This window comes from Hyla sarda, chromosome 8, assembly GCF_029499605.1.
Source record: "Hyla sarda isolate aHylSar1 chromosome 8, aHylSar1.hap1, whole genome shotgun sequence".
NCBI classification, from domain to species: Eukaryota; Metazoa; Chordata; class Amphibia; order Anura; family Hylidae; genus Hyla; species Hyla sarda.
The window spans coordinates 212,400,592-212,544,770 of NC_079196.1; the positions used below are offsets into that span (position 1 = coordinate 212,400,592).

Consider the following 144,179-nt stretch of genomic DNA (forward strand, 5'->3'; position numbering starts at 1 on the left):
TGTGGACATCAATGTAGTGTTTCATTATTAATGGCAATATTATTTACGATGAAACATCAAGAGCAACCTTTCTGAATTTTTTACCTGTGGAATTCGACTTTGACTGTAGATATTTCTTGATGAATTCATCATAGATGAAGCCTCGAGTCTGAATTGTGGTAGATGCATACGAAATTGTGAATCCCTTTAATCTGCAAATAACATAGAACATGCAAAAAATAAAACATAGAACCATCACTACACTAAACTATGACTTAAATAAATAAATATATATATACAGTGGTCCCTCAAGTTACAATATTAATTGGTTCCAGGACGACCATTGTATGTTGAAACCATTGGATGTTGAGACCAGAACTCTATGGAAACCTGGTAATTGGTTCTGAAGCCACCAAAATGTCTTCCAAAAATAGGAAAAAGTGAGGATTAAAGATAAATAAGTAGATACCTAATATAGATAAAGCAAATCCTTAAACATAAAAGTAATAAAGATCTGCTGGAGCTGTCTATTTCAGTGTTTCCCAAAGAGAGTGCCTCCAGCTGTTGCAAAACTATAACTCCCAGCATGCCCGGACAGCCTTCGGCTGTCCAGGCATGCTGGGAGTTGTAGTTTTGCAACAGCTGGAGGCACTCTCTTTGGGAAATACTGGTCTATGTAAAGGAAAGAAGCTTCTTCAGGGTCCTGTACAGAACACGCAATGTCCTAAAAAAAAGTAAAATAAAGCCGCCCTCATCTGATGTCCAAAGGAGCAGCTAACTCTGGCACAGGTAAAGAGTACAGAACATGTAATACCTCCCTGTATTATAGGGGGCGCTACCAGACACCAGTCAGTGCATACACTTCAGTAATACAGGTAAAGAGTAGTACAGGACACGTAATACCTCCCTGTACTGTAGGGGGCGCTACCAGACACCAGTCAGTGCATACACTTCAGTAATACAGGTAAAGAGTAGTACAGAACATGAAATACCTTTCTGTATTGTAGGGGGCGCTACCAGACACCAGTCAGTGCATACACTTCAGTAATACAGGTAAAGAGTACAGAACATGAAATACCTTCCTGTATTGTAGGGGGCGCTACCAGACACCAGTCAGTGCATGCACTTCAGTAATACAGGTAAAGAGTACAGAACATGTAATACCTCCCTGTACTGTAGGGGGCGCTACCAGACACCAGTCAGTGCATACAATTTAGGAATGCAGGGGTGTTACCAGTGAAATGTCCATTCTGAGTGGTCGATTCTTCCAGCCCTTGACATGTTTTGCAGATTCCATGGCATTGTATGTTGAGTCTTGTTTTAAGTTACAATGGTCCAGAAAAGACCATTGTATGTTGAAACTAGTGTATGTTGAGGCAATTGTAAATTGAGGGATCACTGTATATCTATATATATTGCGTGAGGCTTACATTTCATGGTAGGAGGAACAGCTGATGTCTGTTGGCAGAAGCTGGAGAAGAGATGGAGTGAAAGATGGTAAAAGGAGAAGAAGCTCAAACTGGAACAAGTTCCCCCATTCACTGTCCTTATACGTAGAGAAGTTGGATCTCAGTTTAGTGAAGATGGTCTCCAGGAAAATTTCTTTTACGGTGGCAATCTGGGATTGTGACAGATTAACCTACAAAAAAAAACCAAAAAATAAATTACATTTCATATTAAAGGTGTAAAAACTTCAGGACTGGTCCCCTCAGCTGTGCAATTATGGGTAAGAGGATTAAGAATGGATCGGCGGTGGAACATGCATCTATTCACTTAAAGGGGTACTCCGGTGGAAAACTTTTTTTTTTTTAAATCAACTGGTGTCAGAAAGTTAAACAGATTTGTAAATCAGTTCTATTAAAAAATCTAAATCCTTCCAGTACTTTTTAGGGGCTGTATACTAAAGAGAAATCCAAAAAAGAAATGCATTTCCTCTGATGTCATGACCACAGTGCTCTCTGCTGACCTCTGCTGTCCATTTTAGGAACTGTCCAGAGCAGCATATGTTTGCTATGGGGATTTTTTTCTGCTCTGGACAGTTCCTAAAATGGACAGCAGAGGTCAGCAGAGAGCCCTGTGGTCATGACATCAGAGGAAATGCATTTCTTTTTTGCATTTCTCTTTAGTATACAGCCCCTAAAAAGTACTGGAAGGATTAAGATTTTTTAATAGAAGTGATTTACAAATCTGTTTAACTTTCTGGCACCAGTTGATTTAAAAAAAAAAATAAAGCTTTACTCCGCTGCTCAGCGTTTGGAACAAACTGTTCCGAATGCTGGAGTCGCCGCCGGGAGCTCGTAATGTCATGCCCCGCCCCCTCAATGCAATTCTATGGGAGGGGGCGGGACAGCTGTCACGCCCCCTCCCATAGACTTGCATTGAAGGGGCAGGGCGTGATGTCGTGAGGTGGACGGGGCTACGACGTCACTGTCATTAAAAAAACAGTTTTATATGTCACAGAGATATGTCAAAACTTTTGATCCTTTGGGGTCTCAATGCTGAGACCCCACCAATCATGAGAACCAGCAGGGATAAGTGCACAGTAGCATGCTTCACTCCCCGACTCTGAGCAATCTTATAGATTTATAATGAAGCAGCGAGACAGAGGTCCCCGAGAGCTGGGAAGTAAAGCGTGCTACTGTGCGCTTATCCCTATGTGTTCTCCTGATTGGTGGGGGTCTCAGCACTAAGATCCCGACCAATGAAAACTTTTTAGATGTCTTTGTTACATGTGAAAGTTTTTTGTTTTTTTTCAATGACAGGAACAACTTAAATTAGGCTTAAAGGGGTATTCCAGGAAAAAACTTTTTTTATATATCAACTGGCTCCAGAAAGTTAAACAGATTTGTAAATTATTTCTATTAAAAAATCTTAATCCTTTCAGTACTTATGAGCTTCTGAAGTTATGGTTGTTCTTTTCTGTCTAAGTGCTCTCTGATGACACGTGTCTCGGGAAACGCCCAGTTTAGAAGAGGTTTGCTATGGGGATTTGCTTCTAAACTGGGCGTTTCCCGAGACATGTGTCATCAGAGAGCACTTAGACAGAAAAGAACAACCTTAACTTCAGAACTTCATATATATATATATATATATATATATATATATATATATATATAAAGTTTTTCCCTGGATAACCCCTTTAATTTGTGAAATCTTGGTGCTATAGTATGGTGTCCTGAAACCTATTACCTGTATGGCTGCTGTTATGATCGCCGGGACATATTGCGGAATATCATGTGGACTAAGAAAGTTTAAGACGTGTATCAGTAAAGTTTTATTGCCTAGGACATCCGGTTTGGTAATGAGAGCAGCCGCATCACTTGGCTTTATAAAATGCAGGAGAACTCCCTGTTAAATAAAAAGATGATGAATGTAACAAAAAATTTAGGCAATAAACAAATGAAGATAATATCAGCTCTGGGATGTACATACTAAATCAAGGTTTGGGTACAGGTCCAAGAGGTCAAAGATGGTGGCACTGGAGACAAAGGCTGCAAAATTCTTGGTGACCCATTCCATAGTGTCAGTGGTTGCACTCGCACAAGCAAACCCTAGACAATAAGAGATTAGAAAGTTAAAAATAAGTTTATTGTGCATCTAATTCTGAGTTTGCTGCTCAGCTTTAGTAGGGTTATAAATTGCTTTGTTGTCTGGCTTAAAGCATAGGTATCTCTGTCCTTAAAGGGGTACTCCGCCGCTCAGTGTTTGGAACAAACTGTTCCGAACGCTGGAGCCGGTGCCGGGAGCTCTTGACGTCATAGCCCTGCCCCCTCTTGATGTAATGCCCTGCCCCCTCAATGCAAGTCTATGGGAGAGGGTGTGACAGCCGTCACGCCCCCTCCCATAGACTTGCATTGAGGGGGCGGGGCTATGACGTCACAAGCTCCCGGTGCCGACTCCAGCGTTCGGGACAGTTTGTTCCAAACGCTGAGCGGCGGAGTACCCGTTTAAGGGTACAGGTTTTCACTTCATGGTCTTCCCCTCTAAAATTCTTGTGGAGAGCCACAACTTTCAGACCATTACTATGTTGCTTATTAAAACTGATCACTTAAATTTTTTTGCTGATCTAAAATTCGTTAGAAACCTCAATAGCTATAAATGGTCCACTATTTGTAATATTTATTGATTTAGAAAAGTTTAATTTGTCAATAAACTGTTTCTTTTGTGTGCTGTGAGGAACTACTTCAACAGGAATTTTCTTCACAATCGGTGAGTGCCTCTTTCCTTTTTTTGTTCTGCTAAAGTTTTTTGCTATTAGACACTGACATGCCTTAATTCTCTCATGCCAATTCAGAGCACCTTTATTCACATTAGCTTCTATATAACCTCCATACTATTGTTCTAGTGAATCCTCCAGGGTAGTTGCTCCCTCTTCTATACACTTCCATGATATGAAGATAAGTTGTGCCAAATAGTAAACTGAGCACTGATAACATTGTCTCTGCTACATACATATAATATAGATTTAATTTCCTTCCAAAAAAAAGCTGAAGATGTATGTCTTTTCTTAAAAGTGTACTCCGCCACTAGACATGTTATCCCTTAGTCAAAGAATAGGGGATTAGGGGATAAGATGTCTGATCGGGGAGGGGGGGATTCGGGTCGCTGGGACCCCTCCGTGGTTTACGGCGATGCACCCCAGTCATCCAGTTCACGGAACGAACTCCGCTCCATGCCAGATGACGGACAACCACAGCCGTCACTCCACCTCCATTCATGTCTATGGAAGGGGGCGTGACGGCTGTGTAGTTCTGCTCAGCAGCTGTCACACCTCATCCCATAAACATGAATGGAGGGGGCATGACGGATGTTGTGACGTCACAAACACGGAACCCCTAAGCCGGTGTTCTGAACATAAATGTTCAGAACACCGTGGTGCCGGCCCGGAGATTGTGGTGAATCAGACATCTTATCCTCTAAAATGTCTAGGGGTGGAGTGCCCCTTTAAGTCAATAAATGTAAAGTTTCACCTGTGATCTGTTGCTGTTGAGCCAAATAGGACTTGATGTAGTTGTAAATAATTCCAATCATGTTCTTGTTCAGCTTGCCAGAGACACCGCTCAATATTTGTATGCTATTAACAGAATGACGAAAAATATGTCATACAAGAGACATGTGGGTCATCAGCAATACAATTAAAGCTCTTTGTTACTGAAACAAGTAATATGTCAATCAATTCAAATCAGTCCATATCAAAGATACAACGCTCGGCACAGAAAAAGGATATTGACCCAGACTAAACAACACACCACTAAATCAGTCCTAGCAGATAGACAGCATATCCCTGTGAATAATGGGGTGCTTAATTCTCAAAAGGCAGTCCAATCCAGACAATAAGGAAAAAAATTAATGGCACTCACCAGTGTTTCAAACGGGTACTAAAGACTGTATTTACAGAAACTGCAGGTGAACAGGCCTAGTAGCAGAAGTAAACGGTGGCGTCCAAAACTCTCCTGCTGCTAGGCCTGTTCACTTACACTTTCTGTGAAAAAAATCTTCAGTTCCCTGGTTGAAACACTGGTAAGTGCCATTCATCATTTTTCCTATTGTCTGAATTTTGAATCAGTATTGTGTCAGAATTTAAGAAAGGCATATTTAAATGAAGAGCCAATAGGGTTTCTTTATGTTATAGACTCATTTCATTTTTGGAAATCAATGTTGGCCAAGATCTCATGGGTATCCGTGACATAATAGTATGTCATGATGATGTCATTAAAAATGTCAAAATGGAATACTGACATATCCATGGGCAGAAATGCCCTGTAAGTAGTCAGGTAGTGATTATGTTTGTGTAATTTTCCAAGCGTGTACAAGTTTTGTCTACAAAGTTTGGATTGCAGCACTTTTGAGTTTGAGAGAAAACTAATATACGCTTGGAAAATGACCCAACCGTAGTAGACTAAGTTCGAGTAATTGGAAAGAATAGGGCCCGTGGCTCTGCATGCACGGATATGTCAGCATCCCATTTTGACATATCTATGCCATGAAGGGCACAAACAGGGTTTAAAAGCACTTAAAGGGGTACTCTGGTAAAAAAAAACTTTTACTTTTTAAATCAACTGGTGCCAGAAAGATAAACAGATTTGTAAATTACTTCTGTCCAGTACCTATTAGCTGCTGAATACTGCAGAGGAAATTCTTTTCTTTTTGGAACACAGAGCTCTCTGCTGACATCACGAGCACAGTGCTCTCTGCTGACATTTCTGTCCATTTTAGGAACTGTCCAGAGTAGGAGAAAATCCCCATAGAAAACATATACTGCTCTGGACAGTTCCTAAAATGGACAGAGATGTCAGCAGAGAGCACTGTGGTCATGATGTCAGCAGAGAGCTCTGTGTTCCAAAAAGAAAATAATTTCCTCTGTAGTATTCAGCAGCTAATAAGTACTGGAAGGATTAATATAAGTAACAATCTGTTTAACTTTCTGACACCAGTTGATTTTAAAAAAAAAAAAAAAAGTTTTCCACTGGAGTACTTTAACAGCCAACATGTTGCCGTAATGGCTGATACTGGAGATAACTCAGGTTCCAAAAACTTAACACCTTAGAAGTGAAGGTCAATAATAGGGTCAGGGGCTCCCTCTGTCACCTTATCTGTCTTCCAGAGATGGGATGCCAGGGGTGCCAATAGGTTATCATGGCAGCAGAAGGCCTAATTATTATGCCCTGAATTGTAAAACACCAGTCTTAGTAAATTCCCCCATTTTAGGCAAAAAAGCTCTAATATGACAATGTTGATATAAAGTTAAAAGGTATAGCTCTCAAAACTTTTATAGTTATATTGTTTATAATATTTTTGAATATCATTTACTTTGTATACTCACATTGTCTGATAATCTCCACAAGAAATGCTGAAAGGCAGATAGGTGAGTTCCGTTTCGTTCAGAGCATCAAAGAAGTCAAGGATGGTGGTGTTAAAAACTTGGAACCAATCGGACATTGAAAGCAACGTCCAGTCTTTGTTGAGCACTATGAACACATTTGTTAGGAGCTCCTGCTGGGTGAGGACACTCAGCTTAGTTAGTGGCTCATGCAAGTTACAGGGCGTGTTGTTAACATATGTGCCAGTGATCTATAAAGGATAAAAAACTGAATTATTAATACAATAGGTCCAGTCAGTAATAGAATAGTGAGCAGGTTTATCATTAATAGTTAAATTGTTCCATTATGGAGCCAAATGTCAGGAAATAGTTTACACAAGAATTATCTACTTGTATATCGGGGGCTAAGCTCCATGCCTGTTTAAAGCAAAGAGGGAGAGCATTTTAATCTCCCCTTTTAACTTATAAAGGATTTTTTATAACTTTATAACTTGGCATTTAATAATCGAGTACAATTCTGGGAAGTTGGATGGAAACTCTTACCTGGCACATATTATTCTTGATACTTGTAAGATACTCCAGAAGCATCCTATAACTTCTAAATGTTTGGATTTGGTTTAGGATAATAGATGATAATGTTGAATTTCGTAAGTCCTCCGCCAAAAATGTCAAGTCAGCGAGTTCACTTGCGGAAAGTTCAGCAGGATATTCTACCTATCATACACAGCACATCAATTGGGTATGGGAATTATATTTTCGTAATCAACTAAAACAACCAAAGACATTTTTGTATGGAAATTTGAAAAAGTTGGAATAAGACCTTTTTTAGACATTGTTAATAAAGAGACTTAACACTTGGACCCCTCACTGGTTTACTGAACTGAGCTTCGATCACCGTATATTTCTGTAGTAATCCAAGTTCAATTCAGCAGAACTGCAGGGGTCTGGATCTTGTTGGTTAAGTTGGTCCCTGTTGTTTTTACCTTTGCAAGGTTCTGGTTGAATGACAAAAGATCTTCAAATGTTGATTCTTGTATAAAGTTATAAAAGTTGAGTTTCACCCAGCTTCGAAGATCACCCGTATCACAAGCAATGTCTGTTAATAAGAAAATGACATCAAAGTTAGATTTTATTATTCATGGAACTTATTTTATGATTCTAACAAAGCACATAATGATTGGTCTACAGCTTATTCTAGCATGCCTGGTAGTGAGTGTAGTCTACATCAGAAGCTCAGTATGTTCATATTCTAGGCATCTATCTAGGGTACGTTATGGGAAGCTTAACCTGGATCATAGATACAATTAAAAGCCAATTGTGAAACTCACCTGCAATAGATGATTGATGGGCCATGTATCTCTTAATAAATGCATTGTAGATGTCAGTCTTTATCGGACTTGTCAACGATGAGTAGATATATGGTGAGGAAAACACTTTCAGTCTGTTCCATTAAATAGAAAAAGTTCAACTTAGTGCAAAAGTAAGGGATACAAATTTCATAGCTTAAAGAATTTAAAAAACAATCTCAAATTTATAATTTTATATTTTGGCAAAGGGGCATTTTTTTCTCCTTTTTGTAGCCACCTGTATGCCCCCTTTAATAAGTCCTCTGTAATTTTTTCTTCTCAGTCACAAAAAATGTTTGCCTTAAATGGGCAAGTTGTGATCAGTTGGGTCTACGTGACCGATGACGAGAATGAGCCGGGAGAAATGCGTGCTTAGCCTGACACATAACGGGAAGAGAAGTGCGCAAACTTCTCTCCTTGCTTATTCTCATCATCATTCTAAACACTCGACAGATAAAAACTTTCCACATGTCCCTAGGACATGTTAAAAATCATTTCAATTTACAGATACGCTTTAAATCACAGAAACTGAACACAAGGAAAAGGGGAGAAACGAATGCAGCTGTAGTCTCTTCAATTCAGTTTTTGGAAGCTTTAATTCATTATTATTTGGAAGAATATTAAAATTACTTACATTGCCTGGTAGGAAGAACATGTGAGGTCAACTGGAATAAGATCAAGAAGAGTTTGGTTGAAATATGGGAGCAGGAAATACAAGTAATCCCCAAATATGGTGGTCCAGTTTTGTGTGGAATAAATATAGAAATCTGGTTGATTTTCAATAAGCTCAACAGCCAGTAGGGTCTGCATCACTGATGTTATTTCTGACACTGGTATATTTGCCTGTAGAATAAAATGAATGTTGGGAAAATTATTAAGCCAAATAACCAGAGGGACTGGCTGATTATATAATCTGTATGGTGTTCTTTCAACATTCCCCTGACACCAGATGTTGGGAGGGATGGGCATGTTAGATTTCAAAATATCTAGTCCTTTTGGAGGTGTCTGGCAGTGGTTTTCTCTCCTCTTCCCATGATATTTGGGAATTGGGACTTATTAATCAACAGCTATCTTAATTGCACGACAGGGTTAAGAAGTGATAGGAGAGGTTTGACACTGTAGGCCCCACCCACTTGTATATATGAAGTCTTTAAGAACAGCCCCAGGGGTCAGGATATTACATCATAGTATTTGTACCTCATTAGCTCTTGTCCTAAAAGCAGATACATATTCGGTAACATCTTTAAGCTCTATAAATCTCAAAATCGTTGTCAAGAGGGTGTAATTATACAGGACATCCACTTCAAGTACCATTTCTGCAAAGTCTGTAGGGTTTAACATTCCAAAAAGAACAGCCTGTAAAACAAGACAAGGTTATTTATGATAAAAACATCTAAGAATAGGGATCGACCGATTATCGGTTTGGCCGATATTCACGATTTTGGACGTTATCGGTATCGGCAATTACTTTGCCGATAATCCGATAATGCCCCGCTCCCCGCACCACCCCCACCGCACCGCACCCCCCACCGCGCCGCACCACCGCAACGCACCCCCCCCCCCCCATTGCACCGCCCTGACCAGAGACCACCGCCGCTGCTGCCCCATTGCCTCCCCCATCCCCGATTTTATAATTACCTGTTCCCGAAGCCCGGGCTACTTCTGGCTCCTGCAGCGTCCTGTGTTATGCTGTGTGCTGCGCAATGACGAGTGACGTCCTCAACGCGTCCTCACACGTCCTCACAGTGACAGCTCAGGAGGACGCCGCCGGAGCCAGAAGTAGCGCGGACCGTGGACTCCGGGAACAGGTAATTATAAAACCGGGTATGGGGGAGACAATGGGGCAGCGGCGGTGGTGGTCTCTGGCTGGGGCGGTGTAGTGGGGGGGGGGGTGCGGCGCGGTGGTGGTGGGGGGGGGGGGGGGCGGTTGCGGTGATAGGACTCAGGACCCCAGGACAGGCAGGGGGAGAGAAGCAGGCGGCGGTCTCTGGCACCGCAAAAGCCGCTGCAGGGGGGGATAAATAGCCAATAACTTATACTGGAATATCGGTATAAGTTATCGGCTATCGGCCCTAACCTCCACAGAGTATCGGTGTCGGCCCTAAAAAAACGATATCGGTCAATCCCTAGTTCATAATACAGCATATAATAACATATCACAAGAGGTAATAGAGAAATAAACAACACAGGGTTATAAGAAAAGATGCTCCAGCAATGTTAAAGGGAACCAAGCACTAGATTTTACATATATAATGCTCTGCAACCGTTATATATGGTAAAATCTTTATCCTCACTATACCCGGGGGACATTTTTTCCCCAGGATATGAAGGTATAAAGTCTCCTCCACCGCCTGTAAGTAGTTCCCTGGGATGGGAGCTATACTTACCAGGTCCCATCACTCTGACAGTATAAATGCCCCCTTGGCTTAATTGACGGCCCTTGTCACCATTCTGCTCTGTCTGCTTAAGGAGCAAAGCGATGACGCGGGCCGTCAATCAAGCCAAGGGGGTGTCACTAAAGCCGGAGCAACGGGACCTGGTAAATATAGCTCTCCGTCCAGGGGATTACTTGCGGGGCAGTGGAGAATACTTTATACCTTCATATCCTCACCATCCCTGGGGGCAAAAACGTCCCCCAGGGATGGTGAGGATAAAGATTTTACCATATATAAAGTGTTGCCAGACATTATATTTGGTAAAATCTAGTGCTTGGTTCCTTTTAAGTTATGGGGAATACAAATACTGAGACAGAAAAGTCACAGGAACCTCCAATGATCAGTGGTAATCTGTGGCACGGCAAAAGCAGCAAGTGCTTAATTTCTCTGCAGCACCACAACAGGAGAAGTGAAGAATTACTGTTACTATTGTATTAGTTGTGGATCAAGGTCCTCCAGAGTGAGAGAGACTCTTCCTGAACAGGGAAACCCCTGTAATATCTAAGAGCTCCTCTAAAGGATACTTGGTCTCCTAAACTAGACAACCTTTTTTTTAGAGCGTTTGTCTCTATGAACAGACCTTCAAATAAGGACATTGATGTGATCCCCCAAACTAGATTTACAAGCAGGTACATTTGATGTCATCTGTGACTCTACTTTCTGAGAAGTTATGAGGCAAATGGTCCAATCCAAGAGGGATTGTGTTATATACCATATGACTTCTCATATGCATTGTATATGACAATACTTGTGAATTAAGGGGCAACAGACCATATACATGATGATGCCACAGTCCAACTTACTATGTCAAGATTTGGGTACAAATCAATGAGTTCTGTGATCCTTGCTTCAGTATAATATTTTCCCAGATTCAAAGTGATCCAGTTCACCGTATCATATGTGTCTTGAGAGCAGGCAAATCCTTAAAAGAAAAAAAACATAAATAGTAAACCATTAAATAAAAAAAAACAATGGCTGCCCCCCCCCCTCCCCTCTGGAAAATAATGGCATGCCTGTCTATACATTGTATGTGCTATTTCAGTTAAGCATCATTTACTACAATGAAGCTGAAGTGCAATACCAGTCACAACCTGTGGACAGGTGTGGTGCTGTTTCTGGAAGAAAGTAACCATGTGTTTCCAGATCTGCAGAACCTATTAATTAAACACAATCACACTTTGACAAGTTTGCAAACAGTGATTAGACTAGACGTACCTGTGAGGTCAAATTGTTGAGTAAGGTACGATTTGGCATAGTGATAGACATAGTTCCTTTGTGTGGTGCTGAGCCCCATATAGACATTATCCAGTGCCTTTATTCTAGCATAAACCAAAACATCAAAAAATTACTCACAGCTTACAAGATGTTTTCTTAGGTTTCTCAAATTTAGATATTACTTACAGTGTTTGGTAGCTTTCACAGGACATATTGAGGGTGATACTTGTAAAGTGGACCTCATTGAAGGACCCCGGGAAGATCTTCAGAAGATATCCGAATGTTTTCATCCATTGTGACATATCACTCAGTGCCCATTCTTTTTCCAAAACATTGAGTACGCTTGTGATTATCTCTTGCTTAGATGCTCCACTTAATTGGCCTAGAAATCTTTGATCACTACACCAAGCCAGATCTGAGGTTGTCATCTACAATACATTAACAAATGTATGCTACATAAACATACATCGATGGGGTATAGAAGGGTTCAAATAAGTTAAATACAGACTACATTGTCCATATACTTTCGTTTAGTATTACTATGAAAGACTTAAAGAGGCACTGTCATTGTGAAAAACTTTTTATATTTTCTAGTACTACTGATAAGATTACTTTTTTAAATATACATTTATACAATATATCAATTTTACTAAAAAATCGAAAATGAAAATAGCCACCACTAGGGGTCATCTATCTTTATGCAGAACGACTACTCTGTATTTTGCAGCATACTGGATACTGACCATAAAGTGTGTTGGTATCCAGTATAGGAGATCACCATTGCACCACTACAGCCTTCAGCTGTTCCTAAACTATAACTGCCATGATGGGAGTTGTAGTTTTACAACAGCTGAGGGTACAATCTTTGTAAAACTCTGTTTTAGAGCTGTGTATTCTCCAGCTGTGTGCCTCCAGCTCTTGCAAAACTACAAAGGATGTGTGGGCATGCTGGGAGTTGTAGTTTTGCAACAGCTAAAGGCAACTCTGCTCTAACATAGTGCCTTATAAAAAAAAAATGCAGTTCCAGCTGTTGCAATGCAAAACTACAACTCTGCATGCTAGAACAGCCAAAGCTTTCTGACTCCTGAATGACAAAGAAGCTGATCAGACATTCAGGAGTCTATGAAAGCTGAATGACTCACATAGTGACAGCTATGTTGATTAGCATTCAGCTTTACTAGGAACAGATAGAAAATGTATGCAAATGTATGCAAAAACTACTGGGCAGTGATTTACAGACTTCCAGGCTGCCCCCAGACTCAGAGCAGATGAGTAATCACAGTGAGGGAGAGAGATGGACACGCCCCCTCAGAAGGAAAGAACAAAAACCATGTGAGCAACATATAAATGCTATTTGTTAGGGATATATAGGTCCAAGACTTATTAAAATGATATGGGCATCATCAGGATTAGCTACTGAGTAACATATCATTTTTTTTTTTTTGCACTATGACAGGTATGCTTTAAAGGAAGCAAAGCATCAGATTTTACCATATATAAAGCGTGGCAATGCATCATATATCATATATAAAATCTTCCGGGGGAAGTTCCTGCCCCCAGGTATTTTGGGGATATGAAGCTTGCAAGTTTCCCCAGTCGCCCCTGTAAGTAGTCCTCTGGACGTGGAGACTTACAAACTTTGTATCCTCACCATTCCTCTGGGCAGGAATTTCCCCTGGGGATGGTGAGGATGAAGATTTTACCGTATATAATACATTGCCACACATTATATATATGGTAAAATCTGATGCTTTGTTCCCTTTAAGATTTTATCACAAGTATAATTGATATAACAGGATTGCATTTGAGAGTAGAAAGAAAATTAAAAAAAGTCAACATATTTTCTAAAACTTGCATATGATCTCAACTTACTGTCAGGAGGCTGTCTTGTAGATATTCTATATATTCTTGGATATCTTCAAAGGATTCCAATTCAGTGACTTGGACTAACACAGAGTTTAATAATGAAGCATTGCAAAAGCTGTCTGATATTACTGTGAAGTCCGCCAGCTCTTTTATAGTTAGGAGTGTGCTGTCCGCCACCTGCAGAGGGAAATCAGGGATTTTTTTTTTGTCATTAGAGGGGTATTATAGGATTAAAAAACAAAATGTACTTGTTACTGAGGGGGCGTCTAAAATTTAAAATTGACCATGGATTTCGACCCTGGTCCCCAGCAGCTACTGGTCCGGTGATTTCCAGCTCTCTACTGCTTATGTCTTCTCCCAGAATCTTAGACTACGTGTTGGAGGAGAACCCACCCACTCAGCCAACAACTGTGGCCAGTGATTGGTTGAGATGGCAGATCTTACTCCGACATGTCTTGCAGCCCACCACAAAATATTAAAAATGTAAATCCAGAAGAACAGAAAACGTGAATACAAATCAATTACTTTATTAAGGTATAATCAGTTAAAAACTACAACAGTGAAGGCCAAAGGGCCTATACAACAACATATACATGCAATGACACAGAATTACAACTGGACACACAACATGAATTAAACATGTTCACATTACCTAGTGGTATGAAAGTGCAAATGAGAAGCGCCACTGCCCAACGTTTCGCCACCAGTAGGCTACGACGCCCCGGAAGAAGCCTACTGGTGGCGAAATGTTGGGCAGTGGCGCTCCTCATTTGCACTTTCATACCACTAGGTAATGTGAACATGTTTAATTCATGCCTTATTTATGGTTGGCTTTCACTCATTTGAGTGATCCCTATACCGTTCATTTGTTCCCCATTTTTTTGGGTTCCCTTCTTTGAGGTAGTGCCCTTTTTGTGCAGTCTCTTATTGTTGTGTGTCCAGTTGTAATTCTGTGTCATTGCATGTATATGTTGTTGTATAGGCCTGTTGTAGTTTTTAACTGATTATACCTTAATAAAGTAATTGATCTGTATTCACATTTTCTGTTCTTCTGGATTTAAGTGCTTACTTGCGTGGGATCCTTATGGTATTACAGGAATTTCTGTGATGTTTAAAATATTAAAAAAGCCTAAATCCCAGAATACCATTAACATTTTTCAAGATGCCTTATTTGCACTGTATGGCAACATATCTGGTAATGGCCTACAGCTATCGAAGGGTTGTGCCCATCATTAGACAAAATTGTATCACTTTACTGTCTCAGTGAATTTGGGGCTTTCTATTGAAGCCAATAACAATAAGGACTTATATTTTTTTCTTATTCTCTCTTTCTTTCCCCCTAATTTAGGGGGCATGGTTTCGAATAAATATGATAGAATCATGGTCTAAGGGGACGAGGAGCTCGGAGGACAGGATGTAAGGAAATGGAAAATAGAAGGAGTATATGTTTAACTTATTCTGGTTGAATTAGGAAAAGGAAAAAAACAATGGAAGGTAATGGGGAAAATCTAAGGAGTGCAAATAAAATGTAGAGGGATTAAGTGGTGTTCCTTGACTTCCGGACCCCTCGTTCCTCAATGGATTAATGTATTTGGGATAAGGGGGAGGGGGTGGGATAGGGTGGATGTTGATATAAATAGCATTTTGGAAAAGTGGATTTGGTTTTGTAATATGTATAAAAAGATTAATAAATAAATAAAAAGTTAAATAGAAAAAAACAACAATAAGGACATGATGATAAAAGAAGGAGATTTACTTTACACAACAGTCCTTCTTCCCACTTTAACTGTCAGGGAGGTACTAACCTTGGTAAGGTTCTCATTGAAGCCCAAAACATCCTGGAAGTTGGCTTGATTTGTGAAATTTCCCAGGTTGTCTTGTATCCACTGTATAGGATTAGTATAGTTACACCCATCTAAGAGATAAAATGTGAGCAATTCATATATAATTCTATGACCCTGTACGCAATATCGATAGCCTTATCCTTTGTATTTCAATAAGATTACCGTGAGTGAGAGCTTTGTTGTTCCAGAATGACTTTATGTAGATGTTGTAAAAACTGATTCTTATTGGAAGTGGTAAATATTCATAGGCTTGGTTTAATCCGTTTACGCTGGTTTATATAAAAAAAAAAAAAACAACAACATTATTTCATTGACCGTATTTATTATAATCAGTTATTTTCTTTCTCATTCCAAATAGGTATATTAAAAAATAACCATCAAGTTTGAGGGGTACTCCGGCCCTAAGACATCTTATCCCCTATCCAAAGGATAGGGGATAAGATGTCTGATGGCGGGGGTCTCACCGCTGGGGACCCCCGCAATCTAGCATGCAGTACTCACCTGGAGGCTCCAAGTCTTATGCCTCCCGACCACGGGGATGGAGTATCGTGATGTCACGCCCCGCCCCCTCAATGCAAGTCTATGGGAGGGGGCATGACGGCCGTTACGCCCCCTCCCATAGACTTGCATTGAGGGGGCGGGACGTGATGTCACATGGGGGTGGAGTTGTGACGTCATGATGCTCCGTCCCCGTGGTTGGGAGGCATGAGACTTGGAGCCTCCAGCGCTTCCTGCAGTGCTCACAGGTGAGTACTGCATGCTAGATTGCGGGGGTCCCCAATCCTTTGGATTGGGGATAAGATGTCTTAGGGCCGGAGTACCCCTTTAACTTATCTGCCATTTGATCCTTGACCTAGTACATCTAAAATAATTGAAGCCACTTTGCAAGTAAATAAACGATCTCCTACCATTTTGTGTATACTGCTGCTATCCCTTTGCCTACTTCTTTTGATAATTTACAGATAGTAGAAGAGGGGGCAGATAGACCTCAAAAACACATGTCTGCAGAATCAGACTACACAGTCTGTAACCTTGTAGTCTGTAACCTTGGAGATATATGGATCTTCATTGAAGCTGTATACACTATACAAAGTTAGTTAATTTTCTTTTCAATTTTCGATGCAGTGGTTGTAAAGATGGATATACCCCGTAAGGTCTGACAAACAACTTAGGGTTGTCACTGAGATACACCATCACTTTTTGATTGGTCGGGGTCCAATGGCCGCCAATCCTAAGCATAAGGGGGAGCAATGTTAATTTTATGCCTCAGCCCTTTGACAGTTTTCCCAGTCACCCACTGGGCAAGGAACTAAAACACAACCACATTTAGTGATGAGAATACCCCTGGATGCTGGAACCTTTTACTGACCCATATTTTTATATTAAAGGAGATATCCAGTGGTGAAAAACGTATCCCCTATCCTAAGGATAGGGGATAAGTTTCAGATTGCGGGGGATCCGACCGCTGGGGCCCTCCGCGATCTCCTGGACGGGGCCCTGACAGCCTTCGGCAATCTCCGGCGCTGCTATTGAGTTGTATTGAGGGGGTATGTCGGCCACCGCTTTGTGAGGTGGTCAACATGCGCTATCTGGCCAGCGAGCCTGGCCCCCGTACAGAGAGATCGTGGGGGGCCCCAGCGGTCTGACCCCCCACGATCTCAAATGTATCCCCTATCCTTAGGATAGTGGAAAAGTTTTTCACCACTGGACTACCCCTTTAACTATCACTATACAACAACTGTTTGTCAGTGCGTACAAGAATATGATAATATGGTATACTTACACTGATTGATAGGATACACAAGAAACATTTGTAGGTAGTAATGAAATGTCCGTTTCATTAATTCCCGGTAGTAACAATGGTAAATACCCGCTGAACCATTTACCCCATAATTCTTGTGGAAAGTATTTGTAATAGGGCTTTAGCCTGCCCAGAAACACTGCTAACATGGCATCTCGGACCTCAGGGTTGGGCAAGACTGTGAGATTTGCCTAAAACATAAGGAAAAACAAACAAACAAAAAAGTTTTCATTCGAGGAGCAATTGTACCAATGGAGTGGTTATATGTTCATTGGGCTATTTAGGATCACACATGAGTTAAAAAGTTTTAGTCTTGAATGATGTCTTACCTCACGAGCAGCAATGTTAAATTGCCTGGCATATGCAGTGAGATTGCTATATGGAGCACTTTCTATAAGTGCCAGTATCAGGGTGGTATTGTACACGCTGTTAAGTGTAAGCTTTACTGTTAGCTTTGCCAGCTCTTCAGGAGACAGAAAGTATATCAAATGAAGCTGTGGACATAAGAGAGGAGGTTAGTGTCCTGAAAGCCATGATAATGTATCCTATAAACTAGAAACTGCTTACAAACATATTTAAAGAGTAGCTCCCACCATCTGAATTTTTTTTTGTCCCTACCTATTGTTAATCTATCCCTAACCCCCTCCCTGCCTTTTAAAAATTGTCTCCTACCTTATAAAGGTTTAATCTTCTGCTGCTTGGTTCTCGCTCTGCTGGAAGCAGACTTCCCCAGCAGGCGTGACGTCACTGACGCCTGCTGGGTGCCGACTTCTGCCCTCACCTCATTTTCCAAGAGTAACATAAGACCTCAGATCAGACTTTCCCCATAAAAGACATGTACAGTACAGATGGAGCATCAGCGTGGCACTGATATTCTGTGCGCGCGCTCTCTCCATACTGTACATGCCGGGGGCGGGGACGGGCTGCGCGCAAATCCAGCCAATGCACGCAGCCCTGGCGTTCACAGCGCTCGCTCCCGCCTATGATTGACAGACAGGGAGCGAGCGCAGGCTGACTGAATTAGGACCGATTGCCCGACCGGCATCGGTCCTAATTCAGTTGTGACGTCACGTCAGGCTGCATCCGGCCACTAGGAGAGAGACCCCTAGTGGCCAGTTTTCAAATGTAAAATACAATATTTTAAACAAAAAATAAATAATGGATGTATATTAGAGATATGTTGTAGTACATTAGTACTACAAAATATATAAAAAAAAAAAAAAGGTTGGTGACATTGCCCATTTAAGAATGCAGACGAAACTGGCAAGAATAGAAAGTAGAAAACAAGCATCTTAAAGCAACTCTGTTACACTCCCCTCCAAACTGATGCATGAAGAGGACTACTAAGCTCAGCCACATAATGAAGAGGACTACTTAGACATTTGTAGACTTTAAGCAGGGGAATACGAGATAAAAAATTACAGATTCGGAATCAATTTCTTATGGACTGTTCACATGTTACTCTATTTTAGGGATGTCCCTTTAGTTTGGTCATTAAAAGAGTACTAGAATATATTGATATCATAGAAAGACCCCCCCCCCCTCCCATTGGGATCTCCTTCTTGGTTGACGATTCATTTGTATGTATAACATCTCTTATTGCGGCTGAAGATTCCAACAGTGATAATAGTTGGATGTTGGGGGCAGCTATGAGCTGGACCTCTGCATTCATCTTATTTCTATTCTATCAGTAGGGGTTGTATTCTAAAGGGGTACTCCCGTGGAAAACTTTTTTTTTAAAATCAACTGGCGCCAGAAAGTTAAACAGATTTGTAAATTACTTCTATTAAAAAAATCTTAATCCTTCCAGTACTTTTTAGAGGCTGTATACTAAAGAGAAATCCAAAAAAGAAATGCATTTCCTCTGATGTCATGACCACAGTGCTCTCTGCTAACCTCTGCTGTCCATTTCAGGAACTGTCCAGTGCAGGAGAAAATCCACATAGCAAACATATGCTGCTCTGGACAGTTCCTAAATGGACAGCAGAGCTCTATTTTCCCTCTCTTTATGTCTTGGAACTCTATCGAGATAAGAGGGAGCAGGAGCCAAGTAGCGATCATCGTATGTGAGTGAAACCACACCTGGATGTAATGTCCAAAAACTGCACCATGACGCTGCAACAATGCCAAGCTATTGGACATCCCATGTGGGCATGGTTGATCACAACTTGGCACCTCTTCTGCTCCTTGGACAACCCCTTTAGAATAGGCAACCCAACTTGTACCGGGGTTTCCATCATTGTTTTTTTCCTTAACAACTTAAACACAAAAATCTAAATTTTTAACAACCAATTGGAAAATCATAAACAAGCTCAAAGATTTCTAATAACTATTTCAATCCCAATAACCTTAATAAAGCTGTAGCCTAATTTCAAAAATATCCTGGACTGTATCCAATATTCCCCCTTGTATATACTGTCTGTGAATTTATTGATGGTTGTGAACTTTGGCAGGTGCTAGTAAAGGTTAAAATATTAGGACTCTAGTGTTAAGTAGAACTACCATTTCCGAAACTCCTAGAACAACACTTGGCTCAGTTTCTCCCTACATTGGTTGTCAAGAGTATCAGTAGTTACAGGTAGTCCTGTCCCGGTTTCCTCCAGCTATAGTATAAGACCTACCTCTCTACCTGTCTATAGATGACATGCCTGGCTTTATATTACGAACGGTCTTGGAATATAGTACTTGTAACAATATAATATTTTTTCTTTTATTTAGGGGATTTGTGTACTGTCCTATATCTTACCTAATAGAATTTGCTTCATAATATATAAATGTTGCCATCTACGATGGGTGAAATGGAACTTTTGTATTGGGTTAAGTATTGCAAAATATACATCATGTGGGGTATGGAATGTGTGGTCTATGGGTATCAGTTTCAAAGTAAGTACCAGGTGGTAATTTAATGGGCAGGCCATGATACGACCAGGTTAAGTGGATGAAATTTGTTAGTTTGTTTCTCCCACTGTCTTTATTGTGTTTTACTGGTGAACACAGACTTCAACCACCTGCTTAGTCTCTAGTTTCCTCTAGTGTCTCTTCTCTTTATGCTTAAATGACCTAATTGCTGCTATTTATCAAAACAGACTCCCTCCATATTATAACCTATGTGATTTGTAATATATTTGTAAATAACTTCATTTGCCAAAAATAACCATTTACACCAGAAACAAACATATTGACCAAAGTATTGACCACTAGATATCTCAATTCTCTACAAACTGCTGTCAACTACCTGTTGTTAGGAAAGTTTTGTCTTTAGTAGCGGTGAGAGGTCATGACAAAATACTGTAAGTGGGAGTGAGGCTTAGCCAATGCTATGAACAGGGGAGAATCTGTACGATGTGCTTGCAAGCAAAACTATTCTGCCTCTTCCAAAAAGTCAGAGGCCCCCCTCTTATCTCTCATCCACTCATAATGTTCTAGGAAGATATGCGCGCAAAGTAGCTACAGCCGTCCTCGTACACCTGTTCCTCTCCTCCCCTCCACGCTGTCATGTTACAGATTTTAACATGCACTAAATAAAGCATTGAAGATTTTATCCTGCAAATTCTGGTGAGTGGCCGCTTTCTACTATTTCCTCGTTATATTCAGGTACAGGTATAGCCTTTCAGTGTAGTTGTTAGTTAATTTTGAGTATAAAACCAGGACAGTTGGTTTTGGGTACTAAGTCTCAAGGAATGGTAGTAACTTATATATAATCTTTTTGTTTCTGCTTTACACATTTTGTGATAGAGTGTCATACTAAGAGAGCCAGAGTTTGAGAGGGTCACTCATTGTTCTTTTTAGCAGGGAAAGAAAATAATTGTTGTATTCTTGACTAGTGATGAGCAGCAGGGGCCATATTCGAATTTGCGATATTTCGCGAATATATTGTCGATTATTCGTCCAATATTCGCGAAATTCCCATATTCGCTAGGTTCATTCACTTTTTTTTCCCATGCGAAAATTTGCCAAAAAATTTGCATGTGAAATTTTTTTTTTAAGCGAAAATTCGCTTGTGAAATTTGCATAAAAATTTGCATGTGAAAAACAAACAAAAAAATGAATATTCGTCATATAGCACTATATTCTAAATATTCGCGAAATCGCGAATTGCCGATATTCGCGATAAAAATTCGCATTATGAATATTCGTGCTTAACACTATTCTTGACTATGGAGGTTCAGAAGGATTTCAAGAGGAATAGCCACACATTTGGCCACATCTATCTAAAATGTATCAATCCCTAGATAGAAGGGCTAAGAGCTGATATAGGTGATTATCTCTCTCACTGGTCATTTCTGCACAGGACAATGCTGACATGGCAAAGAGGAAAACAATGGAAGAAAATCCATCATCCACAATTTCAGGGAAATAAATCCAAAATCTTTATTTCCTTTGGGACAAATACAGCAAATCACACAGGGTCTTAGCTGGATGCTTTACGAACAGTTGCTCTTTATCACATTATATTGCGAATAATAATTATACCGCATTAAAGAGCTGTGTGTTTTGCTGTATATGTCCTGGAGAAAATAAAGATTTTGGATTTTATTTAACTGGCATCATCAATGCAGAATTTTCTTCCATTGTTTCATCTAAACTATATGAGAGTTTTTACCGTGTTAGCCTTAGAAATATAGAAAATGAGTGGAGTAGCGTTGGGACCTTTAATGGCTGAGAGGATATAGATTGCAAGACCTCTTAGGTCCCTTCATCAGACATATTACAAAATAAATGTGAAGAACATCTGTCTTTAATATAATTCTAACTTACATCGTTACAAATGGAGGAACAGAGAAGATGAACACAGCTCCATAGCGTAAAATTGCCTGTGTAAGGTTCAAACCAATATTGTAAGAAACTCTTACCAAAGGCGGTTGTGTGAACTCACACACAACAATGGTCAGCGTGAGTGAGTGTATGGACCTGGTCTGCAGCCTCCCCGACCTTGTATGATAATGCAGGTGCTGACTCCCACAGAGTGGTGGGTGGATTGCGGCGCTGACCAGGGAAAGACATGTCCAGTGAGTAGAAAGTATTTATTCAAATGCAACGCGTTTCACAGCGCTTGCGCATCTTCCTGCCTGAGAAGCGCTCCTGTCCTCTTTATGTTTTCCATTATATCACCACTGACTGATCAAAGAACAAGGTTGATCTTATCTGCTGCCTATTTGTAAATATACATGTTGTAAATGCAAACTTCTGTATATACCATTGCTACTCCACTCATCTTCTAAAATATATGGTCAGCTTCACTTGTTGCTCAATAGTTACGTTGAAATCCTGTATAGATTAAAGGAAACCAATCATCAAAATTTACCCCCTGTAACCATAAGCAACACTTCCTTAAGCATTCAAGTAGTGTTCATACCATATTTCTATAGACCTTAGTGATGACCGCAATCCTCATAAAATAACTTTTTTAATGGTCCCGCCCTGTATACTAATTTCTCATAAGTAGTCCCTTGGGCAGTACAGCTGTCTAAGTAGTCACCACGCCCAGGGCTGTAATCACACCTCTCCTGTCCTAATCACACCTACATTGGCATGATTAACAGCCCGGGCGTGGCGGAATCCTCCCCGGCTCTCGAGCAAGTCTCGTGCAGGCCCATAAGGATAGGCCACTCTGGGCATGCACACTGCTGTATTTTCTAAACTGTCATGTGTGTGCGTCTTCATGCCGACTCCTCTGTTTAGACGCTCCTGTGAGAATTCTCTGTGCGCATGCCCAGAGTGTCCTATCCTTCTGGGCCTGCGCGAGACTTGCTGGAGAGCCGCGGAGGATTCCGCCACGCTCAGGCTGTTAATCACGCCTATGTAGGCATGATTAGGATGGGAAAGGTGACTACTTAGATGGCCGTTCCACCCAGGGGACATGAGAAATTACCATACAGCACAGGACAATTTATAAAGTTAATTTATGAGGATTGCAGGCATCACTAAGGCTGCATTCACATCTCGTTTTTTACATACGGGTGCCGGATCCGGCTGGGGGAGGGGAAAACCGGGCACTCCCGTATTCCAGCCGGACCAGCCCGTAAATCCATTTACTTTAATGAGCTGACCGGAGTCAAACGGTGACTCCTGTCGGCTCAGTTTTGACCCGTATCCAGTTTTGTGACCGGACCTAAAACCGTAGTTCACTACGGTTTTAGGTCCGGTTGGGAAGCTGGATACGGGTCAACACTGAGCCGACCGAAGTCACCTTTTGACTCCGTTCGGCTCATTAAAGTAAATGGATTTATGGGCTGATCCGGCAGGCGTACGGGAGCGCCCGGTTTTCCCCTCCCTCAGCCGGATCCGGCACCCATATGTAAAAAACGAGATGTGAATGCAGCCTAAGGACGATATAAATATGGTAAAAACACTTACTGAATGTTCAAGGAAGCGTTGCTTATGGTTACAGGGGTAAATTTTGATGATTGGTTCCCTTTAAATAGTGGGAATGAACGAGTGTGGATATGGATCTAGTTTAGGTTGGTTTATCATTTTGTTCATAATATAGAGATGGCATTCTCTAACTCTTATATTCAACCAATAAAGTTGGTGAGGCTACAATTGGGATGGCCATAATCTTCATATGCTCATGGGTGTCTAAATAACAAATTCAACAGCACACTTGTTTTCTTATATGTTTTTATTTCAGCAGAACTTTGAATTTGTCCTTTGTGTGTGTGCATTTGTGATAAATGTGACATATTTAGCACATTTGAAAAGATTCAAGTGCTGTTTTACGCTATACCCGACATGATGGTAACATGTAGGGAGTAGTGATGAGCGGCATTGGCCATATTCGAATTTGCGATATTTCGCGAATATATAGACGAATATTCGGCCTGTATTCGCAAATCTTGCTTATTTGTTATATTGGCATATTCACGTTTTCGAGGAAGAAAACAGTGAGGGGGTGGGCAACTTTACTATTGGTTGCTAGGGATGTTTTTGATAACCTCTGACAAGTGTATCTGCATCATTCTAATTGGCCCACAAGTGAAAAGAAGGAATATGCGAATATTCACATATGCGAATATGTGCATATGTGGAAAAAGAATATTCTCAATTTCTAATATATAGCGAATATATTCACAATATTTGCGAATTTGCGATATTCGCGATAAAAATCCAAAATGCAAATATTCGCACCCAACACTAGTAGGGAGTGCCAGAGTGAAATTCATACCATAAATAACAAAATAGCATATCTCCCATATCAACAGTCAATAATAGACCCTGTAGAGTCAGTCAATAAGAGAGATAATCAAAAAGGATCTAATTCTTGGTCTAAAACTCTTCTGAAAAGATCAAAAAAGAACAAAGCTCCTAGTGCTCAGAGTGTAACGCAACAATGTAAAAATGGTAACCGAGCTTACCAGAATATGTTGTGCTCAGAGTATAACACCTATTCGGGTATATCAAGAAAGCATGTGCAGGGTAGTCACCTAGGATCAACCAGGATTCCTCAGAGGATTTAGCAAATTTCCAGTGCATCGGATGGAATAGGATCCAAATTTGGCACTTCTCTGGCACTTTTATTAATAAAAGTTAGATTATATAGGCACAAGGCACATATTTGTGAAAGAGTTTGGTATGAACTCGAAATGCATTGTGTCGTGCTATACAATCTAACTTTTAATAATAAACTTCTTCAAGTCGGGAGAAGCTCCAGGTTTGGATCGTTTTTTTTCTTTTCAATTTCATCCGTTGCATTATTTTAAATACTTATACAGCAAAAAGAGAGACCAAGGTGAATATATCTAAATAATATTAATCTTTATTGATATGAAAGAAAAGATGATCCAGCTCTTGCAGATAAAAACTAGGTTTTATTGGCACCCAACCACAGGAAACAAAGACAGCTGGATCATCTCTTCTTTCATATTGGCTTGTGGCCAACACAGTCCGTAATCTTTATTGATGTACACAGTAAAAAATACATAAAAGAGAGATGGGTAGATAAGTTACACAGGCAGAAAAATGGAGGTAGAGATGATGGTATAGTATACATACAATACAAGCATCTGATACTAATGCAATAACAATATAGCATAAGCAAAGCAAACCATATGGTATATAAGCAAAAAGATTGATGCCAACATAAACCCAATGGGGTATGCTAAATGTCGGTATATAAAGAATAGATGCACACCTATAGAGAGCTTAAAGAATTTTCTAGCAAATGGTAAATAATAAGTTATAATAATCAGACTGCACAAACCAAAACAGATAGATGATCATACACCCTGTAGGGAATCATTTCACCTCCTCCCTAAATAGGTGTTTTCGCACCAATGCTTCACCCCCTGACAAAGCATCGGTGCGAAAACACCCATTTGGGGAGGAGGTGAGATGATTCCCTACAGGGTGTATGACCATCTATCTGTTTTGGTTTGTGCAGTCTGATTATTATAACTTGTTATTTACCATTTGCTAGAACATTCTTGAAAGGAGTACTCCACCCCTAGACATCTTATCCCCTATCCAAAGGATATGGAATAAGATGTCTGATCGCGGGGGTCCCGCCGCTGGGAACCCCCCGCAATATAGCACTCAGCACCCATCTGTTACTGCTCCGGAAGCGCTGGAGGGTCTGGCTCCTGACCACAGGGACGGAAGATCGTGACGTCCCGACTCTGCCCCTGTGTGACGGCGGGACCCCCGCGATCAGACATCTTATCCCCTATCCTTTGGATAGGGGATAAGATGTCTAGGGGTGGAGTACCCCTTGAAGCTCTCTATTGGTGTGCATCTATTCTTTATATACCGACATTTAGCATACCCCATTGGGTTTATTCTTGTATGTTTAAATACCAAATCCAATCACCAAAGGTGACGGGAATAAAACCCCTAAACCAAAAAATCCCCCTCTTCTATTATTTGTATAGGTGTATTAAAACATCACTTTTATTATTACTTATTAAATGCGGGAGAGCGGACAGGAACAAGGGGGTGGGGGAGTGGGATCACTGCGCGATACGAACCGTTGCCCATCCCACTCCCCCTTGTTCCTGTCCACTCTCCTGCACTCCATGAGAACGCCAACCATGTTTGGATGAAATAAAGAAGTTTTCTCTATCAAGGACCTGGCGAGTGCTCCATTTTTCTGCATTTCTACAGTTTGGATATATATCTTACCTTTGATGTGATCACTGGAACGGTCTCTCAGCTGCAGGAGTTGTACGCATGATCCCTGCTGTAGTCACAGTGGCGGGTAGCCTCTGTGTTGGACTAATAGTCTATCGGCGTCTGCAGTACGTCTTGTTTAGGGACTCAAGGCTGTTATTAAAATCACAAATACTATGGGGAGACATAGTATTTGTGGTTTTAATAACAGCTTTAAGTCCCTAAACAAGACGTACTGCAGATGCCAATATACTATTGTTACTTATGGGGACTGTGCTGGTGTTTTTAACACATTTGGTTTGGACCTTTTAATAAGTGTATAATAAAAGTGATGTTTTACTACACCTATACAAATAATAGAAGAGGGGGACTTTTTGGTTTAGGGTTTTTATACCCCGTCACCTTTGGTGATCGGGGTTTGGTATTTAAGTATTGGCATTACCTCTTCCCCACTCTGGGCATTTTTGGTTATTATTCTTGTATGTTGGCATATTTTTGTCCTTTTGTTTACACACCATATGGTTTGCTTTGCTTATGCTATATTGTTATTGCATTAGTATCAGATGTGTGTATTGTATGTATATTATACAATCATCTCTACCTCCATTTTTCTGCCTGTGTAACTCATCTACCCATCTCTCTTTTATGTATTTTTTACTGTGTATCAATAAAGATTAATAATATTTAGATATATTCACCTTGGTCTCTCTATTTGGTGTATATGTATTGTTGTGACCAAAGGTGCAGTCGCTCTCATGCAGCCTCACATTTTTGGTAACTAATGGCTTAAATACTGCCTAGTCTGTTTTGTCACCATTAGTTGGCTTAGTTTTAGGCCAAGAATATGCACCAAAAGTGGCACATTTGGTCCAGTTAAACCACCTACTTTACCAACGCTACACACACTTTCCGATATGCCATACACCTTGTCGAGCAATTTGCTCTAGATTTTTATTACGGGCAGTATTAGTTATCTCCTCCAATGTTTATTAAGGATCCCTTTGTTTCAGTATTTTAAAGGGAATGTATTAATAGATTCTAGATTTGTTTTTTTCTAATCTGTTTATATATATATATTTTTTGTATATTAATATGTCGAAAATTTTGATCGGGTCTGGGTTCTAAGACCCCCATCGATCTCTAGAACAAGCCAGGAGTGTTTCCTTCCCTGCCTCTCCTTGCTGCAAGAGAGGAGCTATATACAAGTCAACGGAGCCTGTCTCCTGTAACGAGGAGAGAAAGACGGTGAGAGGGGGGGGGGAGCTGGGGAGACCAAGGATGGGGTTCAGGAGGAGGGGGGCGCTGAGGAGACCAAGGATGGGGTTCAGGGGGAGAGGGGCGCAGAGGAGACCAAGGATGGGGGAGGGGGGCACTGAGGAGATCAAGGATGAGGTGCAGGGGGGGCGCTGAGGAGACCAAGGATGGGGTGCAGGGGGTGCTGAGGAGACCAAGGATGGGGTGCAGGGGGGGATGAGGAGACCAAGGATGGGGTGCTGGAGGGGGGCGCTGAGGAGACCAAGGATGGGGTGCAGGGGGTGCTGAGGAGACCAAGGATGGGGTGCAGGGGGGGGCTGAGGAGACCAAGGATGGGGTGCAGGAGGGGGGGCTGAGGAGACCAAGGATGGGGTGCAGGGGGGGGAGCTGAGGAGACCAAGGATGAGGTGCAGGGGGGGCGCTGAGGAGACCAAGGATGGGGTGCAGGGGGGTGCTGAGGAGACCAAGGATGAGGTGCAGGGGGGGCGCTGAGGAGACCAAGGATGGGGTGCAGGGGGTGCTGAGGAGACCAAGGATGGGGTGCAGGGGGGGGAGCTGAGGAGACCAAGGATGGGGTGCAGGGGGGGGGGGCTGAGGAGACCAAGGATGAGGTGCAGGGGGGGAGCTGAGGAGACCAAGGATGAGGTGCAGGGGGGGCGCTGAGGAGACCAAGGATGGGGTGCAGGGAGGGTGCTGAGGAGACCAAGGATGGGGTGCAGGGGGTGCTGAGGAGACCAAGGATGGGGTGCAGGGGGGGGAGCTGAGGAGACCAAGGATGAGGTGCAGAGGGGGGGCTGAGGAGACCGAGGATGGGGTGCAGGGGGGAGCTGAGAAGATCAAGGATGAGGTGCAGAGGGGGGGCTGAGGAGACCAAGGATGGGGTGCAGGGCGGGGGGGCTGAGGAGACCAAGGATGGGGTGCAGGGGGGGAGCTGAGGAGACCAAGGATGGGGTGCAGGGGGGGGGGAGCTGAGGAGACCAAGGATGAGGTGCAGAGGGGGGGCTGAGGAGACCAAGGATGGGGTGCAGGGGGGGGGTAGCTGAGGATACCAAGCATGGCGGTGATGAGGAGACTAAGGATAAAGGGGGGTGTATATTATGTATGTAGCATGTGTGTGGGGTGGGGAGTGTTGAGAAGAGCAAGGATGTGTGGTTGGGGGCAGAGGATCGTGGAGAGAACTTACGGGTCTGGAGAGTGGGGCAGAGAAGCGTGGAGAGGAGTTAGTGGTCGGGGAGGTGAAACAGAGGAGTCTGGAGGAGAAAGAGGGCAAGGATGGGATTCAGCTAAAGAACAAACAGTGTATGACAGTATCATGGGCACAGTGTGTGGCAGTATTATAATCAGTGAGTACAGTGTGTGGCAGTATTATATTCAGTGAGTACAGTGTGTGGCAGTATTATAATCAGTGAGTACAGTGTGTGGCAGTATTATATTCAGTGAGTACAGTGTGTGGCAGTATTATATTCAGTGAGTACAGTGTGTGGCAGTATTATAATCAGTGAGTACAGTGTGTGGCAGTATTATACTGCTTATATTCAGCTTAAAGGGGTACTCCGCTGGAAAAAAATAAATTTATCAACTGGTGGCAGAAAGTTAAACAGATTTGTAAATTACTCCTATTTAAAAATCTTAATCCTTCAAGTACTTATCAGCTGCTGTATGCTCCACAGGAAATTCTTTTATTTTTGAATTTCTTTCCAGTCTGACCACAGTGCTCTCTGCTGACACCTCTGTCCATTTTAGGAATTGTCCGTAGCAGGATAGGTTTTCTATGGGCTTTTGCTTGTACTCTGGACAGTTCCTAAAATGGACAGAGGTGTCCGTAGAGAGTACTGTGGTCAGACAGACAGGAAATTCAAAAAGAAAAGAACTTCCTGTGGAGTATGCAACAGCTGATAAATCCTGGAAGGATTAAGATTTTTAAATAGAAGTAAATTACAAATTTGTTTAACTTTCTGGCACTAGTTGATAAAAAAAATTGTTTTCCAGTTGAGTACCCCTTAACAGGTGTCTCTGATTAGGTTGATAACCTGAGACCTATTCCAAGGCTTTTTAAAGGGGTTCTTTTGTTTAAAAAAAAAAAAATCTTATACCCCATCAGAGAATTAACATGTTAATATGGAGATTGGTCCTCTGCACAGAATTTTTATCTCCTGGACAGAGTGGAAGTAGTTACAAAAAGAATTTAGAAGATTTAGCAAAACCTGTGCAGATGAAAAGCTGGCCAGTTGCCTATAGCAATCAATCAGGTTGCCTCTGATAAATTAAAGAAGCTGCTCCACTTTTCCTTTGCACAGGTTTTAAAGGGTTACTCCGGTGGAAACCTTTTTTTTTTTTTTAAATCAACTGGTGCCAGAAAGTTAAACAGATTTGTAAATTACTTCTGTTAAAAAATCTTAATCCTTCCAGTACTTAGCTGCTGAATACTACAGAGGAATTTATTATTTTTTTTAACACAGTGCTCTCTGCTGACATCTCTGTCCATTTTAGGAACTGTCCAGAGCAGCATATGTTTTCTATGGGGATTTTCTCCTACTCTGGACAGTTCTTAAAATGGACAGAGATGTCAGCAGAGAGCACTGTGCTCGTGATGTCAGCAGAGAGCTCTGTGTTCCAAAAAGAAAAGAATTTCCTCTGTAGTATTCAGCAGCTAATAAGTACTGGAAGGATTAAGATTTTTTAATAGACGTAATTTACAAATCTGTTTAACTTTCTGGCACCAGTTGATTTAAAAAGAAAACGCTTTTCACCGGAGTACCCCTTTAATAAATCTCCCCAAATATCTTTTTCTGGAGGACTAGACATTCCATTGATTTGAATGACCAACTGTGATGGGGCTGCATGGAAATTAAAGGGGTACTCCGCCCCTAGACTATCTCTGGATAGGGGATAAGATGTCTGATCGCGGGGGTCCCGCCGCTGGGGACCCCTGTGATCTCGGCTGAGGGACCCCGCCGTCATCACTGCACAGAGCGAACTCTCTTACAGTAAAGAATCTCTGTCTGTGATGATGGTGAAGCCTTCTTTTCTCTAGTTGTAGAAGATTGTTCTCCAAACTAAATAACCCCAAGCTGGATAACCTGTCTTGGTCCTGTAATCCTCCCATCAAATACCCTTGTCACCCTCCTCTGCACCCTCTCCAGTTCAGCCATGTCCTTCTTATATACAGGGTCCCAGAATTGGACACCGTACTCCATGTGCGTCTCTGACTAATGATTTATTTTACTTTTATTCATGCAGCTCATAATTTACCTGTTGGTGTTTACACAATCTTGAGGATTCACTACAGACTTGATAAACATTTTTAGAAGTACTGAATTGAGTTTAATCGTCCACTGCTACTAAATAAGCCTTTCATGTCTGTTTAGTGACAAGTGTTTATAAAAGTGCTGTGGAATCTGTTGGTGCTATATAAATTATATTACTATTATTCCATTTTATTTTATAAGGGGTATTCTGGAAACCTCTGTCCGTGTTACTAACCCACAGAGGTTTTCTCTGATAAGTACTGGAAGGGTAGGCTTGAGTTTTACTTGAGATCATTAACAAATCTGTACAGGGATCCCTCAACTTACAATAGTTTCAACATACAATGCTACAGACAGTCCAGATCGGTGAAGCGTGTCAATGGCTTGAAGAACTGACCAATCAGAATGGTCATTCATTGGTAAAACCCCTGTATTACTGAAGTGTATGCACTGACTGGTGTCTGGCAGCACCCCCTACAGTACAGGGAGGTATTACATGTTCTGTTCTACTCTTTACCTGTATTACTGATGTGTATGCACTGACTGGTGTCTGGTAGTGCCCCCTACAGTACAGGGAGGTAATACATGTTCTGTACTACTCTTTATCTGTATTACTAAAGAGTATGCACTGACTATTGTCTGGTAGCGCCCCCTACAGTACAGGGAGGTATTACATGTTCTGTACTACTTTTTACCTGTATTACTGAAGTGTATGCACTGACTGGTGTCTGGTAGCACCTCCAACAGTACAGGGAGGTATTACAAGTTCTGTACTCTTTACCTGTATTACTGAAGTATATGTACTGACTGGTGTCTGGTAGCGCCCCCTACAGTACAGGGAGGTATTACATGTTCTGTACTACTTTTTACCTGTATTACTGAAGTGTATGCACTGACTGGTGTCTGGTAGCACCTCCTACAGTACAGGGAGGTATTACAAGTTCTGTACTCTTTACCTGTATTACTGAAGTGTATGTACTGACTGGTGTCTGGTAGCGCCCCCTACAGTACAGGGAGGTATTGCATTTTCTGTACTCTTTACCTGTATTACTGAAGTGTATGCACTGACTATTGTCTGGTAGTGCCCCCTACAGTACAGGGAGGTATTAAATTTTCTGTATACTCTTTACCTTTATAACTGTAGTGTATGCACTGACTGGTGTCTGGTAGCGCCCCCTACAGTACACGGAGGTATTACATGTTCTGTACTCTTTACCTGTATTACTGAAGTGTATGCACTGACTGGTGTCTGGTAGCACCCCCTACAGTACAGGGAGGTATTACATGTTCTGTACTCTTTACCTTCATTACTGAAGTGCATGCACTGGCTGGTGTCTGGTAGCACCCCCTACAGTACAGGGAGGTATTACATGTTCTGTACTCTTGACCTGTATTACTGAAGTGCATGCACTGACTATTGTCTCGTAGCGCCCCCTTCAGTACAGGGAGGTATTACATGTTCTGTACTCTTTACCTGTATTACTGAAGTGTATGCACTGACTAGTGTCTGGTAGCGCCCCCTACAGTACAGGGAGGTATTACATGTTCTGTACTACTCTTTACCTGTATTACTGAAGTGTATGCACTGACTAGTGTCTGGTAGCTCCCCCTACAGAAGGGAGATATTACATGTTCTGTACTCTTTATCTGTATTACTGAAGTGTATGCACTGACTGGTGTCTGGTAGCGCCCCCTACAGTACAGGGCGGTATAACATGTTCTTTACTACTCCTTACCTGTATTACTGAAGTGTATGCACTGACTAGTGTCTGGTAGCGCCCCCTACAGAACAGGGAGATATTACATGTTCTGTACTACTCTTTACCTGTATTACTGAAGTGTATGCACTGACTGATGTCTGGTAGCGCCCCTTACAGTACAGGGAGGTATTACATGTTCTGTATACTCTTTACCTGTATTACTGAAGTGTATGCACTGACTGGTGTCATGTAGCGCCCCCTACAGTAGAGGGAGGTATTACATGTTCTGTACTTTTGACCTGTATTACTGAAGTGCATGCACTGACTGGTGTCTCGTAGCGCCCCCTACAGTACAGGGAGGTATTACATGTTCTGTACTCGTTACCTGTATTACTGAAGTCTATGCACTGACTGGTGTCTGGTAGCGCCCCCTACAGTACAGTACAGGGAGATATTACATGTTCTGTACTCTTTACCTGTATTACTGAAGTCTATGCACTGACTGGTGTCTGGCAGCGCCCCCTACAGTACAGGGAGGCATTACGTGTTCTGTACTCTTTACCTGTATTACTGAAGTGTATGCACTGACTGGTGTCTGGTAGCGCCTCCTACAGTACAGGGAAGTATTACATGTTCTGTACTACTCTTTACCTTTATTACTGAAGTGTATGCACTGACTAGTGTCTGGTAGCGCCCCCTACAGAACAGGGAGATATTACACATGTTCTGTACTCTTTACCTGTATTACTGAAGTGTATGCACTTACTGGTGTCTGGTAGTGCCCCCTACAGTACAGGGCGGTATTACATGTTCCTTAGTACTCTTTACCTGTATTACTGAAGTGCATGCACTGACTGGTGTCTGATAGCGCCCCCTACAGTACAGGGAGGTATTACATGTTCTGTACTCTTTACCTGTATTACTGAAGTGCATGCACTGACTGATGTCTGGTAGCGCCCCCTACAGTACAGGGAGGTATTACATGTTCTGTACTCTTTACCTGTATTACTGAAGTGTATGCATTGACTGGTATCTGGTAGCGCCCCCTACAGTACACGGAGATATTACATGTTCTGTACTCTTTACCTGTATTTCTGAAGTGTATGCACTGACTGGTGTCTGGTAGCACCCTCTACAGTACAGGGAGATATTACATGTTCTGTACTCTATACCTGTATTACTGAAGTGTATGCACTGACTGGTGTCTGGTAGCGCCCCCTACAGTACAGGGAGGTATTACATGTTCTGTATACTCTTTACCTGTATTACTGAAGTGTATGCACTGACTGGTGTCATGTAGCGCCCCCTACAGTACAGGGAGGTATTACATGTTCTGTACTCGTTACCTGTATTACTGAAGTGTATGCACTGACTGGTGTCTGGTAGCGCCCCCTACAGTACAGTACAGGGAGATATTACATGTTCAGTACTCTTTACCTGTATTACTGAAGTCTATGCACTGACTGGTGTCTGGCAGCGCCCCCTACAGCACAGGGAGGTATTACATGTTCTGTACTCTTTACCTGTATTACTGAAGTGTATGCACTGACTGGTGTCTGGCAGCGACTCCTACAGTACAGGGAGGTATTACATGTTCTGTACTACTCTTTACCTGTATTACTGAAGTGTATGCACTGACTAGTGTCTGGTAGTGCCCCCTACAGAACAGGGAGATATTACACATGTTCTGTACTCTTTACCTGTATTGCTGAAGTGTATGCACTGACTGGTGTCTGGTAGCGCCCCCTACAGTACAGGGCGGTATTACATGTTCCTTAGTACTCTTTACCTGTATTACTGAAGTGCATGCACTGACTGGTGTCTGATAGCGCCCCCTACAGTACAGGGAGGTATTACATGTTCTGTACTCTTTACCTGTATTACTGAAGTGCATGCACTGACTGATGTCTGGTAGCGCCCCCTACAGTACAGGGAGGTATTACATGTTCTGTACTCTTTACCTGTATTACTGAAGTGTATGCATTGACTGGTGTCTGGTAGCGCCCCCTACAGTACACGGAGGTATTACATGTTCTGTACTCTTTACCTGTATTACTGAAGTGTATGCACTGACTGGTGTCTGGTAGCACCCTCTACAGTACAGGGAGGTATTACATGTTCTGTACTCTATACCTGTATTACTGAAGTGCATGCACTGACTGGTGTCTGGTAGTGCCCCCTACAGTACAAGGAGGTATTACAGGTTCTGTATACTCTTTACCTGTATTACCGAAGTGTATGCACTGACTGGTGTCATGTAGCGCCCCCTACAGTACAGGGAGGTATTACATGTTCTGTACTCTTTACCTGTATTACTGAAGTGTATGCACTGACTAGTGTCTGGTAGCGCCCCCTACAGTACAGGGAGGTATTAAATGTTCTGTATACTCTTTACCTTTATTACTGAAGTGTATGCACGGATTGGTGTCTGGTAGTGCCCCCTACAGTACACGGAGGTATTACATGTTCTGTACTCTTTACCTGTATTACTGAAGTGTATGCACTGAAATGGTGTCTGGTAGCACCCCCTACAGTACAGGGAGGTATTATATGTTCTGTACTCTTTACCTTTATTACTGAAGTGCATGCACTGACTGGTGTCTGGTAGCACTCCCTACAGAACAGGGAGATATTACATGTTCTGTACTCTTTACCCGTATTTCTGAAGTGTATGCACTGACTGGTGTCTGGTAGCGCCCCCCACAGTACAGCGAGGTATTACATGTTCTGTACTCTTTACCTGTATTACTGAAGTGTATGCACTGACTGGTGTCTGGTAGAGCTCCCTACAGTACAGGGAGGTATTACATGTTCTGTACTACTCTTTACCTGTATTACTGAAGTGTATGCACTGACTGGTGTCTGGTAGTGCCCCCTACAGTACTGGGAGGTATTACATGTTCTGTACTACTCTTTACCTGTACCAGGGCTAGCTGCTCCTTTGGACACCAGGTGAGGGCGGCTCCATGTTGCGTTTTTTGGACACTGTGTGTTCTGTACAGGACCCTGAAGAAGCTCCTGTCCTCTACATAGACAGTGATTACAGCTCCCAGTAGATCTTTCTTACTTTTATATGTAAGGATTTGCTTTATCTGTATTACTTATCTACTTATTTTTGTTTAATTCTCACTTTTTCCTATTTTTGGATGACTTTTTGGGGCTTCAGAACCAATCATCAGGTTTCCATAGAGTTATGGTCTCAACATACAATGGTTTCAACATACAATGGTCCCAACATGCAATGGTTTCAACATACAATGGTCGTCCGGGAACTAATTAATAGTGTAACTTGAGGGACCACTGTATTTCTTTTTGCCATCAGTTTTTTTTTTTTTTTTAGAACTGTTGAGTAACCCGTAAAGTAGATCAACATATTTTTTTTTCTTTTTGACTCTAGGTTGGGTGTTGTGCTGTGATTAAAAGTACACTATGCAACTGAAACACTTATAACAACACACAACTCATACAACAATTTATACAGGATATGTAATATAGATTGAAGAACACAAAAGAATGTTAAAAGTAATTTAGACATTACAATAACCAGTAAGACATACAGGTAGAAAGTAACAAAAAACATAAAGTCATTCTGTCTTGCCGCCACCACCACCACAATGGTAGTCATCTCTACTATGGTTACCAGACTATGAGCACCCATCTCCCCAACCAAGGTTAGTTTGTACATATTTTTATTCTTAGTTATTTAAAGTAAACTTAGTTTAGTTTAACCAGTAGCAACAGGGTTAGTTAGATCAGACAAACACATCTAGACATATAAAAGCAACACTGAACCACTCTGCTAGAAAACTCCGTGAAAAATATACCAATGCGTTTTTTTTTTTGTTGTTTTTTTTTTCAATGAATATTTATTATAAGAAAATAGCTACAGAGACAGGACAAAGATAAAAAGAATGGCTGGCAATGTCTTATAGGGTGTACAGTCAATGAACAACCAATGCTGTGAGTGGCTCATCTTTACAATGACAGAAATGATGAAATATAATAATACAACTCTTCCGTTGCTTTGGCAATTATCCATAGTTCATACATTAATACAGTTTATGGCGCAACTGTTCTGTGGGAGCTATATAAGCGCTTTAATACCTGCAAATGCACTGGTTGATTTATTTACACTGAGAATATAGAAAATACAGATAATATAGAATTTTCTCACAATGACCATGAATAAAATATAATAATAATAATAATGTCTAGGCCAGCAGTGGTAATGGATGTCATTATAGTGAAATTTCTGTATATACATCCAAGGGAATTATCTTCGTCTTCATTGGGAGCTGAAGAGTGGTCTTCATAGTGGTTACATTAGAGGTTACACATTCAGTAAGGAGGAGGTAGCAGGAAAAGTCGAAATCTTATGAGAAAATGCTTTGCTACTGATCAAACTAAACATTCTAAAGACAGGACGTCGCAGGATGGTCCAAAACTCTTGGTTCTAGCACCGACATTTGCCTCATAGGCATCCTACTCTGATCATCACAGGACTCTTGACCAGGAAATTTTAGATTTTAAATGGGTACTCCTGTGGAAAACTTTTTTTTTTTAATTCAACTGGTGCCAGAAAGTTAAACAGATTTGTAGATCACTTCTATTAAGAAATCTTAATCCTTCCAGTACTTTTTAGGGGCTGTATACTAAAGAGAAATCCCAAAAAATAAATGCATTTCCTGTGATGTCATGACCACAGTGCTCTCTGCTGACCTCTGCTGTCCATTTTAGGATTTTCTCCTGCTCTGGACAGTTCCTAAAATGGACAGCAGAGGTCAGCAGAGAGCACTGTGGTCATGACATCAGAGGAAATGCATTTCTTTTTTTGGATTTCTCTTTAGTATACAGCTCCTAAAAAGTACTGGGAGGATTAAAAAAAAATTTATAGAAGTGATTTACAAATCTGTTTAACTTTCTGGCACCAGTTGATTTAAAAAAATTATAAAAAATAAAAAAAAAGTTTTCCATGGGAATACCCCTTTAAGAATGAAAAAAAGAAAAGAAAAAACAAAGGCGTTCCCTGTGGAGTAACGTAGATGGTAAGGGTATAAAAAAAAAAAAAATGGAAGGATTCAATACCCCTTACCAGATAGGGTTGTGCACCAACATACACAACAATGGTAAAGGTGTTTAGGTCCGTCTGCAGCCTTACTGGATATATATGTAATAGTATAGAGACCAAGCTTCGTTATGCCAGGATCCATGGCGCTGAACAGGACACAGGACTCACAAAGGGAAGGTAGCGTCCAACAGGTTTTAATTAGTGAGAATGCAACGCGTTTCGCTGCGCATGCGCAGCGAAACGCGTTGCATTCTTACTAATTTAAACCTGTTGGACGTTACCTTCCCTTTGTGAGTCCTGTGTCCTCTTCATCCCCATGGATCCTGGCATAACGAAACTTGGCCTCTATACTATTAGATTTTAAGGATTACCTTCTATTGGCCTAGTGGCAAGGAGCTTGACAGTCTAAAATATTAATATCTTGTCATAGGCCAGAGAATTGAACATAAACAGGTGCAGCACTCACCCAAGCATGGGGATGGGAAGTGTTTTTTATGGGTACAGAAAACGTAAGCTAAACTATTCACATAAGGAATAGATACGTAACGTGTCTTGGAATATCTTATGAGGACAACGTGCTGGCATTAAAGGAGGGCTACAAGATAATATAGGAAATGCCAGACCACTGGTAATTGTTATGAATTATCATGAAATAATACACCGCTGGATAAGGTATCCTCTATGCTGAGTGTTAAAGCATGGTGATGGGGGGTGATGGGCGATAAACTTGGTGAAGGTTGTGATGGGTACTGCCAGTCATATGTCCTGATCGAGAATGTTCCGCCCACTGAATTGGTAACCACAGATATACACGTCTCATTTCCCATCAAAGTAACAGAATGTCCAGGAATATAGTTATTAAAACACAATACAACAGAAAAGACGCGTACAGTGTTGGTGGGAAGGACAGTCGGAATTAGAAGAGGAATCATGCACAATCTTCCAGGTAAGACCTTTCATCTCTGTTCCTTAGGATAGAGAGCAAAACTCCGTATAACTTACTTCATTTACTTCGGGGTAAAATAGTTTCACTTGATCAGCTGGCAGGAATGCACAGAAAAGTCCAATGTTCTTCTGTATATAAGAGACTGTACTAGTGATTCCAATACTACATGCATCTTCTGTTAGAAAAAAAAAACAAGGTATGTCATGACTTTCCTTCCAAACGAAAGACGTTCAACATCACCAAAGGATTGGTTGGGACTTTTTACTTTAAGACAAAAATAACTGGGATGTTGCTAACAATTCTGTTCTTTTGGGTTAGCAATTAACAAGCCACACTTCTGCCTCACTCCTATTAGATGGGGACATTTAAAGGGGTACTCCGGCCCCAAGACATCTTATCCCCTATCCAAAGGACAGGGGATAAGATGTCTGATCGCGGGGGTCCCGCCACTGGGGACTCCCGCAATCTAGCATGCAGCACCCACCTGTAAGCAGTAAGCGCTGGAGGCTCTCAGTCTTATGCCTCCCGACCACCCGACCGGGGACAGAGTATTGTGACGTAACGACTCCGTCCCCGTGTGACGTCACGCCCCACCCCCTCAATGCAAGTCTATGGGAGGGGGCGTGACGGCATTGAGGGGGCTGGGCATGATGTCACACGGGGCAGAGTCGTGATGTCACGATACTCCGTCCCCGTGGTCGGGAGGCATAAGACTGAGAGCCTCCTGTGCTTCCGGCAGTGCTTACAGGTGGGTGCTGGATGCTAGATTGTGGGGGTCCCCAGCGACGGGACCCCCGCGATCAGACATCTTAACCCTATCCTTTGGAAAGGGATAAAATGTCTTGGGGCCGGAGTAGCCCTTTAAATGTTTCTTTGGTGTTGTTGTTTTTTTTTATTTTTTTTTATTATGCATCAGATTTGGCTCTTTAAAGAAATTGATTTGAAGGATATTGGTATAGATGGCACCAGAGAGACTGTTGCCTCTAAGAATCTGGCTAATATTCGGTAAGGAGATCCAGCACTTGTTGTATGGTATTAATTTTCCTTAAAACGTAGCTGTCATTTCAGTTGACTTATCAGAATAAGTTCCCCTGTGTGTGAACATGAGGAGCAGCACTATTTCTGCCCATTTTTATAACTTGTAAATGGTATTTCTTTTAGCAGATTTCTGCTTTGCAGGCTTCCGCTATAATTTGCAATTCCCTCAGAGCTGGTGGACAAATCTGAGCTGATTTTCAGAGTGGAATAAAGTCTCACAGAAGAGGTGGGAGAGGGAAGTTTGATAACAGGAGAAAGAAGCGTTTTTGTTTAATAATATATCTTACAAACTTTATTACATTTGCTTATTGATCTGTGCATAGTTTGTTTTAACTTTGTCCATTCAAGTTTTTTTTAAGGGATTGTAAATCTTAAGCTTTATTCCAAAAACATTGACACACTTGTACATAGATTATATGTGGTACTGCATCTCAGCCCAATTTACTTCACTGGAGCCAAGCTTCAATACCAGACACAGCCCATGGGCAGGTGTAGCATAGTTTCCATTACTAAGCTATTAAAACTTTCTAACCTGGACAACCCTGTGTCGTCCCTCGCCTTGGAAAACACCTTGAATGTGATAAGAATTGGGAAGTGTCTCTTATATTGCAAATCATTTATATGTCATTTACTATACTATACTAAGGAAAAGCCCTCGCCTTCCTATGGTAAAAGACGTTACTTACCAAATTCTGTAAATCGAGATGTCAAATAGCGTTTCTGAAAGGCTGCAAAATCCTCTTTCCTTGGTTTTGTTAAAGTAGTGAATACATTGTCAACAGCACTCACACTACAAGACAAGATACAGCATTATAAAATGTGTCAATCACCACAGTGTTATAGCTACTATAAAGGTGGGTGCTCTCGTGGTGTAAGGGTTCTGAACCACTTGCCTCCTGGGGCACTTTCATAGCAACTATGTCCAGATACCATTTGAGAGATCTCACTGGATACACATCTACAGCTCCCATTAGATCCAATACTGGCTGTATACATTTCATATGCAGTTAGCTCCCCCTATTGGTGACTGCAAACAGCTGTAATTATATTATTTATAACTATAAATATATAAAGTAATTTTTCAGGATTTGGAAAACGTCTGTTTCTTTCAAAACCCGTGCAACGCCTGTTCACAGTCAGTGTGTGCTCCCTGTAATGGATGTGTCTACGCAGAGGACACAGGTAGATAAATATTATATTTTTCCACTTACATGGCTTGAAATTGATCACATGAGATGTCCACTGGAATTTGCTCCAGAATGGTGGAATTGAGACCACTAAACAGGAAACTCGTTGCAGTCAGCCAGTTTTGAGTCTTTTGTAAGTCAAAATTACCAAACTGTGAAAATGCATTTTCTGCAATGACCATCAGCAAGATGTCTCTCACTTTAGTGTTGGACAGAAGTGTTGAATCCTAAAAAGATTTGTGAAAATAAAGCATAATATTGGACGTGTTAAGAAGAGTGTTAAGAGAGCACGCTAGAAAAGAAGAACATCAGACTGTTCGGAAATGTGGCCACTTTTACTCCCATAAACACAAACCTCCCCCACAACCCAACAATTGGTAAGATATGTCAGAAAGTAGTATATTTACATGTACAATTGTCTAAAAATCTAAAATTATAATGATATGTATGCAATAATTACTTCTACATTATCAGGGATGTTAAAGGGGCGGAGCTATTACAACTTGCTATCAAGTAGTTATCACTATTGTTAATCATAATTTCTTAAAATATTTTCTGGGTTATGGATGTCATGATTCCCATATTGAAACTTGAAATGACTGGGTAGGTAAACAAGGGTTCAAAGTACATGTTTGGCGATGACTGACCAGTAAAAAGCTGTTTCTCAATGTGCCCAGGTAGGTTAAGAATTCGTCTAAGCTGCCACTGAACGATAACAACAATGTGCTGATTGATGAAGAATTGACACTGCCACTGGTAGAGGCACTGGCCAACTGGGTAGGGGTCAAGAAGCTTGCAACTTCCGTCTAGAGAAAGAATACCAAACAAAAAGTTATTTGAAGAAATCATTTTTCACTACACTTTGAGGTTGATTTGAACATTTTTGGAAGCATATACCACATGGCAAGAAATTAAGTAAAAACAATCGTCTCCAACCTGTATGGCCTAAAGGAGAGATCAAAGAACTGAGAAGGTATAGGGAAATCACCTGAGAGAAAGTGATTGAAGAGGAGAAAAAGACTTATGAAGGAATCAAAGGGAGAGGCCAGGGGAATGAAACAAGACACCTACAAGAGGTTGACAGAAAGTATCGACAAAAGATGACGAAGGCATTACTCACCGCTACTAAGCCTGGATAAAAAGTAATAAACTCAGACCATGATGCTGGGGAAGAGTAAATCCCATAGTATTTCCCTAGCCATTGCTTTGAGTCCAGTCCAGTAGTGCAGGCATCACCTAGACACAATTATTAAGAAACACTTTAATTATTAATTGAGTTTTTTTTTTATATGGGATAAAGAGAAGGCTAAAAGTGTAAAAATGATGTTCTGTTTTGATATAAAAAAAAAAATTGATGAAAAGATTGCAAAACTAAAATCTCATTGGCTTGTCATAGAGATCACTGGTCTCCAAACTATAGCTTTCCAGTTACGACTGACAAAGACTCTAAAAGCACATTGGGTGTTACATCCTATGCTGGTTATGGATTTACCATAAAAGTTGGTGCGTCTTATAAGGCGAATACACACCTATCGGGTCGGTCCCTGCGTTCATCAACGGCCGGGACCCGCGGCTAATACAGGACATCACCGATTGCGGTGTTGCCCTGTATTAACCCTTCAGAAGCGGCGATCAAAGCTTACCGCTGCGTCTGAAGCGAAAATAACACTAACCCGGCTGTTCAGTCGGGCTGTTCGGGACTGCCGCGGTGAAATCGCGGCGTCCCGAACAGCTTACAGGACACCGGGAGGGACCTCACCTGCCTCCTCGGTGTCTGCTCCGTGCCGGGATCCCCTGCATGGCCGGCGCTCTCCTTCGTCGTCATCACGTCGTCGCGCACGCCGTCCCGTCATCCAATAGGAGCGGCGTGCGTAGCGACGTCATGGCGGAGACAGAGAGCGAGGATACCGGGCAGCAGAGACGTTCCGGAGCGAAAGGGACACCCCGGGGATGCGGCGACAGCGATGGAGGGCGAGCGGTGACGAGCGGTGACGGGTCCGGAGTGGCGGGGACACGTGAGTACAACCTCCTATACCAGTAGTCTTCAACATGCGGACCTCCAGATGTTGCCAAACTACAACTCCCAGCATGCCCGGATAGCCAACGGCTGTCCGGGCATGCTGGGAGTTGTAGTTTTGCAACATCTGAAGGTCCGCAGGTTGAAGATCACTGTCCTATACTTTACATTGTATTTGGTTCAGAATCTTTATTTTCTAGATTTTTATCCTATAAAATTAGGTGCGTCTTATATGCCGCAGCGTCTTATATGACGAAAAATACGGTACCTGTAGATGTTTGTTGGGCTTCCAGAACTGATTTGATAAAGCTGTATACATCCTCTAGGTTCTCAGGGTGTGTGGCAGTATTTAAAGCCTCCATGCTGTTGGGTAAAGAAGAGAGGTCAACCCATACAAACATCATACAAAGAGGTTATAATTAGAAATAAATTGTATCTTTTTTTTCTTACATAGCTGCAAGGGAGTCACATGAGATGTCAGTGGGTATGAATCCCAAAGCTTTTGCATCCAGTGCGGAGTTAAAAAATTTGAGTCTTCCTTGGAACCATTCTGAATAGTTACTGGCTGTAAAGGAGGCGAAAACAGACCCGAGCTTACAGAAAACTTCTCCCAAGAAGAAATTTTTCACTACTACGTTGGCGATTTGTGTAATGCCAGCCTGTGGTAGAAAATGAAAGAACACCATACTATTACTGCACACTCGTTCTAGTGTAATATTTAAAGAGGCACTGTCATTGTTAAAAACTTTTCATATATTGCAGGACTCCTTATAATATGACATTTCACAATATACACCTGTTAAAATTTTTTTTTTTATTTTCACCTGAAATTCAAGCTCAAAATAGCCACCACTAGGGGTCGCCTGTCTTTTAGCCAGACAGACTAGTCTAGATTTTACAGCATACTGGATACCGGCCGTAAAGCATACCGGTATCCAGTATAGGAGATTTCTATTGAATGTATGCAAAACTACAGATAAAAGATGTGTGGACATGCTGGGAGCTGTAGTTTTAAAACAGCTGGAGGCAACACTGCTCTAACACAGTTATTTACAAACATTGCAGCTTCAGTTGTTACTAAACTACAACTTCCAGCATGCTGAAATAGTCAAAGCTTTCTCGGACTCCTGAATGACAAAGAAGTTGATCAGACATTCAGGAGTCTGTGAAAGATGAATGACACACATAGTGACAGCTATGCTGATTAGCATCCAGCTTTACTAGGAGAAGATAAAACAGATAGAACATGTATTCATAAAAATGCTGTACTTTTATCTAAAAAATCCTTGCACTAATTTTATAAAGATCTATTTTTATATTTATACATTTTATCCGGTTATGAATTCACCATAATGTCTTCTGATTACTGCAGGCAAGCTCCAAGTATCTTCCTCTGACACATGACACAGCATAAAACCAGAGAGGAAAGGGTTACAGAGTAGAGAGTACTGATTGGCTGACTGCACAGGCTTGCTCCTGTGAGGGAGACAGACTGACACGCCCCCTCCAGCCTGCACAATGAAAAGGTAACTCACCAGCAGATAAATGCTTATATCTCTGGATATATAGGTCCGAGACACATAAAAATGATATGCACGTGATCAGGATTGGGTACTGAGTAACATATCACTTTTTTCTTTTTTTGCACTATGACAGGTACGCTTTAAAGAACGCAGTAAAATATGCTATAAGAAAGATCTACAGAAAGAAGTTACATGATCCAAAATAATAATACATAAAAACGATATTCTATTTACCGCGGTGGCTCCTTCATTGAATGAATCCATGAATTCTCCAATAGTGTCACTAGTTATTCCAACCATAACCTTTTGAATCTTGTCCTTGTCCGACAAAACTTCTAGATTGGCCACATAGAAACCCAGCTGAGAAGCAGTGAGGTACGGGACGGCATCAGTCTGAATAGAGAAAAAAGTGAAATATTATCCCATCCGTGTAAAACATTATTTCTGTATTTTAGCTATTAATTGAACCATCTAGCTCATATACTTTAAAAGATACTTACAAAACTAAAACTTGGATAAAAGGCTTTAATTTCTGCAATAGTGGCAAATTCACTAAATAACCCTAAATTGGCATCGAGCCATCCACCACTGCCTCCTGAGATTACAGGACATCCCGGTCCTAACAAAGAATACAGACAGAAAATACATTTTAGGAAATCACAGTGAACACACATTGTGTAACCAGATAAGAAAATATGGTATATGGCTTCTTACCACTGGCAGTCGCTTTAGCAGTGAGGAAGGACTTTGCTTTCTCATAGATGGCCTTTTGCACAGACTCAGTGAGGAAACTGTAACGGTTGCTACAGCCGGATATTCTGCATAAGGTAAAATGTAGAGAAAAAAATGTCATATATCAATAGCTAGACAATCCCATAGCACACGCCACATATATAACAATATATATTATCTTTGGTTTACTATTTTTTATCAGAAACAGTCCCACCCTTATCCATAGGTTATGGATGGTATTGCTTCTCAGTCTCATTCACTTAACCATGGCCTAGAATAGGTCATCAATATTCAATGATATGGTGTAGTATCCGCTCAGATCCTCGCCCCTGGCTCCCGTGCTTGGACTGGAGGGTGGCGTGCCCTTCCGATCGAACAGCAATATAGAAAAGTATCCAGCACCAGGAAGGCAGGAAAATTCCTCTTTTATTGTAGCATCATCAAAAATAGGATAGAAAGGAACGTAGTAGCCTACGCATTTCGGGCTGTGGCGCCCTTAGTCATGGCATCAATGCCATGACTAAGGGCGCCACAGCCCGAAACGCGTAGGCTACTACGTTCCTGTGTATCCTATTTTTATTGATGCTACAATAAAAGAGGAATTTTACCTGCCTTCCTGGTGCTGGATACTTTCCTATATTGCAGGTCATCAATATCAGACGAGTGGGATGCCAACTTCAAGCACCCCCAACAAGCAGCTGTTTGGCGGCACTGGCATGCACAGCGAGCAGACTAATGCTCAAGTGCTGCAGGAATGCATGGGAACGGAGTTCCTGCACTTTTTCCACAGAAGGAACTTTGTTCCCATTAGCAGGACCAGCCCTTGAATGGAAATCTGGGGTGAGTTCCTGCACTTTTTTCCCCCAGGACTTGACCCCTGGAGCAAAGCCCTACCCAGACAGCACCACATATATCATGTGTAGTGCCCCTGATTGGTCCTGCGGCTCAGCAACCATTAACCCCAATGGGAGCTGATCTGCAGAAACCCAGAACGGCAGAACTACACAATGTATGGTGATGCCTACTTACGGCTCTATTCACTGTGTATGCTGGCATTGAACAACAGCTGATCAGCAGGGGTGCCAATGTATCGGAGCACCACCAGTGAGCTATTTGAACCTATTCTAAGGATAGGGCATCCATACAGTTTTCGAATAAACTATTCAATGACTTTGAGTTGTTGTTAACACAGTAAAACTTCTTTGAGACGACCTCATAATATTGTGGTGCTAAATAGTCTTTTCGAAGAATAGGCCAATATTAGTAGAATATGAGAGAATTATCAGTCACAGAGAAATGTGGTCTCTTTCAAGGGCGGTCTTCTCAATCTTATTTTCAAGAAGTTTCACTGTATAGAGTGTTGTAGAGAGTGTTTTTTTTTCTTACATGGATTGGAAGGCATTACAGTTTATGCTGTCAGGTATCTGCTGAACTTGGCTCACAGTCAGGCTGGGTAGGAAAATGCTGAGTTTAAAATTCCAGTAATTGGCCCATTGTTCATTAGATAATTGAAGAAATTGCTGTGAGATTGTTGGGTACATAGCAGAGAATAGAGACCCTTGGATTTTAGCGTTTGGTAAGGAGGATAAGCTTCTCTGTAAAAAAGTAGGAAAAAAATCAAAAAATCTAAATGTTATCGAGGACATGAGGACATCAATTATGTAGATAGATGGATATACTGATATGAGATAGATTGAGAAATAGACAGATATGAGATAGATATGATATAGATAGATAGGAGATATAGAGATGATAGATAGATAGATATGATAGGTAGGTAGGTAGATAGATATGAGATAGATATGATATAGTTAGATATGAGATAGATAGATAGATAAAAGTTGAAGGAGAGCAGCACCCGAACAGAAACTGGAATTGGTGCACGCAGAATCCAGACCCGGGTCAGGGATCCATATATAAACAAAAATTGAAAATAAAGTGAGGGTGTCCAGAACTTTTTCAAGCTCAAGGTGCTTGAAAAAGACCAGTGAGCTGGTTGAAACGTTGTTCTGGACACCCTCACTGTAATGGAATAAACTACTTTTTTGGATTTTACTACTCAGTGTGCTGCGGATATTTTCAATTTTTTTAATTTTTTTTAGATAGATAGATATGAGATAGATAGATAGATATAGTTAGATATGAGATAGATAGATAGATATGAGATAGATAGATATAGTTAGATATGAGATAGATAGATATGAGATAGATATGAGATAGATAGATATAGTTAGATATTAGATAGATATATATGAGATAGATAGATATAAGATAGATAGTTAAATATGAGATAGATATGAGATAGATATGAGATAGATAGATACAGCAACAGGAGAATACAGCAGCACACTGCTAGCACAAAGATATAGATAAAACATGAGTATATAGATAAAACATGAAAAGCTATTCAGCTATGGTGCCCAGCAGCCTGCACCTGTAAGTCAGGTCCGTATAATAGTTTGGAATCAATAGTGCTGGCCAACTTATTCTTTGTTTAGATAGATAGATAGATATGAGATAGATAGATATGAGATAGATAGATAGGTAATAGATAGATAGACAGACACTGATTACTCCTTACCTGTTGTAAAATATCAGATACCTTCGACAGGAAACTGTCTAAGTCGATAAAGATCATACTTGATACACTGTCAACAAGGGGTTGGGCTTTTGTGGCATCAGTGAGGATGCCGTCAGTAAAAGCAAGGTTGGCTTTCTGGTTAGGTGACAGTAAATCAATTGCTGACAGCTGCAAACAGAAAAAATATGACAGCATTAAAGAAATTTTTTAAAATATTTAAGAATATATGTTAGAATTTTAAGTAAAGAAAAAATACTTTGTTCCATGTGATGAAAGCGCAATAAAAAGTGAGTCCTTCTAGCATTTCATTTAAGAAAAGTATTATTCCAAAAAGTTTCAGATATGAGGGGTTTTATTGTCTTCATGTCACAAACAGAGAGGAGGAGTCTGCTAATGCCACCCATGTCCACAGGATGTATGTGGTATGTGTATTCACTTTCATAAATAATGGACAGGGGTAGTGCAGTATTTTTTTTTAAAGGGGCACTCCAGCGCTAAGACATCTTATCCCCTATCCAAAGAACTGATTCTAACGGGGTGCGGCGTGCAAGATCACGGGGTCCCCAGCGGCGGGACCCCCGCGATCAGGCATCTTATCCCCTATCCTTTGGATAGGGAATAAGATGTCTTAGCACCGGAGTACCCCTTTAAGGAAAGCAACATGTTTTTTTTCTAAATGTCTACAGAAAACAATTCCTTTATTTATGATGAAAAGAAAAGTACACTTACCCCATCGAAAGTTGGTATATAGGTTACTAAATCTGCATAAGTCACAAATTTAAGGAATTTTCCGAAAACCCTGGTAGCACTGGCACTGCTGTCTTCTCCACTCACAGGGCAGGCACCTGGAAATGTGGGACAGTTTTGTTTTTTTCTAATTTCAATGTCATAAGTATATACAATTGGGCAAAAAAAAGTATTTAGTCAGCCACCAATTGTGCAAGTTCTCCCACTTAAAAAGATGAGAGAGGCCTGTAATTTTAATCATAGGTTATAACCTCAACTATGAGAGACAGAATGGGGGGAAAGAATACAGGAAATCACATTGTAGGATTTCTAATGAATTAATTGGTAAATTCCTCAATAAAATAAGTATTTGGTCACCTACAAACAAGCAAGATTTCTGTCTCTCACAGACCTGTAACTTCTTCTTTAAGAGTCTCCTCTGTCCTCCACTCGTTACCTGTATTAATGGCTCCTGCTTGAACTTGTTATCAGTATAAAAGACACCTGTCCACAACCTCAAACAGTCACACTCCAAACTCCACTATGGCCAAGACCAAAGAGCTGTCAAAGGACACCAGAAACAAAATTGTAGACCTGCACCAGGCTGGGAAGACTGAATCTGCAATAGGCAAGCAGCTTCGTGTGAAGAAATCAACTGTGGGAGCAATTATTAGAAAATGGAAGACATACAAGACCACTGATAATCTCCCTCAATCTGGGGCTCCACGCAAGATCTCACCCTGTGGTGTCAAAATGATCACACAAATGGTGAGCAAAAATCCCAGAACCTAGTGAATGACCTGCAGAGAGCTGGGACTAAAGTAACCAAGGCTACCATCAGTAACACACTACACCACCAGGGACTCAAATCATACAGTGCCAGACATGTCCCCTGCTTAAGCCAGTACATGTCCTGGCCCATCTGAAGTTTGCTAGAGAACATTTGGATGATCCAAAAGAGGACTGGGAGAATGTCATATGGTCAGATGAAACCAAAGTAGAACTTTTTGGTAAAAACACAACTCGTCGTGTTTGGAGGAGAAATAATGCTGAGTTGCATCCAAATATCACCATACCTACTTTGAAGCATTCGGGTGAAAACATCATGCTTTGGGGCTGTTTTTCTGCTAAGGGACCAGGACGACTGATCCGTGTAAAGGAAAGAATGAATGGGGCCATGTATCGTGAGATTTTGAGTGAAAACCTCCTTCCATCAGCAAGGGCATTGAAGATGAAGCGTGGCTGGGTCTTTCAGCATGACAATAGATTTTTTTTCTCATTCTGTCTCTCATAGTTGAGAAAATTGATGAAAATTACAGCCTCTCATCTTTTTAAGTGGGAGAACTTGCACAATTGGTGGCTGAATAAATACTTTTTTGCCCCTCATTAGATATATTCTATAGTTTAGAGGCTATGTAGGCCTCAGGGGCCAATACAATGGGAGGTGAAGCGAATCATTCTTCCGTGGTTTGCCTTACCTGAGGTTGATGATTGTTTATTAAGGAAGGATTTTAAAACTTCAACAAGGCTTTCTGCATTGGTAAGTTCATCGAAAACAGAATTCAGAGCATTTACACTAGATATAAAGAAAAAAAAGATCGAATTATACAATGAACAAATTTTAGGTACAATAATTCTGAATATACATGTCAGCAATGAGAACTATTAGGCTCTGGCTTTTAGTTGCCACCATGTCGTGATAAAAAGATGAAAATACCAACAAGTGGCTTCAAATACATGGTTATAAATTTTGAAACCTTTGTAAAGAGCCCTTAACCGTTCCCTTAATGGGAAACCTTGAGGTCGTGCATGGTGGTATTGCCATGGTTTTACTAAGATCTAAACCCGTCTAATTGGCCACATTTTTTAACACTCTCTAGAATGTGAATTCTAAATAGCATGGTCTCTCCAGTTTGTTGAAACATGTACAAAGAAGTTGTATAAGTTGTCTCTAGTTTAATCTACACTGCAGATGGGAATTCTCTGCATTTGGATATTCTATAAAATAGAAAGACGTTAAGTAAGGACTTTGGTTGCCTAGCAGGGTCATTGGGTTTATTGGTTGATAGAATTGCAAGTCATGGTGAAGCCACCGAGATGTGTCTTTCCATGCCCTTTATTATGAAGTGTGGGTGTAACTTACCATACAGCATAACCATCACAGTCAGCAGAAGCCAAGATAGTCGTCAACAGCTCTTCATTAATGCTGAACAAGAAAAGTTGCAGTCTGTCAGAGAACAGTTTTTCCCAGTCACTTTTTTTGTATCCAGAAAATGAAGAACTGATGGAGGAGATTGTTGCTGACAGGAACTTGTTGCCAATTGTGTTGCTTGTAATCTTTGTTTTGCCGGACTACAAGACAAACAACAGTATGAGAAAATAACCTCTTGTACAATGACTCAAGGTAATCCATTGGGTCAACTGACAAATTGACGAGGATGTATCTAAGGAATTATGGTTTATGAAAGTTGTTTAGATTTATTAAGGATCTACTTTACCTGCTGGAAGGATACAACAAAACTGTCAAGGAAGGAGTACGTGTCTTCAGCTGTAAACTGCTGCACTTGGCCCGCCACCTGACATGCTACTTCTTCTTTCTCGATAGACGTTACAGCAACTTCTCCCAGTTGATCAGGGCTCAAAGTACTGATGATGTCCGTCTAGTAGAAACCGAGAGAAACCTATAAGTTCTAGTGAATATAGATATGAGAATGTGAGGTAGGTAGACTGGTTGCTGTCAGAAGCTACTTACAGTCTGCAGGTTGACATTCCATTCATAAAGTTCAGTAAGATTTGCATATATGGAAAACTTTCCAAAATTGATATTAGTCCATTCTGCAGATTTCCATGATTGCTTTCCGCAACGTACGCCTGGAAAATATAAGTTCAATTGCTTATTATTAGTGTTGCTAGCGAATATTCACAATGCAAATTTTATTCGCGAATATCGCATATTCACGTATATATCACTATATATTCGCAATTACGAATATTCATTTTTTTTTCTCACAGTACACATCACAGTGATCATCTCTCTCTGCTTCCAGCTTGTGTGGTGTAAAGAAGGCTCTAATACTACTGTGTGAGACTGGCGTGCGAATTTTCCCATTTGTTGAACATTTGCATATGCAAATTTTCACATATGCAAAGTATTTTCGTATGTGCGAATTTTCGCATATGCGAAAATAAAACGTGAATATTATGAATATGCGAATTTAGCAAATATATGACAAATATTCGTCCATATATTCGCGAAATATCGCGAATTCGAATATGGCCTATGCCGCTCAACACTACTTATTATGTATGTCAGATTATATCGGTGAAGGTCTATGTATCTGTGTTTATCTCTATCTATCTATCTATCTGTCGGTCTATATATATGATTAAAGGGGTACTCCTCCTAGACATCTTATCCCCTATCTAAAGGACATCACGCCATGCCCCCTCCCATAGACATGAATGGAAGGGCTATGGTGTGACATCATGACCACCGCTGCCTGAACCCAGCGTTCTGAACATAACGTTCAGAACGCTGGGTGCCTGCACAGAGATCAGACATCTTATCCCCTATCCTCTGCATAAGGAATAAGATGTCTAGGGGTGGAGTGCCCCTTCAAATTTTTTCTCTCTCCAGAAGAGCCTCTCTAAATATAGTGCAAAAATGGCAGTAACTTCGTATTTGTGGCTTTGAATGCTTGTATTACTTTTTTCTTTAGCATTTTCCAATGTCGTGGAGAAGACACTAGTACCACTAAATTATGCTGCCAAGAGTAGTGGATAAATATTTGGACAAATGCTTATTTTTTACAGCCCAAAGGGGGCAAATTGCATATTTTTAGAATAGGAAAGTAGAATTACATCATAAAGCTGCCCACAGACTTACCATTTTGAGCGGGGGTGTTACTGAGCTGGCGTTTCATGCATTTGTTGTATACAGTTCTTTTTGTTTCCTCCTTCATGTCGTCAAAGACTTTGTTGAAGCCAGTTACTCTGTAAGAAGAAAAACAACAACCATACTTTCTAGAAAATGGCTAGTCATTACAAGTAGGTGCCTGATGTCCTGAGTTTAGATATTGCTAAAGGGTAAAACAGGGCCTCCCTGTGTCTGCTATTGCAACTTAAAGGGGTACTCCACTGCCCCAGATTTCGGAACATTTAGTTCCGAAAGTTGGGTGCGGAGTCGTGATGTCCCGGCCACGCCCCCTCAATGCAAGTCTATGGGAGGGGGCGTACGCCCCCTCCCATAGACTTGCATTGAGGGGGCGTGGGGTGATGTAACAAGGGGGCATGGCCGTGATGTCACGACCCCGCAGCCTGCACCCAGTTTTGGAACTAAATGTGGAGAACCCCTTTAATGCCATTTATTTATGGTTGAGTTGCAATACCAGATGAAGCCTATGGGCAAGAATGGTGTTGTTTCTATGTGGAAAAGACCAAAGGACCACCCCAATGACAATTGTTAGATCCCAAATTTGTGTCCATTGTAAAATCAACACGTCTTTACAATATATTTACTCACACTTCATGGTAAGAGTCACAGGAGAGTGGCAAGGGAATACTTTCTACTTCAGTTGCATTGACAGCAAAGAGGATGTTTGTCAGGATCTCCTGGGTCCATACAGTCCATTTTTCTCGTGTGAAACTGACAAAGTCTTTGGAGATGACCTCAAATGTTTTTGATACAATTATATCCACAAATGGACTGAATTTCAGATCGTTCTGCAATAGATTAAGTTTGTGTAATAAATAAACTTATAAAAAGTAAATTGCAGTGTCTTGCCCTCACCATATGGGTCATCTGCCGGTTCACACGTTAGGGTCACCATAATTTATAGACCATGCAGATTGCACATAGACCCCGCTCTGGTTTCAATGCTTTACATCCCCTGTGGAAATGGAACATTGGCTACCAGCTTTACCCACTCAAGAAATGCCAGCAGTGGGACACCTTGTGATGACTTTATTGTCCAAAAAGTCCATTGTGCCTATACAGTGGTCCCACAACATACGATGGTAATTTGTTCCAAACGACCCATCGTTTGTCGAATCCATCGTATGTTGAGGGATTCGTGCAATGTAAAAAGTGCAATTAATACTCACCTGTCCCCTCTGCTCTGGACCGCGTCCTCACTGCTCCCGATGCTGTCCATGGGGCTCCCGATGCTGTCCCGCTGCTCCGGCGTCTTCTTCTGGATCCCTCGGCTTCTTCCGCATCTTCTCCGGTGTCTGGGTCTCGCTTTCTGGTGACGTTATTACGTTGGTGCGCCGGGACGGCGTGCGCAGTGACGTAATAACGACGCCGGAAGGCGAGGCCCGGACTCTGGAGAAGATGCAGAAGATGCCGGAGGATCGCGAAGTGGACCCGGAGCAGCAGGGATAGGTAAGTGAACCTGTCCGGGGTGCTTAAACTGCTATCCGACAGCAGCTTAAGCATTTTGCGTTGTCAGATAGCAGTTAATGCGATGGCCCCGACATATAAAAGCATCGTATGAGAGGCCATCTTATGTCGATTTGATCATATGTCGGGGCCATCGCATGTCGGGGGGGTTACTGTACTATCTAACTATCTGATCCTCTGATCGGGGGGGTTAGCTCTAACCATTTTTCTATGGAACCTGTCGGAGATAGCCGAATGCTGTACTTGGCTATCTTCAACAATTTCCATAGAAGATAGAGCAGCATAATTGATCAGTAACATTAATTATTTGCGTACAGTATTTAGAAAACTTACCGGAGAGACTTCATTTATTTGCGTTAAAAAGTCTTCTATTTTTTGTGTTGAATCCATGCTTTCCAAGATAGCAACAGTTGTTTCTTCCTTCAATAGTGCTTTTGTTTCAATAGCGAAATCTGCAACTTGCACTCCAGAGATTACCGAAAGAGATTCAGCCTAAACGGTAAATCATATACCATATTTGTATCATAATAAACAGTCCGCACGCATCTTTATTTTTCAATCTGTGTTACATAAATATTAAAGTCCTTTACCGCACTGAAGTTGGAATTTGCTTCCTTTAATTCCCGAAGGGTGGCAAGCTCTACGAATTCCGAATAGAATGTCTTTACCCATTCACTGCTGCTTCCAGAAGTTGTCTCGCACGCTTGTCCTGGAAGAGATTGTGAATTAAAATCTGGTCATGGAACATAGTTTTAAATAAAATATACTAGAGTATAGGAAACTGAACAATTTTAAAGGCTACGGACACCTAAAATTGTTTATTTGTTTTCTGAATGCAAAAATAAACTTTCTATCATCTATTTTACACTTTTTCTACCATTTTGCTGCTGCTTAGGAAAAAGGTGTCCATATTCTTTAAAGGGGTACTCCAAAGGATAGGGGATAAGATGTCAGATCGCCGGGGTCCCGATGCTGGGGACCCCCGCAATCTAAAATGCAGCACCCACCTGTAAGTACTGCCGGAAGCGCTGGAGGCTCAAAGTCTTATGCCTCCCGACCATGGGAACAGATTATCGTGACATCACGACTCCGCCCCCGTGTGACATCCCACCCCGCCCCCTTGATGCAAGTCTATGGGAGGGGGCGTGATGGCCGTCACGCCCCCTCCCATAGACTTGCATTGAGGGGACGGGGCGTGATGTCACATGGGGGCGGAGTCGTGACGTCACTATACTCCGTCCCCGTGGTCAGGAGGCAAAAGACTGAGAACCTCCAGCGCTTCCGGCAGTACTTACAGGTGGGTGTTGCATGCTAGATTGCGGGGGTCCTAAGACATCTTATCCCCTATCCTTTTTCCTCCAGCTCTGAGCCCTGCTCTCACTGCTGTCAATCAAGGAAGTGTGTCCATGACATAGGTGATGACGCATGGACACAGCAGGACTGGTATGTGACCAAGCAGGCAGGGGGGGGCAGTTGTTTGACTGGCTTTTCCAGTATGAAATACTGAAAATTTTCTAATGAAAGCAATTACAAAACCTATTGGTGTTACATGCTTTACAACATATGAAAAGTTTTTGTATCTGACAGTGCCCATTTAAGAACTGTGTGATTTTAGTATATTACCTTTAGTACTTTTCACGCCTGTGTTGAATTTTTTAATTTGGTCATGCATTGATTTCTTTTGATCTTCATTCAGTTCCTTAAATTTTTTTCCAAAAGCTTTTACCCTACATAAAGAACAGCAAACATCCTTATTATAGACAAATTAAGAGAAAGAACATATCTATCACTATATTGTGACAAAAAAGACTTACACTTTGCTTTGAGACTTGCAGTCAGGACTTTCTGGGAGCGCTTGAATAGCTTCGGCAGGAACTTTGGTGATAATAAGATTGAGGTTGTCATCATCTAGCCAAAATTTGTAGTCTTCTTCAGTTTTCAGATTTGTAGATACCGATTTCCAGACAGTCTCATAGATCGCTTTCCCAATATTCTCATCGGGTAATGTTACTATGTTTTGCTAAAGAAATGGCAAAAATGGAGGTAAATTATATATTTTCTGATCAATGTGCATATTAGTACCTACAAAAGGTGAAGCAAGTTTTTTTTCCTTCTGGAGGAGAGCTACTTTGCACACTTTTTTCCCCAAGGAGCATTGCTTGGCTTATACAACTCTATATGCCAGTTTGGCAGTCTCCTCAAGCAGCAAGACTACCTCCACAGCCCTATAATATGTTTATCCCAATGTTATACACTCCTCATTTAGACCAGATTTACAATTTTCCCTATTGTCTATATATGGAGTGATCCCTCAACATACAATAGTTTCAACATACAATGGTCTTTTCAGGACCATTGTAACTTGAAACCAGACTCGACATACAATGTACAGACAGTCCAGATCTGTGAAACGTGTCAATGGCCGGAAGATCTGACCAATCGAAATGGGCATTTGGCTGGTAAAACCCCTGTATTACTGAAGTGTAGTGTTGAGCGGCATAGGCCATATTCGAATTCGCAAATATTTGCGAATATATGGGCGAATATTCGTCATATATTCGCAAATATTTGCATATTCGTAATATTCTCGTTTTATTTTCGCATATGCGAAAATTCGTATATGCGAAAATTAACATATGCGAAAATTAGCATATACAAAAATTAGCATAAGCGGAAATTCGCATATGCGAAAATTAGCATATTCAAATGTTCGCACGCCAGCCTCACACAGTAGTATTAGAGCCTTCTTTACACCACACAAGCTGGAAGCAGAGAGGGGTGATCACTGTGATGTGTACTGTGAAAAAAAAACAAAAAAAAAAAACGAATATTCGTAATTACGAATATATAGTGCTATATTCGCGAATATTCGCAAATTCACGAATATGCGATATTCACAAATAAAATTCGCTTTGCGAATATTCGCAAGCAACACTACTGAAGTGTATGCACTGACTGGTGTCTGGTAGCGCCCCCTACAGTACAGGGTTGTATTACATGCTCTGTACTACTCTTTACCTGTATTACTGAAGTGTATGCACTGACTGGTGTCTGGTAGCGCCCCCTACAGTACAGGGAGGTATTACATGTTCTGTATTACTCTTTACCTTTATTACTGAAGTGTATGCACTGACTAGTGTCTGGTAGTGCCCCCTACAGAACAGGGAGATATTACACATGTTCTGTACTCTTTACCTGTATTGCTGAAGTGTATGCACTGACTGGTGTCTGGTAGCGCCCCCTACAGTACAGGGCGGTATTACATGTTCCTTAGTACTCTTTACCTGTATTACTGAAGTGCATGCGCTGACTGGTGTCTGGTAGCGCCCCCTACAGTACAGGAAGGTATTACATGTTCTGTACTACTCTTTACCTGTATTACTGAAGTGTATGCACTGACTGGTGTCTGGTAGCGCCCCCTACAGTACAGGGAGGTATTACATGTTCTGTACTCTTTACCTGTATTACTGAAGTGTATGCACTGACTGGTGTCTGGTAGCGCCCCCTACAGTACAGGGAGGTATTATATGTTCTGTACTATTCTTTACCTGTATTACTGAAGTGTATGCACTGACTGGTGTCTGGTAGCGCCCCCTACAGTACAGGGAGGTATTACATGTTCTGTATTACTCTTTACCTTTATTACTGAAGTGCATGCACTGACTGGTGTCTGGTAGCGTCCCCCTACAGTACAGGGAGGTATTACATGTTCTGTACTCTTTACCTTTATTACTGAAGTGCAAGCACTGACTGGTGTCTGGTAGCGCCCCCTACACTACAGGGAGGTATTACATGTTCTGTACTCTTTACCTGTATTACTGAAGCGTATGCACTGACTGGTGTCTGGTAGCACCCCCTACAGTACAAGGAGGTTTTACATGTTCTGTACTCTTTACCTGTGCCAGGGTTAGCTTCTCCTTTGGACACCAAGTAAGGGCGGCTCCATTTTACTTTTTTTTTAGGACATTGTGTGTGCTGTAAAGGACCCTGAAGAAGCTCCTGTCCTCTACATAGACCAGTGTTTCCCAACAAGGGTGCCTCCAGCTGTTGCAAAATTACAACTCCGGGCATGCTGGGAGTTGTAGTTTTGCAACAGCTGGAGACAGCCTGGTTGGAAAACACTGAAACAAGACAGTGATTTACAGCTCCCAGCTCTTCTTTCTTACTCCTATATGTAAGGATTTGCTTTATCTATATTAGTTATCTACTTTTTCCTATTTTTGGATGACATTTTGGTTCCTTTAGAACCAATTAGCCAGTTTCCATAGAGTTCTGGTCTCAACGTACAATGGTTTCAACATACAATGGTCGTCCTGGAACCAATTAATATTGTAACTTGAGGGACCACTATATACTGAACCCTCCTTACGAGGACCATATGAACGCAAATTTGGGTGGTTTCAAACAGGTTTCCCTATATATACAGTTAAAACCTTTCCAACAGACCACTCCCAACTACTCTACCCAACTACTATATTTTTCTGTGATGATTTAGCATTTCCCTTATATGACATGTATATTGGACCTTTCTTTGAGAAGACCATACCTTTAGAAGACTAGATTATTATTATAATTTTTTTTAATTTTTTTTTTAAATCCTACCTCTTTGGCCACCGTTGTTATCTCAGACATGAAACTTTTGACCTCAGCGTATTCGCGCGTCTCAACTTCTACTAGAATCTGGATTGCTTCAAATTGGTTACGTATCGCCGTGCTGTTTATGAGCAGGTTACCCAGTTGTTTTCCAGTCAGTTCGGTTAGGATTTTATACTATTGGATGCAAGAATCAGAAGATAAAGTTTACAGTTTAGTCATTTTAAGTCTCTACGGCTGCATTCACATCTCGTTTTTGCAATACGGTTGCCGTATCCGGTTTCAGCAACAAAAAACGTATTGAACCGTGTTCCAAACCCTACGCATAGACATTACATTGACAACCGTAGCATCCGGTTGCCTATGTTTTGCTTCATCTACGGTTGTATGCTGTTTTTTCCCGCACACCAAACCGTACTACTTCGTCTACTACGGTTTGAAGTCAGGTTGAAAAACCGTATCCAACCGTGATACGTTTTTTTGAAAATGGTTGTCTATGTGAACCGTATAGAACCGTATGTGCGTACGGGTACATACGGTTTGTACAATACGGTTTTTCATGTTTTTTTTTTTTTAGGAAATTCAATAAAAAAGAACTTTTTTATTTAAAATGTTGACAAACATAAAACCGTATCCGTTTTTTTTCAAGGAAAATGTATTAAAACGTATGCAAACGGACATCCGTTTTCAAACCATATACGGTTTAAAAACATGAGGAGGTATATACGGTTGCATATGTTTCGGTCCGGTTTGGAGACATACGTTTTTTGTACAGAAATGGGATATGGGACCCGTATTGCGAAAACGAGATGTGAATGCAGCCTAAACTGGGTTATTAAACCAATATAAAGGCCGACACCAATTGTGGTGCAATGAAAGCTAGGAATAACTATGACTCCAGCTGTGTTCTATATATCTACAGTGAGAAAAGACACCTACCATATTGACTTTGCTGTAATAGAATTGTATATCAGAGATTGTGGCAAATTTCAAGAATTTAAAGAATATCTTCAGCACATAGGATTTGCTGTCGGTGTACAGGCTGCTACAGACATCTGTAGGACCGTAAAGAAAATGGTTAAAATCAACTTTGTTTTCAATTCATGGACATAGTTTAGCTTATTGTGTAGTTATAAGAGGTCACCTGATGAGCTTTTATAATTTGCTTGAAGAAATTTGATGATTTTATTATAAAGAAATTTAGCGACGTCTTCGGATAACTGGTCAAACACACTGCTGAATGCCGAAAAACTGAGGAGCAAGATACACAATGAGTTGTACTATTATTTTCCTACTACTGCGTCATGGTTTTTGGTTTTATTTCCTTATTTAAACTGATTTATAGGAGTCGATAGGGGGAACAATCAGTCAAAATTGTTCTCTTCCCTCTACCCCAACCTTAAATGGGTACTTCGGTGAAAAACTTTTTTTTATTTTTTATTTTTAAATCAACTGGTGCCAGAAAGTTAAACAGATTTGTAAATCACTTCTATTAAAAAATCTTAATCCTTCCAGTACTTTTTAGGGGCCCCTAAAAAGTATTGGAAGGATTAAGATTTTTTTAATAGAAGTGATTTACAAATCTGTTAAACTTTCTGGCACCAGTTGATTTAAAAACAAAAAGTCTTTCACCGGAGTACCCCTTTAATTTTTTAATTTGTTTATACCAAGACCACGATAACATTTCTGGTCTTGGAAAGCCTTTCCAGTTAGTAGAGTGCTGGTGTTATGTGACTGATGATGAATATCCATATCTAGACTTTGGGATATGTAACTTGTACAGTTGCACAGTGTGTTCACCATGCAACCCTGAAGGTGACACCACACAAGTCTTGGCACTCATTACTTTGTCCCCACTTATGTTAATTAGTTGCATGTTGTTGTTGTTTTTTTTTATCACATTGTATAGCATATTTTTTTAGATTACTAGATGAATGGAGGTTATGGTATATGGTTACTAGGTACATGCCCCCCTCTTTAGGGACAGCGATCTGTTGCCTGAGGTGAGTTTCCCATCTCGCCTCATAGCAGATATAGCCCTGATAGTCATTCTATGTTAGTATTATTTGTACAGTACTTTGGAGTATATGCATTACATGGTGGAAGGGCAATATGGCATTACTATTATATACAACTGTATATAATTGTTATTTGGACATTTGACCCTATTATTTGGTCCCCATTTGATCTACTGTATGCTTATAATAATACAGTGGTCCCTCAACATACGATGGTAATCCGTTCCAAATGGACCATCGTTTGTTGAAACCATCGTAAGTTGAGGGATCCGTGCATGTAAAGCATAGGACAGTGGTCTACAACCCGTGGACCTCCAGATGATGCTAAACTACGACACCCAGCATGCCCGGACAGCCGTTGCCTGTCCGGGCATGCTGGGTGTTGTAGTTTTGCAACATCTGAAGGTCCGCCGGTTGAAGACCACTGTTAGAGGAAGTTTTACTCACCTGTCCCCGGCGCTCCGGACCGTCACCGCTGCCCGGGATGTCACCTTCCATCGCTGTCGCCGCGTCCCTGGGGTGTCCCCGACGCTCCGGCAAGGCCTCTGCTTCCCCATCATCCTCACTCTCTGTCGCCGCCATCACGTCGCTACGCACGCCGCTCCTATTGGACGACGGGACGGCGTGCGCAGCGACGTGATGACGTCGTTGGAGAGCGCCGACGATGCAGAGGATCCCGAAGAGGACGCGGCGGAGCCCCGAGGACAGGTAAGTGATCGTCAGCGGACCACACGGGGCACCGTAAACGGCTATCCGGTGGCAGGTGAAGCAGACTGCTCTGCCGGATAGCCGTTGATGTGATGGCCCCGACATACAAAAGCATCATATGTTAATGCTGCCTTCAACATGCGATGGACTCTGAGAGGCCATCATATGCTGAAATGATCGTATGTCGAGGCCATCGTAGGTCGGGGGGTCACTGTATACAACTGCATATAATTGTTATTTGGACATTTGACCCTATTATTTGGTCACTATTATTTGATTATATTTGAAGCTAAAAGACTATAGTATAGACATGGATTTCTACTCACATTGCTTCGAACACATCACAGGAAATGGTCACTGGGATTTTATCTGCGGATGCTATGCTAATACCCGAAAGGAAGTATTTGAATTTTGTCTGAAACTGGGAAATCTTCTCTGTAGTCACTGAGTTCAGATCTGAGATCAGGTTGGTAAATAGGAAGGTCATGCATTTCTCCCTCACTTCAGTTGTCATGGATTTGACATTGAGCTACAAAAGAAAAGTGGTGTTACTCCAGAAGACATTTATTATGATGTTGCTATGACTGGTGTCTGGTAGCGCCCCCTACAGTACAGGGAGGTATTACATGTTCTGTTCTACTCTTTACCTGTATTACTGAAGTGTATGCACTGACTGGTGTCTGGTAGCGCCTCCTACAGTACAGGGAGGTATTATATGTTCTGTACTCTTTACCTGTATTACTGAAGTACATGCAGTGACTGGTGTCCGGTAGCGCCCTCTACAGTACAGGGAGGTATTACATGTTCTGTACTACTATTTACCTGTATTTACTGAAGTGCATGCACTGACTGGTGTCTGGTAGCGCCCCCTACAGTACAGGGAGGTATTACATGTTCTGTACTACTCTTTACCTGTATTACTGAAGTGTATGCACTGACTGGTGTCTGGTAGCGCCCCCTACAGTACAGGGAGGTATTACATGTTCTGTACTACTCTTTACCTGTATTACTGAAGTGTATGCACTGACTGGTGTCATTACATAAAGATTAGAACAGTTACCTCTCCATAAGCTACATTAAACTGGTCCAAAAAGGTGTAGATGCTGGAGACAGATACAGAACCATCCGATTCGGCCAGAGATTCCAACACTGTCGTTGTTGTGCTAACATTTTGCAGAATGTCTTGTGAGCTGACGAGATATTCGACCTTCTGGTTGATGCTGGTGTTGTTCATGACTGAAATCTGGTAGGAAAGGATACATAATATTATCAGGGGTTTTGATATGTAAATTCACTTTACTTCACTTACGAGTGTAATACAGTGATCCCTCAACTTACAATGGCCTCAACCTACAATAGTTTCAACATACAATGGTCTTTTCTGGATCATTGTAACTTGAAACCAAACTCAACATACAATGTACAGACAGTCCAGATCTGTGATACGTGTCAATTCACTGGTAAAACCCCTGTATTACTGAAGTACATGCACTGACTGGGATCTGGTAGCGCCCCCTACAATACAGGGAGGTATTACATGTTCTGTACTACTCTTTACCTGTATTACTGAAGTGCATGCATTGACTGGTGTCTGGTAGCGCCCCCTACAATACAGGGAGGTATTACATGTTCTGTACTACTCTTTACCTGGATTACTGAAGTGTATGCACTGACTGGTGTCTGGTAGCGCCCTCTACAGTACAAGGAGGTATTACATGTTCTGTACTACTCTATACTTGTATTACTGAAGTGCATGCACTGATTGGTGTCTGGTAGCGCCCCCTACAGTACAGGGAGGTATTACATGTTCTGTACTCTTTACCTGTGCCACAGTTAGCTGCTTCTTTGGACACCAGGTGAGGGCGGCTCCATGTTACTTTGTTAGGACATTGCATGTACTGTACAGGACCCTGTAGAAGCTCCTGTCCTCTACATAGACCAGCGTTTCCCAAGCAGGGTGCCTCCAGCTGTTGCAAAACTACAATTCCCAGCATGCCCGGACAGCCTTTGGCTGTCCGGGCATGCTGGGAGTTGTAGTTTTGCAACAGCTGTAGGCTCCCTGCTTGGAAAACACTGACATAGACAGTAATTTACAGCTCCCATCAGATCTTTATTACTTTTATATGTAAGGATTTTCTTTATCTGTATTAGTTATCTACTTATTTTTGTTTAATCCTCACTTTTTCCTATTTTCGGATGATATTTTGGTGGTTTCAGAACCAATTACCAGGTTTCCATAGAGTTCTGGTCTCAGCATACAATGGTTTCAACATACAATGGTCGTCCTGGAACCAATTAATATTGTAACTTGAGGGACCACTGTTACTGCCTTCAATAGTCATATTTTGAAATAGTTTATTGAATTAAGAACCTCTTTTTAGATACATTGTTAAGTGCATTCAGAGCTAACAGAGAACCCATCGGGTCCCTCATTTATTAGCCAAAGTGGCTACAAAAAGTATTTCTTGCTCTGGAGAACCTGGAATGTCCCTGTATTAAACGAACAGCTCATTGATGAAGACAGGAGCTGTGTAGTTCACTGCTTCCCCTCTGGGGGCACTGTGGAGGAACAGAACACTTTCTGTCAGGTTCCCTCTCAAAATGACAACCGATCACTGTAGGACCTGTGATCAGCCCACCATTGGAGGACCTTCTTGACAGAAAGTGGGTGTCTACAGCAGTTTGTTCCTTTTAATTTATTATTGCATCATTCTTATTATTACTGTGGCATGACTTACTATGTCCAGTGAGGAATACACCTCTTGCACCTCCTTTATGTTAGTATATGCAAAGAATTGTTTGAATGTACTTTCCACCCATTCTGATGTAGTCTGTGTTTTGGTTTTACATCCTGAAAAAATAATAGTCAAAAAATTAGCAATCAATATCAACATTTAGTTTTTTGCAATGTAGTGTCCAAATTTTTTTTTATACCAATAGTTATTTCTATAGCTGAAATGTGAATGTTTGTTTGTTTTTTAAAGGGGTATTCCAGGAAAAAACTTATATACACATATATATCAACTGGCTCCAGAAAGTTAAACAGATTTGTAAATTACTTCTATTAAAAAATCTTAATCCTTTCAGTACTTATGAGCTTCTGAAGTTAAGGTTGTTCTTTTCTGTCTAAGTCCTCTCTGATGACACGTGTCTCGGGGGACACCCAGTTTAGAAGATTTTTGCTATGGGGATTTGCTTCTAAACTGGGCGTTTCCCGAGACACGTGTCATCAGAGAGGACTTAGACAGAAAAGAACAACCTTAAAGGGGTACTCCGCCCCTGGCATCTTATCCCCTATCCAAAGGATAGGGGATAAGATGTCAGATCGCCGCGGTCCCGCTGCTGGGGACCCCGGGGATCGCCGCTGCGGCTCCCCGCCATCATTACTGCACAGAGCGAGTTCGCTCTGTGCGTAATGACAGACGATACAGGGGCCGGAGCAGCGTGACGTCATGGCTCCGCCCCTCATGACATCACGGTCCGTCCCCTTAATGCTAGTCTATGGCAGGGGGCGTGACGACCGCCACGCCCCCTTCCCATAGACTTGTATTGATGTATTGCGGGCCGAGACGTCACGAGGGGCGGAGCCGTGACATAACGATGCTCCGGCCCCTGTATTGCCCGTCATTACGTGCAGAGCGATCTCGCTCTGTGCAGTAATGATAGCGGGGTGCTGCAGCAGCGATCCCCGGGGTCCCCAGCAGCGGGACCCCAGCGATCTGACATCTTATCCCCTATCCTTTGGATAGGGGATAAGATGTCTAGGGGCAGAGTACCCCTTTAACTTCAGAAGCTCATAAGTACTGAAAGGATTAAGATTTTTTAATAGAAGTAATTTACAAATCTGTTTATTTTTCTGGAGCCAGTTGATAAATAAAAAAAAGATTTTTCCTGGATAACCTCTTTAAACACAATGTGTAGGTTTAACACTTTAGTGCGATACTTACCACTTAAATTTGTGCTCTTCAGACGGCCAAGAGTCCATCTGGCAATGCCAGTCCGGGTCTCCTCAGACATACGCGCAAATTCGGTGTCCAACTCACCCGTACTAAAAAGAATAAAAGAAATGACATGATCAAGATGTTTCCCAACGAGCAAAATAATAGTTGTCCACCTAAAAGCAAGGCCACCATCTAAGTTGACGGAGTTGCACAGGGTGAGAAAAACAAGGCTCATTTCTTCCAGCATCATTGCAGCTCGGCTTCATTAAAGGGGTACTCCGGTGAAGAACTTTTTTTTTTTTAATCAACTGGTGCCAGAAAGTTAAACAGATTTGTAAATTACTTCTATTAAAAAAATCTTAATCCTTCTTGTACTTATTAGCTGCTGAATACTACAGTGGAAATTCTTTTCCGTTTGAAACACAGAGCTCTCAGCTGACATCATGAGCACAGTGCTCTCTGCTGACATCTCTGTCCATTTTAGGAACTGTCCAGGGTAAAAGGAAATCCCCATAGCAAACATATGCTGTTCTGGGCAGTTCATGAAATGGACAGAGATGTCAGCAGAGAGCACTGTGCTCGTGATGTCAGCAGAGAGCTCTGTGTTTCAAAAAGAAAAGAATTTCCTCTGTAGTATTCAGCAGCTAATAAGTACAGGAAGGATTAAGATTTTTTGATAGAAGTAATTTACAAATCTGTTTAACTTTCTGGCACCAGTTGATTAATAAAAAAAAAATAAAAGTTTTTCACCGGATTACCCCTTTAACGTGGATGGACCTGCGTAAACACCCGAGTTTTTGTAATAAAGAATTCCGATCATCAAACATTTGCGCATCATTATCACTTACATGTCCCCCAGAGTATCACAGTCATTGACGGCAAACATATCCAAATCATCCTCATTGAAGAATCTAATCATGAGAGAAACTCTTTTTTTAAATAGATCTTTCCTTTCGGTGCGGTTGTATGTCAGAAGGGGGAACTTTACGATGTTTAAATAAGATTTAAGCATAGTCTGTCCGACGGGGGCGTCAATTTCTATATTTTTCTGGAGGAAGCAAGCAAAAAAAACTTCATTAGGTTAATTTTTTATATATATAGGGAGCAATATAATGGCCACTATGTCTAGCTAAGCATTCATATGACTTTTTCCTTTAAAGGTTATAAAAATAAAAAAAAATAAAAAAAAGTTATTGTTGCGAAACCTACTTTTTTAGCTGTTGCAGTGAACTGGGTCATAGCGGCATCCACACTTTCAACTGAACGTGTCTGTAGGTATTGGAAGACTTTAACAGCGTTTTCTTGACTTTCATACACCTTGGCGTCAACAATCATGTCTCCCAACTGAACATCAGTCAGTTTCTCAAAAACTCCAGATTCAAACTAAAAGAAAGACAGAAATTAGGGAACGTTATTCCATAAGGCCATAAACAGGAAGGGCCGCATTGAACTGTATACAACATGTTTACTCCTTCAGCAGGATTTACCGTATATACTCGAGTATAAGCCGAGTTTATATACTCGAGTATAACGCCCCCCTCTGCTTATACTCGAGGGAACTCTCCGCCTGTCATTCCCTTCATCAGTGGTCTTCAGCCTGCGGACCTCCAGATGTTGCAAAACTACAACTCCCAGCAAGCCCGGCTGTCCGGGCATGCTGGGTGTTGTAATTTTGAAACCTCTGGAGGTCCGCAGGTTGAAGACCACTGCGGCCTTCGTCATCATCCAGACCCCCCCCCCCCTCCTTTTGTTTTGTACTCACCTCCCATCGGCTGGATGATGACGAAGGCCGCAGTGGTCTTCAACCTGCGGGACTCCAGAGGTTTCAAAACTACAACACCCAGCATGCCCGGACAGCCGATGGCTGTCCGGGCATGCTGGGAGTTGTAGTTTTGCAACATCTGGAGGTCCGCAGGTTGAATATCAGGCGGTGATGATGAAGGGGGGGGGGGGGGGATGATGGCGAAGGCCGCAGTGGTCTTCAACCTGCGGGCGTCCAGAGGTTTCAAAACTGCCACACCCAGCATGCCTGGAAAGTCGATGGCTGTCTGGTCATGCTGGGAGTTGTAGTTTTGCAACATCTGGAGGTCCGCAGGTTGAAGACCACTGATGAAGGGATTGACAGGCGGTGATGATGAAGGGGGGGGATGATGATGGGGGTCTGGATGATGACATGGGGGGGGATGATGAATTTCCCAGCCTAGGCTTATAGTCGAGTCAATAACTTTTTTTTTCCCTGGGTTTTTGGAGTATAATTAGGGGCCTCGGCTTATATTCGGGTCGGCTTATACTTGAGTATATACGGTATTATCAGTCACAGATTTTAAAAAATATATATTTTATATTTATTATGTTCAAATCATACAATTTTTTTTTTTTTTTTTTTTGCAAAAGATTACTTCGGAAAATATTCTTTTGTAGGTAGCCATATACTTGAACACTTACTGGGTTAAATGATGTGAAGTGGGATGCAAGCTCTTCATAAGATGCCTCAGCAATGTAGTTTCCAAAAGAAGACTCCAGATAGCTGACGGTGCTGTCCTCAGTGCATTTTGTACCTAGAAGGAATGCAAAAATCAGCAAATAATTATCCTTGTGTCACAGCAAGGGTGATGATGATGACAGAATCGGAAAGGCATGGATTCTCTTACCCTTTTCTAAGAAGTTGGTCATAAAATCTAAAACGTCCTCCTTGCTTGATTCAACTGTATTGTCGTAGTTTTTGCTCAATGCTTTTACGCTGTAAGATGACAAGAAGTATTTTATGTATAGATGTCTTGTATAAATTCATCCGCCAACTCAGACTGGACATAGAAACATAGAATGTGTCAGCTGATAAGAACCAAAATCCAAAGAAGACAAAGAAGAAGTGGATCACTCACCGGTATGATGCCGTGAGCCATTTGGCCCATCTAGTCTGCCTAATATTCTGAATACTTTATGAATAATTTATGAATAGCTGGGGCAGAGGTGTACTTCAAGATCTGTAACAGCACCCCCCCCCCTCCATTTCTATGTTATGATCTCATATGCCATACCGGCTTTGCCCAATCTCCTTCCCCCTATGACAGCATGGGCATATTTTCCTCTCTGTAGCCTTCATGATTTTTCTCCTGCAAATGGAGCTCTGTCCTGTTCTTTAGATATAAAACAGCCCACCTTGCTGCTTTGGGGCCCAACTATGGTGGCCATAGATGGTGGTCATACATCTTTATAGAAGGGGCTGTCCTTCTGCAAGTGGGGGCTTTGGGGGCATGCAAAATATTAGGCTCATATTGGGTAAGAAATGGAATGAGTCAGTGGCTCCATTTTTGTGGCTCAGGCATCCCGTTTCTGATTATCTCATTGGATGCATTATGTCCTACTGTATCTGGGACCTGTGGATGAGTAAAGTCAAAGTAAACATCGTAACAGTGGTAAGATATTTCATTAGGTATCACTTACAAAGCTTTGTAGGATCCGCAGTCAGCGGTCAATGGGAATTCGGCAAGGATGGTGCTGTTTATCACTACTGTCACCAGGTAGAGTCTTGTCTCAAACCAAAGGGTGTAATCTTTTGCCTTGAATGTGGAAAATTTGACTGAGATCTCATCAGTTGTCCATTCCAACATCTTGAATTTCACTTCTTCAGAGAACTGCGTGACCTAAATGGAAATGTACAAGAGGGAAATATACATTTTTCTAAAAACCCAAAGATGTGAGAAGTTTTGTCTGTTCAGGTAGAAAAAGAGCTGGTTGGGGTCTCACCGAGATACATGTTATACCGTATACCAAGCACAAGCATAGATTCACTCAAGTGTAATCATACGACTCCAAAATGGATTGAAAGCCATTATGTCCTATGGTCTCATGCAGAATGTGTATGCTTTTGTATATGTATGTGTGAGAATGCAAATGTGTGTGTGTGTGTTTTTGTGTATGTGTCGGTGTGCACAAGTGTGTCAGCTTGCAAGGATGTGTATATGTATTTTTTTTATATGTCTATTGTTTATTCATGTTCGTGTATACATGGATGTGTGTGTTCATGTATATATATGTGTCTGTTTATTAGTGTATTATTGTACTGTAAAGAGTATTTCATTACACTTCAATGAATCCATTGCAATGTTGTCTGTATTAGAGCTAAAATCCCATAAATAAATGGGGGCATGCTTCCTCACCAGCTTGCATCTAGCATTGGATTACCCACAATAACACAAATGCCTTTATTTACAAAAGCTCTTCTTTAGGGACAATACCTAAAGAAAATCCTTAAAAAAAAAAAAGTTTCCAAAGAATTTTTGTTCAGTCCTAGACTCTTCATTCTGCCTTTTCATAGTTACTCGGACAATCCCTTCTTGCCAGTTCAAAGACTGTAAGAAATATTTTTGCTCATAAATCTATCAATGGGTGCCAATGTAGAATTTAGAATAGCCAGTTCCACTAAGAGCCATAGGTAGCACAAAATCCAAGCGGATAGCTATGTGTAACATGGAATCGGTTTGTTCTTTAGCTTTAGTATACAAATGTTCTTATCATGTTCAATGGTAAAGTCAATGCTTGGATACACACAAAAAGTGAAGTAAACACTAACAGCATAATACGCTTCAATATCCTGGGTTGGAGGCTATGAAAAATATGACAGCAAGCTATTTTTGTAATGGGAAAAAGAAAAAAACCAGAGGCTTTGATGCAAATAAAAGGATTTATTTATAATACAGCAAGTATTATACACGTTACAAGACGCGCTTCGGCCAATGCAGCCTTGAAAAAGGCTGCATTGGCCGAAACGTGTCTTGTAACGTGTATAATACTTGCTGTATTATAAATCCTTTCATTTGCATCAAAGCCGTTGGTGCCGGGATTTTTTTCTTTTTCCATTGGATTTATATGATCCACGAGATCGGCGCACCACAGCCTGGTGCCGTCCTTCTCTACATAGAAGCTATTTTTGTAAGACCGTTTTGGTAATTTCATGGTAATGCAATTGTGCAAAGATAAGAGATTTGTCAAGTTGTCATTCTTTATGAACCGTGACTCATTGAGAGAACCAACTAAGCGGGAACAGCCCGAAAACATTATTTTAAGGGTACAGCCACGTTTTATTACAATATTTTGCTGAGATTGTTCGGGCATTTACTGTTGCTAGAAATAAAAACAGCACCATAGATAACTCTTTAAAAAAGTCAGAAGGTTGTATGTAAAGCAAAGCCACCTAAGAAAGTCAATCCAGTATGGAAACATAGAAGAAATGTAGAACTTGGAACATCATAGAGGCACCAACGCCATCTCTTAGGCAAGAAGCATATTGTCTATTGGGTGTGTACTCATATCTTCTGGGTTTCTTAAAAAACAATACATATTTCTCTTTTTTTTTTTTTTTTTTTAAAGTAATTAATGTTAAGCAAAGTTGTGTTAAATGTTAAGCCAATGCTTAGAAGCAGAGACTGGTGTTAGGGGGTTATTTGTTGTCTATGTAAGGTCAATTTGGTTATTATGTTGCTTAGATGTTTTAAATACTTGAATAAACATATTTCACAAGTGAAACCCCAATCAGACCCAGAATACCAGTTAGTTGTTATACAAAGCGACAATAGACCCGGTCAAACAGGTTAAACTATAAGAGCTTAATTATATAGCGCATAATTATACTATAAGGATGATGTGATTACTCCATATAAATAATGCATGCATTGATTTCCAGAGATTGATTGTAGTCATTGCAAACCATTCTTTCCATGAGAAATTGCTTTGTTTATGAGGAAGACAAAATTCCAACTCATGTTTGCCAACAATAATTGATCCAAAGGTGACCAGTGAATTATTGTGAGACAAACATTTGGCGTAATAGCATTGCATAGATCTGAGATGTGTAGAACATTCCTTGGCATCAAGAAGGTGCAGGGCCAGTTGAAGATCTAGATACCTAATATTTACCTTTTTATCAATCATAATTATTGCAAATGTCAAGAAAATTTATAATATGAATTCAATGACCAATGCAAAAAAATAAAATAAAAAATTTTAGGAACCACAATGGGGTCCTCATTGGCCCAAAGGCATCTGCAATCCATTTCCCTGCTACCTTTTTGGTGAAAGGAAATATTTACAAGCTAAGGCAAAAACCTGATTTAGATTAAAATAAGAAAAATATTATTTTGTATCCACTTCAATATAGATACAAATACAAGAGAACTAATAGAGAAACATAGGGTCCCATGTGACACATGAGGACAAAAATCTGATGACACCACATCTTACCTGGAAAAGAGACCTCCTTCGTCTCCTTTTGGGAATCTGTAAATGTTTTCTTCTTTCCTATCAAAAGGTAGTATTTGGATTTTTCTTTTTTTGTCAACTATAGATGTGTTTGTTATTTTGTTTGATGTCAAATTGCAATAAACCTGCCGCACCCCAGCATTTGTTACAATGGTTGATAAGCATTTTAACCTACTGCTCTATATACGTAGTTATAGTGGTATGGGTGCTTGCTGTGATATTTTTCATTTTTCTCTCCCTAAAGTAAAAGGCGGGGAATCTCCCACAATCCTTTTGCACTTTTATCATTGATTTCTACTATATATTAGGTAGCACTAATGTTTTGGAGAGAGAAAGGATTGACCAGTAATGCTGAAATGGCATTTGTGCGATTGAAAGGAAAGGATAAAATGCAAAGGTTTTCAAATATTACCGCTTCATATTTAGAATTAAAACTGTCCCAGAAGATTCCCAAATTCTCCACAGGTGTTGAAGTATTTGTGATGACATTAAAGACAGTTTCCATGAAGGTTACGTCACTGAGTGCTGTTGTTTCTGTAACCACTGCCTCTCCGATCTGGACTGCCGTAAGCTCAGTAAGTGAGTTAGCCTGTAGACAAAAAAGGAGACAAAATAGAAAGATACAGTTGATGCTCTAAACATGTAAATACAATAACCCTGTAAAACATAGTTGATAAGATTCAAAACAGACACAGGTCTTTTAAATCTCTGGCTCAATTTCCAATCTCTAGTAATCTGGTATCCATAACCTGCCATATTTTGTGAGAAAGGCATCCAGAGTCCTCTTAAACTTGTTCAATGAATCAACCATCACAACCCTTTGAGGCAAACAGGTAGATGCAGCAGCACTCCGGAGTAGTAAAAAATAGTGACTTTATTTATCACCAAAATGTACAGTGACGTTTCAACCACCTCTCGTGGCCATCATCAATGATGGCCACGAGAGGTGGTTGAAACGTCGCTGTACATTTTGGTGATAAATAAAGTCACTATTTTTCACTACTAATCCGGAGTGCTGCTGCATCTACCTGTTTGCTGTATTTACGTGGGGTCCGAGGACCAGGACCCGACCACAGCTTGCACCCCCTTACTTTGATTTTGAGTTCTGCTCCATCTGCTGCTTCTAACACTGTGAGGCAGAAAATGCTATAGTCTTACTGCTCTTACAGCAAAGAATCCATGTCTATTATAATTATAGATTATATTAATATGATAATACTTCACAGCCATGTGTTTTTTGTTTCATGCTAAGGCATCAGTTCATTTGTTTGCAACTATAGGAAGGCTTAAAAAAAATTCAATTGAAAAATGTTTACAGTTATGTCCTAAATATTGATTGTTGGTAGGATTTAATATGTTTAGACATCCTGCAAATTTTTCAGAAGTTCTTACCAGACTAAAGTCCGGATTCAATTCCTTGATGACTTTAATACTGACAAACGCTTTAAAGTGTTTAAAGTTAATTTCCAACCAGTTATCGCCCAGACATTCTGTAAAGGTAAAAAAATATTAAGAATTTAGTTATTTAGTGAAGGGATCGGGTCAGCAAAATTGTCCCATTCTAATATGAGGATGGTGTCAACAGAGTCATTGCAATATTATTAAAGGGCAGGGTTATCATAGTCATCTTAATATTATAACTAGAAGGTGGTGTCATTCATTAGAGGTCAGGGCTAGGAGAGTCTTCTTATTATTATTAGGAGGCAGGGTCAGCAGCGCCATCTTATTATCTTTAGAGGGCGGGTCAGCAGCGCCATCTTATTATCATTAGAGGGCGGACCAGCAGCGCCATCTTATTATCATTTGAGGGCGGGTCAGCAGCGCCATCTTATTATCATTAGAGGGCGGGTCAGCAGCGCCATCTTATTATCGTTAGAGGGCAGGGTCAGCACATTCATCTTATCATTAGAGGTCAGGTCGCAGAGTCATCTTATCATTAGTCAGCGGGGTCAGCAGAGTCATCTTATTGTCATTGTAGGACAGGGTCAGCAAAATCGTCCCATTCTAATAAGAGGACAGTGTCAACAGAGTCATTTTATTGTTATTAGAGGGCCAGGTCAGCAGAGTCATTTTATTATCATTAGAAGGTGGGGTCAGCAGAGTCATCCTATTATCATTAGAGGGCGGAGTTAGATGATTGTGGGGTCAACAGAGTCATTTTATTATCATTAGGGTTTGGGGTAAGCAAAGTCATTTTATTCTAATAAGAGGATGGGGTCAACAGAGTCATCTCAATATAATAAGAGGGCAGGGTCATCAGATTCACCTCAATATTACTAGAGGGCAGAGTCATCTCAATAATTTTAGAAGGTGGGGTCAGCAGAGTCATCTCATTATTATTATAGGGTAGTTAATGACGGCGCCTTTGTACTGCCTAGATAAGGTAGGGTAGCAATGTTATTCACTGTGTGTAACTCTTACTCTCTGTTAAAGGATCTGTACACTTTTCTGACTATTACCATTCATTGCATCTGCTGTTAAGTATACACTCCCTGCTGTGCTTTCTATGCATACAAGTCATAGTGCTTCCAATATGGCTACCCTCTGGGAATTTTTCACAAATGGAATATATATAGCTAAAACTGTTTAGAAAAATGATGGACTTGTTGGACTTACTGTCTGTGGCGTTGCTAAGGATTCCTGCGATCCATTTGCCAACATCCTGTTTTGTTTCTTTTCCCATGTACTGAAAGCCATCATCAAGTCCTCCAACACTAAAGAGGAAACACAACCACAAAAATTGTTTAGTAATGTTTTTACATCTCTGCTTGTAGTCATTAAATAGGATTTTTTTTACTTTAAAGGGGTACTCCGGTGGAAAACATTTTTTTTTTCATCAACTGGTGCCAGAAAGTTAAAAAGATTTGTAAATTACTTCTATTAAAAAAATCTTTATTCTTCCAGCTGATATATAAAACAGAGAAAGTTATTTTTTTCTGACCACAGTGCTCTCTGCTGACACCTCTGTCTGTATCAGGAACTGTCCAGAGCAGCATAGGTTTGCTATGAGGATTTGCTCCTGCTCTGGACAGTTCCTGATACGGACAGAGGTGTCAGCAGAGAGCACTGTGGTCAGAAAAAAATAACTTTCTCTGTTTTATATATCAGCTAATAAATACTGGAAGGATAAATATTTTTTTTAATAGAAGTAATTTACAAATCTGTTTAACTTTCTGGCACCAGTTGATTAAAACTAAAAAATGTTCTCCACCAGAGTACCCCTTTAAGTAAATAAATGTACATCTTTTGTGTCCATCATATATTCATGGAAACATTTATAAGTAATCAATAAAGCTTTACCTCTCTAATAGTCTTTCTACCTTATGCTCTTAAATGGGGTCATGCCCCCGCCCCCTCCCCAAAAACAAAGCTACTCTCCTCCATGCTAATGGATTCTGGCAATCAGTTAAATTAAAAGTTATCCATTGAAAGTTATCCTCTATCTGTAGGATAGGGTATAACTATGTGAGTGTCAGGGTCCGAAGGCAGGGACCCCTGCTGATCAGCAGAACTGGGGAGAAGTTCTGAAGTGCACTAAGCTAGCACTCCATTCATTTTCTATGAAGCGGCACCATAGACAGGGGATTACTTTTAATTGTAGCAATACCTCTTGAAGCTGCTTCAAATAGAAAAATTAAACAAGAAGTACACTGGCACTCACCCATATAAACTGTAGGCTTTAATAATCCATTAAAAGAGCCCACCGATAGGGACAAAAAACGGCTCTGGCCAGAGCCGTTTTTTGTCCCTCACGGTGGACTCTTTTTAATGGATTATTTAAGGCTACGTTTTATATGGGTGAGTGCCAATGTACTTCTTGTTTAATTTTTCTATCTGAAATATGCTTTGGACAATTTTCACATTTCAGTTCCCAAGCAGTTCCCAAAGCTTAGAGTCGGGACTCATGACATCACCCCTCAATCTAAATCTATGGGAGGGGGCGTGGCCACGCCCCCTCCCATAGACTTACATTGAGGTGGCGGGGCGTGATGTCTCGAAGCACGGGGCCGTGAAGTCACGAGCCCCAACTCTAAGCTTTGGGAACTATTTGTTCCGAATGCTCAGCACCGGAGTACCCCTTTAAGGTAAATCTATGCTTGGCGTGTTTATGCTCTGTAAACATTTTAGACCTCATCTCATGTTCTAGCATTAAAACCATGTTAATCAGTTTATACCACATACACAAAAGCTTTTAACGCCTTGTCAAATGCTACCTACATGGTTTGCAGGTTGGAACAGTCTTCCACCACGGTGTAGGTTATTGACGAAAGCTGCTCGGAGGTAATTGAAGGCAAGACAAGGTACAAGTATTCATTGAACCATGTATAATAATCATTGGCGGTGAACTGGGAGAAGCGTGTTTCCACTATCCCCCAAATTCCTTTTAAGAGTTGGGTTCGGACATTAAGGTTGACAATAAATTTGATGTTAATCTGTGAAGAAAGAAGATCGCAATATAGATTAATATTCGACATGACTAAATATGGCAAGAGTGTAGTATGCTAGGTTGTCCTGTAAAGGGCAACTTACCCGGATTAGAATGAGCCTTAATTCCCTTAGGAAGTCTTGCACAAAGACAAAACCTTTGGTCTTAAAGAAGCTGATGAGAAATGTGACTTGCAGTTCAAAGTTTTCTGGAGATTCCGAAGTCAGTATATTGGACTGTATTACGAGATCTAAAGTCTGGTTTGAGCTGAAGACAGAAAGGGCTTCATACTAGAGAAGAAAGAAAGAGGAGACATGGTCAATGTTGTTGCTATTTATGGAGATTTCTTATTGCATTTTTTGAAATATAAAAGCAACCAAAAGGTGCTCCCTGTGGAGGATCACACGTGCTGGATGCTAATTATACAGATGGGGGGAAACAATGGCCAATGGCATATACAGCAATGGACAGCACGTAATGAATGACAAAATATTCATGAACCCATCTGCAGCCTTCCCGTGAAGATTAAGGAGACCATGGAACTTCGGAGAGACCGGGAGTTTTCGTGGCACTGATCGGGGAGAAGTCAATGAAAGTGCGTACATCAAGATAAAATTCCTTTAATGGTTAAGGTGCAACGCGTTTCACTGCGCAGGCGCAGTGAAACGCGTTGCACCTTAACCATTAAAGGAATTTTATCTTGATGTACGCACCTTGATTGACTTCTCCCTGATCAGTGCCACGAAAACTCCCGGTCTCGCCGAAGTTCCGTGGTCTCCTTATTGCACTTTTTGGCATGGTAGAGCTATGCCTAGGGATGTGTGACCTGTACATGCAACTACCCCAAAGGAGGTACCACAGATGGTCTGGCACCTATTGCGCACAACTACAATGAACTCTATAGCATTAATAAATTACTAGATGTATGCAGTTGTTATTTGATCACTGTACTATATGTTGATATTTATGTTGAGTATATTTATATTGTGTAATCCTGCAATTTAGAAACTATACAGTATAATAATCTTTTAGTGTGTTTTTGGCAAATATATGGCAGTGTTTCTTGGGCAGCAAACTGTAGCTTGCTTATAAATGAAAACTCTATGGTATAGGTATTTGTACATTGTACGAACATACACCCTAAGGGGTGGTTTGGCTGACGAAAATACAGGGCACCATCCAACATACTTTTCTGCAAAAATGTTGTCTAAGTATGACAAGAACAAGGACTTACTCCATTGAATTTACTGTTGAGACGAATCATTTCAGCATAAGCCAGAAAACTGACAGACTGTCCGAAGTTGATCTCTAACCACTGCAAACTTGAAAGACCATATGTGCAAGCGGATCCTCCTGAGGTAGGAAATAATTGTCTTTTATGAGCATATTTTCAGTACTAGACTTAACTAGAATTGAGACCTACAGTATATGCGAAAACATTGTCCAGTCCTAAACCATTACTTCTTAGCTTTTCATAGAATCTGTCACTTTTATAGTTGTAGGGTCCACCTTTAAAGGGAACTGAGCTAGAAAAGGGGGTTTCCAGGATTACCTTATCGTTCACTGTCATCCTGTGCATTAAAACAAGGAATACCTACATACTTACCTTACCTGCTCCCCTGTGGTGCAGCTCTCATATGTCTTAGTGGCCACTCCTGTGCTGTTCTTGCTTTTTCTTTTGGTGCCCCTCCACCATCTAGCTCTGTGATTGGCTGAGCAGGGAGTGGGACGTCAACAAAAAGAGGAAGAACAGCACTGGGGCGGCGCGGCCAGATGATCTGACTGCCACAGTGCCAGGGGAGCAGGGGAGGTAAGTATGTAGGGCATTTGTTGTTTTAAAGGGTACCTCTCATCAAATAAACTTTTGATATATTTTAGATTAATGAATGTTGAATAACTTTCCAATAGCATGTTAATGAAAAATATGCTTCTTTCTATTGTATTTTTCCCGATCAGTCCTGTCAGCAAGCATTTCTGACTCATGCTGGAGTCCTAAACACTCAGAGCTGCCAGCCTGCTTTGTTCACAGCCAAACAGGCTGTGAACAAAGCAGGCTGGCAGCTCTGAGTGTTCTCCTTTGAGAACAAAGCAGACTGGCAGCTCGTAGTGTTTAGGACTCCAGCATGAGTCTGAAATGCTTGCTGCCAGGACTGGTAAGGAGACCCCTAGTGGTCATTTCTTCAAACTGGAAAATTAAATAGAAAGAAGCATATTTTTTAATAACATGCAATTGTAATGTTATTCTGCATACAGTAATCTATAATATATCAAAAATTTTTTTTTGATGAGAGGTCCCCTTTAATGCACACAGAGGCAGATAGTGAACTATAAGGGTATCGCGGAAACCCTCTTCAAATAGTGCTCAATATGCATCACACATAGTTTTCAGGTGTATTCTATAGCACAAAACGCTCATATTCCACTTCAAAATGTACCCATTTTATGTCAATAATTGTTTTTGTGCTGAACTACATTTATTTAAGGGGAACATGCAGTATAGTTCATGTAGCAGAGTTATTGGGGGAGATTTATCAAAACCAGTGCAGAGGAAGAGTGGTGCAGTTGCCCATAGCAACCAATCAGAATGCTCCTTTCATTTTCCACAGGCCTCTTTAGAGGCCTGTGGAAAATGAAAGAAGCAATCTGATTGGTTGCTATGGGCAACTGCACCACTCTTCCTCTGCACAGGTTTTGATAAATCTCCCCCATTATGGCCACCAAAAAAGTGACTATTATTTTTATGGTATTACAGCATATTATGTTGGGGAATTCGACATGTAAATTGATGCATAATTTGAGACATAAATGTTGCAAATTATGCAAGATTTGCCAGCAAATACAATCTAAAAATGCACAGAATAAAACACCAAGAAATGTACCAAAAAACATATGATTAATAAAAACTGGGGGAGATTCATCAAAACCTGTCCAGAGGAGACGTTGCTGCGTTGCCCATAGCAACCAATCAGATCGCTTCTTTCATTTTGCAGAGGCCTTGTGTAAAATGAAAGCAGCGATCTGATTGGTTGCTATTGGCAACTCAGCATCTTTTCCTCTGAGCAGGTTTTGATAAATCTCCAATCAGATCGCTTCTTTCATTTTGCAGAGGCCTTGTGTAAAATGAAAGCAGCGATCTGATTGGTTGCCATGGGCAACTCAGCAACTTTTCCTCTGAGCAGGTTTTGATAAATCTCCCCTACTGAGTAATAAAAAAAAAAACCACTCAAAAATCAGAGTGCACTTGTGAGCCTCCGAATTTAGGATGTTGTGATTGGAGGGAGGCCACTTTAGACAATTCTTTTTGTTGGAGAGTGGGGCTGGGTTCACAAATTGTAAAATTACAAGAGAAATACGGGTATAAATAGGTATAAGCAACCGTATGTTTATTGTTATAGTGTACTTTATGAAAGCCGTAATAATTTAGTTATGTGTATGATGTCAGGTGTATGCAGGAAGCGTTTCCTGCAGCGCCACCACAGGAGACCTGCTGGGTGACATAGAGGGGAATTTATCAAGCTGTTTAGACGGCTTTTTTCATCTAAATTAGTCACAGGCTGGTCCCGTGCGACTTTTCCTGCGGCATTTCATTTTAACTGTTTCATTTTTCTGACCACGAAGGGATCTGACTTAGATCACTTTGTGCAGTGCTCACTAATTTATCATGTCACACGGAGCAGATTTAGAAGAAATCACAGGGCAATTTAACCCTGCCCCATATCACTCCATGCGACAATTGTATTAACCCCTTAACTCAGTGTTTCGCAATCAGTGTTCCTCCGGCTGTTGCAAAACTACAACTCCCAGCATGTACGGGCTATCAGTGCATGCTGGGAGTTGTAGTTTGCAACAGCTGGAGCGAAACATGGATTTAGGTAACAAACTCAGTGTTTTGCAACCATTGTGCCTTCAGCTGTTGCAAAAGCTACAACTCTCAGCATGCACAGACTTGTAGTTAGGCAACAGCTGGAGGCATACTACTAAAACTCCCAGCATGCCCTTTGGCTGCCCGTGCATGCTGGGGGTTGTAGTTATGCAACAGCTGGAGGCGCACTGGTTGCGAAACACTGAGTTAGGTAACAAACTCTGTGTTTCGCAACCAGTGTGCCTTCAGCTGTTGCAAAACTGCAACTCTCAGCAAGCATTTACAGCCGAAGGGCATGCTGGGACTTGTAGTTATGCAACAGCTGGAGGCACACTACTGCAACTACCAGCATGCCCTTAGGCTGTCCGTGCATGCTGGGGGTTGTAGGTATGCAACAGCTGGAGGCACAAAAATGTGCCTCCAACTATTGCATAACTACAACCCCCAGCACAAACAAACTACCAAAGGGCATGCTGGGAGTTGTAGTTGTGCCTTCTGCTGTAGCTTAACAACAACTCCCAGCATGCCCTTTTGTGCATGCTGGAAGTTGTTGCTAAGCAACAGCAGGAGGCCAGCCTTACCTCTTGCTGCTGCGCTATGAGGATCCGCCTGCCACGGCCGTCTCCACTCCTGGGGGCCCCAATCCCGGGGGATTGGGGGCCCCAGCCTCAGGTGAGGACTCCAGGCACCCGCTCTCGCCCTCCGGAACAGGAGTCTTGAATCAGCATGATCGGCTGCTAAAGGATGATAGGTGCCGTCTCGATTGACCCGGAACTGATTGACCCGTGGGAGCTGCGGAGGTCGGCCATGCCCCCTTGTGCCATCAGGTCACCCCCCCCCCCCACACACACACACACATGGCCGACCCCCACAGCTTGCACACAGCGTTCGGAACTAAATGTTCCGACTGTTGGCGAGTGGAGTATCCCTTTAAGGTCTGTGCAAATTTTAAGACAATTGTCGCAAGGCCCGCCACTGCTCTGCGATATTTTCCCAGAGCAGTTCAGCAGGCATTTATCAAAGTCTGTGCACCAATTGATAAATTTGGCGCACGGCCACCGAATTTCCCCCAACTTTTTTCATCTAAACTGAACTAAAAGCAAGTTCAGTTTTGATAAATGCCCCTCATACTGTTTATTGAAATCAGTGGGCTGTATGTATTATGCATCAACATATACCATCTTGAAGGCAGAGATATACCCCATGAAAGCATTCTCCGCTCTGGCTCATGGGTGAGGCTCCTGAATGAGATGCATTTTCTAAATGTGCATTCTGACTTCTATTTCTATACAGGATAATTGATTCTCACCTAGTTTGAGTGCTTCTGCGTCCAAGAACTTTAATCTGTAGTCAAATACTGTTTGTTGTTGCTCTTCTGATAAATCATTATAGACTTCATCGACGGCGGCAAAACTGTGGGAAAAGAGATTATAGTCGAAATTAACATTATAGTACAATCCATGAAATTCTCGCTAAATTGTTACAGCCAGAAAGAGGAAAGTTTAAAGAAAAAACATTCCTAAATTTACTTACAAATCCTGGAACTCTGTGCAGTCCTTGAAATAAATGATTTCCAGGATAGAACTATTGATGGCCCTAAAGAGGAAGCTGAGTTTTCCTTGGAAGATTGTCTTTAGGTTTGGTCTACAAACAGCATCGGAGGCATTGATCTTGATTATTAAGTCGTTCAACAGTCTGTACAAGATTTCTTGGTTGTAGTTGCCCACTGTTAAGGTACTTAGGAAATTGAACAAGAAGGTATAGTCTTTGGTCTCCAGTAGGTCTAGAACAGGTGAAGCGCTTTCAATGCTGCCGAAGACGCTGTATTCGATAACATATTGGGCCAGTTGGAAGTCAGTGAACGCTTCTATTGCCGATCCCTGTTAAGTGAACAGTTATAGTTTATCATACGCTCTATGACCACTTAAGGAGTACCTCTCATGATCTTGTTAAATTTTATAATCCTCCCAGTTCACTGCCCCCATCATGATAAACCACCCCCTGCCTTTATTTTTATTATCTTTTAGTTTTCTACCTTTATATTGCTCTGTATTTTCTGCTCAGTCTCAGTCAGATTCACAGACTGGGAGGGGTCGTTCCCCAGCAGGCTGTGAAATCATCTGAAGCCATACAGGGGAGAACTTCCTCCCTCACTCGGCTACACACAGCCCAGAGCAGTTTAGTGTGAGATGAGCTATGATTGGCTAAGGCTGCACCCCCCCCCCCCAACACTCCAGACAGCATTTCCTAATTTTGGACTTCTGCCAGGCCAGCAGGAGTCCAAAGTCTGTGCAAGAGACGGGGGAAAATGTGCTCTGGACAAGTAGGGAGACACCTAGTGGCAGCTTTTTTTTAACACAAATAAAACGTAATTTCTTTTTTTTTTTTTTTTACAAAGTGCATTAGAAAGATTCTTTATTTACCATAAGGAGTGCAATAGCAAAAATGTATTTTAATGACATTGCCCATTTAAACCAATGGTCTCCAGGAATGTTGGGGGTTGAAGTTTTGAATAATCTGGAGGGCCACAGTTTGAGACCACTGACTTAAGCCATTGGAGGGTTGTAACTTCCATTTGCAACTTACCAGACTTGTAGTGGTGAAAGCCATGGAGAATTCGGTGACGTTGACGTTGCTAATGAAACCTTTGTAGTAAATCTTGATGGACTCTGCTGTTGATGCTTTCGTGCAGGCTTAATAGACAGAAATGATATGGTAAATAAAAACCACTTCATGAGGAAAAGTACGCCCTCAAAGATCTCTGGCTCCACCCCTGAGTAAACACTATGCAGATCAATTTCTATAAAACTCACAATGTGCTTGGATGAATCGAGTAATCCATGATCCAATCTGTTCCTTCTTATCTTGGTCAAACTTGGAATAAGTTATATCTAAGGCACTGACGCTGCAAAATTAGAGATTGAGATGATATTGTTATCTTGATTTTGGAATGAATGCAGCCAGGTTTTCACCTCAAACTATTTTTAAGGGGGTACTTTAAATTTTTTTTTTCAGATCAACTGGTGCTAGAAAGTTAAACAGATTTGTAAATGACTTCTATTAAAAAATCTTAATCCTCCCAGTACTTATCAGCTGCTGTGTGTTCCAGGGAAAGTTGTGTAGTTCTTTTCAGTCTGACCACTGCTCTGCTCTCTGCTGAGCAAATCCCCATAGCAAACCTCTCCTGCTCTGGACCGTTCCTGACATGGACAGAGGTGTCAGAAGAGAGCACTATGACCAGTCTGAAAAGAACTTCCTCTGGAGCATACAGCAGCTGATAAGTACTGGAAGGGTTAAGATATTCGAATAGAAGTAATTTACAAATCTTTATAACTTTCTATCACCTGTTGGTTTGAAAAAAAAAAAATTCCACTGGAGTACCACCATTAAGGGGTCAAAAGGTAAAAGTCAGCTTATCGACTTACTAAGAACATTAGGTATGAGTGATGTGGTTGTCCACTCAACATGGACTTACTATACTTACACAGCCTCAAAAGCATCACATGACATGGGCAAGCTATTCATGCAGTTCAGAATATCCAGGTTTATAGCAGGAAGAAAAGAGTACAGCTTTTCCTGGAACCATGTAGCCACGAAACCTGCGCTCGCAAAGTTTGGGTCGTTACGGAGATTTTCCCACACAGCATTTAACACGTACTCCTTGTTGATTTCTGATATGGAAGAAGAAGGAATCTGAAAGATGAAAATGTGTATAAATAAAGGTACAACCTAGATTTAGGTGACTGGTCCCAGATACCTCTGGGTAAGAGGCTACATCTATTCCGCTGGCTCCTGGTGGATTTTCAGAAACATCTTTATATTTGTAAGGGAGCGATAAATTGCCAAAGTACTTTAAATATACAGAATATTGCATCTTTGAATGCGTAGGTGCGGCACTTACCATGTTATTGATGTTGTTGAGGACGACCCCAAGCTTGTCTGTGCTTATTTGTGAGATGATCAGGGAATAGGACTGCTGTGAGCTGACAGTCATATTATTTTGGAGGAAGCAATTCAAGATGGTAGTTAATGTGGAAGCTGGGACGTTTTTAAGCTAAGGATAAAAATAAAACAAAAAGGATCATATTAGGCATCTGTAAACAGCATTGTTTTATAAACGACATCCACAATCAATATCTTTCTTATAGTAGTTATAAACTTATATATCTAAGAGATAGTATTATAATAGTTATATCCTTGTATATAGGAGCTTTATTATAGCAGTTATATTCTTGTATATAGGAGCAGTATTATAATAGTTATATCCTTGTATATAGGAGCTTTATTATAGCAGTTATATTCTTGTATATAGGAGGCAGTATTATAGTAGTTATATTCTTGTATATAGGAGCAGTATTATAGTAGTTATATTCTTGTATATAGGAGCAGTATTATAGTAGTTATATTCTTGTATATAGGAGGCAGTATTATAGTAGTTATATTCTTGTATATAGGAGCAATATTATAGTAGTTATATTCTTGTATATAGGAGCAGTATTATAGTAGTTATATTCTTGTATATAGGAGCAGTATTATAGTAGTTATATTCTTGTACATAGGAGGCAGTATTATAGTAGTTATAGTCTTGTATATAGGAGCAGTATTATAGTAGTTATATTCTTGTATATAGGGGAAGTATTATAGTAGTTATATTCTTGTATATAGGAGCAGTATTATAGTATTTATATTCTTGTATATAGGAGCAGTATTATAGTAGTTATATTCTTGTATATAGGGGCAGTATTATAGTAGTTATATTCTTGTATATAGGAGCAGTATTATAGTAGTTATATTTTTGTATATAGGAGAAGTATTATAGTAGTTATATTATTGTATATAGGAGACAGTATTGTAGTAGTTATATTCTTGTATATAGGAGCAGTATTATAGTAGTTATATTCTTGTATATAGAAGCAGTATTATAGTAGTTATATTCTTGTATATAGGAGCAGTATTATAGTAGTTATATTCTTGTATATAGGAGGCAGTATATAGTAGTTATATACTTGTATATAGGAGCAGTATTATAGTAGTTATATTCTTGTATATAGGAGCAGTATTATAGCAGTTATATTCTTGTATATAGGGGGCAGTATTATAGTAGTTATATTCTTATATATAGGAGCAGTATTATAGTAGTTATATTCTTGTATATAAGAGCAGTATTATAGTAGTTATATTCTTGTATATAGGAGCAGTATTATAGTAGTTATATTCTTGTATATAGGAGCAGTATTATAGTAGTTATATTCTTGTATATAGGAGCAGTATTATAGTAGTTATATTCTTGTATATAGGAGAAGTATTATAGTAGTTATATTCTTGTATATAGGAACAGTATTATAGTAGTTATATTCTTGTATATAGGAGCAGTATTATAGTAGTTATATTCTTGTATATATGAGGCAGTATTATAGTAGTTATATTCTTGTATATAGGAGCAGTATTATAGTAGTTATATTCTTGTACATGAGACAGTATTATAATAGTTTCCCTTTTGTACTCTACATAGCAGTTTTAAAAGCAACTACTGCTGATATATGAAATATTCAATTTTAATATAATGTACCTTAAATAACAGAGGACTACAATTTTCAGAATTATCATAATGCACAAAACAAGGTTCATTTTCTTTATATCTTAACATTTGTTTCATAGTTTGTAATAACATAGAACTATACAAATATTAATGAAACTTACATCTGCACAGCCATACTGTAGCATGGAATGGGAGCAAGCATCGGACAAATCATCTGATGCTAAGAAAGCGTTCATATCAGAGCTGCAGGAATAAAAAATCATAACAAAAACATGTACCGGAGAATCTAATTTAAAGTATTAAGTAAGATCTTATTGGTTACTATGTGCAACAGACACACACACACACACACACACACACACACACATATATATATATATATATATATATATATATATTAGTTTGTATGCATTGTAAAAGCTCCCTGTAAGATATATAACATACTCACATTCCAGTCACTGAGCTACAGAGAGACTGAGCTGTAGAACAAGAAAATATGGTGATTACATTAAATAATAAAAGGCTGCTGTATTGAATTCTAGTAGTTAGTTATAAGAATACTTACCAGCGTCTGCATATGATGGACACTGAATTAAAAAAGAAAAAAAGAAAAAAAACAAGATTACTATGATCAAGCAATTCATCTATCTATCTATTTATCTATCTAATATCTATCTATCTACCTCATATCTATCTATCTCATATCTATCTATCTATCTCATATCTATCTATCTATCTATCCCATCTCTATCTATCTATCTATCTCATATCTATATCTATCTATCTCATATCTATCTCATATCTATCTCATATATCTCATATCTATCTATCTCATATCTATCTATCTCATATCTATCTATCTATCTCATATCTATCTATCTCATATCTATCTATCTCATATCTATCTATCTATCTATCTCATATCTATCTATCTCATATCTATCTCATATCTATCTATCTATCTATCTATTCATGCATTATATCCTTTGGGGTACTGTTTGAAAAATATAGAATCTGTCTGAGAGATGTATAAGATCTAGATCAATGTCCTAGTCTTTATGGTCCTAAAAGTAATTGATTAATTTGGTATAAAAATAAGGGAGTCCTTACATTATTGCTACTTATTACAGCTCCCAATGTTGTTGTTGATTGAAATACTAAAGTTGTAGTAGGTGCCGAAGTTGTAGGAGGTTTAGTAGTGGTAGTAGGGGCCGTAGTTTTAGTTGGTTCATTAGTTTTAAGAATAGTGGTAGTAGGGGCCGTAGTTGTAGTAGCTTCAGCAGTTGTAGTAGGTTGAGCAGTGGTAGTAGGGGCCGTAGTTGTAGCAGGTTCAGTAATGGTAGTAGGGGCCGTAGTTGTAGCAGGTTGAGTAGTGGTAGTAGGGGCCGTAGTTGTAGTAGCTTCAGTAGTTGTAGCAGGTTGAGCAGTTGTAGTAGAGGCTAAAGTTGTAGTAGGTGGAGTAGATGTAGGAGTAGTGTTGATAGCTACCGTAGTTGTAGTAGCTTCAGTAGTTGTAGCAGGTCGAGAAGTTGTAGCTGGTTGAGCAGTGGTAGTAGTGGCTAAAGTTGTAGTAGGTGGAATAGGTGTAGGAGTAGTGTTGATAGCTACCGTAGTTGTAGTAGGTTCTGTAGGCTGAAATGAGAGAGAAAAGTGAAATATGATCAAGAAACATTGTATAAAATATTATTGATTAGTATTATTATATTTACTATTGTGTTTCTAAGTGACATCATAAGATGTTCACCAATGGCCATGGTGTAAAGAATTTTTTTTTTCTTTTTTTATATTCTGTTACAAAATGTGTTCATTATTCTGGTCAGGAATAGCCTATACTATCCCTTTATTATATAACAAGTCTGAAGTATATATTCTTTATTACATTTATGGAAAGGGTGTTTATAAAAATGTATAATTTGCCTTTAATTATTGCCGCTACTTTACCACACCCTAATGTACACGACAATGAACCAAAGGAAGATAGGTGTGATGTTGATCTTTCCTTTTCTTGTCGAATAACCTTCCCTTTTCAATTGGTGTGACTACATTGAAAGCATCTGAAGACTGTGCAGTATTTGTACACAGGGTGGAGTAAATTCTTTTAAATTAGCTTGAGGTGAATGAGTTTCATTTTTTCAGTTAATTATTTTTGCAAAACATTCTGGCATGAAGCCTTTGGCGATTTACAGCCAACTATTTGGCCTTTTTGCTGGAATGTTTCTTGTAATTTTCTTTTCTTGCTCTTTGTTTAGTTTTCCGTCCTTTTCTTAGTAATATTTATAATTATTTTTTGTTTTACACTCTAAAACATACAGTATATTAAAAAGTGAACGAGGTTGAGCTGCAATTCCACTCGTAAACAATGATGCCTAGTTAATTTTCTCAAGTTCTTTAGCGTAATCAGTACGACTAATGGATGGATTCCAAGCCCTATGGCCCCCTCTGTCATATTGAATTTATCTGACCCCCCCATTTTGCTCTACATTTAAAGGAATATTCCAGGATTTTATTTATTTGACTGTGCTACAGGGGCTGTAAAGTTAGTGTAGTTCATAATATAGTGTCTGTACCTGTGTGTGACGGTTTTCTCACAATTCTTATGTGATTTTTACCCCAATGTTTATTTTTACCAGCATACAAAATGACTGCTGTCTCAGACTTTTCCCAGGTTGCAATGTGGCCCAGACCTGACTCACTAGTCAGCTGATGACAGAGAGCCTGTCTGCTTCAATGGGTGGAGTGATCGCTTGGTGGGAGAGAGATCAATCTGCAACTAATGCAACAGCTGTGGGCACCCTGATTGAAAACCACAGGTCTTTTGAATGGATGCAGCTCATTTATGTTTCAATGGGGGGGTGTGGCTGATGTGTGGGAGGGAGGAAAATGGAATTATGGGATTTGTAGGCAAAGAAAAAAACTCAAACAGGAAATACCAGTTCACAAAAAGCTAGCCACAGTGTTATGGTAATCTCACAACATAGCCATTTAGCCCCAAGACATGCGCAGTTCCTTCCTAAGCATGTCCACTACTAAAATCACCTTATGGGGGATGACCCCTTTAATCCATGCAAAATATACTTATAACTGTCCCACACTAATAATATTGATGGCAAAAAGACTTTTTGACCTTATTAGTGATAGTTTCCTTCTAACCCAGCCAGCACCTTGCTTTATACTGGCTGGGTCTTTATAGGTGTCCGTTCTAGTTGAAGGAGATTTTGGCTTGGCTAAAATCCCTAGTCATGTTTAAAGGCTCTTAAATGGGTCATATATTAACTTACAGCCTAGCTACTTCCAATAGGTGGCACTACAGAGTATTTTCTCCTTTTGGATAAACACTGCTTTACATATTTTTCCCAGGTAGCATTACCTGTAGGACTATACATTACCTGGTAGTCTCCATTATGCTATAAAATCGGACTCTAGGCAGTCAATGGCAATTTTTCGAGTAGTTGACTTAGTGTTTATTTTTATGTTAGTTTTGACTCTAATTTCTCCATATTGTGATGGTCTTTACCCGATAGGACATTATATTGAGTAAAATGAAAGCTAAATATCATGTGACCCTTCGAAGGGTATTTGAAGAAACCCGATTCAACCCAATAAAACTCTTTAGCCATTATCAAAAAATTAAGTGTCTCTCGTGTATTTACAATGTTTTCTGTTAATATATTTTTGATATTCAATATCACATTAAAATGTTTATATTTTTAGGTCTCTTATAAATAAGTACAAAAAAGGAAGTTGCAACAGCACTCTAGATCAAAAAATGGAGGCTCTTAGCGCACAAAGTGCGCTAAGAGCCTCCATTTTTTGATCTAGAGTGCTGTTGCAACTTCCTTTTTTTGTACATTTTGTATTTGCCACAGCAGCGGGCACCTGTGTATTAGGTTGTTGTGCTGGCTATTTTTCCTTTTGTTTTTTACTCTTATAAATAAGCACATATGGATACTAGGATGAGAATAAAAATAATAGAATAATAAAATGAAAAAAAATGAAAAAGAGGAACATGTGTGTTTGATACTTACAGTAACAGATGTTGTCTGTCCTTGTGCCCCATGTTCTAAATATGAAAGAAACAATGGTATTACAATTTTGTTTTTGTTTTTTTTAATATCAACCCCTTTTTTGACTATGAGCATTTTAGATAGCTTCCGTTTGAATCTTTTCCTACCATACATGTCTATACATACACCTTATATAGGCCTTATACATTTATATACTTGCATTTATAACTCTTATATATAGAACTATACTCTTCAGTCTAGGCCAAAAGCAAATATTGTTTTTGTTATAAAAAAAACATTTGTGAACACTAACCTGAAAGCAGGAGACCTGCAAATAATACCAAGATGTATATCACCCCTTTCCTCCCCATGATTCCAGACACCTGACTGTCCGGTGATAACTTTGGTTCCGTTCTTCCTGTGGATTAAATATAAGGATAATCCTTTAATCACTATAATTACCAACAGTAAATGACTCTATAAAATTATATAGAAATTATCATCTCTAGTGAATCTAATTAAACCACTGAACTACAGTAAGCCCGGCAGATACAAATACATTCCAAATAGAGATGAGCGAACTTACAGTAAATTCGATTCGTCACGAACTTCTCGGCTCGGCAGTTGATGACTTTTCCTGCATAAATGAGTTCAGCTTTTAGGTGCTCCCGTGGGCTGGAAAAGGTGGATACAGTCCTAGGAAAGAGTCTCCTAGGACTGTATCCACCTTTTCCAGCCCACGGGAGCACCTGAAAGCTGAACTAATTTATGCAGGATAAGGCATCAACTGCCGAGCCGAGAAGTTTGTGACGAATCGAATTTACTGTAAGTTCGCTCATCTCTAATTCCAAACACAAAAAGAATACCTAATCTTATTTTAATTATGATGTTTTTACCAGGAACTAAATTTACTAACAGGACGTTTTTAGAAAACTAGGAATAGAAGTAACAACTCGAAAGTATGCATTTAAGATTAAATCAACTGGTGCCAGAAAATTAAACAGATTTGTAAATTATTCCTATATAAAAATCTTAAAGGAGTACTCCACTGGAAAACATTTTTTTAATCAACTGGTGCCAGAAAGTTAAACAGATTAATAAATCATTCCTATGTAAAAATCTTAAAGGGGAACTCCACTGGAAAACATTTTTTTAATCAACTGGTGCCAGAAAGTTAAACAAATTTGTAACTTGCTTCTATTAAAAAATCTTAATCCTTTCAGTACTTATCAGCTGCTGTATGCTCCACAGGAAGTTCTTTTCTTTTTGAATGTCTTTTCTGTCTGACCACAGTGCTCTCTACTGACAACTCTGTCCATGTCAGGAACTGTCCAGAGCAGGAGCAAATCCCCATAAAAAACCTCTCCTGCTCTGGACAGTTCCTGACATGGACAGAGGTGTCAGCAGAGAGCTTTGTGGTCAGAAAAGAAATTCAAAAGGAAAAGAACTGCATACAGCAGCTGATAAGTACTGGAAGGATTAAGATTTTTAGATAGAAGTCATTTACAAATCTGTTTAGCTTTCTGGCACCAGTTGATGGAGTTTTCTCCATCCCTATAGATTGCTTCCATACAGAAATTGCCTTACAGCATTTTGTATCACATATATGGAGAACTCTACTTTGTAAGTCCATAAAAGTGTTTTGTCAACTGTGAAATAGGACAGCAGTTCCCAAACTAGTTCCCAAACTTTAAACTACCAAATCCAAGTATTCTTAGGTAGTCAATGAAAAGTTAATCTGGCTTTATTTCCTAGAGCGTCTCCAGTGTTGGCTTGAGCCTTCCAAGCCTGAGACTTGCATGAGACTACTGCGTTAAATCTGCAGATTTGGTGAAAGTCCTATAGACTTGCATAGGTCTACGGCAAAATCTGTAGACTGAACACTATAGTATCACACAAGTCACGAAAAAATATTCTGCCCCCACTGGAGTTGAGCCTTAAAGGAGTTATCCGGGATGATAAAACCATTGCTGCTTTCTTCCCGAAACAGCACCACTCGTGTGTGTGGCATCGCAGGTCAGTTCTATTGAAGTGAATGAGTTGTAATGCCACACACAGCCTGAGGACAGGTGTGGCACTGCTTGTGAAAGGAAAGCAGCAATGTTTTTCTAATTCAGCATAAACTCTTCAAGGTCCTTCAACAGACGGTTGCAAGTAAGACCTATTGCAAAATTAGCACAAAAAAAATAGAAATACACCAGAACGTTTAGATTCAAGATTGGGCCAGTATTACAGCCCCGTGACCATCTGGATAAGGGTGATTCATTCATGCATAATCGTTAAAAAAACGGAATAAACAAATAAATTATATTAATTATATATATATATATATATATATATCACTTTTTATCAACATTTGCTGCAACATTTTTCTTCTATAAATTTTAAGAATTTAAAGATCAAGTTCAAGTATTAAAATATTTTCCAGATCTAGATCTTTTACTACCTAAATCTATCAGAGCTATAAAAAAATTTTTTTAATTCCAATCAATTAATTCTTTTTTTTCTCCCATGAATACATTGCATTAGTCTAACAAGAAACTGCTATATACAATCATATTATCTAGTTGCCAATGCATTAGCTTCCAAATGTTATCTCAATGAAAAAAATAAAATAATTATTACAACTTTAAATTTAAAATTTTCTATTAGAAATTTTAGAATAAAATTCAGTAAAATTGCTTCATAATAATCCAACTCTTTGTTGCAGGATCCACCTCACTAAGTGTATAAGTAAAGATTGTCTCCACTAACTGAATAAAAGTAATGGCCAGTTCCACTTACTTTCTGTGCCCGGTCTATGCACCTGTCCTTGGAACCATCAGGTGAACACTGGTCCTAGCCTTAGATGTAAGCAGTACTTATAGGCTGTGTTAGGTCCCAGCTTTACAGGTGAGTTATGCTGCCAGCTATTTGGACAGCAGTCAAAAGACCCAGCCCATATAGAGGCTACTTTGTGTGTCACTGCATTCCATGCATGTGTCCATAAGACACATAAGAGGAAATTCTCTGGCCCAAGGTACATTTCTCAGTCCCTACCCAGTACCTGAGGTATTAAAATGAAAGGTCACTTGAAGAAAGTAGAGCATTGCGTTCTAAACAAAAAGAGATAATTTTTCATGATTTTTTCCTAACTTTTATTTTTCACATGGTAAAATAACATTTTCTATTATGTGATATACTGTATTTTCCAGCGTATAAGACGACTTTTCAACCCCATAAAATGTTCCCAAATGCGAGGGTCATCTTATATGCCGGGTGTCGTCTTATACGCCGGGCGCTGCAGTTGGCCGGGACGCCCGGGGTATGGATTATCCATACCCCGGGTGTCTCAGCCAAGATTAACTTCTCCTGTCACATTGGGGACATCCCTGTGTCCCGAAAGATCTTTTCGGGACATAAGGATGTCCCGGTTACCTTTCTGCGGCCCCAAATTAACTTTAAAAACGCAGGGGCCTCCGGGATGTAGCGCACACAGGGACGTCATGACGTCCTGTGCCTGCGCCCATCGCAACAACAGAGCAGAGCAGCAAGGACGTGCGGGCATGGCAAGTTATGAGCACGTCATCTTTGGTGGTCCGACCACCACTCCTGCGGTCCCGGGACCTACTGCTATGGCCTAAAGGCCATAGCAGTAGATCGTGACCCCGGACCAGAGGAGCAGTGGTCGGAGCATTGAAGTGGGGCAGTACACAGACATACAGCCTCCAGCCATACACTGTATTTGGCAGGAGGCTGTATGTCTTTGGGGTCCACTGCCCACCTAATGTGGGGGGACTATACTGCCAACCTAATGTGGGGCAACTATACTGCCTATCTAATGAGGGGGAACTATACTGCCAATCTAATGTGGGGGAACTATACTGCCAACCTAATGTGGGGGAACTATACTGCCAACCTAATGTGGGGGGAACAATACTGCCAACCTAATTTGGGGGAACTATACTGCCAACCTAATGTGGGGGAACTATACTGCCAGCCTAATGTGGGGGAACTACATGGACAACCTAATGTGGGGGGAAAAATACTGCCAACCTAATATGGGGGAACTACAACCTAAGGTGGGGGAACATACTGCCAACCTAATGTGGGGGAACATACTGCCAACCTAATGTGGGGGGGGGGGGATACTGCCAACCTAATGTGGGAAAACTATGCTGATAACCTAGTGTGGGGGGAACAATACTGCCAACCTAATGTGGGAAAACTATGCTGCCAACCTAATGTGGGGGGAACAATACTGCCAACCTAACGTGGGGAAACTATGCTGACAACCTAATGTGGGGGGAACTATGTTGCCTACCTAGTGTGGGGGGAACTATGCTGACAACCTAGTGTGGGGGTACAATGGTAGGGTACCGTATTGCGGTAGAGGGGTAGTCGTATACGGCAAGTATATCCCAAACTCTGTATTTTAACTGTAAAAGTCGGAGGTCGTCTTATACGCCGGAAAATGCGGTATATTTTTTATAACCATGTTTTAGGCTGAGTTTACACTTTGTAAAATTTTGACAGGTATTTTATTTTATTCATGAATTTTTTTTTTACTGGAATTTGTAAAAAAAAAAAGTCCTTTTTTTTTTACAGCCAAAATGTGAGTGTAAAATAAAATATGCTGCAAATTTTACGAAATGTGAACCTGGCCTTCAAATAAAATACAAATGTGAACCTGGGTTTCAAATAAAATACACTGTTAAATTTTAGAGTGTGACCATGGTCAAACACATAGTTATGAGTAAAAAAAATATAATAATCATATAATACAACATTTTTGTATATTTTATATTAAAACCATTGTATGACATTGTAAATTAAAATTACATTAAATTACATAAAATTTCTAAACTTTAAAGGAAATCTGTCACCAGTGTCATCTGCACTAACCTTCGGTAGCGACAGATAGTGCAGGTGACACTTATGACAACAGTACTCACCTTCTCCCGTTCCACGGCGGCTTGGGGCATGGGCGGAGCTTAGTGACGTCACTACTGCTGTCCTCTAGCAGCGGCACCCGGCAGGGAGCAGCAGCAGTGACGTCACTAAGGCTGCTTTCACACTATGGGCATTCATCGGTTATTAAAAGTCCATTTTCTGTGTGAAAACATAAGTATTATAACGGATGAAATAACGGGTGCGAACTGATGAATAAATATTCTCCCGTTAAGACCCGTTATAACATCCCTAATGTATGACTGTAACACCTCTGCCTACAGGCTCCCACAGCCGGGACTACTACTACTCCCATCATGGAACAGACTGCTTTCCATGATGGGAGTAGTAATTCCCTGGCTGCGGGAGTCTGCGGACAGCTCGGGAGGCTACATTAGTGTTTGTACTACTACCCCCATCATGGAACAGAGTCTGTTCCATGATGGGGGTTGTAATACAGGTGCGGAGGGATTGATTGCACCGGGTTTCACTTCTGAGACCCGATGGGATCAGAAGTTATTAAGCAGGGGAGCGGGCGATGTATCGTGTGTTTTTAACTTTCATTTTTAAATCCCCCGCGAGGAGCCCTGAATGGCCGGTACTGAGGAGCCATTCAGGCCTCTCAGCGGGAGATTTAAAAATGAACATTGTGAGTAGCAGGGGCCATATCTATATTAAAAGCGCTTTGGGGGCAAGATATATAGCGCTGCAGGGGGGGGGGCAGACATATAGCCTATATATCTAGCCCCTCAGCGCATTTATAATATGCCCCCTGCAGTGCATATATATATACACCCCCCGCCGGCGCATTAATAAATATGTACCCCCCGCTGGTGCATTAATAAATGTATACCCCCCGCCGACGCATTAATAAATATATACCCCCCCGCCGGCGCATAAATAAATGTATACCCCCCCGCCGGTGCATTAATAAATATATACCCCCCCACCGGCGCATAAATAAATGTATACCACCTGCTGGAGCATTAATAAGTATATGCCCCCGCCGGCGCATTAATAAATATATACCCCCCGCTGGTGCATTAATAAATGTATACCCCCCCCGCTGGCGCATTAATAAATATATACCCCCCGCAGCACATTTATAATGTGTTCTCGCAGCGCAGCCATCTATATACATATGTCACCGCTGCGCTATGAATGAAAAGCATTCTAGCAGCAGCATCTGCCGGCCCAATGATGCTGATAGAAATACTTTTCATTAATCGCCGACATATGTATATAGAAGCGCTGGGGGGGGGCAGATAACGCAGCCGTCTCCTGACACTATGGGCTGCTGATAGAAATACTTTTCATTCATAGCGCAGCGGTGACATATGTATATAGATGGCTGCGCTGCGAGGGCACATTATACATGCGCTGCGGGGGGTATACATTTATTAATGCACTGGCGGGGGTTATTTTTTAAAAATGCGCCGCCAGGGGGAATATATTTATTAATGTGCCGACGGGGGTATATATTTATTAATGCGTTGGCGGGGGGTATACATTTATTAATGCGCTGGCAGGGTGGTATACATTTATTAATGTGCTGGTGGGGGGTATACATTTATTAATGGGCCGGCGGGGGGGTATACATTTATTAATGTGCTGGTGGGGGGTATACATTTATTAATGCGCTGGCAGGGTGGTATACATTTATTAATGCGCCGGCGGGGGAGTATATATTTATTAATGTGCCAGGGGGGGGGGGGGGTATATATATTTATAAATGCGCTGCAGAGGGCATATTATAAATGCGCTGAGGGGCTACATATATTTAGGCTTTATGTCTGCCCCCCCTGCAGCGCTATATATCTTGCCCCCCACAGCGCTTGTAATATATATATATGTCCCCTCTGCTACTCACAATGTTCATTTTTAGATCTCCGGCTGAGAGCCCTCATTGGCTCCTCAGTACCGGCCAATCAGGGCTCCCGCAGGGAATTTAAAAATGAAAGTTAAAACACACCATACATCGTAGGGTTGCGGACTATGCCCATAGACTTCAATGTTAAAAATAACGGCCGTTAATTTACCCGTTTCTTGTGACGGGCAAAAAATTTGTGCATGTCCCGTTATTTCTCCCGTCACAACAAACTACCGTTATTCATGATGGGCTATAACGGTTCATAACGGGTAATTTAAAAAAAATCCCATAGACTTGAATGGGATTGTTTAACGGCCGTTTAACATGTTTTTTTTTTACGGACGTTTGTAACGGATGAATTTTTATAGTGTGAAAGCAGCCTAAGCTCCGCCCATGCCCCAAGCCGCTGCTGCTGCTGAAGCTTAACAGAGAAGATTACCAGAGATCCCCGCCACTGAACGGGACAGGGTAAGTACCATTGTCATCAGTGTCACCTGTACTATCTGTCGGTACCGACAGGTTAGTGCAGGTGACACTGGTAACAGATTTCCTTTAAGATTATGTACATTTTATGGGATTCCATGAGGAATATTTATACCTAATTTGAGAAGCTTTCCATACCTGCCCTTTATGTTCATATATTTTTTTTTTAAATATGTACTTTATTAATTTTTATCAGTTAAAAAGCTCTGTGATGGTAAACAAAAAAAGGTCAATCTTGTTCACAAATGTTTTAAGTCTTATAACTTATCGCAGTTATTGGCTACCAGTTCTTATGGCTGAATAAGTTGCCAAACTTCATTAATTCTTGTATTTGTTTTGTGGTCATCAGATTTTACTATTAATCAGCACAATGCATTTACTCACACCTTAGTTATACTGTTTCGGTTATACTTTATGATGGACATTTATCAACAGGTTTAGTCAGGTTTTCTTTACTGTAATTGTCGCAAAATTGTCGCAACTGCGACTACGTGTGTTTTCCTGCAACAATTTGCATGAAGAACAAGAAAAGCAAGAAAATTCAACCGTGCTTACATATTACATTTTTCAAAATGGATTTGCTTTAGTCGGGTATTTAGCAACTGCGAAAGTCGCAACTGCGCAAAAAAAATCGCAACAAGGTTAAAAACTGACTAAATTTACTCCAGTTCAAACATGGAGCACAAAAAGCTACTACCAAAGTAAAAAAGGAAAAATTGCTTGCGTGAAAGAAAATTATCAACAGGCTGAAACCAGTTTTGTACACTAACATGCTGGTGTAGCCCCCAACTTTTCCTTTTCATAAGGGGTAAAAGGAGAAAAATCCCCCTAAAATTTGTAACGCAATTTCTCTTGAGTACAGAAATACCCCATATGTGACACTAAAGTGTTAACTTGAAATACGACAGGGCTTCAAAGTGAGAGAACGCCATGTGCATTTATGGCCTAAATTAGGAATCTGCAACAGGGGTGGACCCAGATACAAAGATGGGGCTTGTCTTCACCAAAACCCTACGGCAGTGCTTCCCAAACAGGGTGCCTCCAGCTGTTGCAAAACTCCCAGCCTGCCAGGACAGTCTATGGCTGTTCATCAATACTGGGAGTTGTTGTTTTGCAACAGCTGGAGGCTCTGTTTAGGAAACACTGCCGTGTAAGGCCGGGTTCATACCACGTTTTTGCCATACTGTTTTCAATCAGTTTTTCTAAAGAAAACCATATGGCAAAAAAACGGATGGAAATGTATGGGAAAAAGTAAACAGTATGCGCTTTTAAAACATATACTGTTTTTAAAAGTATAGCCCTCCAGATGTTGCAAAACTACAACTCCCAGCATGCCCGGACAGTTAAATGCAGATATGTGTCTGATCAGATAGCTACATTATTCTTTAAAGGAGTGCAGTGCAGATCACAGGGGGTCTAACTGGTGGGCTCCCGACGATCTCCTGCATGGCACCCCGGCAGTCCCCAGGAGGGGGGCATGTCGACTCCCGCACAAAGCGGTGGCCAACACTCCCCCTCCATGTATCTCTATGAGAGAGCCAGAGATACAGAAATACGTGTCGGGAGTCAACATGCCCCCTTCCTGGGGACTGCCGGGTGCCGTGCAGGAGATCACCACGGGTCCCAGTGGTTGGATCCTTCCCCGCGATCAGACAGGTTGGATCCTTCCACGCGACCTATCCTTTGGACAGGGGAAAAGTGTTCCTGCACTGGAATACTCCTTTAATAGTAGCCTATGCTGCACTATATAAGCAAAGAAAATATTCCCAAAGAAAAAGTTAAATTTTTTTGAAAGTAGTAAAATAAAACAAAGTCACAAAAATCGGGTATCATTGTGTTCATACCGACCCACAAAATACAGATAACATGTCAGTTTTACTGTAACCTGCACGGCATGAAATCAAAACCCCGTGCTAAATGTCGCAAAGCAATGTTTTTCCTTTTCTTATTGTACCTGTGATAGAATTAGTCCTGCAAAAAAAAAGCTTTGTAGATGGAAAGGAAGTTATGGCTTTTAGAAAAAGGGGTAGAAAAAAAATAAAAAATACAACGCAAAAAATAAAGTGTGGCTGTCACATGAAGGGGTTAAGCCTTGTGTTTTCACCTCCAATAAGTCTGTCTCAAGATAAAACTTACACAAGACTTTGTTGCCTCTTGATGTGAGGCAAAACATTCATTTACCTGAACATTTTTCTGCCTTTAAGGAAAATTTTCTCTGAGATATTTCTTATGACGCATTTGTAGCGTTTCATCTATTTTTCTGAGCTGGACGGAAATATTTTCTATGTGTATTATTTAGAACAGAGGTATCTGTAAAATTTTACATCAACATTTTTATGTGACCCATGAATAGTCCCTTAGCATGGGCGTCCACAGGTGAGGCCAAGGAGGGGCCCCCCTCACCCCCCCCCCCCCCCAACCCCCGTGGATAAAAACTTGTTAACCTGTTGACGGCAGGTCTACTCATCCTGTGGCCATCACCAATGTATGGAGTAGGCTCAGGACTCGAGTTCTCTACATACTCGGTGGCACCCGATTTCTTTCAGCAGCTGATGTCTGATTTGCTTTATTAACTGTTGTAGATGCCCCGTTTTCTATAGAACGGCCTTTAAAATAAATAAATAAATAAAATAAAAAATAAAAGATCCCTCTAGCATTGGGAGGCCCCCTAGGTATTAGAGGCCTTGAACTGCAGCCCCTACTGCCCACTGCGGAAATCCAGCCCTGTCTATAAGCAAGTTTTCTGTGATCTCTTTAAATATCATCCAGCAATATATTTATCTGTCTATCTATCTTTCTTTCTCTCTAAAACCATGATGGCAGTGCCACATCTGTTACAAGACTGGTACAGATGGATGGCATATATCTTGATTTTTCCAAAGTGTTTAATGCTGTACCACAAAAGAGGTTGAAGGTACATAAAATAATAATTTTTGGGCTCGGGGGAAATGTGTGTAAGTGGGTAAGTAACTGGCTCATGGGTAGGAAACAGAGGGTGGTTATTAATGGCACATACTCTGAGTGGGTGACTGATACTAGTGGGGACCACAGGGGTTGATTTTCGGTCTTATTGTTTTTAATAAATTTAATAGTGACCTTGTAGAGGGATTGTATAGTAAAGTATTAATCTTTGCAGATGATACTAAGCTCTGTAAAGTGTTTAACACAATAGAAGACAGTGCACTGTATATAGTAGATAACACAATAGAGGACAGTGCAATGTATATAGTAGATAACACAGTAGAGGACAGTGCACTGTATATAGTAGATAACACAGTAGACCTACAGAGGTTGGAGGTTCTGCACATGGGAAGGAAAAATTCAGAATCTAAGTAAGGGGATGGGAAAATACTGGGAACAACTAAGACGGAAAAGGACTTAAGGGTATTAGTTGACAATAACTGTGGCAACCAGTACCATGCAACTGCTGCCAAGGCAAATAAAATCACAGGGTTCATCAAAAGGGGCATAGATGGACACCAAAAGGAAATAATTCTACCACTGTACAAATCACTAGTCAGACCACACATAGAATACTGTGTACAATACTGGGCCCCGGTATACAAGAAAGATAAAGTGGAACTGCAGAGGCTTCAAAGATGGGCAACCAGAGTAATAAGAGGAATGGGAGAAATAGTGTGCCTCAAGCAGTAGCACAACTACAACTCCCTGCATGCCCACACAGCCATAGTTTTGCAACATCTGGAGGTACCCTAGTTAAAAAATACTAGAGGAAAGAAGGATTCTACAGTTCACTTATGGGTTCTTTACTATAAGAACAGTGAGACTATAGAACTCTCTGCCAGTATTAATGGTAATGGTGAACAGGATATAGTCAGTAGAGTCTGTACAAGGGTTGTTGTTCCAGGGATTTATTCCAATTACCAGATTTTTGAGTCATAAGGAAAATAGGCTTCTACCTCATGTTTTCTTCTGCCTTTCTCTGGCTGAACACTGTAAAGTTATAGGCTGAACACTGTAGGGTAATAGACTGATAGGCTGTACACTATAGGGTAATAGGCTGTACACTATAGGGTAATAGGCTAAACATTGTAGGGTATAAGTGTTTACACTATAGGGTAATAGGGTGAACACTATAGGGTAATAGGGTAAACACTATAGGGTAATATGCTGAACACTATAGGGTAATATGCTGAACACTATAGGGTTATACGCTGAACACTATAGGGTTATACGCTAAAGACTATAGGGTAATAGGCTGAACACTATAGGGTAATATTCTGAACACTATATGGTAATAAGCAGAACACTATAGGTTAATTACTCTGAACACTATAGGGTAATATTCTGAACACTATAGGGTAATAGGCAGAACACTATAGGTTAATAGGCTGAACATTATAGGGTAATAGGCTGTACACTATAGCGTAATAGACTGTACATTATAGGGTAATAGGCTAAACATTGTAGGGTATAAGTGTTTACACTATAGGGTAATATTCTGAACATTATAGGGTAATAGGCTGTACACTATAGGGTAATAGACTGTAGATTATAGGGTAATAGGCTAAACATTGTAGGGTATAAGTGTTTACACTATAGGGTAATATTCTGAACATTATAGGGTAATAGGCTGTACACTATAGGGTAATAGACTGTAGATTATAGGGTAATAGGGTGAACACTATAGGGTAATATGCTGAACACTATAGGGTAATACGCTAAACACTATAGGGTAATAGGGTGAACACTATAGGGTAATATGCTGAACACTATAGGGTAATATGCTGAACACTATAGGGTAATATGCTGAACACTATAGGGTAATACGCTAAACACTATAGGGTAATAGGCTGAACACTATAGGGTAATATTCTGAACATTATAGGGTAATAGGAAGAACACTATAGGGTAATAGGCTGAACATTATAGGGTAATAGGCTGAACATTATAGGGTAATAGACTGTACATTATAGGGTAATAGGCTAAACATTGTAGGGTATAAGTGTTTACACTATAGGGTAATAGGCTGAACATTATAGGGTAATAGGCTGTACACTATAGGGTAATAGGCTGAACATTATAGGGTAAAAGGCTGTACACTATAGGGTAATAGACTGTAGATTATAGGGTAATAGGGTGTACACTATAGGGTAATACAGTAGACTGTACATAGGCTTACATTGAGGGGGCGGAGCGTGACGTCACACGGGGGCGGGCCCGTGACGTCACAATGCACCGACCCCGTGATCGCCCCGTGATCGCCAGTGATCGGACTGATTGTAACGGGGTGCTGCATGCAAGATCACGGGGGTCCCCAGCGGCGGGACCCCCGCGATCAGGCATCTTATCCCCTATCCTTTGGATAGGGGATAAGATGTCTTAGTGCCGGAGTACATCCTTTAATAAGTGTTATCAGGCCCTCCATGATTACATGCTGCTAAGGCTGCCTACAGGATTGGAGTACCAATCGGACAGGACGGAGGCAGGTAAGGACCCCCTGCCAGTCTTCTCAACCGTTTGGGACCCCACGATTTTGCTGTGAGGGTCCCGATCAGCTCCCTCAGCTACCAGCATGTATTTTTTTTCCCAGCACTTTTAAATGCTGTGATCAACTTTGATCCTGACACCTTAAAGGTTAATGCCAGGACATCACCCTGATCGTGGCAACTACTCGCAGTTATATATATACAGTATATATATATATATATATATATATATATATATATATATATCATGGATGCAGCCATCACAGCCAAAACAGCAAAAAAATAAATTTTTTCCCGGATGAATCAGAGGTGAATTTAAAATATCTGGCTAATACAATTTCAAATATTGAGAGCTGTATCCATGAGAAGACTAACCTCATTACCCCTTTTATTGGTTGTGTTAACCCTTAAAGGGCTAACCTGCCGCAATCACAGCAATATTACTCATAAAGTTTGGGTTAGTTAAAGGTTCAGGCCATCCTATGATGCTACAGGGGAACAGCTAAGGGGGGAACCAATCGCTGGACACCCCTGTTCCTGGATGATAAGTGTGATGGCATGTCCCAACACCAGCAGGTGGACTTATAGTGGTCCTTTCCATTGGGTCTACTCTGCACTATTTGCATCCCAACCTGTACAACATACCAGTATTCTATTAATAATATATATATATGTAAATAGTAAACAATAATTTATATAAATGAGCAGTGACCTGCTTTGTAAATCTGTATCCCAGAGGCTTCTGTGCTGATTCATATTGAATGTATGAGTTGGACAATCTTACTGGTCTGTCGGCCTGTGTCATCTGAATATGTGTATGTAGTTTAGGAGATAAAAACAGTTCTCACACACAGTGTATAGCCGAGCATAGTTATCAGCACATTCAGAGCACTTTAAGTTTATACCCACTTCTAATAGCTGCTGAGAATTCGAGTCGTACTTCTGTAGGTTTGCATTGGGCAAAGACATTTCCTTGGTTTCCTGGCAATAGATTCCACCTGGAGCAGGGGTCAAGTCCTGGGGAAAAAAGTGTGGGAACTCACCCTAGATTTCCACTTAAAGGGGTACTAGACATTGAATACCCTATCCAAAGGATTCGGGATAAGATGTCTGATCCCGCGGGTCCCGCCGCTGGGGACCCCCATGTTCTCCCTGCTGCTCCCGGCGTTCGTTTAGAGCGTTGAGTGCAGCGACAGAGGCTCGTGACGTCACGGTCAAAGCCCCTCAATGCAAGTCTATGGGAGGGGGCGTGGCGGCCGTCACGCCCCCTCCCATAGACTTGCATTGAGGGGGCATTACTGTGACGTCACGAGCCTCTGCCCTGCATCACCAGTCATCCGGCACGGAGCAAAGTTCCCTCCGTGCACCGGATGTCTGAGGTGCCACAGCCGAGACCCTCACGATCAGACATCTTATCCCCTATGCTTTGGATAGGGGTTAACATGTCTAGGGGTGGAGTAACCTCCTAGACATGGGAACTGCTAATGGAAACTGCGTTCCTGCTGTGAATAAAGTGCAGGAACTCCTTTCCCATGAGTTCCTGCAGGACTTGAGCCCTGACCTGGGGGCATAAATAAGGGGGCAGTTTCACAGTTTTGACTTGTGTCCCTTTATATATATATGTGTCCCTTGTGTTCCTTTATATATGAGTGTCTATATGAGTGTCCTTAGGGCCAGAAGAAAGAGTAGCTGAGGGTAGGCACCCCTCGTCACCTACCTGGCAAGGCTGGGTGTAGCTGCTGACGGTTGCTATCACATGTGAGTTCCCCTTTTAGTTGTAAAGCTGTGATAGAGCAAAGAGCCACAAGGTTACTTGCTCCATTACTTATTTTTGTAACCCACATGTAGCATTCTAACACTGGTTTGTGGTGCAATGTGGTGCTTGGCAAAGCCTGCCTAATGGGAATAGCTACCTTCCTAGTTGGGCAAACCTATCTATCTATCTCATATATATATATATATATATCTATCTCATATCTATCTATCTATCACTCATATCTATCTATCTCATATCTATCTATCTATCTATCTATCTATCTATCACTCATATCTATCTATCCATCCATCCATCTATCTATCTCATATCTATCTATCTCATATCTATCTATCTATCTCATATATATATATATATCTATCTATCTCATATCTATCTATCACTCATATCTATCTATCTCATATCTATCTATCTATCTCATATCTATCTATCATCTATCTATCTCTTTATGAGGAAAGCTACCTTCTGGGGGGGGGGGGGGGGATTACATAACTACTAGGAGGACCTACCTACCCACTGAGGGGAACTGTCTACTGACTGGAAGCACCTACTTACCTACTGTTGGGGACCTACCTAATGGGGAAACAAGTCTTCCTGGGGAGGGGGAGTGCCTATCTAAGGAGAAAACCTACCTACCTACTGAAGGACCTACCTAAGGGGAGGGGAAACTACCTAACTATTGGGGGATCTACCTGTCTACCTACTGGACAAACCTACCTATTGAGAGGGATTTCCCTACCTTATAAAGGGGGACCAATCTCTTCCCCCCCATCCAACCAACTTAACTACCCAACGTTACTGTGCAGGACACCAAGGGGGACATTTTTGGGAATTGGAGCACTGTGGTTAGGGAAAAGTTGTGCTTGCAAAGTTCATCAATCTGGTGATGTTTAGGTTGGGTAGAGATTTATCAAATCTGGTGCAAAACAACGCAAAGTAGATACCAATGGCAACCAATTGGATTGGTACTTTCCAAAGTTTATGATTATTGTGATCTCTAAGGCTATGTTGACTCTTAAAATTTAAAGTTGGAATCGGATTGGTTGGTACATTTACTGCTCTACTTTCCCCTTGCACCAGTTTTGGTGAATCTTCCCCTTTGTTCCAGCAGTCACACGAGTTAAATAAAATCCCCTCAGGTTCTCAGTACAGATCCTCGAAGCCGTGTGCTAATCCCCATAAATTATTGCTCACATGCTTCATACGTTACTGTCACTGAATGACTAACTTGCATGTCATCTGCAGAATGTTCCCAGACAAGGGTTCAGGTGACAGCGGCTTCTTATAGCACTTCCCTATCCTTCATTAGATGTGAGAGCACTGTCAGGTAACTCAAGGCTTGTTATATATGGTGATGATGATCCAAGTATCTCATGTTTATACATGGGAAGAATCCTTGTTGATATAGTATAACTACCAGATAATTAACCAGGACTGTGATGATATGAATAGACTTAATGCTCCTTATCACCAACTGCAAGCAGAGATCTTGAGGAAAAATAATTAACCTCTTTAAGGGTTTGTTCACACTTCGTAAATTCCAGCGAAATTACACGCAGTGAACATTAACATCAGTGTAAAAAAAAAGACAGGGATTGCACTCGCCATCCAAACGGTGTTTATTGATAGGTGTCAGGCACTACAAGCTGGTACAGAAGTGGAGGTGGGGGACGTAATCGGGACAGACTGTTTCACGCTGCTATGGCGCTGCTATGGCACCAGGACAGACTGTTTCACGCTGCTATGGCACCTGGACTGACTGTTTCACGCTGCTATGGCGCTTCTTCCAGCCGGTATACCGGCTGGAAGAAGCGCCATAGCAGCGTGAAACAGTCTGTCCAGGTTACGTCCCCCGCCTCCACTTCTGTACCAGCTTGTAACGCCTGACACCTATCAATAAACGCCATTTGGATGGTGAGTGCAATCCCTGTCTTTTTCTCACTACTGTTCATGCACGCTATTGGATTTTTTGCACCACCGCACCTTACGTCAGGATCCAGGAATTCTCAAGCTACCCACACAGTTTACTTGTTCCCGTTTGCCTTAGTCTTGTACTGCCGGACGGCCTTTCCTCTCTCCTAGGGCAATTAACATCAGTGGAAATGAGTCTTCCGCGAGACTCGTTCACACTGATGAATTTCAGTGGCGGACAATTCTGTCCGCCACTGAAAACATGTCCATTCTTTGAGTTGAAGTCTGCGAGTCCTGCATTGCTGTCAATGGTGACGACGCTTCTACCGCTGAAGTATTTTGGCGGCCGCTGCCAGATAGAATCTCTGCTCACGGAATTCTGCGAGCAGAGATTCCACAGTGTGAACGTACCCTAAGACACAGCCAATTTAAGTTTTTTCTTTATTTCTTCCTTGTCTTATAAAGGCCCATTCACACAATTCTGGTGACGGTGCAGGTCCGCATGGTCCCAGTGCCAATGGATTTCGCTCCCATGCCCACTGCAGGCGAAATTTTGTAGTTTAAAGGGGAACTCCGGTGGAAAGAAGTAGAAAACAAATGTTTTCAAATCAACTGGTGCCTGAAAGTTAAGCAGATTTGTAAATTACTTCTATTAAAAAATCTTAATCCTTCCAGTACTTATTAGCTGCTGTCTAAAACAGAGAAATGTGTGAATTTCTTTCCAGTCTGACAACAGTGCTCTCTGCTGACACCTCGGTCCGCGTCAGGAACTGTCCAGATTAGAATCATATCCCCATAGAGAACGTCTCCTACTGGACAGTTCCTGACACGGACAGAGGTGTCAGTAGAGAGCACTGTTGTCAGGCTGGAAAGAACTTCACAAATTTCTCTGGAGTATATTAGTAGTATATAGAAGCTGATAAGTACTAGAAGGGTTAAGATTTTTAAATAAAAGTGATCTACAAACCTGTTTAACTTTCTTGCACCAGTTGATTTGAAAACTTTTTTTCGACCGGAATTCCCCTTTAAGTCGGCCCTTACTCTTTTTCATTCCGCAGAGCCATATGAGGGCTTGTTTTTTGTCTGGCTATTTGTACTTTGTAATAACATCTTTACTTTTACCATATTTTATTATAGAAGAATTCTTATCGTTTTTAAAGGGGTTATCCAGGAAAAAATTTTTTTTTTATATATATATATAATATCAACTGGCTCCAGAAAGTTAAACAGATTTGTAAATTACTTCTATTAAAAAATCTTAATCCTTTCAGTACTTATGAGCTTCTGAAGTTAAGGTTGTTCTTTTCTGTTTAAGTCCTCTCTGATGACACGTGTCTCGGGAACCGCCCAGTTTAGAAGAGGTTTGCTATGGGGATTTGCTTCTAAACTGGGCAGTTCCCGAGACACGTGACATCAGAGAGCACTTAGACAGAAAAGAACAACCTTAACTTCAGAAGCTCATAAGTACTGAAAGGATTAAGATTTTTTAATAGAAGTAATTTACAAATCTGTTTAACTTTCTGGAGCAAGTTGATATATATATATATATATATATATATATATATATATATATATAATAACATCTTTACTTTTACCATTGATATTTTATTATAGAAGAATTTTTTTCAGAAACAGTTTTTTTTCTTAACGTTTTTAAAGGGGTTGTCCAGGAAAAAAACTTTTATATATATATATATATATATATATATATATATATATATATATATATATATATATAAGTTTTTTTCCTGGACAACCCCTTTAAAAACGTTAAGAAAAAAAACTGTTTCTGAAAAAAATTCTTCTATAATAAAATATCAATGGTAAAAGTAAAGATGTTATTACAAAGTACAAATAGCCTGACAAAAAACAAGCCCTCATATGGCTCTGCAGAATGAAAAAGAGTAAGGGCCGACTTGAAGGGGAACGCCGGTGGAAAAAAAAGTTTTTTAAATCAACTGGTGCAAGAAAGTTAAACAGGTTTGTAGATCACTTTTATTTAAAAATCTTAACCCTTCTTAACCCTCTTAAGATTTTTAATAGAAGTAATTTACAAATCTGTTTAACTTTCTGGAGCCAGTTTATATATATATAAAAAAAAGTTTTTTCCTGGATAACCCCTTTAAGTCCTGTTACGGGACTTCTGTGAGCTATCAATTGCTTATTCAATTCAATACATTTTCCAATCCGTCCCACTGAACATCAACGATAGGGTATACAACTGTTTAAATGCTGATGTCATTTTTGACAGTGGCATCTAAACAGTTAAGCTGGCACCAGAGATCGCTCTGTATCGGCTATTAGCCATCTGAAAGCAGCCGGGTGCCACCAGGTATGGGGTGCCGAACCCACTGTGTATACTGTTAACAGCATCAGGACGAGTATAATCATCATCTGTCATCAACAGGTGCATTGAAAGTATCCTCTGACAATAAAAGTATCCAGCCTAATCTGTGGGGGTGTTAAATTACCCTGCAGCACCCCCAAAGGAAAAATTAAATTTTACACTGTTTTCATTAAAACCAGTGAACTGTCTGTGAAATGTAAAGACATGAAGAATCCTCCAAAGAGAAATGCCCTTTGAAGTGCTCTCCACTCTTAGAGGGGCACTAGAGGGGCACTCCACTGGAAAACATTTTTTAATCAACTTATGCCACAAAGTTAAACAGATTTGTAAATTACTTCTGTTTAAAAATCTTAATCCTTCCAGTCCTTATCAGAACACGAAGTTCTTTTCTTTTTGAATTTCCTTTCTGTCTGACCACACTGCTCTCTGCTGACACCTCTGTCCATGTCAGAGCAGGAGAGGTTTGCTATGGGGATTTGCTCCTGCTCTGGACAGTTCCTGACATGGACAGAGGTGTCAGCAGAGAGCGCTGTGGTCAGACAGAAAAGACATTCAAAAAGAAAAGAACTTCATGTAGAGAATACAGCAACTGATAAGTACTGGAAGGATTAAGATTTTTAAATAGAAGTAACTTACAAATCTGTTTAGCTTTCTGGCACCAGTTGATTTAAAAAATGTTTTCCAGTGGAGTACCCCTTTAAACGAAGGACCTTGACCTCTATTAATTAGGATTTCCCTGATAATACATATATGAATATAGGCTTTCGAAGCCTTTTTTTATTTCTTCTCTCAATAGGGGAAGACAAATGGAATTCAAGCTGTGACAGGTCTGTGACAACAGCGCCTGATAAACCCCATTGACTTATAATAGGTGTTCTGTCATTTTATGGAAAAAAAATGGGCTGCATTCTATTATTTATTTATTTATTTTTAGAAAATATGATAAAATCGGTGAAGAGAACCTCCAAGAAGAGAACCTACCCTAAACATTTTCCTTCCAAGTGAATTGATTCAGTATGAGGTTGGAATTCCACTTGTTTTTTTTTTTAGAAGAAAAACGCCAATTCTGCCGCATGGCGTTTTTTTCAGCCAAAAAAAGGCTGCAGACAGATGTTAGCTTTAAATCAATGAAAAAATACAAAATTCTTTTTCCACTTTGCATTTTTCAGTTTGGCGTTTTTAGTTTTTTTTAAATCCTTTTGGCGTTTTTTCACTCTTTTTCAGCTCCTTGGCGGTTTTGCAAAGTCGCAGCATGTTGAGCCTGTGGTGTTTTTCTCCTATAGAAGTCTATGGGAGTATAAAAACACCCAAAAAAACGACATGTGGGTTTTAGCTTTCGCGTTTTTGCCGGCGGTTTTTATACTTTTTTGGACTTTAGCGATCCAAAAAAGGGATGGAGATACCTTTTTTAATAAAATTTCGTAGGGTACAATAAAAAAATAAAAAAAAGATACAGTAGTGATGGAAAAAATAGTATTTAACGAAATTGATCTTTTTTATACCTAAATTTTTATTAATTTTTAAACAGGGATCAATTTATGTGGGCGGGCAGGGCTCTAAAAATATAGCCGACAATAATAAAAATGTAGTGTGTGTGTGTGTTTCACTTTTTATTCTTTATTTTAAACATTTTTAGGTGGTTCTACTACTCACAGCATGGAACACACTGTTCCATGATGAGAGTAGTAGTACCTGTACTAATTGACAAATCACCCCGGTTCATTGCGATCCTCCTGTATAATGTATAGATGCGGTCGGCCGCTCTTCTATGGTCCCCTGCACTGCCGTATATATACACATATTCATATTTCCCACAGAGAATTGTGATTGGTCAGATGGTTCCAGACAATCATAACTCTCTGTGGGAAATATGAATATGTGTGTATATATATGGCAGTGCAGGGGACCATAGAAGAGCAGCCACCCGCATCTATACATTATACAGGAGGATCATGGCGGGTGTCAGCAGTGACATCTGCTGTGATCTGTCCTTAACTGCAGGTACTACACCTCCCAACATGGAGCACACTCTGCTCCATGCTGGGAGCTGTAGTACTTGCATTAATAGACAGATCGCCACAGGTGTTACACTTGCTGCGATCTGTCTATTAATGTGGGTACTACAGCTCCCATCATGGAGCAGAGTGTGCTTCATGTTGGTAGTAGTAGTACCGGCAGTTAAGGACAGATCACAGCAGGTATCACTACTGACACCTGATGTGATCGTCCTATCTATTGCAGAGATGTGGATCGGCTCTATACAGCACTCGCATCTTTGCACTATACTTTGGCCGGCCAGTGATATGAATAGAATATCACTCATTCATATTTCCCTCTGAGAGCGGTGATTGGCTGCAATCCGGCCAATCCCCACTTTGGGCGGAAAATATGAACGAGTGATGTTCTATTTACATCACTGGCCGGCCAAAGTATAGTGCAAAGATGCGAGTGCTGTATAGAGCCGCTCCACATCTCTGCTATATTAAGGACGATTGCATCGGGTGTCAGGAGCGACACCCGGGGCGATATGTCTATTAGTACAGGTACTACTACTCCCATCATGGTACAGTCTGTTCCATGCTGGGAGTAGTAGTACTACCTAAAAAATTAAAAACATTGAGAAAAAAAGGGAAACACACATACACACTTTATAAAAAATGAATTAAAATTTTGTTATAAAAAATAAACATTTCGTTAAAAACATTTTTTCCCAACCCTACTGCATCTTTTTTTTTTTTGGTACACAAAAATTTTTGAAAAAAAGCCAAAAATGCAATTTCCACTCAAATGCAAAAAGGAAAAAAGTCAGAGGCAGGAAATTGCACTGGCGTTTTTTCTGTCTTTTTTTCAGTTTTTTTTTTTTGTGTGAAAAAAACGCACGAAAAAACCCAAGTGGAATCCTAGCCTTATGGCAGGGAAATCAAATGCCTACTGACCTGGAAATCAGTAACTGGGCATTGCAACATATGGATTTCCTTAGGTCTGGCTTCGGCCTGTTAAAATCCAAATCATTAAAGATTTATTGTCATGAAAAGACATGTCAAAAGTTTTGATCAGTTGGGTTCTGAGGGCTGAGACCCCCACAGAATAGAGCAGAGAGAAGTGCTCAGCTGACTTTCCATAGAATATTTATCCTGCAGAGAGGAGAGAGCACTTCTCCCAGTTCGTTCTGGTGATCAGTAGGGGTCTCAGCACTCAGACCCTGACTGATCAAAACTTTTGACACATTTCTATGACATGTCAAAGGTTGTTTTTTTTTTGTTTGTTTTTTAATGACAGTAACACTTTTAATGTCCTGCATTAATGGATGTTCATAGAAAATTATAAAAACTATATTTAAAAAAATAAAATAATAAAAGTTTTTATTTGCTATGGTTATTTCTGGCCGGTCTGCTCATGATTCTATAAGATTCCCACCCCTGCTAGCCAGCTCTTTTTGATAAGTGCTGAAAAATCCTTTTAAGGGCTCTATCACAGGGACAGATCCATAGCGTAAAATACGCTGCAGATCCGTCTGTGTGAACGAGCCCTTAAAGGGGTATTCCAGGAAAAAACTTTTTTTTTTTATATATATATCAACTGGCTCCGGAAAGTTAAACAGATTTGTAAATTACTTCTATTAAAAAATCTTAATCCTTCCAATAGTTATTAACTTCTGAAGTTTTCTGTCTAACTGCTCAATGATGATGTCACGTCACGGGAGCTGTGCATGATGGGAGAATATCCCCATAGGAACTGCACAGCTCCCGGGACGTGAGTCATCAGAAAGCAGTTAGACAGAAAACAGCAACTCAACTTCAGAAGCTAATAACTATTGGAAGGATTAAGATTTTTTAATAGAAGTAATTTACAAATCTGTTTAACTTTCCGGAGCCAGTTGATATATAAAAAAAAAAGTTTTTGCCTGGATAACCCCTTTAAAGGGATTCTGCTACACGATGTACATGGCAGAATTTCCGCAGCAGAAACATCCGGATTTAGGCACCTGCGCAAAAACGATAAACCTCTTCATTATTTCTGTGGATTCCGCTCAGAAATGCATTGCTGTATATGGAGACAGCATTTCTCCGAGCATCCCATAGCTCCGGCAGAACATGCAAATATTATTGCAGATGCCTAAATCGGGATGTTTCTGCTGCGAAAAAATTCCACCATGTGTAGCAGAATCCCCATGAAATCAATGGGACTCTGCTGTAGCAGAATTTCCGAGTGGAATATGTCCACAGAATTCCACTCCATGTTAACATAGCCAATAGTCAACACTTACAGTGGTTCATCTCTCCCTTATGTAGAGTAAGTAACCGGTGAGCTAAGTGTTGGATGTTTCTTTGCTTTGTTGTAGGTAAAGCATGAAAATGCACTATAAATTTTGCCTGCAGGTGGAATTTCTATAGAAACTTGTCTGCTGCAAATAGACCATACACAAAAATGAATTCAATGTCAGGTGTTTAAAACTTGATTTTCTACAGTGTCATATTCCGCAACACCGTGCATACAATGTACTGCTCCCATCAGTCCATGTCCCTCATATGGCACCTCATTTCTGTAAAATCAAACATGCATCTCCACAAAGTTATATCATTACACCAACCTACAAAGGATGGGTGGAGTCAGGGCTCAAGTCACGCCGACACTCACGGGAACTGAGTTCCTGCACTTTTACCACAGCAGGAACGCAGTTCCCATTAGCAGGAGTCCTGCAGGACCAACCCTTAAAGGGTTACTCCGCCCTAGACATGTTATCCCCTATACAAAGATGTTTGATCGCGGGGGTCCCGCTGCTGGGGACCCCGCGATCTGGGCTGCGGCAACCCAGAAATCCGGTGCATGGAGTGAACTTCGCTCCGTGCCGGATGACTGGTGATGCAGGGCAGAGGCTTGTGATGTCACAGTAATGCCCCCTCAATGCAAGTCTATGGGAGGGGGCGTGACAGCCGTCACGCCCCCTCCCAAAGACTTGCATTGAGGGGCCGTGACCGTGACGTCATGAGCCTCTGGCGCTTCACCCAACGCTCTAAACGAACGCCAGGAGCAGCAGGGAGAACGTGGGGGTCCCCAGCAGTGTGACTCCCGGGATCAGACATCTTATCCCCTATCTTTTGGATAGGGTATAAGAAGTCTAGTACCCCTTTAACCCCTTAACGATCATGATCATATCGCGTCGGTCCCGGCGCTCATCAACGGCCGGGACCCGCGGCTAATACCACACATCGCCGATTGCTGCTCAGTCGGGCTGTTCGGGACCGCCGCAGTGAAATCGCGGCATCCCGAACAGCTGACCGGACACCGGGAGGGCCCTTACCTGCCTCCCCGGTGTCCGATCGACGAATGACTGCTCCGTGCCTGAGATCCAGGCAGGAGCAGTCATGCACCGATAACACTGATCACAGGCGTGTTAATACACGCCTGTGATCAGGATGAGAGATCAGTGTGTGCAGTGTTATAGGTCCCTATGGGAGCATAAGAGATCAGCATGTGCAGTGTTATAGGTCCCTATGGGAGCTATAACACTGCAAAAAAAATGTAAAGAAAAAGTGTTAATAAAGGTCATTTAACCCCTTCCCTAATAAAAGTTTGAATCACCCCCCTTTTCCCATAAAAAAAATAAAACAGTGTAAAAAAATAAATAAATAAACATATGTGATATCGCCGCGTGCGTAAATGTCCGAACTATAAAAATATATCATTAATTAAACCACACCGTCAATGGCGTACGCGCAAAAAAATTCCAAAGTCCAAAAAAGCGTATTTTGGTCACTTTTTATACCATTAAAAAATGAATAAAAAGTGATCAAAAAGTCCGATCAAAACAAAAATCCTACCGATAAAAACTTCAGATCACGGCGCAAAAAATGAGTCCTCATACCACCCTGTACATGGAAAAATAAAAAAGTTATAGGGGTCAGAAGATGACATTTTTAAACGTATAAATTTTCCTGCATGTAGTTATGATTTTTTCCAGAAGTGCGACAAAATCAAACCTATATAAGTAGGGGATCATTTTAACCGTATGGACCTACAGAATAATGATAAGGTGTAATTTTTACCGAAATATGCACTGCGTAGAAACGGAAGCCCCCAAAAGTTACAAAATGGCGTTTTTTTTTCCGATTTTGTCACACAATGATTTTTTTTCCCGTTTCGCCGTGCATTTTTGGGTAAAATGACTAATGTCACTGCAAAGTAGAATTGGCGACGCAAAAAATAAGCCATAATATGGATTTTTAGGTGGAAAATTGAAAGGGTTATGATTTTTAAAAGCTAAGGAGGAAAAAAATGAAAGTGCAAAAACGGAAAAACCCTGAGTCCTTAAGGGGTTAAAGGGGTACTTTTTTTTTTTTTTTTTAATCAACTGGTGCCAGAAAGTTAAACAGATTTGTAAATCACTTCTATTAAAAAATCTTAACCCTTCCAGTACTTTTTAGGGGCTGTATACTACAGAGAAATCCAAAAAGAAATACATTTCCTGTGATGTCCTGACCACTGTGCTCTCTGCTGACCTCTGCTGTCCAGTCCAGTTTTAGGAACTGTCCAGAGCAGCACATGTTTGCTATGGGGATTTTCTCCAGTTCCTAAAATGGACAGCAGAGGTCAGCAGAGAGCATTGTGGTCGGGACATCACAGGAAATGCATTTCTTTTTTTGGATTTCTCTTTAGTATACAGCCCCTAAAAAGTACTGGAAGGATTAAGATTTTTTAATGGAAGTGATTTACAAATCTGTTTAACTTTCTGGCACCAGTTGATTAAAAAAAAAAAAAAAAAAAAAGTTTTCCACGGTAGTACCCCTTTAAGGGGACTCAATTATTAGGGGGACAGACAGGGCAATCTGTCACAAAGACCGGGATCGCCGAACAGTGTGTTGTCTTCCTGGCGCACGAGTTCGGCACATCGCGGATCGGGTTGACAGGTTGTTGGGCGGGGCTGGAGAGGACCCAGCAGTCATGGTACATATTGGCACCAATGACAAAGTAAGAGGTAGGTGGAGTGTCCTTAAAAATGATTTCAGGGACTTAGGCTGCAAGCTTAAGGCAAGGACCTCCAAGGTAGTCTTTTCTGAAATATTACCAGTACCACGAGCCGCACCAGAGAGGCAGCGGGAGATCAGGGAGGTAAACAAGTGGCTCAGAAGCTGGTGTAGGAAGGAAGGGTTTGGGTTCATGGAGAACTGGGCCGACTTCGCTGTCGGTTACCGGCTCTACCGTAGGGACGGGCTGCACCTCAATGGGGAGGGTGCAGCTTTGCTTGGGGAGAAGATGGCTAGAAGGGTGGAGGAGTGTTTAAACTAGGGACTTGGGGGGAGGGAACCTACAGCAAAGAGGGGGAAGATAGTGTAGATAGAGAGGTGGGAATTATAAATGTACCTGGGGGTGGAGCGGAGGGAGGGGTTAAAATAGTTAATAGGAATAGGCTTCATAGGAAAATAAAACTTACACCCTTGAATCCCATTAACCCCAATAACATAAAGGATGGAAATGTAAAGTGTATGTTCACAAATGCCAGAAGCCTAGCAAATAAAATGGGGGAGCTTGAGGCCTTGATACTGGAGGAACATATTGATATAGTTGGGGTCACTGAGACATGGCTGGACTCCTCGCATGACTGGGCTGTCAATCTGCAGGGGTTTACATTGTTTCGCAAGGATAGAATGAACAGAAAAGGTGGTGGAGTCTGTCTGTATGTAAGAAGTGGTATGAAAGTCAGTGTGAACGATGCCATAGTGTGTGATGATTCTGAGGAGGTGGAATCATTGTGGGTAGAATTACAAAAGGAGGGAAATACTGAAAAAAATAGTATTTGGTGTAATCTACAGACCCCCTAATATCACTGAAGAGATAGAAGGTCGGCTGTATAAACAAATAGAGAGGGCCGCCCGGGCAGGTACAGTGGTAATAATGGGAGATTTTAACTATCCAGATATAGATTGGGGCCGGGGGTTGGCTAAAACTACAAAGGGGCGACAATTCCTAAATTTATTGCAGGATAATTTTATGGGCCAGTTTGTGGAGGACCCAACAAGAAGTGATGCCTTGTTGGATCTGATCATTTCCAACAACGCAGAGCTGGTTGGTAATGTAACTGTGCGGGAAAACCTTGGTAATAGCGACCACAATATAGTTACTTTTCACTTAAAATGTAGAAAACAAAGACAGGCGGGGAAGGCAAAAACATATAACTTTAAAAAGGCAAATTTCCCTGGGCTGAGGGCTGCACTACAGGACATAGACTGGGGGGAGGTGTTGTCAAATACTGATACAGAAGGTAAATGGGACATCTTTAAATCAACTCTAAATAACTATACAGCTAAATATATACCAAAGGGGAACAAATATAAACGATTAAAACTAAATCCTACATGGCTGACAAATGATGTTAAAAGAGCAATAAACAACAAAAAAATAGCCTTCAAAAAATACCAATCTGATGGGTCAGCTATAACATTTAAACAGTACAAGGAGCTTAATAAAATCCATAAAAATGTAATAAAAACAGCAAAAATTCAAAATGAGAGACAGGTGGCCAAAGAAAGCAAAACTAATCCTAAATATTTTTTTAGATATATAAATGCAAAAAAACCAAGGACAGAGCATGTAGGACCCCTTAATAATGATAATGGGGAGGTTGTCACAGGCGATCAAGAGAAGGCGGAGCTACTGAATGGGTTCTTTAGTTCTGTATACACTAGGGAAGAAGGAGCTGACATTGGCCAGGTCAGTGCTGGTAACACATCATGTACAGGTCAGTGCTGGTAACACATCATATAATGTACTGAACTGGCTTAATGTAGAGATGGTACAAGGTAAGTTAAGTGATATAAATGTAAGCAAATCCCCAGGACCGGATGGACTACACCCAAGAGTTCTTAGAGAGGTAAGTTCAGTAATATCTGTACCCCTGTTCATGATATTTAGAGATTCTCTGGTGTCTGGTATTGTGCCAAGGGACTGGCGCAAGGCGAATGTGGTGCCAATCTTCAAAAAGGGCTCTAGGTCTTCCCCAGGAAACTATAGACCGGTAAGTTTAACGTGCATTGTGGGTAAATTGTTTGAAGGACTTATAAGGGATTACATACAGGAATACATAGGGGATAATAGTATTATAAGTGATAGCCAGCATGGGTTTACTAAGGATAGAAGTTGTCAAACCAATCTAATTTGCTTTTATGAAGAGGTGAGTAGAAGCCTTGACAGAGGAATGGCTGTGGATATAGAGGGGGGCTGTGTATATAGAGGGGGGCTGTGTATATAGAGGGGGCTGTGTATATAGAGGGGGGGCTCTGTATATAGAGGAATGGCTGTGTATATAGAGGGGGGCTGTGGATATAGAGGGGGGCTGTGTATATAGAGGGGGGGCTGTGGATATAGAGGGGGGCTGTGTATATAGAGGGGGGGCTGTGGATATAGTGTTTCTGGATTTTGCTAAAGCGTTTGATACTGTCCCTCATAGACGTCTGACAGGTAAGTTAAGGTCTTTGGGTTTGGAAATTTTAGTTTGTAACTGGATTGAACACTGGCTCATGGATCGTACCCAGAGAGTGGTGGTCAATGATTCGTACTCTGATTGGTCCCCGGTTATTAGTGGTGTACCCCAAGGTTCAGTACTGGGCCCGCTGTTGTTTAATTTATTTATCAATGATATAGAGGATGGTATTAACAGCTCTGTATATCGAGGGGGGCTGTGTATATAGAGGGGGGCTGTGTATATATAGAGGATGGTAATAACAGCTCTGTTTCTATCTTTGCAGATGACACCAAGCTTTGTAGCACAGTACAGTCTATAGAGGATGTGCATAGGTTACAAGATGACTTGGATAGACTAAGTGTCTGGGCATCCACTTGGCAAATGAGGTTCAATGTGGATAAATGTAAAGTTATGCATCTGGGTACTAATAACCTGCATGCATCGTATGTCTTAGGGGGGATTAAACTGGCAGAGTCACTGGTAGAGAAGGATCTGGGTGACTTGTAGATCCCAGACTACAGAATAGCACAATGTCAGGCTGCTGCTTCCAAAGCCGGCAGGATATTGTCATGTATCAAAAGAGGCATGGACTCAAGGGACAGGGACATAATACTCCCCCTTTATAAAGCATTGGTACGGCCTTACCTGGAATATGCTGTTCAGTTTTGGGCACCTGTCCATAAAAGGGACACTGCGGAGTTGGAAAGGGTGCAGAGACGCGCGACTAAACTAATATGGGGCATGGAACATCTTAGCTATGAGGAGCGATTAAAGGAGTTACAATTGTTTAGTCTTGAGAAGAGACGTTTAAGGGGGGATATGATAAACGTATATAAGTATATTAATGGCCCATACAAAAAATATGGAGAAAAACTGTTCCAGGTTAAACCCCCCCAAAGGACGAGGGGGCACTCCCTCCGTCTGGAGAAGAAAAAGTTTAGTCTCAAGGGGCGACACGCCTTCTTTACCATGAGAACTGTGAACTTATGGAACAGTCTACCTCAGGAACTGGTCACAGCAGGAACAATTAACAGCTTTAAAACAGGATTAGATACATTCCTGGAACAAAATAAGATTAATGCTTATGAAGAAATATAAAATCTCATCCCTTCCCCAATATCGCGCCACACCCCTACCCCTTAATTCCCTGGTTGAACTTGATGGACATATGTCTTTTTTCGACCGTACTAACTATGTAACTATGTAACTATGTAACTATGTAACTATGTAAGTGGAAATCTAGGGTGAGTTCCCACACTTTTTTTTCCCCAGGACTTGACCCCTGGGTGGAGTCATGTACAAGAGCTGGCGGAATGTGGTGGCATGAATGTGGGCATTTCAGCATTTTCTATAGGGCCCCATTCTGCTCTATAGAGGCTCCAGATGCACTGCTGAATGAACTGACAGCCCTAAACACAATAATTAGACATTGTATTGGAAACATTGAGCCCTAATGTAGGTTAGGTGTGGCTGCCAGCAACAGGACCAGTACAAATATTTAACATTTAAAAATAACCTGACAATTCTCACCTCGCAGGCAAGTCGTAAGGTGGGGAATTATTCATTTCACTGACAGTTGCCTTTGTCATTGGCTTCGGAAAGACACAATAACGCCCATCGCTACAAGGAAATGTTTGTCCAAGACGGGGGTGTTTTATTGTGCAAATCATTTGCTTTACTTTAAGGTGGGTCACTAACACCAAGTAACAACCTGAAAACAGTAACTAACAATACTTTCTGTAAATATGGGGCTTTTATTGTGAACAAAGTCTTAAGGTGGTGCAATCCAAAGCTAAATACCGGTATATGCAATTTTATTTTTCAGCATAAAGCTGTGTGCTATTGGCCAGTAAGGACACCACTGTGCTGCAAAATAAAGACCCATTATACAAATAAAAGATCACCATAGACCTCTCTACACCCTACTGCAGTGGTTCTTAACCTTGGAGGTACTGATCCCCACCAGTTTCATATGCGCATTCACCGAACCCCTCTTAATTGGAAAAATAAAATATGTTTTTTTTCAAATTCAAAACATAGGAGGTATATATTTAACCCCTTCCCGACCTATGACATACCTGTACGTCATGGGTGGCAAGGTGTTCCCGACCCATGACATACAGGTACGTCATGGATATTACTGCCGCTACTCGCGGCATCCCGCAGCGCCCGGAAAGATGGTGGCTATCACTGATAGCCAGCCATCTTACCGTGCGACCACGGGGGGTTTCGTCCCCCCCCCAGCGATCGCTGCTATCAGCTGGTCAAATCTGACTAGCTGATAGCAGTGTTTCGCTATGAAAATACTTAGCAGCGCGGTGTGTGAGTCCCGATCACGGGGATCGGGACACACACCGCTCTGCTAAGTGTCCCTGACCCGTCCCCCGGCGTCACTTACCCGTCGGAGCGGTGTCCCGAGCGGTCCCGGCGTCCTCCATGCGGTCCCGGCGTCCTCCATGCGGTCCTGGCTGCGCTGCGTCCCGGAGGTGAGTTTCCGGCAGCAGTGCAGCATCTTCATTGGCAGCAGTGAGATCGCCGTAAAGCGATCTCACTGCTGCCTCTGAGAGTTTCAAAACTGCAACTCCCAGCATGCCCAGACAGCCTTTGGCTTTCTGGGCATGCTGGGAGTTGTAGTTTTGCAACATCTGGAGGTCCACAGTTTGGAGACCACTGTATAATGGTCTCCAATCTGTGCTCTTCCAGATGTTGCAAAACTACAAATCTCAGCATGCTCAGTCTGTCCAGGCATGCTGGGAGTTGTAGTTCTCTAACATCTGGAAGAGCACAGATTGGAGACCATTATACAGTGGTCTCCAAACTGTGGACCTCCAGATGTTGCAAAACTACAACTCCCAGCATGCCCAGACTGCCCAGGCATGCTGGAAGTTGTAGTTCAGCAACATCTGATCCTTCAGATATTGCCGAACTACAACTTCCAGCATGCCTTGGCAGTCTGGGCATGCTGGGAGTTGTAGTTTTGCAACATCTGGAGGCACACTAGTTGGGAAACATTGTCCGTTTCCTACCTCAGTGCCTCCAGCTGTTGCAATTGTTGCAAAACTATAACTCCCGGCATGCACTGACAGACCATGCATGCTGGGAGTTGTAGTTTTGCAACAGCTGGAGGCACACTGGTTTGGAAACACTAAGTTTGGTTGCAAAACACTTGAAAGTTTATTACTTAACTTAGTGTTTCCAAACCAGTGTTCCTCCAGCTGTTGCAAAACTACAACTCCCAGCATGCACGGACAGCCAAAGGGCATGCTCGGAGTTTGCAACAGCTGGATGTTTGCCCCCTCCCCCCAATGTGAATGTACAGGGTACACTCACATGGGCGGAGGTTTACAGTGAGTGCTGCAAGTTTGAGATGGCGCAAATTTTGCGCTGCAGCTCAAACTTCCAGCGGCAAACTTGCTGTGAACCTCTGCCCATGTGACTGTACCCTAAAAACACTACACTACACTGACACTAACCTAAAATAAAAAGTAAAAAACACTACATATACACATACCCCTACACAGCCCCCCTCCCCCCAAAAAATGAAAAACGTCTGGTACGCTACTGTTTCCAAAACGGAGCCTCCAGCTTTTGCAAAATAATAACTCCCAGTATTGCCGGACAGCCATTGACTGTCCAGGCATGCTGGGAGTTTTGCAACAGCTGGAGGCACCCTGTTTGGGAATCACTGGCGTAGAATACCCCTATGTCCACCCCTATGCAAATCCCTAATTCAGGCCTCAAATGCGCATGGCGCTCTCTCACTTTGGAGCCCTGTCGTATTTCAGGGCAACAGTTTTGGGACACATATGGGGTATCGCCGTACTCGGGAGAAATTGCCTTACAAATTTTGGGGGGCTTTTTCTTCTTTAACCCCTTATGAAAAGGTGAAGTTGGGGTCTACACCAGCATGTTAGTGTAAAAAAATAAATTTTTTACACTGACATGCTGGTGTTGCCCTATACTTTTCATTTTCACAAGAGGTAAAAGGGAAAAAAGACCCTCAAAATTTGTAACGCAATTTCTCCTGAGTACGGAGATACCCCATATGTGGGTGCAAAGTGCTCTGAGGGCGCACAACAAGGCCCAGAAGGGAGAGTGCACCATGTACATTTGAGGCGATTTGCACAGGGGTGGCTGATTGTTAAAGCAGTTCTGACAAACGCAAAACAATAAATATCCATATGTGACCCCATTTTGGAAACTACACCCCTCACGGAATGTAATAAGGGGTGCAGTGAGCATTTACACCCCACTGGTGTATGACAGATTTTTGGAACAGTGGTCTGTGAAAATGAAAAATAAAATTTTTGATTTGCACAGTCCACCGTTTCAAATATCTGTCAAACGCCAGTGGGGTGTAAATGCTCACTGCACCCCTTATTACATTCCATGAGGGGTATAGTTTCCAAAATGGGGTCACATGTGGGGGGGTCCACTGTTCTGGCACCATAGGGGCTTCCTAAATGGGACATGCCCCCCAAAAACCCTTTCAGAAAAACTCACTCTCCAAAATCCCCTTGTCGCTCCTTCCCTTCTGAGCCCTCTACTGCGCCCGCCGAACACTTTACATACGCATATGAGGTATTTCCTTACTCGAGAGAAATTGGGTTACAAATTTTAGGGTGATTTCTCTCCTTTTACCCCTTGTAAAAATTAAAAAATTGGGTCTACAAGAAAATGCGAGTGTAAAAAATTAAGATTTAGAATTTTCTCCTTCACTTTGCTGCTATTCCTGTGAAACACCTAAAGGGTTAAAACACTTACTGAATGTCATTTTGAATACTTTGGGGGGTGCAGTTTTTATAATGGGGTCATTTATGGGGTATTTCTAATATGAAGATCCTTAAAATCCACTTCCAACCTGAACTGGGCCCTGAAAAATTAAGATTTTGAAAATCTTGAGAAAAATTGGAAAATTGCTGCGGAACTTTGAAGCCCTCTGGTGTCTTCCAAAAGTAAAAACTTGTCAACTTTATGATGCAAACACAAAGTAGACATATTGTATATGTGAATCAATATGTAATTTATTTGGAATATCCATTTTCCTTTCAAGCAGAGACTTTCAAAGTTAGAAAAATGCTAAATTTTCAAAATTTTCATGAAATTTTTAGATTTTTTACCAAGAAAGGATACAAATATCAGTGAAATTTTACCAATAAAATAAAGTAGAATATGTCACGAAAAAACAATCTCGGAATCAGAATGATAAGTAAAAGCATCCCAGAGTTATTAATGTTTAAAGTGACAGTGGTCAGATTTTCAAAAAATGCCCAGGTCATGAAGGTGAAAATGGGCTGGGTCATGAAGGGGTTAAGTATTTATACATAGGTGCACAAAATGAACAAAACCATTAAGAACAAAGAACAAAACCATGAAAACAGGATTTTCACACAAAAACTAAAACATAATGAATATTTACTGCAGATCAGTGACTTCTGCTGTTGTCTTTCAGAGACCAGTTCAGAAATGCACGGCTTTACCTTGGCAAGTGCCGCTCTCATCTCATTTTCGCAACAATGGCAGTGTTCCCCCACATTAGGCAGGCAGTGTTCCCCCACATTAGGCAGACAGCATTCCTCCAAATTAGGCAGACAGAGTTCCCACACATTAGGCAGGCAGTGTTCCCCCACATTAGGCAGGCAGTGTTCCCCCACATTAGGCAGGCAGTGTTCCCCCACATTAGGCAGACAGAGTTCCCACACATTAGGCAGAAAGTGTTCCCCCACATTAGGCAGAGTTCCCCCACATTAGTAAGACAGAGTTCCCCCACATTAGGCAGGCAGTGTTCCCCCACATTAGGCAGGCAGTGTTCTCCCACATTAGGCAGGCAGTGTTCCCCCACATTAGGCAGGCAGTGTTCTCCCACATTAGGCAGGCAGTGTCCCCCCACATTAGGCAGGCAGTGTTCCCCCACATTAGGCAGGCAGTGTTCCCCGACATTAGGCAGGCAGTGTTCCCACATTAGGCAGGCAGTGTTCCCCCACATTAGGCAGGCAGTGTTCTCCCACATTAGGCAGACAGTGTTCCCCCACATTAGGCAGACAGAGTTCCCCCACATTAGGCAGACAGAGTTCCCCCACATTAGGCAGGCAGTATTCCCCCACATTAGGCAGGCAGTGTTCTCCCACATTAGGCAGACAGAGTTCCCCCACATTAGGCAGACAGAGTTCCCCCACATTAGGCAGGCAGTGTTCCCCCACATTAGGCAGGCAGTGTCCCCCCACATTAGGTGCAGCAGTGTCCCCCCACATTAGGCAGGCAGTGTTCCCCCACATTAGGCAGACAGTGTTCCCCCCACATTAGGCAGGCAGTGTTCCCCCACATTAGGCAGACAGTGTTCCCCCCACATTAGGCAGGCAGTGTTCCCCCCACATTAGGCAGGCAGTGTTCCCACATTAGGCAGGCAGTGTTCCCACATTAGGCAGACACGCCAGAAAATTCGCACGCCAGTCTCACACAGTAGTATTAGAGCCTTCTTTACACCTCACAAGCTGGAAGCAGAGAGGGGTGATCACTGTGATGTATATTGTGAAAAAAAAAAATAATAATAATATTCGTAATTACGAATATATAGTGCTATATTCATGAATATTCGCGAATATGCGATATTCATGAATAAAATTAGCATTGCGAATATTCGCGAGCAACACTAATCATTATATCTACTTGGATTTTTACATGTAATGATACGCATAGTTCCCTGAAGATACTTTGCAGTAGAAATGCGTTAGGCCAGATACGTACCAAATTTTTTTTATCATCAAACATTTCCTATCTGATGTGAATTTTTTATCTTGCTGGAAGTTTTCCTTATATTGGGACATATTTCAAGTAATATATGTGTGTTGCCACAAGCTTAGTTGGCTATGCCCAGTTCCCAGGGGCTACATGACACCTAGTGTGAACCCCCTGTGTACACTTCATCTCACCTAGGATTAGGGATATCTATATTCTCACAAAGAAAGAAAATTCTCTTATGCCCAAGTTGGTATAGTCGCTGTCACAGTAGCCCAGGTTGGTTAGGATGTCAGGCTAACCCCATCTGATACATGGCTGCCAGTCTACCACCTACAATAGCACCAGCCTCACCCTTGCTTATAAATGTAAGTGCTTAAAAATCAGCATGATAGGTCTTCAGTACTCATGGCCTACAATAATAGTGCAAACACATATAAAATCATATGAAGCAACATAAACGTGTAATGAAATGCAGAACATTACAACCTTGAGGCTAAGATTAACACCCCACTCTTTCAAGGCTGATTATTAGAGAGAGAGAGAGAGAGAGAGAGAGAGAGAGGAGAGAGAGAGAGAAATGGAGAGAGAGAGAGAGAGAGAGAGAGAGAGAAAGAGAGAGAGAGAGAGAGAGAGAGAGAAGGAGAGAGGAGAGAAAGAGAGAGAGAGAGAGGAGAGAGAGAGAAAGAGAGAGAGAGAAGGAGAGAGAGAGAAAGAAAGAGAGAGAGAAAGACAGAGAAAGAGAGAGAGAGAGAGAAAGAGAGACAGAGAAAGAGAGAGAGAGGAGAGAGAGAAAGAGAGAGAGGAGAGAGCGAGAGAGAGAAAGAGAGAGAGAGGAGAGAGAGAGAGAAAGAGAAAGAGAGAGACAGAGAGAAAGAGAGAGAAAGAGAGAGAAAGAGAGAGAGAGAGAGAGAGGAGAGAGCGAGCTTTAAGCTGTGTATCATACCTTTATTCTTGCTCACATAGTGCAATCTCCCAGCAGAAGAAAGTGGGCATTTCCCAGCAGGCATGACATCACTGAAGCCTGCTGGGGGACCACTTCCGCCCTCTCATGATTGCAGTGTTGTGACGAATAGAAGATCTCAGGCTCTATGCATGTTTCAGTGAGGCTCTGTGCAGCTATTACTGAGGCTTTTTTGCAGCTTTCAGTGGGGCTCTGTGTCAATCAAGCTCAGTGCAGAGAACCACTTCCTGAGTTTGGTCTCCTGTCAGGGCGGGTGGAGAACAAATGCACTGTATTAATTGCAGCAGGGACCAGAAAAGAGCCACGTAGTGGTTGTATTTTCTATTACATTTTAAACATATTTATGTTGATAATTTTAAAAGCGGGAAAGTGTCTGCTAATTACATAAGGAACACTATATTAAAAGTTTCATTTGGTGACAGGTACTCTTTAAAGATTTTAGAAGTGTATCAGTGTTTTTTTTTGTCTTTGGTTTTCCAAAGAAACCAAATAAAAAGTCAATTATTCAATATAAATTGGTGTGTTCGTGTGGACAGTGTACGGGAAGCATCAGTGTAAAATGCTGTTGACCTATTTACAGGAAGGGTAGGCCTGAGGCCTGTTCATCATGATGCAGTTTGTCCACCTGCAGGAGAACAGGAGGAGCTGGAAGATTTTTGCGGTGGCCCAGTACGGGAGTTTTTTACCCCTACCCTTGCTGCCCTGTCAGGCAGCCTCCTGCAGTGTCCCCTGCCCCCCCCCCCCATCTGTTTATTGTAATTGTATATAATCCTGATGTTATATATGTAAGAGTGTTATATCTTTAAGACTGTTTACCATGTGATTTGTTATGTGATTGTTACCCAGGAGGTATCAGTGACCAGGTGACCTAGGGGTGATAAATGGGACCCCACCAGAGCCTCCCCCATATAAGCCCTTGGTGGAGCCTCGGCACTCTCTCTTAGTCTTTTCTGAGGTCCAGTCATGCCCCCTCCCATAGTCTTGCATTGAGGGGGTGGGGCATGACGTCACACGGGGGCGGAGCCGTGATGTCACAATGCTCCGGCCCCGTGATCGACAGGAATCGGACCCGGAGCGAACACGCTCCGGGGACTGATTTTAACGGGGGACGGCGTGCAAGATCACGGGGGTCCCCAGCATCAGGACCCCCGTGATCAGGCATCTTATCGCCTATCCTTTGGATAGGGGATAAGATGTCTAAGTGCCGGAGTACCCCTTTAAGGTCTCTGAAGTCACTGGTCACCTCCGTGGGCCCCGGCTGAACTGTGTAGACTTTTCCACCTGTCTAACCTCAGTAAAGCTACCGTTGTCCATAACTTGGCATCGGAGTCATTATTGCCCCTGTGCCTAGCCCAGGATCCAGCAGTATATCTTCAGGTGGTACTGAGGATAAACCACACCCTGGCATCACGAATACAAGGGGGTAATGCCATCTGCCCCTAGGGTAATTCCATCTGCCCTTTGCATCACACCCCTTACCACATTTTTAAGCAGTAGAGAGGTGGGCTGGAGGCCAGGAGATGTAGCATGGGCCTGTGTAGCGCTGCACAAGGGGGTTACCTGTAGAGAGCAGCGAGTATCTAAGGAGGGGGCGGTCCAGATAGATCTGATTATTGCGAAACACATGGGGAACCATATGAAAGAGCAATGCCCCATGTTTCCCCAAAGAAAATCATTTAAGTCTATTTTTCGCTGTTCTTTTGAACGGAACTTACACATTTCTTAGAAGACTTTGAACTTTAAAAATATCTTTTCTTTTATTCTGCTCTTTCATATTAACTTAAAATCTGCGACTTTTATAAAAACCTGCCCCAGGGGCTTTTCCTTTTAGAACTGTTCACCGTGGGGTAATAAAGCTGTGGAGCCTTGTGTGTCATGATGTTTTATTGTGGGTGTATTGGATTCGTCTCGCCTTCTGATTATAAGGCTATCTTGTCACACAATAGGATGCTATGCATACAGAGACATCGTTGTATCACGTACACTACATTGTGAACAGCTTTTCTAAAACTTAGAATAAGACATCAATATCAGATCAGTAGTGGTCCAGCTTATGCAACCCCCGAGTGAAGGGGGAGCGGCCCTCCGGCATACCTCATGCCCCCCCCCCCCCACACACACGTTATGTACTTAGGAATAGTGTTGAGCGGCATAGGCCATATTTGAATTCACGATATTTTGCAAATATATGGACGAATATTCGTCATATATTCGCAAAATTCGCATATTCGCAATATTCGTGGCCTTTTTTTTAACTATGGGTCATAAAATTCGCATGCGCATTCACCATAAAATTTACAGGCGCATGCGCAATATCGCGTGATTGAAGAAGAGCTAAAAGAAGGGAGGTATCATTATGCGCGAATATTCACATTTGCGAATTTTCGGGCGCCCGCCAGTCTGACACAGTAACAAGTATTGGAGCCTTGTTTACACCACAAGCTGGAAGCAGGGAGGGATGATCACTTTGATGTGTACTGTGGAAAAAAATGCGAATATTCGTAATCGCGAATATTTAGCGCAATATTCGTGAATTCGTGAATATGCGATATTCGCCATAAATATTCGCATTGCGTGCCCAATACTACTTAGGAACAGTAGCATAGAGTTGGTTGTGGTTGTGGCTGTGGCTGGTAATGACCCAAGGGCTATGTTCACATGTCGGAATTTCCACACGGATTTCCGCATGGAAATTCTACAAGTGTTTACAGCCTTATGTGCTTACGGTGGCCATATTAGGACATCTTCTGGCATCATCCTAAACTCTGCCCTCCCTCAGGCAAAACTCTTTCCTCCCTCATCCCTGAGACCAAATTCCTCTCCTCAGACAAAACTCCAACCTGCCTCACACCTGGGAGTTGTAGTTTTGTCTGAGGGAGGAAGGACGGAGCTTTGTAGCACGGTACAGTCTATAGAGGATGTGTATAAGTTACAAGATGACTTGGATAGACTAAGTGTCTGGGCATCCACTTGGCAAATGAGGTTCAATGTGGATAAATGTAAAGTTATGCATCTGGGTACTAATAACCTGCATGCATCGTATGTCTTAGGGGGGATTAAACTGGCAGAGTCACTGGTAGAGAAGGATCTGGGTGACTTGTAGATCACAGACTACAGAATAGCATGCAATGTCAGGCTGCTGCTTCCAAAGCCGGCAGGATATTGTCGTGTATAAAAAGAGGTATGGACTCAAGGGACAGGGACATAATACTCCCCCTTTATAAAGCATTGGTACGGCCTCACCTGGAATATGCTGTTCAGTTTTGGTCACCTGTCCATAAAAGGGACACTGCGGAGTTGGAAAGGGTGCAGAGACGCGCGACTAAACTAATATGGGGCATGGAACATCTTAGCTATGAGGAGCGATTAAAGGAGTTACAATTGTTTAGTCTTGAGAAGAGACGTTTAAGGGGGGATATGATAAACGTATATAAGTATATTAATGGCCCATACAAAAAATATGGAGAAAAACTGTTCCAGGTTAAACCCCCCCAAAGGACGAGGGGGCACTGCCTCCGTCTGGAGAAGAAAAAGTTTAGTCTCAAGGGGCGACACGCCTTCTTTACCGTGAGGACTGTGAATTTATGGAACGGTCTACCTCAGGAACTGGTCACAGCAGGAACAATTAACAGCTTTAAAACAGGATTAGATACATTCCTGGAACAAAATAACATTAATGCTTATGAAGAAATATAAAATCTCATCCCTTCCCCAATATCGCGCCACACCCCTACCCCTTAATTCCCTGGTTGAACTTGATGGACATATGTCTTTTTTCGACCGTACTAACTATGTAACTATGTAACTATGTAAGGACGGAGGTTTGGATGAGGGAGGACGGAGGTTTGGATGAGGAAGGACGGAGGTTTGGATGAGGGAGGACGGAGGTTTGGATGAGGGAGGAGGAAGTTTTGCCTGAGGGAGGACGAAGTTCAGGATGATCCCTGAGGATGTCCTTATATGGTCACCGTATGAACTTTAATGGGACTCCACAGTCCCATTCACACTGCAGAATTTCTGCATCGTCTTTCCACTGTGCAAATTCTGGATATAAAAAAGGCCCTGTCCTAAATTTTTTGCTAAATTCAGATGCAGATGCCCATTGAAATGAATGAGGCTTTTTTTTCCTACAAAATGCAGAATTGATTTGAATTTCGTGCAGAATTTAACAAAAGCAATGAATGAAAAGACCCTTTTCCTTGCACGGAGAATTCATGCAGAATTTTTACACGAACTCCACATGACTTACAGGAGCCTCCAAAGGGATAATTTTTGGACCTTTTTTAATTTTGAAAAGCATAAAAAATTAGCTTGTGCAGTGTGTTTTTAGACAAGATGCTATTTACCAAAAATATCAAAAAGTTAACCTCCTCCACCAAACCTCCTAAACCAAAACTCTCTGGTTTTGCCTATAGCAACCATAACGGCACAGCTTTGACATGTTAAAGGGGTTATCAATTTATATATCAACTGGCTCCAGAAAGTTAAACAGATTTGTTACATAGTTACATAGTTAGTATGGTTGAAAAAAGACAGACGTCCATCAAGTCCAACCAGGGAATTGAAGTGAAGGGTGTAAGGGGATAAGGGAAAGGGATGTAGTTTTATATTTCTGCATAAGCATTAACGTTATTTTGTTCCAGGAATGTATCTAATCCTGTTTTAAAGCTGTTAATCGTTCCTGCTGTGACCAGTTCCTGAGGTAGACCGTTCCATAAATTCACAGTCCTCACGGTAAAGAAGGCGTGTCGCCCCTTTAGACTAAACCTTTTCTTCTCCAGACGGAGGGAGTGCCCCCTCGTCCTTTGGGGGGGGTTTAACCTGGAACAGTTTTTCTCCATATTTTTTGTATGGGCCATTAATATACTTATATACGTTTATCATATCCCCCCTTAAACGTCTCTTCTCAAGACTAAACAATTGTAACTCCTTTAATCGCTCCTCATAGCTAAGATGTTCCATGCCCCATATTAGTTTAGTCGCGCGTCTCTGCACCCTTTCCAACTCTGCAGTGTCCCTTTTATGAACAGGCGACCAAAACTGAACAGCATATTCCAGGTGAGGCCGTACCAATGCTTTATAAAGGGGGAGTATTATGTCCCTGTCCCTTGAGTCCATGCCTCTTTTTATACATGACAATATCCTGCCGGCTTTGGAAGCAGCAGCCTGACATCGTGCTATTCTGTAGTCTGTGATCTACAAGTCACCCAGATCCTTCTCTACCAGTGACTCTGACAGTTTAATCCCCCCTAAGACATACGACGCATGCAGGTTATTAGTACCCAGATGCATAACTTTACATTTATCCACATTAAACCTCATTTGCCAAGTGGATGCCTAGACACTTAGTCTATCCAAGTCATCCTGTAACTTATGCACATCCTCTATAGACTGTACTGTGCTACAAAGCTTGGTGTCATCTGCAAAGATAGAAACAGAGCTGTTATTACCATCCTCTATATACGGAGCTGTTAATGCCATCCTCTATATCATTGATAAATAAATTAAACAACAGCGGTCCCAATACAGAACCTTGGGGTACACCACTAATTAACGGTGACCAATCAGAGTACGAATCATTGACCACCACTCTCTGGGTACGATCCATGAGCCAGTGTTCAATCCAGTTACAAACTAAAGTTTCCAAGCCCAAGGACCTTAACTTACCTGTCAGACGTCTGTGAGGGACAGTATCAAACGCTTTGGCAAAATCTAGAAACACTATATCCACAGCCCCCCCTCTATATACACAGCCCCCCTCTATATACACAGCCCCCCTCTATATACACAGCCCCCCTCTATATACACAGCCATTCCTCTGTCAAGGCTTCTACTCACCTCTTCATAAAAGCAAATTAGATTGGTTTGACAACTTCTATCCTTAGTAAACCCATGCTGGCTATCACTTATAATACAATTATCCCCTATGTATTCCTGTATGTAATCCCTTATAAGTCCTTCAAACAATTTACCCACAATGCACGTTAGACTTACCGGTCTATAATTGACTGGCGAAGACCTAGAGCCCTTCTTGAAGATTGGTACCACATTCGCCTTGTGCCAGTCCCTTGGCACAATACCAGACACCAGAGAATCTCTAAATATCATGAACAGGGGTACAGATATTACTGAACTTACCTCTCTAAGAACTCTTGGGTGTAGTCCATCCGGTCCTGGGGATTTGCTTACATTTATATAACTTAACTTACCTTGTACCATCTCTACATTAAGCCAGTTCAGTACATTACATGATGTGTTACCAGCACTGACCTGTACATGATGTGTTACCAGCACTGACCTGGCCAATGTCAGCTCCTTCTTCCTCAGTATATACAGAACTAAAGAACTCTGTAGCTCCGCCTTCTCTTGATCGCCCGTGACAACCTCCCCATTATCATTATTAAGGGGTCCTACATGCTCTGTCCTTGTTTTTTTTGTATTTATATATCTAAAAAAATATTTAGGATTAGTTTTGCTTTCTTTGGCCACCTGTCTCTCGTTTTGAATTTTAGCTGTTTTTATTACATTTTTACAGATTTTATTAAGCTCTTTGTACTGTTTAAATGTTATAGCTGACCCATCAGATTTGAATTTTTTGAAGGCTATTTTTTTGTTGTTTGTTGCTCTTTTAACCTCATTTGTCAGCCATGTAGGATTTAGTTTTAATCGTTTATATTTGTTCCCCTTTGGTATATATTTAGCTGTATAATTATTTAGAGTTGATTTAAAGATGTCCCATTTACCTTCTGTATCAGTATTTGAGAACACCTCCCCCCAGTCTATGTCCTGTGAATTACTTCCATCAAAAAATCTTAATCCTTTCAGTACTTATGAGCTTCTGACGTTGAGTTGTTCTTTTCTGTCTAAGTGCTCTCCGATAACACTTGTCTCGGGAACTGTCCAAAGTAAAAGCAAATCCCCATAGCAAACCTCTTCTACTCTGTGCAGTTCCTGAGACAAGCAGAGATGTCAGCAGAGAGCACTGTTGTCAGACAGAAAAGAATAACTCAACTTCAGCTGCTGACAATTATTGGAAGGATTAAGATTTTAACTTTATTGGAAGGATTAAGATTTTAACTTTCTAGAGCCAGTTGATATAAAAAAAAGTTTTTTTGTCCTGAAATACCCCTTTAACAATCTCTGCTAAAATGAATGCAAAGCTGTGATTGGTTGTTGTGGGTAAAACCAGAGAGTTTTGGTTTGAGGCAAATTGATAAATCTGGTTCCGCATGCTCCTATAGACTAAATAAGAGGAGTGATACTTTTATTGGCAACTGTTACGATCAATTTAAAGAGAATCTGTGAGCTGCAATTAAAACTTTTAACCCCTGGCGTTTTTTAAATATTTTTTTTATGGCACTCACTGTATGGTAAAAATTATGTTATTTTTATTCTGTGGTTCGCTACCATCATGGCGATACTCAATTTATATAGCTCTTTTATGTTCTTTTCCCAACAGAATCCTTTCCCCCTTTTTTGTGTTGTCATGATCTGACAGCCATAACTTTTTTATTTTTCATTTTTTAGTTTTGTGTGAGGGCTTATTTTTTGTGGGACGAGCGGTACTTTTTATTGGTACCATTTTTGCGATTCATGCTACCTTTTGATATTTTTTGATATTTATGTTTTTGATGAATATTTCTGTTTGTTGTTGTTGTTTTTTTATGGAGTTCATTGTGTGGGATAAATACCATTATCGTTTTATTTAAGTCATTACGGACATGGAAATATTTATTATGTATACGTTTTGGCATCTCAACTTTTTTATTTATTTTTTATTACACTTTATTAATTTATTTAAACCATATATATTTTTTTACTTTTTACCTGTTATACTATGCTTCAGTAGATCTTTACTGCAGCACAGTATAACTGTCAGTATACACTGACAGCCTGGCCTCATGCTGCATGGCAACCAACAGAATCCTGAGATCGCATTGTGGGATCGCCCTTGGTGAACGGGGGGAGCTTTCTTCCCCTGTCAACCTCATAGGTTCCTTGATCACGGTATCTATGGCGCGATCCCGGTCTCGGCAGCTACGGCCCGACTCCAGCTGTGATTGACAGCTGGGTCCCACCGCCGATCTCCTGGAGCGCAACAAGCTGAGCAGGAATTGCCTGGACGTATGCATTTGCGCTAACATGTTAGCAACTGGGACGTATGCACACATCCTAGGGCGGGAAGGGGTTAAGGTGGGTTTACACTGCCTTTTTGTTTACGTTTAACGTATATGTTTTATACTATAAAAGGAGGGACTTCCGGTTCCGGCACCATGCGATTAGGACGTGCAGTGAAGAGCTCCCTGCCCACGCCTGATACCCGACCTTCTCTACCCGCATTCCGGTGGTCAGCTGTCCCCCCGAGGAGTGAGCGGTAGTTTGGGTTCATGGACCGTTACCTGCTCCGTACAGGCTAGAAAACCAGTCAAAAGAACAGAGGATGGCGCTCAGTGAGAACAGGCAGCAGATCCAAGATGGCGGAGTCTCCAGGCTTTAGCCGCGCTACCTCCACAGCTATGTTGGATCGTGGCTCCACAGAGGGGCTGGATTGCAGAGACCAGCAGAACATGGACTATGCTCACCTCGCTGCTGAGGTGGTGAAACATATTTCCCCCAAGGTGCAGGTGGTGGTGGTCTCCACCATCCAGGATACCTAGCAGCAAACTGTCTTGCAGCATGGCGCCCACATAACTGAAATAGAGGAGAGGATATGCCATGTGGAAGAAACATCAGACAAAACTGACTCCTGCATCGTGTTCCTAGAATCGGAGTGCCGTTGCTTGGGAGACAAGGTCGAGGACCTGGAAAACAGGTCCCGACGAAGTAATCTCTGCATAGTGGGGCTCCCGCGACCGCAATAGGCGTCTTCCTCTGGTCTAATCTCAGGGCAGGAGGGGCTTCAGTTGATGGAATTACATCCAAGGCATGGGATATTTGGAGGCCCGTAAGGCGATTGTGACCCGAGTGAGGGTGGGAGGTCTCAGTGTCTGGCCTATTTTCTTTACTGGGTGGTTTTTGATTGTCCTTCTAGTTTGGGGGAGGGGGATGTTATAGATGTCGCATCTGCAGCGCATGGCCAGTATTGTTTTTTTTTTTTTTTTTATATCTACTGATTAATTACCTGTGGTTTATGCCTGAACATGCGGTTAGTCTCATGGAACATTAAGGGGCTACTTTCCCCTAACAAACGCAGCATGATTCTACGTCATTTGAAGCACTTGTCCCCTGATATAGCGCTCTTGCAAGAAACACATTTCGGATTTTCAGCGTCTGATGAAATGGTGGTGGTGGTGGTGGTGGTGGTGTGGGGGGGGGGTAGAGTGGAAGGGTTTTTGGGAGGTTTCTATAAGGCCCTCCAAATGGAGCTTGTTCCTCCGTTGTTGGCTCTTTAACTCCTACCTGCAAGGGAGCCCTATCTCCTCTTCCATGAATACAGCGTACATTAAAGTTCTGCCGAAACCTGGCAAAGACCACCTTTCCCCGGATGGTTATCGTCCTATTTCATTGATAAATGTGGACCTTAAGCTGGTGTCTTAAATATTGGTGGACCTCTTACCCCGGCTTATCTCTCCCTTGCAGGTGGGATTTGTGAAGGTCCGTTCGGCTGTGGCTAATCTCCGTAGGGTCATCACAATCCTGGATGAGATTAAGTTACTCCCTTCTATGCATCCCTCCCCAGCCATTTTGTTGGTCGACGGCGAGAGGGTATACGACAATGTGCGATGGCCCTGGTTGTGGAGGGTGCTCCAAACCGTGGATTTCTCGGGTCCCTTCCTAGAGTATATTTCATCCCTGTATGACCCTCCGGTAGCTCGTATATAAACAACGGGGTTCCTGTCGTCCCCATTTGCACCCCTAAAGGGCATGCGACAGGGATGTCCTTTATCAACTTTATTGTTTTATTTAGCTATAGAACCCCTCCCGTGTATCCTTTCCTCTACCACTTTATTAGAAGGGATATCAGTGGGGTGGAGGGTGGTTTCCCATGCCCTGTTCGCGGAAGACCTACTTATGTTCTTTGCCAATCCTACTATATACCTTGGGTTGGTGTTTGACTTACTGGCAGACTTTGGGATAGCATCAGGATGTAGGGTTAACATGGACAAAAGTGTACTCTTAGACTTATCCCCACGGGCGGGGGGTGGGGTGGTGTCCTCTGATTTACCCTTACCCATCTCCCTAACTAGATCGTCATTGAAATATCTAGGTATATGGGCGGGTCGCTCTGCTAGATCAATTTATTCCTAAAATTTCACTCCACTTATCCATAAAATAGTGACGGAGCTTAAACGGTCGACTACCTTAGCACTTCCTCTTCTGGCCCGCTTTCATCTCCTTAAGATGCTCAGCTTTTCCAAATAATTGTACCCACTCCAGACGATTCCTATTTTGCTGCTTAGGAGCAGCTGCTTGTTCACTACAGCTTTATTTGGGCCAACAAACGCCCTCGTATAGCTCTACGTAAGCTTATGCTCCCTCGAGAGAAGGGGGACTGAATTTTTCTAACGTAGCGCATTATACCTTAGCTTGCCTTTATTGACACTGTATTGACTGGTTTAGGGGCAGTGACTTTTACTCTAATACGGCACTCGAAGCGGAATTAGAGGGTCCCTGGTCTTTACCAGCCCTCCTACATACTAAATTTGGGGCAACCCCAGGTCCTATAAGGGGTTTGTGCTTAGTTAGGGATATTGTAGCGGTGTGGAAGATGGGTAGAGCTGCAATGAGGTTATCGTTCTCGGTTAGTAAACATATGCCATTATGGTCCCTTCCACAATTCCCTATGGGCAGAGAGAATAGCATGTTCCGTTTATGGTGGGCTGCTGGGATACTTTGGGTTGAACATCTCCTTAGCTCTACTGAGCCGAGGTATTTAACCTTCTTGGAACTCTCGACCCAGTATGGTTTAGGCCCGGAGCATGCTCTCCCTGATGGTCAGATCATGGACTTTCTGAGACCTCGCTTCGTGACCTTACGAGAGAGCATGCACTGACAACTTTTGATGCTTTCATGTCCTCTGATGAGAGCTATCACTCCCTGTCAGGGCTATACAGACATCTTAATAGGAAAATTGTAACTGGGACACAGACATCTTTGTTCAAATATTGGGAAGGGAAACTAGGTAGGGCTGACTTAACTCCTCCTTTTCTGGAGGGTTGGGCAAAGGTTCCCTGAGTGGTCTGTAATGAGTCATGGAGGGAAACGCAATTTTGGATTATAAAACATGCTGTTTATGGTTTCCCCCCACGCCTGCACATCCAGACAACATAGAGTAATGCCTTACGTGTGGGCAGCCCAGAACAGACCTGCTCCATGGGCTGGTTACCTGCCCATTCTCGGATCGGTTTAGGTCGGACCTCTTTGTGGTACTGAATCGGAAGTTACATGTATCCCTCTAAATTAACCCTTCTGTCATAGTTCTCCATATAGCTCCTGATGGTCTTACTGTATCAATACTACTACACCTAATTATCCTGGTAGCGAATCGATGCTTGTTGTCTCACTGGTTACACTTCTACACCCACAATTTCTAATACAAATCAAGAGGTATCTTTTTTTTAAAGGGAGGACTTTCATGGTAACGTTTTTGTCTGACTAGGAAATACTGAAGATCATGAGACCTTTTAGGGAGACTACATGGTACCTGATGAGGTCTTTAGCTGGTTCTCTAGGTTGGCTGGATATCTCTTCAGGGACAGCACCTACTCCTTAGGTTTACTTGAAGGGGCTTTTGGACGGGACGACAGAGGCTGGTGGAACCATGCAGCATTTTTTCTTTTCTTTTACCGCAGATGTCTCTTCTGTAGACATGTTTTTTTTTTGTGCTTTTTTATTACAATTTTCTGCTACACTGTCATACTGGCCGGGTTTTGCTGCAGAGGGTGGCCCTCAGGGGTCTCTTTGATATCTTGGGTTGGGGGGATGGGTTTTTTGTTTGGTGAGAGGGGAGGGTTATTTCTGTTCTATTCTTCCTATAGGCATTCGGGACACGGGCCTTTGGCTGGTGTCCTTGACTCTATGGGGTTTTGTATATTTTGTTTAACATGTTTCCATATCAGGGGAATGTCCTGACTTACATGTTCTATATATTGTATTGTAAAAATCCAAATAAAAAGTTGTTTAAAAAAAAAAAGGAGGAAACATCTGTGGGGGAGATTTCAAGAACCATGTCAAGAACCAACTACAACTTCAGGGTTAGTTGTAATGTCTCTCTTATGTAAATAATTCTGAATAATTGTATATGTAAAATGTATGGGGGGATTTATGAAGACCTGTCCAGAGGAAAAGTTGCTGAGTTGCCGATAGCAACCAATCAGATCTCTAAAATAAGTGATCTGATTGGTTGCTCTGGGCAACTCAGCAACTTTTCCTCTGGACAGGTTTCGATATATCCCCCCATACATTTTACATATACAATTATTCAGAATTATTTACATAAGAGAGACATTACAACTAACCCTGAAGTTGTAGTTGGTTCTTGACATGTCGATGACAGGTGGAGCGGCACCAGAATTATAACTTATCATTCTGCTATTGTTCATTGTGCCGAAGGGTGTAAAACATACGTAAGAGAATGTCTGAAATTCCTTTAAGCTGAAGAAAAATTGTGTATATTATGTAATTTATTATATATTCTCAGTGACAGCTATTTATATTTAACAGAAAAACATTGCAAGCCGCCATGTTACCTAAAGAGCCAAGAAGACAAACAAAGGGAATAAAAAACCGCAAAAATACTAACTTTTGTGTAGACATTGAGTACATACAAACTCCCCGGGGTTCCGCTATGTTTGATTCACGAGAAGTGTGTGTGTAGGGGGGGACTCTGGATCTTGTAGCCATAATACGGACTTCACAATGAGGGTTTTTAGGGTGTAAATGTCTGAGTGCTGGCGACCCCCGTGATCTCTTGAATGGGATCATGACTCTAGGGGTACTCCGGTGGAAACATTTTTATTTTTTTTAAATCAACTGGTGACAGAAAGGTAAACAGATTTGTAAATTACTACTATATAAAAAATCTTAATTCTTCCAGTACTTATCAGATGCTGTATGCTCCAGAGGAAGTTGTGTAGTTTTTTCCAGTCTGACCACAGTGCTCTCTTCTGACACCTCTGTCCATGTCAGGAATTGTCCAGAGAAGGAGCAAATCCCCATACCAAACCTATCCTGCTCCAGACAGTTCCTGACATGGACAGAGGTGTCAGCAGAGAGCGCTGTGGTCAGACAGAAAAGAAATTCCTCTGTAGTATGCATCAGCTGATAAGTACTGGAAGGATTAAGATTTTTAAATAGAAATAATTTACAAATCTGTTTAAGTTTCTGGCACCAGTTGATTTAAAGAAAAAAATTCCACTGAAGTACCCCTTTAAGAGGAGCGCGTGCCGTCTACGTGAGCGTGGGGGTGCGCAGTGATTGGTGGTAGGATGAGGTTTTGGGATAGGTGGGGGTGAGGGTGCGACTGCTGTGGATATGGGGATAAGTTGTCTTTCACTGGGCTACCCCTTTAAGTACTTCCCATTGTCATACTTTTGAATGACAGTTTTTGTTTGTTTTTTCCGCCTCACATTCTAGGAGCTGTAACTTTAAGGCTAAGTTTCCACTTGTTTTTTTTTTCTGGTGTTTTTTGGAATTCTGCCACTGCAGTTTTTGACCCAAAGCCAGAAATGTATTCAAAAGGAATAGGACATATAAAGGAAGAACTTACACTTCTCCTCCCTTATGGATCCACTTCTGACTTTGGCTCAAAAACTGCAGTTCCAAAAACTGCCAGAAAAAAATTCCAAGTGGAAACTTAGCCTAAGGTTTTCATCACCATATTCTGATCATTAATGAGCTGGATGAGAACTCGTTATTTTTGCTTGATGAGCTGTAGTTTTATTGTTACTATATTGTGGAAGATGTTAGGCGAGATGACCAAGAAAAAAGCAGGTAGGCTAGGTCTCCACTTGTTTTTTTTTTTTTTGGCAGCAAAAACGTCCCAAAAATTTTTGCGGCCAGATGTAAGCAGGGGGTCAATATGGAAATGCAAAACATCAAACCACCAACTTTGGGTTTTTGAGTTTGGCTTTTTTTTCTCTGACCTCTGCATTTTTCTGCGGTTTGGCAGAAATGACCAAATCATAGCATGCTGTAACTATAAGACAAAAGACAACAGAGCGCTTCTGTGTGCGATCTTCCAGGCCAGGTCGGATTATGTGGGTGAGTGAGGAACGCACTCACCTGGTCGGGTTGTGCATATTCCAGGCACAACGCTGATGTAAGCTTGGTATAGCAACTGCTGCGGCTTCCCACGCTGGATCCACCGGCGTGTGAGAGACAGTGAAGGAGGAGAAAATCGGAAGCTGAGATCGCGCTGTTGCAGAAAGGTTCAAGGATACTGGTAGAAGTCTTAAATTCTTTTATTCTATTCACACAACGCGTTTCTGGATATTAATAATCCTTTTTTCAGGCGTGATACAAGACACAGAATGCAGGCGATATATATAAGGGAAGTGACGTATCGCACCTGGATAACACCACGCCCACAATTCTCACACAGGTAAACATAATGAATATTATTAGTACTACATATAATCACTAAATAATAGATACGTTATATTCCACAATAGAGAATAGACCTATCCAATAACAGAAAAGATTATTCTACATAAAAAATGCAATAATGCACAAATGCATAAAAAACACATTAATACATAAAAACACACGGTAAAACCTACATTAAAAGGCCGTTTTTTCTATACACTCATTTAACCCCTTGGGCCACATAGTATTAAATCTAAAAATCCAATACGATTCTCGGTTAATTAACTGTTGATACCGATTAGGATTATTAGCAGGAATTTGCTCAATTATAGAAACTGACAGACAGTCGATATTATGAGGGTGACTTAAGGTGATATGTCTTGAGACACTGTGCTGCATACATTTTTTTGCAATATTAGAGCGGTGTTTATTCATTCGAGCTCGCAAACTTTGCACTGTACGCCCAATATATTGGATCCCACATCTACATGTTAGTAAATAAACTACAAAAGAAGATGCACAATTTGTATCTTTGCATTTTATTACCTCCTGAGTGGAAAAAGATGTTAATTGGGATGTATTCTTACAGGGGATCCATTTGCAGCACAGACATCTCGAGGTCCCACACTTAAAGGTACCTGAATTTGCATTTTTTGTAATATCTCTAGAGATGACATCTTTATTCAATATTTTTAGCCTACTTGGGGCTAGCTGATTTCTAAGGGTTTTTGCCCTTCGAAATGTTAAATTAAGTCTCTTTGGTAAAACTTGTTTTAAAATCGGATCTGCATGCAGGATTCCCCAATATTTAGTCAGTATCCCCCGGATCCTATCAGGATTATTGTTATAAGTGGTAATAAAGTTAAACTTTCTTTTGTTATTAGTATTTTGGATCACAGCATTTTTTCTTTTTTTCTTTTTTATTTATTTTCTGAACCAAATCCTTACGCTCTAGGGTGCTTGCTTTCTGAAAAGTAGTGGACACTATTTTTTTGGGATAACCCTTTTCTAAAAAATCTTTCCTGCAATATTTTAGATTGCACAAGAAAATCTGCATCAGAACTGCAGTTTTTCCGCACACGCTGATATTGTCCATATGGGACATTTAAAATCCATTTCGGATAATGGCAACTGTTGAAGTTCAAAAAGCTATTTACATCTACCTTTTTAAATTGTGTGCGTGTCTGTATTTCCTCTGTATTATTTTTAAAAACTTCCAAATCTAAAAACACGCAACTGGTAGATGAAATTGTTGGAGTGAATACTAATCCCCAATCATTTTGGTTAATTTCATTAATAAAAAGTATTGCTTCATCTTCAGTGCCATTCCAAAGTATAAATAAATCATCTATAAAACGCTTATAAAATATGATGTGCGAATTTAAATTGCGAAGGGACTCGAAATGCCCCATATATAAATTTGCATAACTTGGGGCAAATCGAGTCCCCATCACCATATCACCTTAAGTCACCCTGATAATATCGACTGTCTGTCAGTTTCTATAATTGAGCAAATTCCTGCTAATAATCCTAATCGGTATCAACAGTTAATTAACCTAGAATCGTATTGGATTTTTAGATTTAATACTATGTGGCCCGAGGGGTTAAATGAGTGTATAGAAAAAACGGCCTTTTAATGTAGGTTTTACTGTGTGTTTTTATGTATTAATGTGTTTTTTATGCATTTGTGCATTATTGCGTTTTTTATGTAGAATAATCTTTTCTGTTATTGGATAGGTCTATTCTCTATTGTGGAATATAATGTATCTATTATTTAGTGATTATATGTAGTACTAATAATATTCATTATGTTTACCTGTGTGAGAATTGTGGGCGTGGTGTTATCCAGGTGCGATACGTCACTTCCCTTATATATATCTCCTGCATTCTGTGTCTTGTATCACGCCTGAAGAAAGGATTATTAATATCCAGAAACGCGTTGTGTGAATAGAATAAAAGAATTTAAGAATTCCACCAGTATCCTTGAACCTTTCTGCAACAGCGCGATCTCAGCTTCCGATTTTCTCCTCCTTCACTGCCTCTTACATGCTGTAACTAGTGTTGAGCGGCATAGGCCATATTCGAATTCGCGAATATTCGCGAATATATGGACGAATATTCGAATATTTGTCATATTCGTTATATTCTCGCTTTATTATGTATGCGAAAATTAACATTTATGGAAATTAGCATGTACAAAATTAACATACGCGAAAATTCGCACATGCGAAAATTAGCATATGCTAATTTTCGCATATGCGAATTTTTGCACGCCAGTCTCACACAGTAGTATTTGAGCCTTCTTTACACCACACAAGCTGGAAGCAGAGAGGGGTGATCACTGTGATGTGTACTGTGAAGAAAAGAAAAAAACGAATATTCGTAATTACGAATATATAGCGCTATATTCGCGAAATTCGCGAATTCGCGAACATGCCATATTCGCGAATAATATTCGAATTGCGAATATTCGCGAGCAACACTAGCTGTAACTATGGCTTTTTTCTTTTTTACGTAACACTATAGTTTCAGCATCGCAGGAAGTAGTAAGTATGGCATGAAAGAAGTGTGCCCTTTGCACCCTGTACCCTGCCGGATGGTTTAGCATCAGTGTTTGTTTGTGACCCCACCTATACCTTATCTGGATTGCAGGTCTGTGTCCCCGACCTCAGCCTTTGGGCCCATGTTTATTAGTTGGGGCTCCCACTTTGCTCAGTTCTGACCCAAGCTAGTTTGTGGAGTTTTTTTTCCGATCTTTTGGAGCTGCATGGATTGTTACATCGTAAGATATGCGGCTAACACAAAATGATATACAGGGTCGTCCAATCCCAGTGATTTGGTCAATTCATTAGTCTTTTACACAGGAGCCCCTGTAAAAGGGCCTTAAAGGGGTATTCCAGGGAAAAAACTTTTATATATATATATATATATATATATATATATATATCAACATACTCCAGAAAGTTAAACAGATTTGTAAATTACTTCTATTAAAAAATCTTAATCCTTTCAATAATTATCAACTGCTGAAGTTGAGTTGTTGTTTTCTGTCTGGCGACAGTGCTCTCTGCTGACATCTCTGCTTGTCTCGGGAACTGCACAGAGTAAAAGAGGTTTGCTATGGGGATTTGCTTCTAAACTGGGCGGTTCCAGAGACATGTGTCATCAGAGAGCACTTAGACAGAAAAGAACAACTCAACTTCAGTAGCTCATAAGTACTGAAAGGATGAAGATTTTTTAATAGAAGTAATTTACAAATCTGTTTAACTTTCTGGAGCCAGTTGATATATAAAAAAAAGTATTTTTTCCTGGATAACCCCTTTAACCTCTTAAGGACGCAGGGCGTATCCATACGCCCGTGGGAATTCCGGTCCCCCCCGCTAGCCGGTTGGGGACCGGAGCTGAATGCCTGCTAAAATCATTCAGCAGGCATCCCGGCATATCGCCCAGGGGGGTCATTATGCCCCCCCATGTCGGCGATGGCCGCAGATCGCTGGACAATTCAGTCCAGCGATCTGCGGCGATTCTGGGTCAATCGAGTCTCCAGTGACCCGGTGACCCGGAATTACTGGCTGATCGGGGCCGTCTCTGTTGGCCCAGAACAGTCAGAGCCAGCAGGGGTGAGGTGGCACTGGTGCCATCTCACGATCGCCCTGATTCGTCGGCCGGTTTACCGGCCGACCAATCAGGGCGCTTGCTGCGGGTGTCACTCCCGCAACCCGCTCCGCCCCTCTTCCGGAGGACGTGAGCGGGTGCGGGAAGAAGACCCCAGGTGCTGGGGACCCCGATCCCCAGCGTTAATGTTGGGATCGGGGCCCCAGGAGCGACGTAGGCGGCGAGGGACTGTCCTGCGATGGAGCAGCAGCAGGAGGTGAGTGACAGCCTCCTGCTGTTGCTTAGCAACAGCTCCCAGCATGCAAAAAGGGCATGCTGGGAGCTGTAGTTATGCAACAGCAGGAGGCAGACAACCACAACTCCCAGCATTCCCTTATGGGCATGCTGGGACTTATGGTTTTGCAACAGCTGGAGGCACATTTTTTCTATGGAAACGTGTACCTTCAGCTGTTGTATAACTACAACTCCCAGCTTGCACAAACAGCTAAAGTGCATGCTGGGAGTTGTAATGGTGCATCTGCTGGTTGCATAACTACAACTCCCAGCATGCCCGTTGGCTGTCGGTGACTGCTGAGAGTTGTAGTTTTGCAACAGCTGAAGGCACACTGGTTGTGAAACTCAGTTTTTTTTTACCTAACTCAGTGTTTCACGACCGGTGTGCCTCCAGCTGTTGCAAACTACAACTCCCAGCAGTCACCTTACACCATGCACCGTACATGCTGGGAGTTGTAGTTTTGCAACAGCTGGAGGCACACTGGTTTTGAAACACTGAGTAAGGTCACAAACTCAGTGATACATAACCAGTGTGCCTACAGCTGTTGCAAAACTAAAACTCTCAGCATGTACAGTCTGTCAGCGCATGCTGGGAGTTGTAGTTTTGCAACAGCTGGATGTCCCCCCCCCCCCCCATGTGAATGTACAGGGTACACTCACA

At 41.3% G+C, this 144,179-nt stretch overlaps 1 protein-coding gene across 1 annotated transcript; it reads right to left on the bottom strand.

The window, feature by feature from the left end:
• Positions 1-15,341: 15,341 nt before the first annotated feature.
• LOC130285325 (uncharacterized) lies at positions 15,342-105,639 on the bottom strand. Its single transcript, XM_056536682.1, has 60 exons — positions 105,558-105,639; positions 103,631-103,696; positions 102,819-102,911; positions 89,495-89,599; positions 89,203-89,237; positions 86,786-86,809; positions 85,743-85,764; positions 85,626-85,656; positions 85,339-85,420; positions 83,540-83,692; positions 83,123-83,331; positions 82,452-82,543; positions 82,225-82,331; positions 81,172-81,518; positions 80,948-81,051; positions 77,011-77,129; positions 75,881-76,066; positions 75,569-75,783; positions 73,967-74,064; positions 72,743-72,840; positions 71,763-71,939; positions 68,537-68,736; positions 67,744-67,832; positions 67,538-67,650; positions 66,302-66,475; positions 65,941-66,140; positions 65,099-65,199; positions 63,890-64,002; positions 62,212-62,394; positions 61,478-61,680; positions 59,570-59,676; positions 59,365-59,480; positions 58,435-58,602; positions 55,647-55,852; positions 55,456-55,559; positions 54,423-54,541; positions 54,166-54,324; positions 52,954-53,153; positions 52,318-52,424; positions 51,184-51,302; positions 50,930-51,091; positions 50,575-50,783; positions 49,910-50,007; positions 48,435-48,550; positions 47,706-47,873; positions 46,511-46,719; positions 45,107-45,210; positions 44,893-45,011; positions 44,627-44,785; positions 43,320-43,528; positions 43,138-43,232; positions 41,973-42,088; positions 41,500-41,658; positions 40,877-41,079; positions 40,352-40,455; positions 38,684-38,802; positions 17,636-17,800; positions 17,289-17,497; positions 15,668-15,774; positions 15,342-15,576 (listed from the first exon to the last, which is right to left on the bottom strand). Exons 1-60 carry the CDS (start codon positions 105,637-105,639, stop codon positions 15,419-15,421), a joined length of 8,214 nt encoding a protein of 2,737 aa, XP_056392657.1. The 3' UTR covers positions 15,342-15,418.
• Positions 105,640-144,179: the final 38,540 nt, after the last annotated feature.

Excerpts from the sequence above, each read along its gene's own strand:
- LOC130285325 (XM_056536682.1), bottom strand. The coding sequence starts at position 105,639 with ATGAACAGTAGTGAGAAAAAGACAGGGATTGCACTCACCATCCAAATG. Across the intron at positions 55,853-58,434 it reads TAACAACGGTGGCCAAAGAG|CAAAACATAGTAACATTACC; the intron begins GTAGGATTTAAA and ends CCATTTCTTTAG. Across the intron at positions 43,529-44,626 it reads TCAATGAAGGAGCCACCGCG|GCTGGCATTACACAAATCGC; the intron begins GTAAATAGAATA and ends TTTCTACCACAG.